The following is a 143,242-nucleotide window of genomic DNA, read 5'->3' as shown; positions in this document are numbered from 1 at the left end:
TGGTTTGGACAAAGCACGCTTTGACGCAAGACAAGTCCTGAAAGTCAAAAAGTCCAACAGGACAAGACCCTCTACATGCTCCAAACAGCAAGTTGTGTTGTGTGGACGCCTGCAGACAACACCCTGTGTCAGACCTGTTTCCCCTCAATTAAGAGTCCTGCCCCATCCACAGTGGTCCGCACGCGCACGCGCACACACACGCACGCACGCACACACACACACACACACGCACACACTGGCAGGAATCCCATCTCAGTCCTCCTCACTCCACCAAATTCAATTAAAAAGAGAAATTGGCAATTAGATGACTGTTATGATCCTGTAACAATGATCTCATCTGTAATTCATTGGCTCATGTTCCCCCAGGGGAGGGGGGCGAGGGCATTCAACTCAGGCGTCACACAAGGGCGTGGGGTCATGTGACACACATGCTAAATACGAGACGTGCACAAACACTTTGACTGCAGGAAGATTTCATCTTTCAAGGAATTAAATCAATTCCATTTGGGTAATGAAGTGGGGGGGGCACTTCTCCACTAAGAGTGGGTCAGGCCATCACACTGACAAAGGGGAGGGGGAAGGGGGTGTAGGTGGAAGGGTCACATTGTCCCCCGCGTCTCAGATCACGCTAATATCACCATCGCCATGTTTGTGACATCTACTCACTCTTAAATCAACACCCGCGACTAATTGAGATACGGCGTCAATTATGAGCAAATACACCACATCAGCTCGTCATCATCATCCCACGGTGTTGTCTGAGGGTCCTTCAGAGCACACGCATCACCTGCATGACAGGCACAGCATAGTCTCGCACACACATGCACTTGCACACGGGAGGCCAGGGTGTGATTGCTCTGCTTTGCTCGTTTAGCACTTAGCAGGCAGACGTCCCCAGAGGACGCCCATCACTGCCTGTTACCACGCCATGAGGACGCCGCGGCTCGGCGGGGATCAGACGTGTGGACGCGCATGACTGTAAGAAAAATGCTGTCTTCACAAAGATGATGCTGCTTATTTTGGGTTCATAATGACAGGGGGGTCCACAAGCTCTCGTGTCACAAGATCTCGTGAGATTAAAACGTGACAAGATTTCTCCTTCCTTAAAAAAAAAAGTGTCTGGTGGGCACGAGGCCTGGCCTGGCCATGTGCATGCGTGTCTGTTTTCCTCGTCTCTCGCCTCCAAACAGGCGGGAAGAGATTTCACTCATTGTGCATCAGTTTCAGCACAATGAACAACGGCATGAACGCAGTGAGCCCTTTTGTCAGTCATGCAGTCTCTTCGTCTCAGTGGGTGGAGGCGGGGCTGCTAGCATACACACAGAGTGCAGAAGCGTGTAACGTAGTAGAAATTAAGAGTAGATTGCAATATATGATTTATTTTTTCATTGTATTTTTCTTCCAAGTCATGTTAAAGTCTCGTCCTCTTAGACCCAACCTCAATCTGGGGTATCATCTCTTGTGAAGTACAGAGTGTCTCGTCACACCCCAATTATTTAGTGTTATTTATTGCACAGTAATATACATGCCACTGATCAGTTATGCAGATACAAAATATCTACAGTAGTTATACTTACAGATATTCCAGCCAACACGCGTACTGCCATTTGTGTCCCTCATCTGGGCTCAACAGTGGATCCCCGCACGGTCGTGATTTGGCTTTCACAACCTCGAAAAATGTGGGTATTTTTGGTCAGAATTTTTTTTGTTTGTGGTTTTTTATCTCTGAAAATTGGCCAATTTTTTCCACAGAAAAGACCTCATTCACCCTACGTGGGTAACAATTAACACATACGTCATAACACAGGTGCAATGTACAGTATACACGTACCATCATTTGACATACTTGTGTCTTTATCCTTCACTCAAAGGTTTTTACATCAAGTGTTGAGATTTCGTACTTTGTTCAGCAGTCCTTGAACCCACCATAGTTGCGTGCTGCGGCGCAAAATTGACTTTGTCATGGATTGTCCTCCATTATGATTGAATAGTGGCGAGTAGCTATACATTTTATACATCAAAAGTGGGTGAGGCATATTTAGGGATTAAACCTGCGTGGTGTGATGAGTGAACAATGGCAACTGAAGAGAGAAGGCGAGGGTTTCTGGAGCGGAATCTAACCTAATCATCACAACACTCAGTTTTATTGCAAATGTTGATCCAAAATCGGAGGAGAACATCAACGTCAAGCTAGCAGGAGGGTTTGGAAGGGGAGGAGTGAGCCGTGTGTTAAAAATAGACATTTTCATGGGCATATCAGTTACTGGTAAGTTTTTACCATTCGCTGGTGGCCTTGGATGGCAAACCCCAACAAAAAGCAGGGATCCGCTGTTTCGTTTATCAACTGTGACGTCATAATATGAGACTAATTTAGTATGTATGCGTATAAACAATACTTTCTTGGCATTGTGATGTAAACAAGACACCAGCACAGGTTGCACAAGGTGATTAACTCATTCAATCCAAAAGACGCAGGTATGCGTTTTTATTAACCCGAACACTCGCTCCCAGAGACGCATTTATGCGCGAGGGTGATGTTGCAACTCCACATCAATGGGTTTTCACATTTCAGAGCACTTTTAAGCCACAAAAAAGGCCACAAAATAAGATTGATAAGAGCTCGGCAGAGATCATTTCCATGGCAGAATCACACTTGACAGGAAGGAGGAAGTGGAAGAGCATGGAGGAGTGTAGCGTGCAGGTTATGCATTGTCGGGAAATTTTAACGCATGCACGCATGTACACACATACTTGAGTTCCAAATGTGAAAATTATCAGCCGCTCATGCTGTTATATTTGTAAATAAATGTGTTATTTTGACGTAAAACAACCTTTTTTTGTGTTGTTTTTGTTGGTGTAGTTGTTTAGATATTTCAGCTGTCACAAGAAATATTTGAATGAAAGTGAAAGTTATGCTTGAAATGTATCTTCTCACAAAAAGCTGGTTTTCTCCCTTTAGTCAGGAACTGATATTTTCCTGAAACTTACCTGTGTTCTACTGCTGATTACTAAAGAACGGAAAAAGGCAGAAACAAACTTTTTTTTCTGATGAAAGGCGGGAGAATCTTTCTTTTGGTAGGTTCCATGTTGATATGGACCTTGAGTTCAAACGGCAGACGTTTTAAAGTAGTGTTTATCATCAACAGGCGGAAGGGATTAAACGTGATGAACTTCCCTCCCGTGTTTACTTTTTGTGGGATTTTTCCTGTTTTTTGGGGGGGGTTTCGAATGCCGCGTGCTCATCTTCTCCTCTTCACGGGAGCTGCAGAAGAGTGAAGGCAAATTACCTCAGCAGGACTCTTCTCTCCTTGCCTCCTCATCCTCATCTTCGCCCCCGCCGCCACCTCCGCCTGTGTCTGCGTGTCGCACATCAAAGTGTGGCTGCACCTTCCACGCTCCCGTCCACCCTGGCGAGGAGTCTGTGCTGCCTGAAGAAGAAGAAAGTGTTTTTAGCAAAGGACACAGCCTTTTCTTTTCTTTTTTTTTTATATTTTTTATCATAAGCCTCTTTTCTTCACATAATTGATTTGTACAATGACTTCCATGTGAGCATCTAGTGGCTTGAAAGCTGCCTAGTGGGCCATCAGGTGTGATTTTCCACTTCAGGCGGGGGTTTTTTGAGGGGGAATGGCCTGAAATTGGATGGCGCAGCAGCTGGCGGCACCTGCGAAGCAGCCTGAGGCAACACTCCACTCCCTTGCATCCAAACTTCTCCGCAATAAGATGCTGCCACTCATCCCCACCACAAGCACATTTGTGCCGCCTGTCTACACGGATAATTACGGTAATTAGAAGCCACGGAAGGAAGAAACATGAGGGCGATGCTGGAACAATCGCCTTTTTCAGGGTGTTCATTTCTGTCTAATAAAATCAGCAAGCATTGATGTGCTACACAATCTCCAGGGGTTCCTCTCGAGAAGGGAGAACATGTGCCACCCTCTTGCTTCCACTGCCAGGTAGCGTCCTTGTGCCGCTCCCGTCTAGAATGGGGGGTCTCCTTTGATCTCCCCATTGAGTTTGTGTTGCTCTGGTGTTTCCTGCCCGTACAGGAAAACACTTCTTTCATCTCAGAACTAACATCCAAGTTCTACGGTGGACTGCGTTGTGCGTTTGAGAGACTTTTTAGCCTGACCATAATTGTTAGTCAGCATGCAGAAATATGGCCGCCACACACGGGAGGCGACAAACAACTGCAATTGGCGAAACCCATCGCCAACGCCTAGCAAAGCCTGCACACGGGAGGCGACGAGCGGCTGTGGCCAGCTACACTGATGAGCGACGCGTTCACATCCAGAGCAAACCGGACGAGTCTCCCACGGTTTTGATTGGCTGTCAGACGTGGAGGGAATTTGGGGGTATCAAAGTAGTTCAGAGGAAGAAAAGCGGCCGGTGTTGATGGAGTACTCTTGCTAGCTGTGAAGATAAATGTCCGCGTAAAAGAGAGTCAACTTACCCGACATATTTACTGTGGCGCCAATGAGTTCCCATGCCGCTGCTTTTTTCTTTATATCTTTGTATTCTTTTTTAGAAATGTCAAATAGCTCCGGGAACGGCAAGTATTACTTCCCCCCCCCCCATGTTTATCCGCAAGAGAGTACCGATGAGCATCCTGTCCGCTCATTGGTCGATCAGTGAAACTCCTGCCGCCTGGTCCTCGTCGGGGCGACAGCGATGAAAAGTTGAACGTTTTTCAACTTTCTGGCATCGCGTCGCAAGCCAGCGTGTGCTCGATGGTGTTCACGAGCCGGACGGTGACTCGCAAAAATCGCCCAGGTTCCACTGACACTGAATAGAGTAGAGGCGATGCTGGGAAAAAAATATTTAAAATAATAATACAGTTTTGAGTTTATTTCTACCGTTGTCCTTTGCCACCGTGCATGGTGGCTAGCAGCAAGCTAGCATGCTTTACTAGCATGGTGAGCCGCACCTGCCGTGGTTTTAATGTGTAAGACTTCATGTTTATCAGCACTAATAAACAAACGTGTTTTTGTGTGAACTACAATGCTGGTAGAGGACACGAGGACACGCGAGCCCGTCATGTGAGCAGAGGAAGCTTCTCCCGTACAATAATTCATCAGCGACGTTCATGTTTCTGACAATGACACGCCCCCTCCCTCCCCCCCTCCCTGCATGCATTTGGAAATGAAGAAGGCTTCCCGTTGGCCTCACAACGCCGCACACTCCTCACATGCCGTCTCGCCGGAACACCACTTTTTCACTTCATGTTTGGACTTTAGACTTGCAAAATTACAGCTGTTTTTTTCCTATTTCTGCTCTTTTTTCATCTATTTCAACTTTCTTCTTGTAATATTCTGACTTTATTGCCATAATAATTTATCTTTATTCCCACATTTTATCTTTATTCCCATAATAATTTATCTTTATTCCCACATTTTATATTTATTCCCATAATATTTTAACTGCATTCCCCTAATATTTGAACTTTATTGCCATATTTTATCTTTATCTTTATTCCCATAATTCTTTATTTCCCTCTTTATGGGAATTTAAAGAATATGGGAACTTTATTCCCATATTACAACATTTTCTTCTTCTTAATGCTCCAAAAATTACAACTTTGTTTTGTATTATATATTAGAACTTTTTTTTCTTTAATATTTCAACTCTATGTGAATAAAATGACATTATTTTTCCTCATAATACTATGAGTTTATTCTTATAACATTGCCACTTTTTTTCTTCTTAGAAATATTTGAAATATATTAAATATATTCTTGTAAAATTACATCTTTTTTCCCCATTTCTGCTCAGGGTTTTCATTTTCCAACTATTTCAACTTACTTTTGTAATTTTTCTTCTGATTATATTATGGCTTTATTCTCATAATATTATAACTTTTGCCCCAACCTTATTTTCCATAATATTTGTTTGTCATAATATTATAACTTTAGTCTTTAATATTTCAAATCTATGTAACTAAAATGAAATAGTTCCTCATATTACTTTATTCTCATAAAATGCTGACTTTTTCTCAAGTTTTTTTTATTTTGACTTGTTCTTGTAAAATGAACGCACATTTTTCCTTTTTTTTGTTTTCCTGCTAATTTCTATTTTTCGAATGTGCCGCAGGCTGCAAATGACTTTTTCTCCTTAGCTTTTTCCTTAACATTTCACGTTTATTCCTGTAAAATAACTGCTGATTTTTGCATTTCTGCTGTTGTTGGGGATTTTTTTACAAATGTTTTCTTGTTTTCTTTGGACACCCCCGGTATGCCTCGTCTTCCTGGACATTCCTTGTTGCTCCGTTCCCTTGTGTTTGTCGTTTTCCCGGCCTTTTGCTGAAGTATCTGCTCTTCGGGACACTCTGATATACTTATTGTTAGATTTATTGATAGATTTTTAGTTTATGATTCGATTTCTAGATTTTTTTCGTACCCGTTGCAGTTTGTTTGCACAACACTGACAAGTCTCATGTCTGCGTTGACGCGTACTATTGTCTGAAAAGATGAAGAATTAAGGTTCAGGGAGGCTGAGCCATTTTCCCGATATGATGCTGGTTTTGCAGACGTCCACGTGATGAATACAAAATAAGAGGTGAAGAGCCGTTAGTCATTTGTGCAAAATGACAACATGTGAAAGAGTGCCAGCTGAATATTCTTTTAATTATCCTCGTGTACACTGTGCTCCACCGCCGCGCCGCATGCTTTGATATTCAAACATTTGGAAGGAGCGTAGCGTCGTCATGGCGACGCCAGCAAAGCAACGCTCGGCCTTGACGTGGCGCCAAGCGAAGAGGGCGCCGCGACATGAAAAACATCTTTTCTAGCTTCTGCTTCTCGCCTCGGGTGATGGCCACTTAGCCGGGCCGCTAAATGAAGACACTTTTTTCTCAATGAAGTGACCTTTGACACGCAAGCCGCCTCTCATTGGTCAGAGCGGCCGGGTCACATGACTCACTTCGAGGTTCTGCTTTCCATCGAGACGAGCGTGACGGCGCAAAGGGAGGTGCCGGGGGAGTCAAAGGGTGTAAAAGCGGCATGAACACCTGCCCACCTCTCACCTGCCTTCCTCATCACGCTGCCAAGCAGGCGGCTTCGCCGGCGCCATTTGTCTCCATTATGGTGGCCGATAAAGAGCCGAGACGGCGCATCATTCAGCATCACAGCCGTGACCGCAGCGCTTTACATTTTCAATCAGCTTAAATCTCCTGGTATTTTTTTTTTTTTTTTTTTTTTACTGCCTCATGCACGCTCGCGTGTGTGCACGTGGGACTTATATCGGGGGTGTCCAAACTTTTTCCATGCGGTACAGAAATATGAAAAGAAGGGATGGGACACTTTGATACGCTTTGTGCATTAAAGATGCTAAAAGCAATCCAATGTATGTCAATACAGTCTTTCCCACGGGACTGCAAGCTATTTGGGGAGGTGGGGGGTTGCAGGAAGGTGGTGGGGGTGGGATGACGTACTAAGGCTACGTTCACACGGCACGATATTTTGTTCAAATACGATTTTTGATGCGGTCGTTCGCATTACCCAAAAAATGCGACTTGTGAACGTGAAAGCAAAGGAAGTTACGTGCATGCGCAAACAGCAACGTCACGCACAATTCCGTGTGTTCACGGAAGTAAAGACTGCTTGGGGGTGCGCTCTCCTGCGGCAATTTAAAGGATTCAGACTCAGACTGCAGTAGATGGGATACATGTACTGTAGGCCTGTCACCATAATCAATAAATCCATTAATTGAACGCTAAAAAAACAGGTCGATAATGATGACGCCCTGGACAAAGTGACGTGCATGTACGCGTGTGTTTCATCTGCTCGTCTCTCAAGAGGGTTCACTCTGCATCGGTCTGTGTGCATTGCTTCTATAGTGGAATGAACGGAGGGAGTGAGCCCTCATCTCATTCGGCCTCTTTGTGGCTATTTAACTCATTCCATCCCAGCCATTTTCAAAAGACAACCCCTTCAGTAGCGGCCGCTTGAGAGCATTGTGTTCCATGGACATAGAAACACGGAACCTACCAAATTAAAGATTAGACTCTCGTCTTTCATCAGGAAAAAAAAGCTAGTTTCTACCTTTTTCTGTTTAGTAATGAGCAGTGGAACATACTGGGGGAATGTTTCAGGAAAATATCACTTCCCAACGGAAAAAAAGGGAGAAAACCAGCATTTTGTGAAAAGATTCATTTCGAGCATAACTTTCACTTTGGCCCAAATTTTTGGCTTTTCTGACAGCTCAAATATCAAAACAACTCTAAACACTCCACGCTCCACGCTCTCTCACTTCCTCCTTGATGTCGAGGGTGTTAATACATGCAAATGAGCCATGCCAAGCTCTTTTTTGGCCGTTTTTGTGGCTTAAAACTGCTTGAAAGGAGACGTTCTTTATCGTGCACTTGCGTCATCACATCTTTTTGCCTGTCGTGCAAACAAACCTTAAAAGACATACAAATACAAGTTGGGAGTGAGCGTTCGGGTTTAAAAAAACGTTACAATACGTCTTTGGTATTGAATGAGTTAATAGGTAATCCATTCTATTGTACAATATGCTGAGGGCCAATGAAAAAACAAGCAGTGGTCTGAAAATGGCCGCACTTTGGACACCACTAGCTTGTACGGTTTCTCTGCCATCGCTTGCTTTGTCAACTTGGTGAAAAGTTTGGGTCCCACTTTGAACAAGCAGGCGTGTAGGTCACCAGCTGGTAAATCTGCACAACTAATAGCGTCCTGATGTATTTTCTGAAGCCTTTCTCGCTCCTTTCGCAGCCACAAATGGGCCATAAAAGAATTTAGTGTGCTGCGCGCCTTCAATTAGATCTCTAATCAATTTTTATGCTTCTTTTTCAGCTAATAACAAATCCTGAGAGTCACTATTGCACTTCTCCATTATTCCTGCGCAGCATTTCACACGCTTACCTGCCACTAAATTATTGATCAGCCTTCACACCCGAAAAAGACGCGCACGCCCCGTGCATGTCAAGATGCTGCTGTCTCAGCCTGGACTTAATGGAACGGCGGGATTGGGATTGAGTGTCATTTGGATAGCAAGTGGAGGGAACGTGGAGCGTTAGGAAGCCAGGACAGGTGACTCATTCATCTCTGTCAGTCAACGTCAGCTGCAAGAAAGGAGAAATAGATATATGTGTGTGTGTGTGTGTGTGTGGGGGTGTGTGTGTGTGTGTGTGTGTGTGTGTGTGTATAATGTACACACACACACACACACACACACAGAGTCAAAAGATGGACAGACACAATTATATTACACTCAAAATAGACATGGAACAAGGAAGAAGCCATGCAATGTTGGTTTGACAGTTTGAGTCACGAGGGACCCACAGGTCCACCCTCCTGTGACCGGGGGTGTCCGAGGTGTGGCCCGGAGGCCATTTGCGGCCCACGGCTGTTTTTTTATTGTCTCATGGAACATTCCAAAAATATACCAGAGGAAAAAAACAACAGCAGCAGCAAAAATAAAAAATTTTGCAGTAATTTTTTCAAGAATAAAGTCAACTTTTTAAAAAATATATAAGTCAAAATCAAAAATATAAGTCTAGTCAAAATATAAGTTGAAATATTAAAGAAAAAATATGTTTTTTTAATCATAATATTATGAGAAAAGAATAAAGTGGTAATTTATGGAAAATTAGGTTGCGGAAAAGGTTGGAATGTTACAAGAGTAAAGTCCAAATATTTTAGGAATAAAGTCATAATCACGAGCAGACAATTTACAAGAAGAAAGTTGAAATAGTTCCAAATGTAAAATAAATTAATTAATTAAAAATGAAAAAAGAGTCAAAATATTAACACTACACTACACTACATAGAGTACATACACTACATACAGTACATAGAGTACATACACTACATACAGTACATAGAGTACATACACTACATACAGTACATAGAGTACATACAGTACATACACTACATACACTACATGCACTACATACACTACATACACTACATACAGTACATTCACTACACACAGTACATACACTACATATACTACATATACTACATGCACTACATACACTACATAGACTACATACACTACATACAGTACATACAGTACATACATTACATACATTACATAGACTACATACAGTACATACACTACATATACTACATACACTACATACAGTACATACACTACATACACTACATACACTACATACAGTACATACACTACATACACTACATGCGCTACATGCACTACATACACTACATAGACTACATACACTACATACACTACATACACTGCATATACTACAGGCACTACATACAGTACATACACTACATACACTACATACACTACACGCAGTACATACACTACATACACTACATAGAGTATATACAGTACATACACTACATACAGTACATAGAGTACATAGAGTACATACAATACATACACTACATAGAGTACATACAATACATAGAGTACATACAGTACATACAGTACATAGGGTACATATAGTACATACAGTACATACACTACATAGAATACATACAGTACATAGAGTACATACAGTACATACACTACATACAGTACATAGAATACATAGAGTACATAGAGTACACTGTCTATACAGTATACTGCATAACTACATGTGTTGCTTTACTAAATATCACAGTGGTAAAGATGCACCCTTTCATTCAAATACTATTCACTACTATTTCATACTAACACAAATACACTCCACTATTACTTTTCCACCAACCTCCACCAAGGCTGCATTGTGAAGAAAACGTCAAGGTGTGGACGTGTGGATGGTCAAAATGTGCAAATATAGAAAGTCAACAAACATTCAACTTTGGTTTTTCCAGCAGCTTATCTCTTTTTGTTTCTTATTACCTCCACCAAGCTCATCTCATCTCTGTTTGTTTGTTTGTCTGGGTGTCAGCGGGATTAAACAAAAACTACTTAACCACAAGCACAAAAAGAAGCATTCAATCTGAAACTGATCACAGCCGAAGCAATGAGGTCATACCTCCTTCTTTCTGCATGAAGGCGCCTCAAAATGCACATGAATTCCTTCCCGTTAATGTTTGATGTCACTCCAAAGGCTCTGCTACTCGTCCTATTGTGTTTTACAACCTTACTAACATATCCACCAGCTGTTATTTGATCAGAACAAAACTGCTGCAAATGCATTAGTATTAGCTTGAGGTAAATAAGTACAGTATGTGATGGCAGTACAAAGGGCGCTTTAGTAGTTCGTGTTGGTTGGTTTGTACATTCTGACTGCCATCAAAATTCTGCACCGGATTCATTTTTATATGTGATAGTTTTGGTCCAGATGTCGTCGACGACAACTAAAAACGTTTTAGTCTAGTTTTAGTTTAATAAATAAATAAATCAATCAAAATAAAAAATAGAACTGATGTCAATAAGAATTGGAATTGGAGAGGGGATACAATTACTCTCTCTGGATACCAAGTACACCTGAAAAAGCCCACAGGTGAATACAAAATCAAATGTCATTCAATCTAAATGTCTGATACCAGCGGCCCCCAACCACTTTAAGGTGCAAGGATGAAAAAAAAATAAAAATACACATAAAAAAAATGACATTGCATTACTACATTGAATTTTATGTAAATGCATATCAATTTTGGAAATACGAGTCATAGTTTTATTTAAAATATACATTGCTTTTGCATGCTCATGTTGTTTGTTGCGAGCAGCGACCTGTCCCACTTTGCTGGATGGTCCTTGAACCCACCATCTACGCTGCGCACACAGACTACAAAACTGTATTTGTACACTTTTTATTTCACCTCATATTTGCTCCCAACTGCTGATGCTATGTAAGAATGCATAAAGGTAAGGTGAGTGCTAATGTGCATATTTGTTCTGTTCACAACCTCCAGTTAATTTACCACACACATCAAACAGCAACATAATAATCTTCCCTCTGAAAGACAAAGTCCAGGCTGGTACTGGTGGATGGTGGCTCTGTATTCATTTAGTGCTTTTCATTTGATGTTGTTCCTGTCTTATTTTTAGACAATACATCAGAAATAAGATCAATTAGATGGCTGTAATATCTGTTCCGCTGGAGACTCGTGGGAACATGAGCAGGTCCGTGGTTTGGGACCACTGAGATCGACCACCCGCTAACATTTTCATCCAGTCTCGTCTTGCCAAGGAAAAGTCACACACGACTCGTCACGTTTTGTCAGAGACATGTTCGTCACCGTCTCATTTCCAGCACACAAAAAAAAAAATTGTCAACAAATATTTCGTCACATCACCGACAAGAGCAAGACTGGCACAGCGGTAAACGTACCAAACCACTGGATTTGGGCCACCAACTTCCCAACCAAACAAGCCAGAAAAAGCAGAAGCATTTGCAAAGAACCTCCGAAGTTTGGGGTGAAAAAATGTGATGCAACAAAATGATGAGAAATGTGAGGACCTTGTCTCCATGGTGATGTTTGTCGCATGTTTGTCCTGCGCCTCCTGACGGTCCGCACAGGAAGCAGGAGGAGGAGTGTTGGGGGGGGGGTCAAAGACACGACTTAGCGAGAAAGAGAAAGCTCTCATTATTTCTCTCTAATTGCCCACAAGTGACCCTCGTGATTGGGCCCTCTGCAAGCAGGTACGCCGCCTCATTACAGGCAGCCTCCTCGCCGCTCCCGCGAGGACGCCGTGAGAAGGCCATGAAAGGCCTCGTCTGACAGGGGCCAGCCACGCCGCTCCAATTAACCGCCTTCTCCTGGCCTCACGCTCGCCAGACTACCATCCGCGGCGAGAGACGCCGCTGCTTTGTTGGAGCAGGTGGGCGGGGCCTGGGACACGTTCACATCTTTGTCATGGAAGGACAGACTTCCAAAGCGAGAGAGTTTTTTTTTTTTTGGTTTCATTGTCAATGCGACAGGCCATTGAGCGTTTAAAATAGTGAGGTTTTTACGGCCCCCCCGTGGCAGCCCCGCCAAGGCTAAATCGTCTGTGAAGAAATGAGCCAGTCAAGGAGACTGAAAGACAAAGCATGCGACCTCGTCAGGGGGAGGACACGCCCCCTTCTACCTGGACATGACGACGCATTCAAGCTAAGCTTCGTGTCTACAAAGACTGGATGAGACAAAAGAAACGTGAAAGTCATTCCAAAGCTGTGAAAGAGCAGACGATGTGTTCAAGGACACTAAAACAAAACACCTGAATGTCAAAGAGCTGCTCGGTGGGGGACAGAGACAACATCAGCTGGCACAGTCCAAGTTTGGACCACAGACGAGGGGGCGGGGCTTGCACGGCAGAAAGGCATCCGATAGGCCCCCTCTCTCGGGGGGTTCGCAGTCTCCTGCCTGGGAGAGGTCACCAAAGTAACAAGGTGTGAAGACAAGACGCTGTCCTCGACTCTCGTGTCCCGGGGATGACGGCCCCCTGAGAGGCGCTAATGCTCTTAGTTCTCGGTCTTTCATCACTCAATATGGCCGCTAACACGCTAAGCGGAGCACAAACAAGGTGACAAAAAGAAGAAACTTCTCTGGAGGATCAACTTATCTTATTTTTGTCAGTAGTGGGGGGGCTGTTGATGGCTTCACTGATGTCCCTTTCTGTAAACTTCCCTTGCCAACCATCCCCAAATGTTCCCCATTGGATTTAGATGAGGAGAACGCAGGATGGTCCAAAAGAGGGAGCTTATTCCCCTGGAAGAAGTTCTTTGTCAAGTGCAGCCTGTTCCTTTTGAAAAAGCCAGTCATTACCACAAAAACCATGGCCTTCAGTCACGAGGGATGTCCCCTGCAACATCTCCACATAGCCAGCGGACATTTGACGCTCCTGCACAAGCCGAAGCTCCATTGCTCTATTGAAGGATCATGATGGCGCCCCCTCCACTGTGCCGTGTGGAAAATGTCTCAGGTGGGACCTCCTGGTCATGCCAGTAACGTTGGAAGCCGTCCTCTTTTCTCATCAGACAATAAAACCTTCTTGATGATGATGATCTTTTTTTCAAACCAATACTGAAACCGATAAGTTTGTGCTTCTCAAGAACAATATGATACCGATGACCAATAACTTTTTTATATCTACTTTTTAAATTTAGAGATGAGTGTAGTTTGTACACACCTGGAGGTAAGAAGGCCTGGAACAAATTAGGATGTGACCAAGTGTACCTGTTGATTTGTCCTAATGAAATATTCAAGAGATTCAAGATTCAAGAGAGTTTTATTGTCATGTGCATGGTAAAACAGCAGTTCTACTATGCAATGAAAATCTTATTCTGTTCATTCTCCCAAGAAAAGAAAGAAAACACAAGAAAATGAATAAGACCATAAGAAACATAAATACCAATAAATTAAGCAACAACAACAGAAGAGACATTAATACAGATAAATCAATCAATCAATAAATAAATAAATAAAGTGCTATGAGTGTGTGTGTGTGTTGCGTGCGGCGTGTGCGAGTGCTTCGTTGAGAAGCCTGATGGCCTGTGGGTAAAAGCTGTTTGCCAGCCTTGTGGTCCTGGACTTCAAACTCCTGTAGCGTCTGCCTGACGGTAGGAGTGTGAATAATGAGTGTTGTGGATGTGTGCTGTCCTTGATGAGGTTGTGTGTTCTTCGTAGGACTCTAGTTTTATAAATGTCTTGCAGTGAGGGGAGGGCTGCCCCAACAATGTTCTGTGAGGTCTTGATCACCCGCTGGAGTGCCTTCCTATCACGTGTTGTACAGTTACCGTACCAAACAGTGATGGAGGCGGTAAGGACACTTTCCATAGTGCATCTGTAGAAGCAACTCAGGATTGTGGTGGACATGCCAAATTTCCTCAGTCTTCTCAGGAAGTACAGTCTCCTTTTGGACTTCTTCATCATTTGTTGGGTGTTGTGAGACCAGGTGAGGTCCTCGCTGATGTGTGTGCCAAGGAACTTGAAGGTTTTCACCCTCTCCACCTCAATCTCATCAATAAACAGGGGTCTATGTGGCTCCTTTTCCCTTGTTCTTGGGTCAATGATCATCTCTTTAGTTTTATCTGTATTGAGAAGGAGATTGTTATCACGACACCAAGCTATGAGGTCCGCCACCTCTCTTCTGTATGATGTTTCAACACCACCAGTGATCAGTCCGATGACTGTAGTGTCATCCGCAAATTTAATGATGCTGGTGTTGTTCTGGGAGGCCACGCAATCGTAGGTGAAGAGCGTGTAGAGGAGCGGACTCAGCACGCACCCCTGTGGGGTCACAGTGCTCACAATTCTTGAGCTGGATGTGCGATTGTGGACTCTGACTGACTGGGGTCTGCCTGTTAGAAAGTTAAACACCCAGTTACAGAGGGAGGGTGACAGGCCAAGTGTGAGGAGCTTATTTGTGAGTTTGTGGGGGCTGACTGTATTAAAAGCAGAGCTATAGTCTATAAATAGCATTGTGTCATATGTGTCCTGGCCCTGTAGGTGAGAAAGGGCTGTGTGGATGGCAGTGTTGACTGCATCATCCATGGACCGGTTCTGGCGATATGCAAACTGTAGAGGGTCCACAGTTGCCGGGATGCTCTTTTTGATGTGGGTCATGACTATTCTTTCAAAGCACTTCATAACAATAGGAGTGAGTGCTATAGGGCGATAGTCATTCAAGCAGGTCACGTTGCTCTTCTTGGGTACGGGCACTATGGTGGTGGACTTAAAGCAGGTCGGTACAGATGCTTGTGCAAGCGACAGGTTAAATATGTCGGCAAGCACATCAGCTAGCTCTGATGAGCAAACCCGAAGTGCACGCCCTGAGATGTTGTCTGGGCCTGCTGCTTTTCGTGGGTTTGTTTTGTTCAGAACCCTGCGCACATCAGCTGATGTCACCATGAGAGGTGAGTCCTGTGTGCTCCCCAAGTCCAGCCACCCTCTCTGCTCATCAGGAGTTTGGGTGTCATAGAACTCGTTCAGCTCATCTGGAAGTGTGGTTTGGCTGGACGTGGCTACGCTACTCTGCTGTCAATAGTCTGTGATGTGCTGGAGCCCCGCCCACATGCGCCGGGGGTCTGAGGTGCAATAGTAGCCCTCCAGCTTCTGTCTGTACTGTCTTTTGGCCTCCCGTATGGACCTCCTCAGGTCATATCTGGCCTTTTTGTATGATGTAAATATGATGACATTACTACCACCACATCACTGCTATCAGGAGAACCACAGTGTAGCGCGGACGGAGCCAACTGCTGTAGCCCAGCAAAGTGTACTATAGTCGGACACACGCTCCAAGCAGCCAGTGTGCCACTATGGAGGTCCGGAGAAGCGGAGTATAGATTTTCGCCAACATTTTGCCTTTTTAAGGCTGTGCTCTTAAACATGTCATGCTTCTTTGCAATAAATTGCTTACTCTAAACATTTCTTTGTCTCAAATGTTGACGAGGACGTGAATAGCTCACCAGCTTTGTTTAGGTTCCGGACGCCCCAGAGCACGTGCACCGTGAGACCCTGACCCTCATGGTGTATAAAATCGCATAAATTCACTTTATTCTTGGAGCCACAGTGTGGTTCCCCCACAGCCAAGACCTGGGAACCAGCAAACCCGTTACGCCCGGAGGTGACGCTTCCTTGACCTTTTGTCATTGCTGGCGGCGCCGCCAGCTATTTCTAATGTTGTGTTGCGGCGAAGTAAACAAGAACGCCGCTCGTCTTCTGTTAAAGAGAATCCCAACAGCTCCTAGGGTTGAATGGGAATAATCTGCCAGTAGAATCTGTCGGGAGCGGGCTGATTTAAATGTGTTCATGGTGACAGCTTACTGGAGGAGGAACATAATGAAGTCCATTATCATCAATGGTGCAAAAGTGTAAGGAAGGATAACCGTCATTATCCCGTACACGAAGGAAATGAGCAATGTGCTGACAATGACAACATAAGCCAGCTCCTCATCTCTGGCAGAAATGGACTGGAGACCGGACACGTCTGAAGAACATTTTTTTTTCCTTTCTTGAGCAGCTTTATTTATGATGGCAGGGACGACGATTACTCACGAGAAGGCAGTGTGCTGGAGTCTAACAGCCACTGTAAAAGGCGGAATATTCTGATATCACGCGGCGTTCGCGTGCAACAGCCTGGACTCTTATTTACAGCGAGGTGGGAATGCGCTTGAACAGGAATTGCCTTGTGAAGGAAGTGACTGCGTCCACGGAAAAACGTCAGACTATCACACATCATGTCAGTATGACTTTGTCACAGTCTGTGTGCTAAAGCTACTTGTTGATCGTGTAGGCTTCGTCATTGGACTTTTTATACACAAGCACAACATGGCCTTCGGCCATACGTTCATTTATTTGTGGCGGCCCACCCAAAATAGATTTGGCGTTACCCGCTTGCCGTCGCTTAATCACATTATAATGGGACTGACGGGGAAGGTAGCTTGTGGCTCCAACTCCGTACAGTAGATGGCTTGTGTTTGGCAGGAAGCTTGTGTTTGGTCACTGCTTTATGGTAACGTTCAAGAACAAACACTGTCGTCTTACGTTTTTACATGAATATTACACAAAATACAGCAATAGCTTTAGTATTTATCTGAAATTGTTGATTGTGTGTTAGTTTGTCATATTCTGATGGAAATGAAAGCTCCTTGCTTTTCTTCCGGACGTTTGATAAAATAAAGGTTGCTTAAATCGTGTGACTCACGCTGATCGCCCTTTTGTGATTTCCTAATGGGAGGCGTAACCCTTGTGACGTAATGATACGGCTCCCCAGGACAAGTGAAAATGAATCCGGTGTGGAGCTCGTTCACGACCAACACTGGTTCAACTCCAGTTCTGAACTAAATCTGCACCAGCACCAAAGATGGCTGCAGTGGAAAAGGGGCATTAGAGAGCGTATTCAGCACCCCTGGAATTGCCTTATTCAAAAAAGCGACTTGCGACCAATCAAGAGACTTCTTCTGGTCTTATTAGACATTTTTTGGAGACCAGTGTGAAAGCATGTACCGCTCTTCTCAATGAGCAGCGGGTGCTGCCCCACAAGGTTCTGTGCTTGGAATACGATCACGGACTTTGCTTGCTTGTTGATGCACGTTGGCATGTGTTAGGAATGGAATATTTTCCTTGAACCTGGAACAGCAGTCACCCTGTTGTTTATAATCCGTGCGCGCGCACACACACTGTTTCCAGATGTGCCACCTGTCTGAGGAGCAAAGAGCTAAAACAGGCTGGATTAAACTAATATCCCAAAAAAAGAAAAGTTTACACCCATTGCACCACCTCTCTGACAGAAGTCATAATAAAATAGAACATAATTGTAAACTGTCCTGGAAACTCCTCGACTTGTTTCAAAACTGTTAGTAAAATAATGTGAGTGGTCCCAACACATGTAAATCAGTGATTGTCAACTGGTTCCGCAACCCAACTGTTTTCATAAAAAAGAAAAAATAATGTAATGACCCGATGTCAGTGAATGCACCTCACATTCTTGTCTGTGCTATTCACATGCTACGCCGCCACGAGGTGTGTGCCTCGGCAGCAAACGACGCAAACAGTCCCTTTAAATATAAGATATTTGAAAAGTTTCAGTAGAAAACTGGGCTTGTCACCGTGGGGTGCCTGTGGCCCCGCAGCCAAACCACTTGTGAACCACTGATGTAGACGATGTTCCACTGTCTAAGGGTATTATTGGTTATATAAGGGACGGGGTCATAGAATGTTTGGTGATGTGATGTTCTTGTTGTCAAATTAGCATAAAGTCAAGCTCATGATCTTAATCAGTGTCAATGAATGTGTCCCGTGATTTAATGAAGGGAAGCGTGGAAGCCTGCCAGGGAAAATGACAGGAAGATGGAAATCAGATGCTGGTGTGAAGTCTTGGCAATGTGTGACTTTCAAAGCCATGAGGACAAAGGACACATATCAAACAAGCTTGTCCTCTAACATTCCCTCCCTCTTCCATCTCCCAGGGATCCTCAGGCACCCCCCTGCCCCTCTTCCGGGTCAATATTAGCATGAGGTAGTCCAGCGACTTGACATGAAATTTAGCAAACATGGTGGGAATGGTGTTATGAAATGTGCAGGTGAAGGTGAACATCCAAGGGCAAACATGGCCTGCGGCTTCCCTCCACACTTACGCTCTTTCTACTTGTGCAGACAATTAGGAATTCCAAAGCGAATGTGCTTCTCCTGCAAGCGTGTGTGACTTTGAAAATATCATCATTAGTGTCAACGGCGGGTGACATTGTGCAAAGAGGAAGAGTCCGCTTATCTCCTCCGACGCGTGGGACATAACGCTGGACGAGATGGATAAACGTAACCTGGGCACAGGAATGTTGTCAAGTCAGCTTTAGCGGGACAATATTTACTTTCAGCTCCATCACAGCAGACAGAGCAGGACTAATGTGTCCGAGGAGGACGACTCGGGAAGGACGATAAGGAAACACAGATTGTGTTAAGCTGGATGGGCTTCACACAACACAGGTCTGCCCTGATGGGGGCGCCCTCCTCGCATTCCAAAGCTTTCCACCAAGCAGTCCAGTCGAAGGTCTAGAACAGGGGTCGCCAACACGCTGCCCGTGGGCACCGGGTAGCCGCCCACAACAAGCCTGCTTTTCATTCAGATTGTCAGCTAATAATGCGAGAACACCAGAAAGAAATGTGAGTTGTGGATACCAGCTTTTGTAAAACAAGTACATTCGCTTTGTTTGGGTTAAATGAGCTGTGAATATATGTAAATAATTGTTACAAAAATGAGTACCTGTAGCTCTAGGCCATTTTCATTTTGCAAAAGTAGCTCTCAGAAGAACAAACGTTGGAGACCACTGGTCTAGAAGACTAAAACCTGAGCCGAGTTTTACTGCACTTTGTGCCGCAGAGTTTGCCCAAGGTTTACAGCTTTGGATTGGCAGGCACACGTGCACGTAGCCAACTGTGATCACTCCTCTACGGTTGCACTTCACAAACTGCCACTGTGCCTTCTCCGCAAAGCATGCTGGGAAGCTGATGCCCACACTGTCCCAACAGTGCAGGTTAACAAGGTTTTGCATGCACACTACCAGTCATCAGTTTGGACACAGGTCGAGGTCTAGGTCTAGGTCTAGGTCTTGGTGTAGGCCTTGGTCTTGGTGAGGGTCTAGGTGTAGGTCTTGTCTTGGTGTTGGTCTAGGCGTAGGTCTTGGTCTCTGTGTAGGTCTTGGTCTAGGGCTTGGATTTGGATTTGGTGCTGGTCTAGCTGTAGGTCTTGGTGTACTTGTAGGTTTTGGTGAGGGCATAGGTCTTTAGGTAGGTGTGGGTCTGGGTCTAGGTGTAGGTCTTTGTCTATGTGCAGGTGTTGGTCTTGGTCTAGGTCTTGGGGTAGGTCTCGGTGTAGGTCTCGGTGTAAGTCTCGGTGTAGGTCTCGGTGTAGGTCTCGGTGTAGGTCTCGGTGTAAGTCTCGGTGTAGGTCTTGGTGTAGGTCTCGGTGTAGGTCTTGGGGTAGGTCTCGGTGTAGGTCTCGGGGTAGGTCTTGGTGTAGGTCTTGGGGTAGATCTTGGTGTAGGTCTCGGTGTAGGTCTCGGTGTAAGTCTCGGTGTAGGTCTCGGTGTAGGTCTCGGGGTAGGTCTTGGGGTAGGTCTCGGTGTAGGTCTCGGGGTAGGTCTTGGGGTAGGTCTCGGTGTAGGTCTCGGGGTAGGTCTCGGGGTAGGTCTTGGTGTAGGTCTTGGGGTCGGTCTTGGTGTAGGTCTCGGTATAGGTCTTGGGGTAGGTGTTGATCTTGGTCTTGTCTTGAGTAAGGGTATAAGTGTCAAGCTGCAGAAAATGCATGTCATGTATCGCAGTGCCAAGACGTAGCAGCATCGCCCAAGCTTGTTAGAGTGTGAAAAGCAGACATCTGTGTTGGCATCTCTATTATTTGCAGTTTCCCGCCATTGGTGGGTGGTCTTGTATTGCAACCCACACAAAAATGTGTCATAAAAAAGTCAAAAGTGAAGCAGAGTGTAAGCGTAAACATGGTGGCGTATCGTGTTGGCTAGGTTGGATTGCGTAGTGGTTGTGGTGTTGTGTGGTGCCTACCAGAGGGAAGGAGCGGGACAAGGTTGGGTCTGATGCGATGGAAGACCCCCAGCCCTCATCTTGGCTCTTGTGGAGCAGTAGTAGTAAGTCCATGAGCGTGACGATGTCCTTCCTGTACTGCGGTCCTGCTGGTGGCAGCACCTTGATGGGGTCAAACAGAGCGTTGCTGAGCGCAGTAACGGATAAAGAGGTTAGCTAGAAGTGAAAGATAAGCAGACAAACAGCAGCTATTATGTAAAGCAATCTCCTCATCACGCTGCATCATCTAAAAACAATTCCACTGCTCGGCCTCACTGCACATCTTCCGCGGGAACGCTCCGTTTCCTCCTCGCTTCTCATGCATTTTCATAAGCAGCCGGCCTGGGGGGGTGTGGTGGAGGGTGGGAGTGCCGGGGGGGGGTCATATTGTTGTTTTCTGAGGAGTTTACAGTTGCAAAGCGCGCACATATTGACGGTGATTAGAAGCTGCGAGAGCTCGTCGCTGCTGAATATTCACGAGCACCTGTCTACCTGCAGTTCAAGCTGCAGCAAGATGGAGGGGAAAAACACCATGACACACACACACACACACACACGCACACAATAGTGACATGTTGTATTTTGTAATATAATAATAATGAGAATTGTATACTTCATACTGTAATTACACACATTACATGTACAGAAGTATTGGGACACATGTCTATTCCATCAAGAAGTGAAAAGTCCCGCTTCAGCATTTCGCATGCATTACAGATTTGGCGCTGCCTCGCTCGTAAACACATTGTAACGGGACCGTCTGTGAATGCAGCTCGTCATGCCAACTCCGTACGGAGATGGCATGGTAACGCTGCTTCTTAACACACCTCATACACACCTGCCCTGCCACAGAGTAAGAAGATGACGTAGCAGGAAGGAAGCCAGCGTTGCTCACTTACCCACTTAGCACCTAGCAACATACACTATCTACGTTATGTGTTATGTTGCCATGGCCAGTTTGGCAAATTAGACAATGATGTCGCCCCCCTCCCCAAACCCACTACCCAACACCACAGATAGATTGTAGCACTGTCAGACCCATCGAACCTTCCTCAGAAAAGTGTTCCTGCAAATTTGGCAGCATACAATTATCCAAAATGTGATGAAGATTCAGGGACAACGTAGGACTTTCATTCATTCATGATCAGAATTCTATAATACGTCCACAGTCCATGCACATGTTCAACCACAGCCGATTCAGGAATGTTTCCAGCTTGAGTGCAACATCCTCATTAAGCAGGACGGTTAGTCAGCAGCGTGCCGGCACGCACGATGACGTCAAATAAGCCCAACCAGACAAAGACGACGTTTGGGGAAAAAGTGATGGAGCGTCCAGGAGTCACATGACTCGAAACCCGAGCTGTTTTTGCACTTTGGCCGCCGCCCGCCGCAACGTGTGAAAGGTCACTCAAAGTTTGAGAGGAACGAAGGTGTCGGCAGACAGCGAGCGTAACCATGGCAACAATAATGAGGTCACGCTGCTATTTTAGCTGCTGTGGCTTTACATGGAGATCATTACTGACATCAGCACACTCGCAGCTCAACTTTGTCAGAGTTTACTAGGACAAACTCTGGGTGGAAAATGAGGCACGCAAACACACACACACACACACACACACACACACACACACGTCTACAGCAGCAGCGCTAACCTTGAGTGATCCCAAACGGCGCTCGGCAGACAAAACATGGAAACATTCACCTATTTCTTCTCCGTAATTACAATCTGTTTGACCTTCACAGAAACGTTTCAATTTAAATTCTTTTCTAAATGAAATGTTTGTGTGCTGAGGGCGTGCAACGCCTCCTTGACGGAACACATCTGAAGCTACTTTTTTTGTTTGTTTAATTATTATTATTAAAGCTTCCCCTCTCACATGAATTGAACTGCCGCTCCTGTCGGGGGCCTGAGAAGTTGACATTTGAATAAATTCTTTGTGGCGAGTTCACAGTGGAGCGCTTTCATCACAGCGCCATTAACCACGGACAAAAGCAAGCAGGAGAGATTTATTTTGTTGGTTAGTTAGCAGGATTATTCAAAAATTCTGCAAAACAAGACTCCAGCGCATTTTTTCCCTCGTTGATGGCAGTTAATTGGCTCCAGACTCGACTGTGATAAGCGAATTTCCGTGAAGTAGGATTCAATATCAATAAATGGAATATATTTGTAGTTACAGCATAGAAAACCTGCTTGACTTTCTAAATACAATCTTTACCATTATTAGAGCTCTCCAGACATGAAATAACACCCCTATAGTCACATTTATGCTCCTGTTATTCTTTGTTTACATCACACTGCACAACTGTAATGCACTGCAGGGACACAAGAGACGGCCACGGCTTTAATCGTTAGCAAGCAAGCGAGCTAAGTAGTTAGCCTCCAATTTGTTTACTGTATTCTAAAAGTGTACTTTTTTTGTAATTTTGTTGCATCTTCTTCCGCTGTGCAACACACGTAAACAAGATGGCCGCGGCCCTCTGTCGTGGATGAAGATGCAAGCGTCTTCATCACACAAACACAAATGAGTGGCAACGGCGTGCGGGGACACGGCGGGAGACAAACATAACGCCAAGCCATTTGTAAGGTCAGGAGGCATTTTTATGAGGCAGATATATTACTGTTTTCAACGCATATCGTTTTGAGAAGCCAAACTCTTCACTTGAATGACCCAGCAACTGAGCAGAACTACATTCCATGTCACGGAAATCCAACCAGAACTGGACTCGCGGGACCAAATGGGGGGAGGGTAAGTCACTGCTGACATAGTCCACAGCTGATGGGCATGCCATACAACTTCATGTCAAAAAATTCAAACTATCCCTTTAAGATGAACTCTTTTTCTGACGGTTCCTGCCTTGCCTCGTTGTTCCGTCCCAGCTGCCCTTTATGGGTCTACGTTCCATCGTGATCTGTACCGACCTGTACTTTTCTTACGATACGTCTACTTTCCTACTTTGTTGAACCTTTTGGTTTATGCATATTTTATGATGCTTTGATGTGCCCTGCCATTGGCTGGCAACCAGGCCAGGGTGTACCCCTGCCTCGTGCCAAAGTCAGCTGGGATAGGCTCCAGCATACCCTAGTGAGGACAAGCAGCATAGTAAAACGGATGGGTGGGTGGACGTGTGCCGCCTCTATCTCTGTGGGCGTCTGTGGTCCAAAGCGACCCCCTAACATCACAGTCCTGCCATCTTACATCTTTGTTAGCTGTGCAAAGCTAGCTTTGACTCCGGAATGGCTCGCGGTCATCAAGAGACAAGATGGTGGCACATGGCGAGAGAACATGGCACAGCTTCATGACAGCAGACGTTTAAGAAAGAATAAATGAAGAAAAACACGAACGTGAATGTGCTGGAGAAGTAAAGAATAAGAAGAGCGGAGGCTGTTAGGCTGGCGTGGATAGAAGGCAGCAAGTTGAAGTGAAGATGAACATCATGTTATAATGGATGAGGGGGTCATGTGAAGGCGGCGTCCTTAACCCTTGCTCCTGTGCTAATGACCCCACGCTGAGGGCGTCGTATGTTGGAGAGGAGGCGTACGGTGGAGTTCGTCTGCAGCTGCAGTTTCCATAACAACTACCTGCAAAGGCCCCGCTCCCTCCACCGTCATTAGCGTCGCATTTTTAATCACCGGGCGGGCGACGAGGAGGGCGTAACACGAACAGAGCCGAGGACGTGTAACGTGTAATTGCAGGCGTACGCGTTCCTGGTAAATGAACACGCGACGTGGGCCGGCCCACCTGACAGCGGCGTGCTGGCAGTGAAGCATCTCGATGACTAAACCACACCAGATTCTATCCTTTCAAATCACCACGGATGGCTTCATCATTGCCAGCCCGCTCGCTTGTGACCTTGAGCCAGGGCTGCGGGGGCCCTGGTGACCGGGGAGGGGTTGAGGTGGTTTGGGGAGGGGGGTCTTTGTGCATTCACATTCTGCTCAGCAGGCACCCGGGGGCTATAACCCTGAGAATGTGTATTAGGTGAGCCAAAGTCACCATTAATATAGAGCACTGGGCCATACTATAACCTTACACTCACATCTCTGGGGGGGCCGCGTGCAGAAAAAATGCTTCTTTCCAACCATCACTCGGGAGGACTTTCACAGGTGACCTCTTAGCAAAGTCAATCCGCTTGCTTTTACCATTTTTGCTCGCTCTCTCTCTGTCATTTTTGTGTTTGCTGTCCTCGCTGCTTCTCGCCATCGCTCTCAGGCTCCGTGTTCCATGGCCGCTCGCACCAAAACGGGGATGCAATTAGCCATGGCTGCCAGGACAACGGTCCCGCTTGGGATCCCAACACACCCTCAATGGCTCCCACCATCAGATCAAGAGAATGCACCAGCAGGGGGCGTTCTTGCCCTAAAACAAGATGTTCCAACACGATGCAGCTTTGGAATGTTCTAGTCGCCAAGAATCACGAACATGAACCCAAACATCTCCTTTCCTCCCCCTCAGATATTTGCATCCTTGAAGGAGCAGTATCCAATGTGCGGCCAAGGGAAGTCGGCTTGTTTAACGCTGACCGCCTTCTTCCAAAAACGGCTCGAGGTGCTGTCACTGCCTCATAAAAAATGTTTACATTTAGAAATAAGGACTCTTACTTTGTGGAAGTTCACTTGTCATGGTCGGGTCTGGAAACAATTAACTGTGATAAACGAGGGATTACTGTACTCACTTTATTTGTTGCCATTCATGAATAGCGCGGATGTACTGTAATGTGTGTACTGTGTACACGGTGTAGAAGTAGAAGTATACTTGTTAACGTGTACTGAAGCAAGTACAGCATGCGAGCGTCATTGGCACGCGTCAGCTGCTGATCATCTTTCTCAGGGATTGTGAGGGAGGGGAAGATGCAGGGAGGGTTGAGGATTAAGGCTGTGTGGATGTTTAGGGAAGGCTTTGGAGCCATATTGCTTGTTTGTAATGAAACTAATGAGGGATGAAAGGATCACATGTAAACGCGTGAGGCAGGTCCGCGTCAGACAAGGAGAATCGCGGGAGGAGATCACGCTATCAGCGCCACAAAACAATCTTTTTTTTTATTATTACAATTCAGGATTATGCCCAGCTAATCCCGACATTAAAAAAAGGAATAAATCTTTCTATATGGCTTAGGGCTGCACCACATGATGTTCCAGTTTTCCCCCTGAAAGGAATACATTATGGGGAACAACCTCTTTATTCCCGCCTAAAGATTCCTGTCACATGTTGCATGGGAAGTAAACAACACAGGCTGACCCTGGAAGAGACGAATACATGAATAAATCCATGATAAGCAGCCCGTTTTCATGAGGTTATGTATAGGAAGTACAAAAGAAAAACCTGCTCACACACTCGGCTATTTCACATGCATCCACTAGGCGGCGCTGTGCAACAAGCAACACTTTCACAACCTCCAGGATTTCGAAACGCAAATTCAATCAATCCCTGCGACTTGTGCGCGACTTTGCAATTGTCCTCACGTTCCGCACATTTTAGGCAATCATCGTCATTTGGAATTCGCCAATGGAATTTGTCCCGTAGCAGCGCCGAAACGTGCACACCAACCGTCTAAGCAGTCAAATGTGTCCCTGCGTGGCCCGACCACGGCCTTGTTTACACTGACTGGCCTCGTTGTCTCTCATTTAGCAACAAAAATCACTGCCATAGATTCCTCTCACCGCTTCCCCGATGTTCTGAATGAAAGTGGGGTCAACTATACGTGCAATGTGCTGGAACATAAGCTCAATTACTGTCAATTAGGGGCCCATGATAATTATCAGGCTGATATGAGGGAATTATGACGTCATGCCGATAAATCCCATAACATCAAAAATAGCTCCAATAGATGATCATTTTAAAAAACGCACCATACAGTAGAGGCGAGATTACCTGAACTGTGCGGGTGAGCAAATCAAGCGCTGCTTTTTTTCTCCTGCCTGCGACGTTGACGGCCTGTCGTAACTGCCCTCACTTTTAAACAAACATTCACTTTCAGAGGAAGACATTTCGCGTGCTAGTTGTACCAAATGCTCTTCGATGAAGGGGGAGGGGGAAAAAAACAGAGCACGCAAAAAACCTTATCAGCCACCTGAAACGCCAGCACCGCGGTATTTGAAAAGTGCAAAATGTTTGCCAGAGACCTCCGTGGCGTCACACCGGCTGCTCAGAGCATGTGCCCGAATACAGTGCACCTTGCTGGGCCATGCCAACTGGCTCCTTCCGCTCTGTACTCCGGTTCTCCTGGTAGTAGTGATGTGGTGCTAGTATTGTCATGATATTTCATTCGGACAAATGAATAGGTACAGTTGGTCAAATCCTAATTTCTTCCAGTCCTTCTTACCTGCAGGCGTGCACAAACTACACTTACATCTAAATACAAAATGATTGGTTATCAAAAGTCACAAGCTGGTGCAATGTTATACAAAAAAATAAGGGTCAAAAAGTTGAAAGTTTTTCTCCAACTGTGAAAAAGCTGCAGTGAAATGAGACATTTTAGGCAACAATCACAAAAAAAGCCTGTGACATCCTGCAGGGACTGATTCATGTGATTGTATTTATCCATCCATCCATCCATCCATCCATCCATTCTCTATGCCGGTTATCCTCACCAGGGTCATGGGGATGCTGGAGCCTATCCCAGCTGACTTGGGCAAGAGGCGGGGTACACCCTGGACTGGTCACCAGCCAATCGCAGGGCACATATAGACAGTCATTCACACTCACCTTCATACCTATGGACCATTTAGAGTCGCCAATTAACCTAAGTGATTGTATTTAAAGAAACATAAAAAGAAAAAAAATCCCACCAGCAGCAATCAGCTGGTGTCCATAGAGGGGGGGCGGGGCTGCCTTTATGTGCGTTGATCTTACGTTGAATTCCACTTGAGTCTGCCTGTCACGGCCTCGGCACTAAGCAGTCCTTTGGGGTGAAGCAATGAAGTCAGTAATTCATCTCGGGAAAAGGCCAGCGTCACACCGGTGACTCCCTCCCACTAAATGTGCCGCCAGCCGCTCACCTTCTCACCTTCCACCTTTTCAAAACGTGTGGCTTTTGTCAGCTGACCTGCTCCGCGTCCTCGGGTGGCTCGGCTCAGTCGGCGCTATATGTCGCTGTTCCCGCTGCTTGGGCGCCCGCCAGCAAGGCAACTGAAGCCGACGACTTTGCCTTTTACAGTTTTGGAATGTTCTCTGCTCATGTTCTGCTGGCGGTTGAAAAATGAAGAATGATTAAAATAAATAAATAAGTCATAGAAATTGTTATGAGGAACACAAATAACCAAAGCTCACTCAGTAGCGCCCCCTAGAAATTGTGAGAAAAATTCTCTCAAACCACTTGTTTCACAGATCACCACCGAATCTGGTGGAGGCATCAGTGGTGACAGGACGCACCGAAAAGGCTCAAGGACCCACACTCAAACAAAGCGGAAGTCGGTCATTTTGGTTCTGGGTGAAAACCAGGAGTTGTATTTCAACCAACGAGTCCCTGGCACTTTGACCAAACGAGCCCAAATGAAAATCACAAATGCTAGACAGATGAGCGATGTTATATTGCAAAGGATTTTAGATGTGGGCGGGGCATGGCAACAAATTTTGACGATCCAAAAAAAATGTTAACGTTAACGTTAACGTAAACGTTACTAACTCAGCTCCACAAGGTCACATCTTCATGACTGGTACATATGATGGAGCTCACTTCCTGAATCCGTCTCAGCACCGCGCAGTGGCAACAGGAAAGGGATTTTTATTTTTCATGAAAGTTACAATGTGGGAAAAATACAGGAAAGGATGCCGGGAAAGAAAGGCTAAATATGTAAAACGGGAGGGTTGACAGGTCTGGATCTGCAAAGCTTAGCTTAGTCTTGTCTGCAGTCTTTGGGGGAGGGGCTTGACTGCAATGTGGGGCACCTGTGAACAAGGTCTGGACTCAGAGGGCCAACCATGTGACTTGATGGTTCTTACAGGCCCAAATGAAATGAAAGCTCTCCATCCCACACACACTTCACATTGGAATGATGTCTGGAGTTCAAAGTTCCCACGATTTGCAAATGAATATTTCCTGCACCCCGGTCCCTCCCCCACACGCTGGCTGTGACCCGCGCTCGCCGGCCTCGTGTCCTCCCTGAACATTTTCTCATTTACTGCGTGCCGGCGTGGGACGAGCTCGCTGTCCCACCGACACCGCACCCAGGGGACGGCGTGACTTCCAGCGTTGTACCTCAGCGCTGAGCACAAACATATTGATCACCTCCTCCCTTTACGACCCAATCCGTGCCGCTGCCTGCCTCTCACCCTTTCGCCCCTCGTCTTTAAAGTCCAGCAGCGCAGCGAGACGCCAGCGTCCTTCGGGTGGCGTCTGAGGTGGCCAAGGGAAGTTAGGCGGCATGTTTAACGCTGACCGCCTTCTTCCCATAAAGGCTCATGGTGCTGTTACTGCTTTCCTGCAGCTCATAAAAAGACGGCCGTCGTCCATATTGAACACTTGAGCCGATCAATAAAAAGGAAAGTGCAGCAGGACTGGAGACGTACAAGTCAAACGGGGAGCGCCTTCAAGGTCTTCACACCTCTAAAGTCCACCACGTTTGTCTTTTAAGAGGAGAAAGTTTGCGTCAACTCTGCTCTCGTCTGCCCTCATTGATGAAATCTCTGCTGCGATGCTCTTATCTCGCTGACAAGGCTGCCAATAACCAGCGGGAAGGTCGCTCCAAAGACTTTCCCTCCAAACTCACACGTCTGGGCTTCATAAGGCTTGAAGGAGCTCCAATCATGTCCAAATCAGCGCCACGCGGGCTTTAGAGGGAGCTCTTCAAAGGTCAAGCTGGCAAAGCAGAGCGGCGGCAAGGTGGTCTCCTGCGAAGGGTACTTAACCCCTGCATGAGGCGCTAATGTGGGGAGTCATCCACACCAGCGTAAACACTCACAAGTGCCGAAGATGACCACTTGAGTGCACAACACTGCGGCTCATTTGGTGCACTTTGCGTACTTATACTTAGTACGCTTAGTCTTTTGAGTGGATAAGTGCGTTCACACTGAGAAGTATGGCGGCATGCAGCACACTATCAGTGTCTGCATCTTCCACTCACAATACTGACTGTGCTGTGATGCACCCTTAGTAGCCGCCATCTTGGCTACGTAGTGGAAGGGAACACATTTGAAGCGGGGGGTGCAGTGGGTACAGTGGATCGCCGCCCCCTCCCGCCCCCACATATTCATGATTCAGCATTCATGGCCGGCAAATTTGCAGATTTTTGGCAAAAAATAAAAAGTGGGTAATAAGAGGTGCGTCAGAAAAGTTCCAGGACTCTTCATGTTGATCACATTCTTCCATGCGAGGGGCATCGTCCGGGGGTCTAGCCACCAGGCCAGACGATCAGCCAGAAGAGATCATTTGTGTCTTTCAGTGCACGAGAAGAGGCGAGGGTTGCGGCAGGACAACTTGTGGCTGCTCACGAAGCCCTGAGCATCCACGGCGCTGGAGCAACCTCCCTGCTCACACAACCTGCCTCTGGGTGATTTTGTTTTTTTCCTCTTTCCAAAGCTCAAGATGGTTTTCAAGACGTGGCTGACATCAAGATGGGGGTCAGATCTCCAAATGGTGAAATGACGCTCCACTGAGTGGTTGCAATTCACCATTACAAAGCAGAGGAGGAGGAGGAGGAGGGGGTAAATACTGCAAATGTCATTTCTGATAAGTGTGCAATGACAGAAATGGGTTTGGGACGGCACTCACACAAGCAGGACCTAAGTACACAGTGTACACTGTGCACTTATTAAAGCAAGTATTCCATTTGTGATGCAGCATGTGAGTGTGTGTGGCATGTAAAACATCTACTAAGGTATCAGGAGTCCAAATTGGAGTGTGTGCATGTGCGTGTGTGTGCATGCGTGTGTGTGTGCGTGTGCGTGTGTTTGTGAGGTCTGATAAAAGCAAAAGTGTGAAGTCAAACGAACGACACATGAAATGGAACGTCGCGGTAAGTAAACGCGAGCATTGATAATAATAAGCAGTGATGGCGCCTTCTTATAGCCATCGATTTCCAATAGGTGAGCTCATAGAGAGCTGGGGGGGTAATTACACTGTGCAAGCAGAGGTCGTCCTCAGCAAATATCATTATCATCAGATTAGAATGAAAGGCTGGGTGCGGGTGAAGGAGACACACACGGGGGGGTGGGTGGGTGAGGAGCATACCATGCGACCTCTCAATGTCGCCACCTTGCTCGCACCTCCACGGGTCACCGCGCTGACATCAGGGGCGGTGGGGGCGGGGCTTACCAGAGTGTAACCATTCATCAAAGACGTGGCGTGATGACCTCAAACATCAGAGTAGCACGACGACGCAAGCGTTGTTATCTTTCACCGATATCAATAAAGCATCATCAAATATGGCTTCAAGTACAAAACATACCGTAATGTGTCTTTTGAGTTCATGATGAGTGGAAGCTAAGTTAGTGTTGCTGAGGAGGACATGAACGCCAGCAGTGCTTCCTGGCCGCTGGAAGAACCACAAGACGCTGTGAAGCTTCCAACTGAGGGTGGAAATGCAGATGAAGCTGTGGGTGGGCTGGTTGCCTCACACCCCCCCCTACACTCCCACATCAGAACCCTGCCATCGACGCCCCAGCCCCCTTTCCAAGGGGCACAGTGGGATCCCGCATAGCTCTGCACGAGTTAGCAAGCGGCGCTGTGACGAGCCCATGACGTCTCTATCGGCGCTTGGCGGCGTGGGATCTGGCCCAGGCCGCCCGCATTAACATAAACATGGCGTGCTGCTGCGCGCGCCTGTCAGGGGCTGTCAGTGGTGAGGACGGCGGAGCGACGCCTCCGCATTAACCTCCAGGCTTATCGCTCTCTGTGCGGCCCACTTAAAAGTGGGGATTAGCGCTCCATCAAGAATTGCTTTTTGGGTTTTGGTCACGCCCACTCGATTGTTGAAGCGCGTTTTGTGGATTTTTGTGCTCGTCTTCCTCTGACACCTTCCCAAAGTCAGGAGAGGTTCGAACATGGCGGCCAACTAGCTGGTTGGTGAGAAGTGGTCACTGCACAGATTTGAATCATAATAATTCGGTGTGCATCATAACTATCAGGCCGATATGAGGGACTTATGTCATACAGATAAATCAGACAAAAATAACTCTGATAACCGATATTTTTTTTAAAAAGCACCAATGAGGTGTGATTCCCCGTACTGTGCAGGCGAGTAAATCAAGCACTCCTTTTTTTTCCTGCCTGTGACGTTAACGGCCTGTCGTAACATCCCCTGAGCTCACTAAAAACATTCATGTTTTTAGTTGTACCAAATGTTCCGCCATGAGGGGGAAAAAAACGAAACCCAGCACACAAAAAACCTTATCGGCCACCTGAAACGCCAGTGCCGCGGCAAAGGGTTTGCCAGAGACCTCCATGGCGTCACACCGGCTGCTCGGCGCACGTGTCCATATACAGTGCACCCTGCTGGGCCTTGCTGCCTTGATGCTTCACTGATCGTCTTAATTTTTCCTCAATCGTCAACTTCATTTGTTTGGCGGTCCTTGAACGCACCATACTGTGCGCTGTGAGGAAAAGGTTTGTTTGGCTACGTATAGTGCTAGCTTCCACAGTCAATCCGGCCTCAGCACTTGCAGTGAGGTCAACACAAGTTCATAAATGACGGGGAGTCCTTCAGGCAGTGTGGATTATGTACTGCAGGTGCGGCTTGGAAAAACACTTTGTCGAGCCTGCTAGCCTCTAGTGCTTGCCTGTTGGCCAGGCTAAAGGCTACACTGTGATTCCCGTTCCATGTGTTCGTGGATCATCTTCCGTTACCATTGGTTAGTGGCGCGTAGCTATACTGTAAATGCGTTTAATAAGTGTGTGAGGCCTTTTTAGGGATTAAACCTGGATTGTGTGGTGAGTGAACAATGGCAACTGAAGAGAGAAGGGGAGGCTTCTGGAGCTGAATCTGATCTAATCATTACAACAGAACCATTTATTAAATGGGAGGACAACGTCAATGTCAAGCTGGCAGGAGAATTTGGAGGGGGAGGAGCCAGCTGTGTGTTAAAACTAGACCTTTTTGTGGGCATATGAGTTTTTCGTGGTCCAGAGTAGGTATTTGGGTATGATGTACCAATATCACAGTGAAATCATGTTTAATTATGTATGAGGTATTATTGCTGTAATTTGGACTGTAGAGCAGGACCGGTGCGGCCAATCAGAGAAGACCTTCCAGCAGCAAAGACACGTTCTTCTTCCTGGTTCCCGCCTCCTGGCTCCTCGCCAGCGACTAATCCATATCTGCACACCTCAGGCGCGATCAGACAGGCAGCGTGTGAGGAAGAGTCAATAGCTGCTTAATTACCAACGAGAGCCGTGACAATAACAATCATGTTCCTTTCCGGCTGACGTAATTAAGGGAGTCGTGCCTCCGAGCAAGGCAGCAATTAGGAAGTTGAGCCGCGTCGCCTCGTCAGCGGTGGGCTTGGTTAAATGAGTCTCGGCTGACAGCGGGCCCGACTCGGTTGCTTGTTAAGCCGCTCTCGCCGGCCGCCATCTTTAATGACACCCCCCCCACACACGTCCTCCCCCTGCCGCCACATGTCAGAGTGGGCGCAGCGTCAGACGCGGAGAAACACTCGATTTCCGTAATGGCTGGAAATGAGGTAAATAGCAGCCCCCACCACTGCCGGCATTTCTTACTCATTCAATGGCCGTTATTGCTCACCGTCTAATTTCCCGCGCAGCGACAAAGGCGGCGAGGGTGTTTCCATGGAGAGGGAAGCCGAGCGGTCCGGGTGCTTCTCTGGGCTCTGTTCATTTCACAGCAATTATCCCGAGTCATTCCACACGGAAACTCAGGGGAAGGACCTCTCAGCTAATTGCTTGCAAATGGAAATAAAATAAAAAATCATCATATGGCTGCTTGGCCAGAAGGACTGATGAGGGATTCCTGCTCAGACCATCAACACTTTTACCAGCCAGCAGGAATAAAGACAGCTTTTGTTATTTCTTTACCAACTTCACATCTCCTCCTAATTGCACACGTGGCTAAAGATGAAAGAACGAGCGCTTCCTGGCCTGCCGAGGAATGACTGGCAGCTCCCATCTGCTCGTACGACAGTCGCAACACTGATCTTCCAAACGTTGAGGCTTTTTGCCACGTTCGCCTGTGCTGAGTGGATGAACAGCTTGTACGAGACATGTTATGAAGGATGGCGTTTACAGTCTACAGTCGTGTTTTTCTTTGAGCTTTCAGCTCAGATACACAATTAAGAAAAGGAAGAGCGCCGGCTTCATCGGGCCGTGATCTTCAACTCTCACCGGATCGGTTCGCAGCCGAGTGTGAAGCGGCTGGGATGAGAATCGGCACCTCCAAGTCTGAGTTCATGGTTGTGTCCCGAGAAATGGTGGAGGAGCTTAAGTACCTCGGGGTCTCGTTCACGAGTGAGGGAAGGAAGGAACGTGAGATGGACAGGTGGAGTGATGCGGACTCTGCATCAGTGAAGAAGGGGCTGAGCTAAGCTCTCAATTTACTGGTCTATCTGCATTCTTACCCTCATCTACGGTCATGAGCTTTGGGTAGTGACCGAAAGAACAAGATGGCGGGTACAAGCGGCCAAAATGACTTTTCTCCATCGGGTTGCTGGGATCTCTCTTACTGTAGAGATAAGGTAAGAAGCACTGTCATCCAGGAGAGGAGTAAAACTGCTGCTCCTCTCTAACCCGACCTCAGATGAGCAGAAGGGAGGGATGGAGGGATGGAGGGATGGATGGATGGATGGATGGATGGATGGATGGATGGATGGATGGATGGATGGATGGATAGGATGGATGGATAGGATGGATGGATGGGTGGATAGGATGGATGGATGGGTGGATGGATGGATGGGTGGGTGGATGGATGGATGGATGGGTGGATGGGTGGATGGATGGGTGGATGGATGGATGGATGGATGGATGGATGGATGGGTGGATGGGTGGATGGATGGATGGATGGATGGGTGGATGGGTGGGTGGATGGATGGATGGGTGGATGGATTAATGGATGGGTGGATGGGTGGATGGATGGGTGGGTGGATGGGTGGATGGATGGATGGATGGGTGGATGGATGGATGATGGATAATGTTGCACTGTTGGTAGCGTTGCATTGAGCATTAGCATCATGAGTCTTCTTGGCTTGTTTTTAACTGTCTGAAATGTGCGCTACTGACACCTACAGGGCTTACGTGGAACAGCAACGATGTATTGTAAAGCGTGGAGCTTTGACTGTCTAGTCGGTCCTGTCATGGACATCCGCACATGAATGGAGGCGGCTGGACTCTTCTTTGTTGAATACATTTCAACTTTAATCCAGAAGGTTTCTTCAGTACAATTTCTTTTAGGTGTTTAAGTCACTGGTGGGTTATTGTTGGCAGGTGAACAACCTGTCCCGCATAACAACAGGTTGTTTGGCTGGCTGGATAGATGGCGTCTATTTCCTTAGCATTCATTGTGTGGTTCCGTCCAGTTAACGTGTGGTGTTTGCTTGTCAACAGCATCACTAGCCTGCTAAGCACCAGCGCCCCTTGCAGGCAGAATCCCTCCCCTGCCAGCCGCCTCGTCTCTCCCCAAATCTGCTTCATCGAGTCTTCCTTGACAAGCATCTCAGTGCCTGCAGCCTCAACAATGATTAATCATTGAGTCCTTTTCTGCCTCCCATCCAAAATGTTTTCGACCCATTAAGCAGATTTCCCCTCAGCAAGTTCAGCTCCCGTCTTCTGTCAGACTTCTTCTTTCAGCTCCTTTGGTCTCCTACTTTTTGGCATTTGAAGATGGGGGGGGCATGCAAGGTGCTGATGTGTGGATGTTGGGCGAGAGGAGGACATGGGAGGCGGCAGGAGGCAGGGGGACACAGGAAGAGGCAGGAGGACACGGGAGGCGGCAGTAGGACACGGGAGGAGGCAGGAGGACACGGGAGGCGGCAGGAGGACACGGGAGGCGGCAGGAGGACACGAGAGTAGGCAGGAGAACACATAGTAGGACACAGGACGAGGGCGATGCTGCTCGCATCCACCAGAGGAAGGCCACAAGGAGAGTATGAGTGAGTCAGCGTGAGTGGGGAGGCGTGAGGATATTATTAGGGCGGCATGCCTGCTGCCCTGCTATTATTAAAGCTGAAATAAAAGCTTCTACCGCCTCAGGCCTGAGATGAAACTCGCCTGGTCACATGGTTTCTCACCAACGTTTGGTGTGCAGATACAAGAGACTTTTAAGACTTAACATCAGCAGGTTTTGATGAGGCGCACCCAACAACCGTGAATGTTTTTTTTTGTTTTTTTTCAAGTTTCAGTCCAATTTAGCTTCGGAGGCATCATTGGAGCTTCAACATTTATTTGTTCACATGTGCAACGTCCATTAGCGAGGCTGCCACTATTCTACAGCCTTGTCCTCCTGGTGCCGACCATTGACTGTTTCTTCAAAACTCGTCTCAGTAAACACCCGTGACAATGTAGCTTCATTCCACGGGGGCGGGTCTAGTCTCCGACACGACAGCGGTTGGTATTAAGGCCGTTTCCTCTTGCAGTCATCTAAAACAGCGACAAATAAGCGAGCGTCCCACAAAGGAGTCGAACGCACTCGTGTTTTTCATTGAAGCTCCACAGGCAGGCTATTATCTCACGTCAAACAGCCTGTGCACTTAATCTCTCCTTTAAATGCACTTAAATACATGAAGGTATGGCACAGGAAGCAAAATGTCAGCGCCGAGCTCCTTTTTGAAGCTTTGTGTCGAGCACAAAGGCAGAAAGGCAAATGTTAATGAATTGTCAGAGGAGTAGAAGATCAGAGGAGCCAAACGAATTTCATATCACACCTAAAGACCCGACATTTAATTAAAGTGGCCTGAAAAACTGCTGCCTGGTTGGCTGACAACAGCTTTTCTTCAAGAAAATTAAAGAAATCAATTACTGACGCACTGGAGCCCCGCAGCCGCCGAGAGGAGGAGTGAGGAGCGGACCTGAGAGGCGACTTGATGGCGTGGAGCTGCTGAAAGGGCCCACGTGCTGGAAGCGAGCCCGATATCAGCCTGAGCCTCCTCCACGTGCTCCCGGTGCTTACTCACGCCCTCACCTTCACTGCGCCTCCATGCTAACGCGCCAACGCGCCTTGTTGCAGGATGATCGTGGAAATATAAATCATGCTCCTGAGCACGCCAGGCTACCAACATGATCGCTAGCTAGTCTGGTGCTCTGCTTGTTGGACACTTCATTAGGTACGCCATCTCACAAGCATGCATGCAACATTTGCATGCAACATTTGCGAAACTGCCTTTACAAATCACTGAATCATTGTGCTTTAACTGGTGACTGAGATAAATGAGTGTGGCGTTTAAACACCTGCTTCCACTGCTCCAATGAAAAGTGCTGCTTGCAAAGAAAAGCCCACTAGAGGTCGCTGTTATGTGACTACACGCCTTCTTATGCAATCAGCAACCTGAATGTGAAACTGTTATCAGTGGCCACTCACACTCAGGCTTTTTCACATTATGTTAATAAATCAGCGCTGTTTCCTGGTTGACTATGGCCTATTATTACGCAAAAATATACACACTTAAGCAAATTGTACATATTTCTGGCAGAAATGAAGCATTTTCAACCATAAAAATGGCTAAACGAACTAAAATACAAACATAAGGCATTCAGAAGACGCATTCAAATACATGTTGTGTAGTATTTTACGCTGATCACTAGGAGTCAGTAGAGTTATAGCGATCAGACAACAGCCACTGCAGGAAGATCAAAGCATAATGCGACTTTCCCAGTCCATGAGTCTATATTATTTGTGATCTATGTCTGAAATGCCTTTTTGTCTGTCTTTGGTGGCTACTATATCGGGTAAGAGGAGTGTAACGGTTATTTCATGTCTAGAGGGCTCTAATACTGTTAAAAAACATATTTAGAAGGTCGTAAACAGTTTTCTATGCTCTAACTACGAATATATTTCATTCAGAAATAAGGATTTCTAGAAATTCACTTATCACGGTCGGGTCTGGAACCAACTCACCGTCATAAAGGAGGGATGACTGGAACCAAAAAAGGACATAAACCTTAAAACCTTGCAAGCCTTAAAAGAATTTTAAAACTTGAAAAATCTAATGTTGGAGGAGGGTGGGGCAATATGTTTTTGTATGTAGTTTTTCATCTATTTTTATATATGAACATTTTTCTCTTGAAACTGTGCCTAACTGGATAAAAAAAACAACATATGTAAAAATTATTTTTTATATTTACATATTGGGTTTTTTCATATATTTTTTGTATATATACTTTTTTAGATTATTCTTTTTTCTTTACCATGTTGTTTTTGTGGTATTTTTCATCAGGGTTGATGTGACATCAACTCCACGCGCAGCCACAGCACCAGTCGACTATTTAGCTTGTTGGCTGCCCGTCACACGCAAACAACGGTAATTAAAGAGAGCTGGAGAGGGTTTTTACAGGTGATCTGTTGATCATAGATTGGAAAAGGCGCTGGTGGAGGTGGGCTGTCCACTCTCTGAACAAGTGGTAGCATACACACAGGAAATAATGTACTACAAGCCGACCAATCACAGACTTAACGGTCAGTGTTGTCGGGGATCTTTTTGGAGATGCACGTGACAGTACGCAGACAGACTGAACACAAAGAAACAGAGTAGCAAAGCGTTCAGTTCACGCATATTCAAAGGTCTACATGCGTGCAGAGCATGAAAAACGTTGTCAGGTATGAACCGATGTTTGGAATTGGTAGGAAAAAAAAAAAAAAGGTCAAGTGCGGTATTCCAGAAACCAGAGTCTAATACAGGAAAGCTTTTCTTCTACTTCACATGCATTTAGTTTAGATTCAAACCTGTGGCATCTAGTTTAGGAGAAGTTGACGCAGCGTTTGGAGCTTAGGGGCGGCTGCAGTGCTTACACTCGAGCAGCAGGGCGCGCTGGCGGCAAAAACTCCCTGTGGATCCTCTCTTTGCGAGATGGAGCGGGTCAGATAAAGTTTGCAGGCCTCTCAAGTTCAGAGTGTGTATTTGATGAAGTTCTCATGGTGGAGATGTGAGACTCAGCAGTCCAAAAACACTCCAAATCTTGCTGACTGCGGCCGAGCAGCGCGCAGAGTTAATATGAGCACCGGGATGAATATGAATGAGGCAAATGAAAGCTGATGAATGTTATCCCTTATCTCCATAAAGATTAGACAATTCCCTTGAACCGCAGCCAAGGACACACACAATAAAGGACACATTTGAAGAGTTGATGGACATTGATAAGATTACATCACAATGAGATGATGTATCATGTCCGAATGTGATCCGCGCAGCCAGGAGGCCGCCGCCCATTTTTTATCATCGTTTGCTCATCGCGGCAGCCAAATCAATTCCAAATGATCTTTTAACAATAACCCCAAGCTAAGGTACACATTAGACTTATTAAAATGAATACTTCTATTCGGGTCTACCTCTTCCCGAGAGACCCCGCTGGCTGACCAGGAAATATGCGCTCTCATTTTCCCGCTGTCAGATCAATCACGCGCCATCCCAAGTCAAGGTGAAAGCCATCAAGATGTCATTTCCCTCTCATTGCCGCCGATTCACGCATTCATGCAGACAAACACCAAGATGGCCGAGCGGCCGGGAAACAAACATGCAGCGTGTCCCCAGAGATTAGCGGGATTTACTGTCAGAAAGGCAGGCGAGGGAGGGAGTTGCGGGCCATAAACATCAGCAGTGAAGTTGAGATAAAGTGCGTTAGAGCGGCCAGATAAGATAAGCTGGAGAAACTTTGCTCGCTAGACTCCAGCAACCTGTGGCCGGCTGCTGAAAAGGAGCTTCATGCTCCTGGCGACACAGTTAGTCGCATGACAGACGTGTGTGAAGACCTCGCCATGCTGTGGACCGCTGGTCTCTGCCTCCTCTGGGGGGCCTCGTGCACACTAGGGGCCCCCGTGAGCGAGCCGAGGCAGAAGGTGCTGCTGGTCTCCTTCGACGGTTTCCGATGGGATTACGACCGCGATGTGGACACGCCAAACTTGGACAGAATGGTTGAGGATGGAGTCAAGGCCCAGTACGTCACGCCCCCCTACCTGACCATCACCAGCCCCACACACTTCACCCTCCTGACAGGTAAAAGTCAGTCTCAAGAACACCACAGTTGACATTTGGGGGATTTGAAAGTCCCAGAATCCTTCAGCGTTTCTCGCTGAGTCAGATGATGATCTGCTCATTTTCTACTCAAATCTTCAGAGTCGGCTAAAAAAAATTGAACTTCCTTCAAATTAATTTTGTTTAATCTCCAAAGTTAGAGGTAACTTGGCAGAACTTTTGATGCGAGCGTGTTCTCCTCGACAGGCCGCTACATCGAGAACCACGGCGTGATCCACAACATGTGGTTCAACACCACCAGCACGGAGAAGAAACCCTACTATCAGACTCAGTTTGTCAACGACTGGTGGGACAACGGCACTCTGCCCATCTGGATCACAGCTCAGAAACAGGTCCATCTCATTCAGCGTGAGAGAGCATTTTACTGAAAAACGTTGTCAGGCAGCAAATTGTTTGGCAGGACAGGATGTCACCCTGCTCACAGATGCTGGAAAAGCTCAGCTGTGCTTTAAGTGGATGCCATCCAGCCTTTGGCTGGCTTTGCATGCGAGTGTCAAACAAGTGTGACCTTGTTTGTGCGCTCTTTCAGGGTCTGAAGGCTGGTTCTCTTCACTTCCCTGGCACCGCCTCCAGCTACCAGGGACAGGTTGCCATGATGCGCGAAGTAGAGCCGCTGCTCTACAACTACAAAAACGAGACGGCTTGGCGAGAGAACGCCGACAAGGTGATGGGCTGGTTCCGAGACCAGGATCTGGACTTTGTGTCCCTGTACTTTGGCGAGCCGGACGGCACGGGCCACAGGTACGGGCCTGACTCTCCACAGCGACGAGACATGGTCAAGCAAGTGGATCGGACCGTGGGATACATCCGGCGCTCGGTTGAAGAACACGGTTTGAGCGAGCGCTTGAACATCATCATCACGTCCGACCACGGCATGACCACGGTCTACCGCAACGGTTTGGTGGAGGAGATCAAACTCTCCAAGATTCCGGGCTTCTCCTTCCGGGATGTGTCCTTCCACCTGGTAGATTTCGGGCCCTCTGGGATGCTTCTACCAAAGCCGGGCAAGCTGGAGAAGGTTTACAAAGCCCTAAAGGGGGCGCACCCTCACCTCCATGTCTACAAGAAGGAGGAGATGCCAGAACGCCTCCACTTTGCCAAGAACGATCGCATCCTGCCCATCATTTTGTTGGCGGACGCTGGCTATGTGATCAACGGGGTGCGTACTGGACAGTTTGTATTTCACACTGCTTCACTCTCAACATTTCCCTTACCGTGTTTGCTAACTCTTAGCTGTGTTATTAATACTTTCAAGACTCAACACAAGTAATGGGACACAGCGCTCAATCAATATATGACTAGAAGCCACACACCAAGAACCAAAGAAGAGAAGCAGCTACAATGTTCACATTTAATGGAGTAATGTTTGACGTAACTGATTAACCAACATAAGTACACCGCGGGATACGCAGTCAGGTCTTATGCACCAATTTACCACAACATAAAGGCACAGATTACTTCTAGTCTTTTGCTCCGAGTGAAACATCCTTGGAGGAATGGTGTTTTTCGCCGGCTGCTCAAGGCAACAAAGAAATTCTCTTCAAGCAGAAACAATCAGCTAAATTCTAATCTTAGCGCATTACAATTTTAATCAAGTGCCTTTGCGAGTCCCCGCGATAATCCAAACCGCCCCGGTGACACGTGGCGCCCTCCAATGCTTCCTCCAGCTACTCGTGCCTCAAAATTCCAAATTAGCATTTTCATTTGGCTCCAGTCGCTCGCTCGGCTGCGGCTGCACGTGTCGCTCAATATTCATGGAAGCGCAACTTGGAGAAGAATAACAGACCTGATTTATTTGGACTTATGTAAAGAGTGCCAGGTTACGAGCGACTGATGACCAACACAATGACTTCATGGCCACTTAAACTCATCTCATTGCGATCCCAGATAAGATAAATAAGCTGAGATATCGCTTGTCTCTTACAGATACCTCGAACATCTAATTCAGTCAATGTCCTGTGGTAGCTTTCAGTCATCAAGAATCAGGCTGTAGGCCGGAAGACACGCAGTTGCTTAGACAACAGCTCCCTCTGCTGTCGACAAGCAGTCCTAGCTCTCTCTTTGGGTTCCTTGCAGTACTTCCCTGTCCAGTTCAACAAGGGCGAGCACGGCTTTGACAACCAAGAGATGGACATGAAGCCCTTCTTCAGGGCGGTGGGACCTGCTTTCCACAAGAACCTGCAGGTGGGGCCTTTTGAAACGGTCCACATCTACTCGCTGATGTGTCACATCCTGGGCATCCAGCCCGAGGGCAACGACGGACACCTGGACGCCACCAAGCACATGCTGGTGACCAGCGCCAGGGTGCAGGATGGTGAGCTTCCAGCACGCTAATGGTCCTCTCAGGACTTCATGGCTTTAGGTCAGATAGCTCGTGATGGGGATGTGCAGAAAATCAACTTAGTGATGTTTAGGTCTACTTAAAAAATCTTTACAAATCTTACTAAAAACCACAAGAAAATTCAGGCTGAATATAATGTCTCTTATCTCTTTGTCTCGTAGAAGGTGAGGGTGTAAATTTCTTACAGAACGGCGTCATTGGAATGGCTGCAACGGCTGGATTTCTGCTCATCGTCTTTGTTGTGATAACAACACACAAATTAGTCAGCAACGGACGACATAAAAGGTAATGACCGAACACGTGTAGGAATGAGATATTTCATTCACATTTCGTTTCGACAGCTATTTTCAACCATTTCATAACTACTCGGTGGCTTGTTTTTATTTTGACATTTAGCTTCTCCAGGATTGCACAACAAAATGCAAACATATATTCACTCTCCTTCCTGTGTGTTTCAGATCAGATACTTTCACACATCCTCCAGAGAACACCAAACAATCTTCATTTTAAACCCAAACAGACTTGGACCTTTCTTTTCTGTGTGTGTGTGTGTGTGTGTGTGTGTGTGTGTGTGTGTGTGTGCGGCGGTGATAAACATGACTTATTTCATTAAAATAATGATGCATTTATAAATATTGTATGAAATAAAAACGTTTGACAATGTTGTAAACGTGCACAGTGAATGTAGAGAGCACATTTGGAACATTGGAAACAATACACTGGTCAATAATAACCCCCAACACACAAAAAACACTGTTATTCCACAGAGAACATCTCATTCATAAGTGGGCAATAATTTATAAATAAACACATGATAATACAGCCGTCCCTCGTTTATAGCGGTTAATTGGTTCCAGACCCGACATGAATTTCCAAGATATAGAATTCAATGTTAATAAATGGAATATTTTATTGTTTTATAGAAAACCTGTTTGACTTTCTAAATACGTTTTTTATCCTTATTAGAGCCCTGTAGACATAAGATAACACCCCTATAGTCACCTTTGCACTCCTATTATTCATTGTTTACAACACATTGCGCAATTCTTATGCTGCAGAGACTCGAGACGGCCACTAGCTAGTAAAGCTAGCGAAGTAATGAGCTAACAAGCTAGTGAGCTAACCAGTTAGCCTCATATATATTTCTTCTAAATTTAAGAAGCCAAAAACTTACCACATCCACACGGAATAGGAGGAGAACTTTTTTCACACTGTCATGTCGAAGGTAGTGTAATGTAAGGGAATGTCTCAATATTTTGTGTCACTACTGCCGCCTACTGACCAGAATACTACACATCACTTGTATTTCAATATGTTTTGCCCAATAGACCATCGTCCACTACCAAACAGCTGTCATTTATTGTCCTGAAACACTGCAATACAGCGAGGGAGCGATAATCGAGCGCAATATTGCAAGGGATGACAGCCCAGGTAAAATGTACAGCATACATGTACCACTATTAGAAAGCCCGCACTTTTCACATGTTTATATCTTTGAGCTTCACCGATTGTTTTTTTTCATCAAACGGTGAGATTTTACGCTTTTTTTCGGCAGTCCGTGAACGCACCACAGATGTGTGCTGTGAGATGCAAAAGTTTGTTTGGCTGCGTTAGCACGAGCCTTCTGTCAAAAAAGCCATTATGGAAGTATCAATGACTGGTGGGATGCTGGTGGTCCTGGAAAATAACCCCCATGAAATGAGGGTATCTACTGTGATGAGGAAGAACTAAGATAAGTCAGTGATTAATAAAACATATTTGTTTGACGCTTATTTTTAGTGAAGAATTGATGGAAACGACGGACGCTGCTGGGGACATTTTTTACACTCCTAAGGGGGAAAAAAGCCCGCCTCTTGAGACATCTGCTTGTCAAAATAAAAATAAACACGAGCAAACATCCGGTTACGCTTTTCAAAGTAAGTATGAAAGGAGGGATATTTGTAACAGTACTACTTCACTGACGACGTTGAGTTGGCATGAACATGACTTCATATTGGATCTGATTTGTTTGTATACCTATAAAAGTGGCCATGATGACGAACGATCGCGGTAAGGAAATTGTATGAAGCTGGTGGATGTCTTTTATTCCGAAGGCGGAATACGGTGTTTCCGGTGGTTTGGTGGTGTAGCTTGTGAGCTGCTAGCGGGTCTGAGTGCTGTTATTGTTGTCTTAGCAGCCATGGAGGAGCTGAGCGCGGTTGGAGAGCAGGTTTTTGACGCCGAATGCATCCTCAACAAGCGACTCAGGAAGGTGGGACAACAAAGACGGCCAAACTTCTCGGAGTTTTTCGTGTTTTTTGCACAGCTGGCCTGGTAGCTGACGTTTGTTTCCTTCATGTTTTCTCAGGGAAAGTTGGAGTTTCTGGTCAAGTGGAGAGGATGGTCGTCCAAGTAAGAAACAATGAAAACAACAACAGCTGCAGCCCCTCGCCTTGCACGCTCTTCAACTATTACTTTTAAATTTTATACAATAAAATAAACGACGAAAAACTATTTACGATTTACTTTTTTAGATTGTTTCTGTTATTGAAGTAAGGCCCTTTGTTATTCATGACTTGTTGAAATCATGAAGTTAGTCTAAAGTCACATTTAAATCAAGTTTCAGTGTAAACACACATGCACTGACGATAAAATCTGATTCAAAGCTCCTGTGAAAAAACTCCTGGAAATGATAGCATTGTTTGGTATATAAAGAGGCTGTCTGTGTACTTTTTAAAAATTTGTTAACTCATTTTAATATCCTTAAAATGTTTTCAAGGGCAGTTTTGGTCATTTTTATTGTATTTTGTTTCCATTTTTCTTCATTATTGTTGTAATGCTCCATCAGTGTACACTGTTGCCTGCCTGCCTTCTGTTAGCCCCACGTCCTTTGTGTGTGTGTGTGTGTGTGTGTGTGTGTGTGTGTGTGAGGGGAACGAAGGGTGGGGGTTGAAGACTGCTGCTCTGAATGTGCTCTTCAGCAGACCTGTTACACATGTACTGTAGGACACCCATAATATTTCTAATACAGCTAAAAGTCCGCCTAAAAAGACACCATTTAGTGTTGGCCTAAAACGACAACGGTGGTGATAGAACATATCATGTTATCTTGAATCATACGCTCTGATAAAGCTGATCGTATACCTAAGATCGTTTTCTATGTAGTCCATAAGCATAAGTGCCTAATAAAATGGTGGAGGTGGACCATGCTGACTATTTACACTTGCTGCATCTTGTTAGTCTTCCTATGTACATACTTAAGTAGTCATGTACCGATTTACCAGCCTGGAGGTCATGTGACATCGGGTTCTTTTTTTTCTAATTCTTAATTTCTTTGTCTCTTTCAGACATAACAGTTGGGAGCCGCAAGAAAACATCCTGGATCCCAGACTGCTGGCGGCCTTCAACAAGAAGTGAGGTTTTTTCACACAAAAAGAAATAAATAAGAAGATTATCCTGCTTATTTTCTTTCATTTGACTGAGTTTGTCTTTACGTTGCTGCTGTGTCCCAGAGAACAAGAGAAGGAGCTCCTGATGCGCAAGCGAGGGAAAAGGCCGAGAGGACGACCACGGAAAATTCCGGTAAGTTCAACAAGACCCCCCCACATATAATGCTATGGAAACACTGATGTGAATCCTTGTCTTTCCCTTAGGAGAACATTCCTGAAGCTGTCAAGTCCAACAGCTCCTCCTCAGGCTCATCGTCCTCATCCTCAGATTCCTCTTCTTCCGGTTCCTCTTCTTCCTCATCCTCCTCAGAAGATGATGATGACGACGATGCAGACGAGGACAGCCACATCAAGCAGGCAAACATCCGAGACCTCCACCCCGTCCCTCAGAAGAAAGCGCAGATTGTCGTAGCCAAACAGGAGCCCCCCAAGAAACGAGGTCGTAAACCTCTCTCTCCGGAAGTGAAGGAATTCCGACAAGGAAAAGTCCCTCAGAAGATGACCAAAGATTGTGATCTTCCAGGATCTATCAAGAAGCCTGTTCACCTCGCCAGCTTCACCTTCATGGGCTTCAACAGGGGATCATCCGTGGGTGGTCAGAACCGCGGGTCTCTGGGCCAGGGAGGGGACTCCAGAAACTCTTTGAGCTCTGTGGCTTCCAGTAGATCCGTCCCACCTTCCCCCATCCCTCTGAACAAATCCAGCCCAAGCAGGAATGTCGCTGAGGGGAAACTGTCCGTCTCCAGTCTGGACTCGTGCAAATCAAGAGGAGTAGCGGCTTTGAACTTGAACACATCCAGGCATCACGTCCCAGGATCCCCTCAGCACACCCTGAACCCCACCAGCGGGCAAAAGGCTCACGTGTTGCAGAGAATAGCCAACGCTAAGGCCATGGCCTCCCAGCAGTCAAATAATCTTCATCCGCTGAACCTCCACAACAAAGTCATGCACACCAGTGAATCACCTGGAAATGGTCCCGGGACTGCTTCAGCTCTGAGAAATGCAGCAAGCCCTGCACGCAAAACTGCTCTCAACCAGAACCAGGAGTACAAGACCCCTCAGAGTGCAGCTACCCCGGGGGGACCCTGTAAGAACCAGTCTGCCGTTGAAAAGGAGGCCCAGACCTCCAGAAGTAAAGTGGAGAAAGGTGGAGTCCATAAGTCTGACGCTTCCAAAGACGGAAAGAAAGCCAAGACGAGCGAGATGAGCACGGGGGAGGACGAGAGCGGCTCAGATTCTGATCAGGACTCGTCAGACGTCGGTCAGGACGGTTTGGCGGTGGTCCAGAACCAAGACTGGAAGCCCACTCGCAGTCTGATAGAACACGTGTTTGTGACGGATGTCACTGCTAATCTGGTGACTGTCACAGTGAAGGAGTCTCCAACCAGCGTGGGCTTCTTCAGCATCCGGAACTACTGACAGAACTTGACCATCACGCTGTTGTAATTTATTGACTTCTTTGAACACACCTTGACAAAAGGGGTCTCTCATACCGAAACACTTCAAGACCAAAGAGACGTGTTCGGTCTCTTGATAAGCTGAAAATTGTTCTCCTGGACTTGTCCTTTGAGGACCAAGAGCGTTTCTTCCTCGGGTGAATTCATGCTGCATTTGAGACTACTGGGAAGTCGCAAATATTCCACTTGGAAATAATTTAGCTGTTAGCAGTCCAGAAAATATACTCTGAATAACTGGCCATACTTCTTTACGTGCAGAAAGCCAACAAAAATTGTCCGTCTTTAGGGGGCTGCTATGATTGCTCTTCGGTTTGTCCAAGGTTTGCTGGGACAAACTGGGGGGGGCAGGTTTGTTGGACATTTGCGACTTCCTAGTTTTCTGGAACGCTGCGATGCAGGGTATTCAGGAAAATACCCCAGCAGCCAAAAGCAGGCGTAATAAGAAGACTGCATAATTGGGTTTTGTATTTAGTTCAGCAATCAATCAATAGTTTGTGTAAATCACCTTGGAACCAAGTCGAAGTCTCTAGTGTATTTTTATATTAGCTACCTCTGTTTTCTACAATGTTTGCTCCAAGGAGCCTGGTCTTACTGCTGACTCCCAAAACTGCTCCGTTTTATCAGAACATTGGTCCAAAACAGGCTGAAGCCTGCCGAGACAGATACAGTGTCCCCCCCGTGTCTGATAAGACTCCCCCACTATCACCCCCTCCCTCTGTGAAGTATTCAGCAGCTAGCAACCATGTTCACACAGCAGGATGAACACCTGACAAGGTTCTGTTGGCGAGGTCCCGTGGGAGCGAGTGGGTGTGGACTGTGAGACAATAAAGCACCAGATGTCTCTGAGCCACTTTGGTTGTTTCGTCTCAGCTGCTGACGTCTCTTTGGGATTTTTGCTGCACCTCTTTTATCTGACCGTGTAACACAAAAGAAGTCCCAACAATGTGCGCCACTTTCCGCTCTCCTGAGAGGGTTCGCCAACAAAGCGCTTCCTCTGAACTCTGCGGACTAATCCGGCGACCCGGCACTGTGCCTTTCTCTTAGACCAACACAAAGACACACGAGTCCAGGTTGTCCAGGATTATGGAAGCGCTCGGCGACGCTTGTTGGACAAATACTGCAAGTCTTACTCAAACAGGAAGTTCCATTAGTTTTTTTGTTGGGTTTCCAAAGTGTCATTTCCTGTTTTTGGAGATATCAATGGTGCTAAAGTCTTCAAGTTTGGGAACAACATCAGAAGATGCTAGAATAAATGTTTCATCTGCGTTTAGATCAATGAATCCTCTCTGCAGTGTCCTTCTCATTCATTCTCAGTGTCTACTGGCGGCTGGCACATAGCTAACAACACTTGCATTGGGATTTTTGACTTCCTTTGGTGTGTCAGACCGCGTGCCAACTCCGCCTGAGGGTTTGGAGGGGGAGGAGCCCGCAGGCATCACTTTTGTTGGTGCTGTAACACTGAAGCGTAATTCAGGCTTGACTCTAATAATGTTATTGCTCCACGCAGGTTATTAATGGGGACACGCATGACACAATTCATGATGAAAAATAATACATCCAGAGATTTAAAATAATCCAAAATGTGAAACCCACAGCACACTCGCTCACCTGAGATTATAATTGTGCTCATCAGGGGTGGCCACCCCGTCAATAAGGATCAACCAGTTGCTCTTTTGGACTTTGCCAGATCCTGAAATATCAAGAAAACTAAACTAAAACTCTCCAGGTACGCACCCTACGGGCCCCAGTCTCCGAAACACAGAGGGGCAAGTGCACGCCACGACGACTTGCCCCACGAGCAACATGCACCTCCAAAACAAATCCTGGCGCTGTGACGACGCGGATCGTTAAGGCCAACTGTTGTGACGTATCAAGTCTTCTCTCGACCATCGCTCGCCCGCGCCGGGAAGCCAGTGAGCCAAATAGAGTTGTGGTTTGCTCACAGAGCTGACGCCACGCACCAAACAACAACAAAACAAACAAACAAAACAGCAAAAATAGTAAAAACAGCAAAAAGCACAATGAGAAGAAGCCAAAATGTTGACAACAACCAATAACAAAGCATTTTCTGGAAATATCACTTTATTTAAAGGGTTCATGGCCGACACTCGGGCTGGTGAAAAGCCGGTGACCCCCCCCCCATGACAGCCACCATCTACAGAATGTGTGCTGTATCGGTCACGGCTTTGTCAGCCACCAACTAGCGATGTGCAGATCAATACTGAAATATCGATACTTCCAATAACAGCTCTTCTTGTTCTGAAATTGATTCTCAAATCCAAATAGCGATACTTTTGATACTGCAGTCATTTGAGGTCATGTTTGTCCGTTCAAATGATGGCCAATCGTAAACGGAGCTGTGTGTTTTCATTTTTAATAACTCATTTATTTTAATTTTTTTTTTATTATTTAACTTATTCCTTTTCTTTAATTGTTGAAATTACAATTTTCACATATTTTATCTATTGTTGAGCCTTAGCTTGGCTAAAGTGTAAATCAGCGCGCTACTTCAATGTGCTTCAGGGTTTCAAAAACATGACTTCAATTAATGAATTACTTAAATTCATCAATTCATGAAATGTCTCGTATTCTTTATGCTACGATATGAAATACACTACTTTTCCAAGTTTACCAGACACATTAAGTGAATTTGCACAAAGTATTGGTATCAGATTGGTATCACCGATACTAGCCTGCGTTTTACTCAGTATCGAAACGAAATCACTGGTATCGCGCATCACTACCACCAACGCAATGATACAGAAGGTGACGCCGAGGAGACCTCTTCAGTCTGGCTCGAGGAGCGATGTAACCACTAGATGGTGCTGTTGGACTTGAGGGTTTTGAATTCATCATTTCAGCATCAGAGTTTGCATGAGATGCTTCAGTGCACGTGTTTCACATATGCACCTCATATTTGGACGTGTACATTTTTCAATACTTCACTCACTTTTATATGGAAAGTCATCTTTTTTGTTGTTGTTGGCGTTAGTTCACGGTGTTATATTTGTAAACAAATTGTTATTTTGATGTAAAACAACCCCTTTTTGGTGTTATGTTGGTATAGTTTAGATATTCCAGCTGTCACAAAAGCAAAAAATATTTAAAGTGAAAGTTATGCTTGAAATGTATCTTCTCACACAAAGCTGGTTTTCTCCCTTTTCTAGTTGGGAACTGATATTTTCCTGAAACTTTCCTACGTTCTACTGCTGATTACTAAAGAACACAAAAAGGTAGAAACTAACTTTTTTTTTCCTGATGAAAGACGGGAGTCCTTCTTTTGGTAGGTTCCATGTTTATGTAGCCACAGAACACAATATTCTGTGTGCTTTGAAAGATCAGTCAAAATTGTCTAAAATGGCCAGCACTGACACGGTTGTCCTTTGAAAAATGGCTGCGATTGAATGAGTTCATGTACAAAATGTATCGAAGTGGTCATAATAATAATAATGGTAGTAATGCAGCAATTAACCAATGAGAGGCTTAGTTAAAACCAGATGCTGAGCTATTTTTTGGCCAGGCAGTGCATACCAAATAAGGGAAAATTGGGGAGTTTTTTCCAGAAAACACACAGACACACATAATTATTTCCTTTATTTTGAAGGCCTGACCTCACCGGCTACAGGATGTGTTCCACTGATGTTGCCTGAGCGACGCCAAGCAGACCGGAAGCTATGCTGCTCTGGCAGAACCAGAGAGAGATGATTTTTTTTTTTCCCCATGAAAGTTAAAATACGGGAAACGCTTAAAAACAGGAGTGCGTCGGGAAAGACGGGCAAAATACGGTAGTTTCCCGGTGAAAACAGGAGGTCTGACAGCTATGAGGCAGTGTATTACGCAACACGCACCCAACACTTGCATGCGTACATTTTTGCATACTTTACTTCCTGACTTTTATATGGAAAGTCATCTTTTTTTCGTTGGTGAGCAACATTTTGGTTTCATTTTGGAATTTCAAAGAAAAGGTTTACAGTACTTCCAAGTGATGATGACACAAAGTGTACGATTCCATCATTTATGGCCATGCAGCACCTCGGGGGGTGGAATTCTCCCAAAATACATTCAAGTAAACACTAAGGCGACAAAGAGGCACGCACAGTGGCCTGGTATGTATAAACACTCCAAGCACTGTCACTCTGCAATCCCTAACAGACGCACATTATGGACTGCAGGGGTGTCCAAAGTGCGGGTCGGGGGCCATTTTCGGCCCACAACTCATTTATTGGCCCTTGGCGTATAGTAAAAATACCGTAAATTCATGATTAATAAACATATTAGTAGATAATACTATAATTCGCTTTACCACATAACACAAAGCTAAGATGCACATGTTTCATTCAGATAGGTTAGCGTATACTGTTGACCCTCACCACATCACGGTTCAAATTTCAACTTTAAAAAACCCCAAAATAACAAGTCTTAGTTACAATGATATAATAATAATAATAATAATATAATAATAATATTACTAGTTTATTCTTATTAGAATATGAATTTTTTCTCTTAATATTTTGACTTTATTCTCGTAAAATTACAGCTGTTTTTTTCCATTTCTGCTGGGGTTTTTAAAATTTATTTTCCATTTATTTCAACTTATTTCTTTTAAATTTTCTTCTCATTATATGGTGACTTTATTCCCATAATATTTTGACTTTATTCTCATATTATAACTTTTTCCCCAACCTGATTTTCCCAAAATTACACTTTATTTGCTTCTCAAAATATTACAACTGTTTTGTTTTTTTTATATTTCACGAGTGTGCTACTAAAGTGACATTTTTCCTCATAATATTACTTTTTTCTCATAAAATTCCAACTTTCTCTGCCAAGATTATGTTTTTTTTTCTGAATATTTTGACTTTTGTAAAATTACTGCAGAGTTTTCCATTTTTGCTTTCTTTTTGATTGCTTTTTTTTTTTTTTAAGTTTCAGAATGTGCCGCAGGCCAACAAAAAAAACAGCCGCGGGCTTCAAATGGCCCCCGGGGCTGCATTTTGGACCCCCCTGATATGCAGGACAATCCCAGGGATCCAAACAAAGAGCTGTGTGAAAATTCTGCCTTTACCGTTTGACCCTGGAACAGATTATTTCTCTTTCCGTTATTTCCAAAGGGAAAATGTGTTTTTCCACATTCCAAAGTCCGAGTTCAGAACGGATTGTGTTGCACCTGAGAGGTTAGGCTGCATTGAAGTGTTTCATTATCAGGGTGCATGCAGATGAAGTGTGACGCTAGCAGGAGCATTAAAAGGCCAAGATGATTTGAATCTCCACGCTGGGCTTTTAATGTGCATGTTTGGAGTCTGGGTTGCTGCTCGGGTCCGGGCCGCCTGGGATAGACGCTATTCCATTTCAAAGGGAATGTTTAGAAACCCGATCTGACCGTGGAGCAAGCGCGGCCCTGCCCCGCATTCTAAATCAGCGGGCTGCGGCAGAGTCAACAAACGTCACTTTGCTCTCTGATATTGAGAGGCGGTCCCTGCGCTGTGACAACACGCCACGTCATCCGTCTTATCTCACTCACCATCCATCACCGCGCCGGAGTCGGCATGTCTGACAGTCCCACTCTCGCTTTCCACGCCGGCCCCGCCTCCACGTCACCTTCTCCTGCTCTTCCAGGTGTGGCCCCGCCTCCTGCGTGATGCCGCCACAGCCCCCTGCAGGCCAAGCAGGCAGAGAGAAAATGTGTTGATTAGTCAAGGTGGGTCTCACAGGACGCTGCAAAGACGACCGGTGAGGTCATCGATACGACTCACCAAAGCGTTCATGTGTTTGGAGTCACTCTTCAACACCGCTACCCATTCCCTACACGGTACACATGAAATGGTTAATAGTGTCACTGCAGTCCAGCCTTAGTGTTGGATAGTGCCAAGGAGAAGCCAGAGCTTGAAAACCCTCTAAAAAGAAGGGCAAAATACGGTCGTTTCCCGGTGGTCTGACGGGTATGAGGCACTGTGTTATTCCACATGAGATAGGACCATTTTCGGCATTTGTGCGTATAACTCCACAAAAATCATCAGAGCACTTATCAGGGGGAAAAAATACAGGATAAGTTTCTGACAGTTTGTGCAAATGATCAAAGACGGAACCAGATAATGGAATCATTCCGGACACTATGATCCTGAATACGAAAAAATAGGGGACCTTTGGAATTTTCATCATAGGAAGTCAACAAAGGAAGCTCCAAACATGCAACCAAACCATTACAGCCAAGACACTGTGGAATCTGGGGTGTGCCAACGGATTCGTTGTATCTTCAAAAGCTATGGAGGATCCAGGAGCAAACCGCCATTTGTCAATAACTACTCAACTAATATCGATATCATTATGAGTCCGATTGCTAACGGTACGTTTTCATGGTCAAGGAACCTAAACTTGTAGATAAAATAAATGCAGGACTAATATTTATGGTGTAAATCACAAAATGGGGGGGGACTATGGCGCTTAGCGGAGGTCTGCGCTCTCCGAGTGCTTTTCTAGTTTCTTGTAATATTCCGACTCTCTCTTTTTTGCCCCCCTCTTATCCCCGCATCCCCCTCTCTGCTTTCTTTTCTCTTCTTCTCCATCCCCTCCTGCTCCGCTCCGGCTGCTCCAAATTTGCATAAAACAAAAGTGAAATCAATTCTGTGTAACAGGGGAAGTGTATCTCACACTTTTCCCTGGCAGAGCAAACCTGTTGAGCACGTGGGGGCATTTAGATCAACAACACTACCTGCCCTAAGGGCTGCACAGGACAAAATAACAATATTCCGACACACGTTTTAATATTTCACGCCTATGCTAGTAAAATGACATTCTTCATAATATTATGAGTTTGTTCTCATGAAATTGCAAAGTTTTTCTTGTTAGAATGTGACTTTTTATTATAAGCTGCCCTTGATTTTGTTTATTTCGGCGTTTCATTGTTTTATTGTATGCATCATTAGTTTTATTGTATTATTTGTGGTATTATTTTATTGTTTTATCGAGGCAGCTTTATTTATTTTTTATTTTATTATTCTAAGAGAAGTGCAGCATAAAGAGGCTAACAAAGCTAACCTGTAAGACTGCAACATAAGGGCGTTTTAAAAATGGCCGCATGTTGACAAACAATTCCATCTTCCTTCGAGTTTTCATCCGACCCAGAAAGCGTCTGGCACCGGGAGTGGCGTCGGGGTGAATCGGTGGACCACGTCGATGGGTGGATTTCACAGCTCATTACTCTGGCTCCAGCCATCGCAGCCTCCAGTGGACCTGGAGACGGGTCTTTTTCCCCCCCGCCTCTGCGAGACAACAGCTTAGCGGGCTCTGAGCGGCCTAAACAGGCGTGTCTGTCTCCTAGCAGTAGATCCAGGTCCAGATAGAAGGTCCGCTCTCTTCAGGGAGACCATCCATCAATCTGGGCAGGCACACAATAACAACATCTCAAAATCCCGACAGAGGAGCTCTCACTGGCTGAAGCTGCTCCTCCTGAGGAGGTGCCCGAGGACAGTCTGAGACAAGAGGACGCTTCTGCAAAGCCCAGCAAGGCGGTGACCAAGCTGACGTCTGCCTGCAAGCATCTTAGACCAAATATGCTCCATACATCCATTCATAGCACACGTTCATGACAGGACGCCAGACACAAAAAACATTACCAGTGTTCCCCACAGGACTGAGATCTATTTGTGGTGGTTGGCAAAGGTGTCTGTAACCAGGAAGTACGGCTCGGAGTGCACTCTGACCCCAGCTTGTGACATGTGTGAGACTGTGTGTTTGTGTGTGGCAAAAACACACGCCGTCCTCTGTCTCTCTCTCTCTCTCTCTCTCTCACCTCCACAGGAATGACAGTAAACAACACAGGGTCTCTAGCCGTGCCCCCCGCCCCCAACACACACACACCCACAGTCGTTTAAAGCGCACCATTCAAAAAGGATCCCCAACAGAGAGAAAATCTCGTTTCCAGGGCTGTCGCCATGACTCACATCGTCTTGTTGAGGAAGGAGATCAGGACGGCGCACACATGCAAACACACGCACGCACACACGCGCACACACACACACACACACACGCGCGCGCACACACACACACACACACACGCAGGCGCCAGCTTGTAATTAACACTTTGCAGATTACGTTTACAGGACCAACACGGTCTGCCTGAGTTTCATTAGCGCCGGGGTTGTGCACGTGCCCCCCCGGGGATGTTGTCGTGTCCGGTGTGAGATTGCGGTGATTGTGTTGCGTGAAGACACACACGGTGACAAAACTAAAAGTGGCACACAGAGGAAGTGAAGTCATCAGGTGATATCGCCCAGACAGCAGACACACGCACGGGCGGAAGCTGCACGTTGGTCGAGTGATGACAACTTGTACAGTCGGCACACTGCGGCTGTACAGCGGATACCAGCCGGGTCTAAAAATAGCACATAAAGCTCAATAAACTTTGCATGCTAATGCTAGTTAGCAGGCTGAGCTCTTTGCGTTCCATCAAAGCCGAGCACTGTGGGAAAGACGCGTGCACGAGTGCCACTAGATGGCGCGTGGCCTCTCAGGCGGTGCAGCTTTGGTGGATCTGCAGCTGGCATTAATATCCACACAATGAAAACTGACGGCTTCCAGTCGTACTAGAAAAACTCATGCTGGCTAAAAATACACAAACACACTTCTACTCCCAAATGTGTCAACGTGAAGCCAACAAGCCTTTCAGACTCTGCCAGATGAAGCTGATCGTGTGCTGCGGTGGTTTCAGCTCGGGGCCACATGGCCAATTATCCAGGGAGGTATTCTCTCGGGCAGGGGGTTCTCAAATAAAAGCCACATTTTCCAATGGTCAGTAAGGCCATTTTTCATTTTAATTTTGACTATTTGTTTACATTTTTATTTTTTATTTATTTACACTTTAAATTTTGTATCTATATTTTTTTACATTTTTATTTAAGTCAATTTGTTTACATGTTATTTTAAGTCAATTTTATTTATTTACACTTATTTAATGATTCTTTTAATTTATTTTTACTATTTTTTGTGTATTTAACCCATTTAATATGTTTTTATTTATTTTTTATTATTTTGTACACTTAATCATTTTTTCTTTAAGTCATTTTTATTTATTTCCACTTATTTAATTATTTTTTAAATTTATTTGTATTACTTTTTTTTATTTGTATTTATTTTTTTTACATTTTAATTTAATTTTTTTTTACCCTTTTTTAAGTCTTATTTAAAATTATTTTGTAAATTGTTATTTAAGTCATTTTAAACTTTTTTACTTTTTTATATTTTTATTTAAGGCATTTCATTTAGATTTTTTTACACTAATTTTTCTTTTTTTTTACACTTTATTTAGGTTATTTTTAATAATATTTTTTACCTTTAAATTGACTCATTTTTATTTAGATTTCTTTGTATTTTGTACACTTTTAAGTCAATTTTAATTTTCATTTGTACCATGTGTTTACATTTTCATTCAAGTCATTTCTTTTAGGTTTCTGCAGTTGAGGGGGACTCAGGCAGGGCGCCATTGAAGAGAGACGCGCCAGTGTCTGTGCGGCGTGTTTGTGCAGCATCTTGACAGCACGCAGGCGTGTGATAATGACGGTGCTGCCGTGCCGCTGCAGGCCTTTCACACCAACCCTTTTATGGAGCTAAAATAATTGGCGCCCACCCAGACACGCCGTGTGGACGAGATGATGGGCTGTAAAACGCAGCAGCATCCAGCCTGGAAGGGTTAAAGGAATCCCAGCTTATAAAAATATCAAAATGCAGCTTCTGAAGCTGATTGATGATCTCAAGGTTGGATCAAACGTTGACCCACCAGCATTCCTTCGGTGTCCCCCCCCCCGCTGGGCTCTATGCCTCTTTGCAGGCCAAAATATGAAATGGGTTTCATGTTGGTGCTGATATCAAGCAGAATGTGGGCCGCTCTGACAAGAACCAGAAGTTCCAGAAGGTGTGAGGCTAAATTAAAAAAAACAAGAAAAAAAGGAGGAGGATCTGGAAGTCATTGGCGCATCTAAAAAAGCGGCGGCGGTGATCTCCTCAGATGCTCAGGTGACGGCGTCGCCGTGCACAATGACAGCGTGACGAGAAGAAGAACCATCCCCTCTCGTGGTGCTGGGGAGAAGCTAGCAGGAAGAGGAATGATGGAAGGCTCACACGCCAGCCGTTGTCAGAACACTGGCATGAATCATAGCGAGGTGCCGCCGACTCAAGCGCGTTGGCAGTGAGCCAAAAGGCCCGAGAGAACAAAAGGCCCACGGAACTTTGGCCCAAACATTCATATTCACATGAGACGCCGACGACTTAATTGCAGCAAATTCCTGCGCCGGCTATAAAGCGGCGCCGTTATTTTGCACAACAAACGTGTTCCAGAGTGTCTCGTGCTTGCAGGAAGGTTGGTATGGGTCATACCAGGGAAGCAATCAATGCGACCTGCAACCCAAACGCGCCAGTCTCGGTTCCCCCCCACCACCAGCCTCTCATGGACTTCAAGAAGCACTCGTCCAAGAAGCCACAGATGTCGTTTCCAAATGATTCCTACTGGAAACATTCACAAGTGGGCCCTGAGTTGTATGAGAGCCAGCGGGGGCCCCTCTGACGGATCCGGACCTCATCCTTCCAGTAGCGGCTGGACAAAAGCCAGAAAGCGTAAGGTTGCTACGCTTCCTGATCTTTCCCAAACGCTCGGTGCCCTCTCGGCTCTGCAGACTTGGCACGGCCGACCGGCCGACATCAAAGTGGGCTCTGACCTCGCATACCAGCTGAGGTTCGGATTAACGAGTTCTGGACATCAAACAGTCGGATCGTCTGCCATGATCACCCCCACCCCACCGCACCCCCCACGCCAGCCATCAAACCAGAGTCGGTCAAATTTACTGCAGACAAAAATGTCGAAAGATCAGCCATGAAAGTCTGAACGTGGTGGCCAGCATGGGGGATGTTTCACAACGGCCCAATTAGGTGGCGCATAGGAGAACGCCACTGGCTGGGCCGCAGGCCAAACAGCGCTGCTTTAAGAAGTCAAACACGCTTTTTGTAAGCGTACTGACTTCATGTCAAGTGTTTTTTATTGCAGACGTAAGTCCTCGTTACAGGAAAAGTGCACTTTTGGGGGAATTTTGCCCATCATCCACAATCCTCATGTGAGAAATGAACACAAGTCTTTCTCTTTTCTGCGCGTTCTAAAGATATAAAAACAGATAAAAAAAGAGACAGCTAATAATGCATGAAATGGGATGCATCTATTCCGCCTTCTGAAAAAAAACCTCCAAAGCGGCAACAATGCTCTGTTTACCTCATGTGACCTGCATATTAACCGAGCTACAGAATTATTATTATTCTTATTAGCATTGTTACGCCCAAGAACCAACTTACTGGTGTAGTGACACCTCGCCACACCACACCGGCAAGCTACTGGCAGGCTAGCTTCACCACACACAATCGCTCACAATGCCTCAGGCCGCTAGCGAAAGATAATGCTACATATTGGAGCTTCCACCGCTACTGCGGTGTTTTTGTTTTTGTTATCATGAATGAACCCGTTACTACACGCTCACAGCATGAACAGAACACCATAAAACCTTGTTGGAGCTTTAAAGGCGGAATAGGTGTGTCCCATTATGTGCATTAATTGGATGTCTCTTTTTAACTATTTTTATATCTTTAGAACGCACAGAAAAGAAAGACGTGTGTGTTCATGTCTCACAAGGATTGTGGATGAGAAGCAAAATAAAAAAAAAAAAGAAAAGCGCACTTCCTGCTGCTTCATTTTGACAGGTGAAGCTTCAGACGACCGCGGGTCTGACAACGAGCCAGGCGGCGCTATTCAGACTTATCATCCAAACGAGCCTCTGAGGTTTGAAATGGTTGCCAAAGCTAACAAGGAGTAGCTTGCTTTGATCAGGAAAATATCTGCACTTTTTCATCAGGTTTTTGGCTCCGGCGTATCACTTGATTGGGTTCAAGAGGGAGGAGGGAGCAGAGCAGTAAAGAAACGAAAGCCAGAGAAATCGTTAAGCTAACGAGCGGCCAGTAGCGACGAGCATGACGTCACCATCTCAGACAGCGGGGGGGTTTTAGGACGGCCTGCTGCCGTTCGTACTAGCAGCCTGTCAATGAACACAAATAGCATTCCAAGTACTTCACTATGAAGAAATATTCAGACACGCTGGGAAAGTAACAGACTTGCAAACCAAACGCCGTAAAAAGCTTTGGGCATGCTTCTGCTCCAGCATGCAGACACTTGTAAAACGGATCTCATGTGGCACCACAGAACCAATGTTGCAGACAGGAACAAACACAGGGCCAACGGTACCGTGTCTGGGCCCGCTTCACGTTAGTGTGAGTGTGGGCGCACTGATCCGTACTCGAGCACGGCACGCTTCCCGCCCTTTGGCACCACTGGAAGAGGCGGGCCAGGGCCGGGCACGATTCCATCCCGTGCACGCAACGTAGCCGAGTCAGAGAATGACTGTAATGCGATCGCTCCATGCAGGTTACTAATGACAACCGACATGATTCATCGTGGAAACTCAAAATAATCCACAAGTTAAAACCACTGCACGCACGCTCTGCCGTGACTACATTCATGTGCGTAATAAAGACATGTCATTTCATTCATGCGATCGCTCCACCTCGTTGTTAGTTATTCATTTGTTCCAATTAAGGTCAGGTGAAAACAGAAACGTACAAAAACACAAGCAGGTTTTCCCCATGTTCTAGGAAATGTTCTGTAAATATACTCCAGTGAGTAGACGAGGGTGGGTAAAGCATAAGCTACGGCCACGTACACGCTCAGTATGTTTGTGCAATATTTTGGAGTTTAAAGTGACGAATATCGTACGCGGTTGAAACGATCTGCTCCAGTTGAGTGAGTGCACACGGTGTGGTGCATGAAAACATCAAATAGACGATGGAAAAGCAGCGGAAGCGTCGGACATCATGAAAATAATGCTTGTAACATGCGAGTTTGCATTCTTACACCAAATGAGCGTGCATGAATACATTCTTGTGTATGTCCTTTGCCATTTCGTTGCGCTGTTTGAGCTCCATACCAATTTTTAGCCGGATTTTAAGCACTATTTCCGAGCTGCTAGAAGCTAGCTAGCTAGCCCTCTGTGGAGCTTCACTGGGCATCCTTCCAGGTGGCTACATTTCACATTTTCCACTTCCAACAATGTTTGAACTTTGGTTTTAGTGTAAATTGTGCTTCTTGTTGCTCCCTGAAAACTGGAACATGTTTACTCGGCTCCACTCCACGAGCAGCTGGTTAGCAAACGCCCAAAAAGGTGTCTTCTCTGCGTTTTTTTGGTTGTTTCCTCTACTTTTTCCCGTTCTGATGGACTCCTCTTCATAATGGCGATTTCCGAAATACATATTTCAGTGGTTGGGAACCTTCTTGGCTAAGAGGGGAGAAATGCATTTCATGAGAGCCGCACAATACTTTTTAACAATCAACATAACTCAACTTAAAACATATAATAATGGTCAAAAATAAAGCTGACTACTTTGCCTGTTGCGGGTTCTTTTTAGAACCTAACCCCCGCGATAAAGAGGGACCACTGTACTTATAAATGAGGTAATCACGTTTACCTTTATTGAAGACTCTTCCATCTGCGTACTTTGCGAGGAGTTCTTTCTGGAATTCAAGTGTTTCTCACCTTCTTTGTCAAAATTGCCGGCACACGCAACTTTCTTTGGCCCCATGGCGGGTTATTTAGCAGTCGCAAGCAAAATAAAAAAAAGCCCAAACAGTGAGTCAGCCACTGTTTGGGCCCTCCATTCTGTGGAACGATACAGCACAGTGCCGATGGACTCATTTGTTACGTGCAAAATTGAGATGGTGTACAACAACTGCGTCAACATTTCCAGTGAAGGTGGGACGTTTGAAGACGAGGGCAAAGGTTGAACCGTAATGAATGACGGCAGCCACCTTGCATCGAATGGCAACAATTCATCCAGCAAGTCAGCGCAAGTGCAAAACAAGAGCAGAACAGAAGTGATGGAAAAAGTAAAAGGCTTGCTGCACAAATGATCAGTGTGGACGCAGGCCAGTGGGGGCCGACAGAGGGAGGGGGAATCAAATGGACTATCAATCAGTCCAAGTTTATTTGTACAGCACCTTACGACATCCCGACAAGCGTTTCTAAAATGAGATTTAAAGACGGAGTGCTCTGTAATAGACTCTAACGCGGGTGGAAGGGAATTCCAAAGCTGCAAACGCAGCAAAAGAGCGATCCCCCCCCAATTTTTGTATCTCGTCCCCGGGACTTCCAATGTGTGCTGAGGAGAGCACGGGGCCCTGGAGTGGTGACCGACAGTTAAAAGTTCAGCCAAGTTAGCTGGAGCAAGGCCATTAATGGCCTTGAACACAAATAGGAGGACTTTAAAATGAATTGTAGAATGCAGCGGGAGCCACTGGAGAGAAGAGGCAGGGAGTGATTGGGGTGTGTTTTGGAGCATTAGCGACGAGGCCAGCAGCTGCATTTTGCACCAACTGTGAGTTGGTGACTACGACTGGGACTGCTGTGAGTCCGTCCTTACATTTTGTGTAAAACGTGATTGTAAAGGTGTTTGATGTGCCTGTTCCTCCACAGCAAACTCCTCCAAGCATGCCTTTAGAAGAAACAAAGCTTTACACACCAGGAACAGAAAGTGTTCCCGTTAAAGTTGGACACTACAGTTGTCCAAAATGTCCTGTTAAGATGAAAAAGGAAGATTTATGATTTCATTAAAAAAGGTGTGTTCTCCTCTCTTAGTTCAGGTCACAGCCGGAAAGTCTAAATAGTCACGTCATGCCACCACTAAGTTTCGTTCTCATGTAAAAAAAAAACAGCCGACAAACACGGAGCGACCGCATCAGTCAATGAAGCAGCCAATGAGGTGCGAGGGGTGGTGGTGCCTGCCCCCCCGGGAAGCATCCCTGCTGGGAAAGCTTAACAGCTGATGTCACAGCCAACCTGAAATAGGTGGACTGAGCTTGTAAATGTGAAGCCTGATCATCAGCAGCAGGACAAACGGCACGGCCACAAAGACGGGAGGATTAGCATCTCTCACTCTCTCACTCACACTCACACTCACACTCACACACACACGCACGCACGCATCAAAGGCTATTGCGTCCATGCGGGCCTCCACATTGCAGCGTGGTGACAAGCAGAGATTTGTTGGCTGCATGGTGACGCATCAGGCTGGCTCTGAGGCTCAAGGAGGAGCATCATCAGGACTTCAGCGCGAGTCAAACAACACGCAGGGCGTTCTGGTGCCCCCCTGTCTGCACGGGGGAGGGGGACTGAGGAGGGGGGTGGGGGGGCATGAGACACTCATTTGCTGAAGAGCCGCTGTAAATTCACACACGCAGCACGACCACTGCCAAATACAACGAGGAGGCCTTCAACTACAAGCACCGTCATAAACGTCCTGTTTAATGAACACCTCTCAAACATCAGCATCACTATTTGTGTCAGGGCATCTCATCAGAGACGTCGTATATTTGGACGCCGTCAGACTGAACTTTGTGTGGCTCCTTGGGGTCACATCAGGATATCTTCACGTTTGCTGCAAACATGCACTTATTGATGAACCACACTGACATATCAACAAGCAAAGAAGGCCATTCAAGGTATCGTAAAGTGACCGTAGTAAAACGATGAATAATGCCAGAGGAAGACAAATAGCTATCTACTAAAAAGTGTGCTTTGTGGAGTTGCCATTTTATGCATAAAAGTTGTTAAATATTCGACTGGAACTCCTAAATTGCAATCATGTCTTTATTGACCGTCAGGCTGCCATCAGCGATTGTTCTCCTGCTAAGAGACGTGAATCGCTGAAGGTGTTTTTAGTAGAGGTGCGTACCCCAACTCGGTATCCAACAAACACGCTAAAGCGCTAACAGTGCCTGGTAAATCGAGGTAGAGTAACTCACACGTTTCTCCGTGTCTGTCCACACCAGCAAGACAACACTTCCTCATTCCCCTAACAGCGACGCGCATGCATGAACATCAACATGCGACACAAGCAGGGTGCTACGCTAACTTCACTTTGCTCAGTGAATACACGACTCTTGCATGTAGAATGAACTAGCAAACGCTAACATCACCACAATTATGTCGCAGTAATGAATGCACTTTAAAGTACTGACAAATCTTGTCATATTTTGCGCACAATTTGTTGTGGATTTTATTCCGTTCGGGCACATTTATTGCTTAGTGGTGTCCCTTAGAGGTAAGGTGAGAAGCACTGTCATCCGGGAGAAACTCGGATTAGAAGCACTGCTCCTCCACATTGCAAGGAGCCAGATAAGGTAGCTCGGGCACCTGGTCAGGATGCCTCTCGGACGCCTCCTTGCGCACATCCAACCAGGAGGAGGCCTCGGGGAAGATCCAGGACACGTTGGAGAGACCGTGTCTCTCAACACGTCTGGGAATGCCTCAGGATCCGCCGGTCTGGCCTTCCCTGCTTAGGCTGCTGCCCCCGCGACCCGACCTCGGATAAGCAGATGAAGATGGCTGGATGGATGGACTATTTCATACATTAGTGAAGTATTTAAATGAGTATTCTGTTCACCTTGCATGTACAAAAAATCCCTAAAACTAGGCATTGCTTTTGGACAATATTAGTTTGTTTTAGAACCCATTCGGGCACCGCTATCAGACATGTGAGCGACTCCCAAACTTAATGAACACTCCGATGTGACATGGATGAAACTATCACATTACAATAATGTCTTCATTGACCATCAGACTATCAGCGAGCATCAGCGCACATCTTATCACGCAGAGCCGTCACATGACTTGTTTACACATTGTAACCTTCCTCTCCTGCTGGGAGACGTTAATCGCTGATGGCGTCTTTATCTGCGCCTGATAAGTGCACTGGTGAGTGTCTATACTGTACTGTACATGCTATACGTGCAAGAGTTCCAATGAAAACCTTCATACACAACACTAGAGGTTTCAAGAAGGCAAGCCAATGCTTTCAAAATCATGTCAGTGTTGTTTTATTGCAAGAATATAAAGAATAAATAGCAAAATGTCCTTAATTTACAGGCCAGAAGGAGTGACGACATATAGAGGCATTCATAAAGTCCACTCTGCAGGTTACAAATAAAAAATAATCATAATAATAATAATAACGAGTCAGCAACAACTACACTCGCAGCATACATGATTAGCTTGCGCACGCGCATTTGCAGTCCGTGATGATTGGGTAGTGCACGGGGATCCACGCGCACTTTAGCCCCGCCTTCCTATGCAAACACCTCCACCTGAGCAGGCTCAGGTGGGTGGAGGTGGCGGGCTTGCACACCATGCCCTCCGGAACCGAGCACGAGCGTTTGCTGAGGCAGCCGCCCACACGCACGAAGCGCGGCCAGAACCTGTTGCCCAGGTCGGTCCAGGTGTAGACCACCGGGCAGAAGGTGTAGGCCCACAGCCACTGCTGCAGGCGCCGCTTCAGTTTCTTACTGGGTTTGTGCTTCTTGCCGAACTGCTCGTCGAAGTCCAGAGCCCGGATCTCCTTGGGCAAAACCCCGCCGGGCTTTTGGAGCTCCACGTCCTCCAGCTCGTCGTTTCCGGGGAATTTATCCTCGCTGGGCGGCGAGATGGACAAAAAGCGGCTGTCAAAGTCTCCCAGGAGGCTCCTGAGCTCGGTCTCGTTAAGGTCCCGCTCCCTGGGGTCGAGTACGGGGTCCGGGTCCTCCTTTAAGTCCACGAGCGGGAGACTGTCACTGGGGATGGGCCGGAGGAGGTAGTAGTGCTGACAGCCCCCCCTGTCCACCAGCAGTCCGAGGGACAGCACCAGCACACACATGGCCGCGAAGTGCGGATTCTGATCCATGTCGACGCGAGAGCTGCGCAATTACGCGTGGGAGCGTCGTGCACGGCGGGGAGCAGGCATGCTGCGTCAGTGGAGGTCGCTTCTGGTTCTGGTTCCGATGAAGGACGACGAGATGACGCGGATCCTCGTCATGATGCTCGTGCGTGACCTCCACGGAAGACAGCGAGGCTGCGTTATATGGAGGCCAGCGTGCGTGATGTCACTGGCCTTCAATGCACGCTTGTTGTCTGCAGGAGGACATCCCCACACCTCCTTCTGCGAGGAGGGGCGGGGCGGGGGGAGACGCCTCCTGTTGCTTTTCCAGACTTCCTAAATCAGCCTTCATGCAGCTGGAATGACTGCATGCGTCTCGCATTGGTCAGGGATGTTAAGAAGTCCGATAAATCCTTCTGGAGCGTCTCCCCGTGGCGCAGAGTCGCTCCACGAGAACTTGTGTAGAACATGTGCACTGTTCCTCAGCTCAGTGTTTACGTGTTTGCAACCATCACTTTGCAGCTTGGAATTGGAGCACAGCAGCAGACCGTTCAAGCACGCTTAGGAAACCTGCGGCCCGTGGGCTGCACCCTGGCCACAAGCGCATTCGATCCGGCCTGCCGTGGACACAATAAAAGTACGGTGGCCGATTGGGGGGTGGGGGAGGCAACGCCCAAACGCTCCAAACAAAACCAAAAACGTCATAAGAACACATGAAACAGCAAAGTGCTGCAAGTTACACATGCGGCAATAACAAACACTGCAGGATCAAAAAGAACTGAAAAACGCTCCAATTAAAATCTAGGAATTCATGTTATTTATTATGTGTTGTGTGTAAAACAAAGACAAGTACAAGGTAAGCCTTCACAATAAAAGCGCTGCACATTACAACCTTTCTGACTGCACCGAATGAAAGGGTCTCAAAAAAGCAGCATTGGTATGAACCCGGAGTTTGTTTTCCCAGACAGAAGATGATAACGTCGTCGTTGGATGTGTGGGTGGCGGGCAGGCTGCTAGCATGATTTCACTTGGCAACAAACACTAGCATGCACTCAATGTCACCTTTATGCATTCATACACAGCATCGGCGTTTGGGAACAACCGTGAACGGGAAAAATACACTCCTGATCAAAATGTTAAGACCAGCTGAAAAATGGCAAGAATGTACATTTTGCACTGTTGGATCTTAAGGTGGTTCTCTTTTAAAATGCAAAAACAAGAAATGGGAGTGAGGGGTTTTTTTTTAGTCAGCAATTTATTGCAAACACGCATTAAAGTGAAACAGGCTGTTCGTCTGCTGATCAGAAGTTTAAGAGCATAGCTAAAAAAAAACACCTGAAAGCCCCCTAAAATAGAAATAAAATGTAGAAAAAAGGAGCGAGTCATGACTAGTGTGCCATTCTTGTTAATGAGCTGAAATATGGGTTTGGGCATGCTTGATGCAGTCTTTCCAGGAGGCTAGTGGGAATGTTGCTCCAGGTGGTGAAGATGGCTTCATGGAGGGCATCCACTGTCTGGAATTGATGTCCATTTTTGTAAACTTCCCTCGCCATCCAACCCCAATAAAGATTTGTGCACATAACCTCAATACCCAAACGTAGCGTTCATTAGACACAACTTCATGTATTACGTCCAGTTAGCATTTGCTATCAAACATTACAGATATAAGAAATGAAAATGATGCAAAAGACAATGCAACCGAAGCCAAGGCAACTTATTAAAAAGCTTCCAGCAATGGCCACATTTTCCAATTCATTCATGAAATAAGCTTCACAAATGGAAGTGTAGAAAACACGCATTTCTATAGTGGAGTTCATGACATGAAGCAAAGCCATCAAACAACCTTTTTCCCCCTACATAACTACCTGCTACAAGTGAACACATAACTTTTCTTATAGATATACTGCAGGCATCTTACTGCCCACTTAGCTGATCCGTAATCGGAATAATAAAGATGAAAGTTGCATCTCCGTGTGTCGCTTGAGACGTCTGTTCACCATGACAGCGGGGGAGCAAGAGCAAACCAGGAGGGGCGCTTGATGTCAGCTGACTGATGTCATACGACCTCTACAAAGTGACGACCCACACTACCTTTGCGATCGACGTAAGGGGCAACCCTGGTATCAGTGTTTGTGGCAGCATCGGAGAAAGTTAGACTTGCATATTGTCTCGGAGCACAGCTATGGTGCTGGGAAAAAGCACGCAGCCATCCAATGAACCAAAACGACAGACATGCAAAAACTGTGGTCACTTTAACAGCATATTATCTTAGGAAGCTGGGTTCGAACCACCAAACCTGCGGTTTCTGGACAGTCTGCTTCTCCTGAGCCCCCCATGAATTGATACTGTCTCTATCATGCATTACCAAGCCACACTCTATAACAAAAAAAGAAAGAAAATAAAAGTGACATCTACCTTGAAGACATGTCAAAAAAATTGCATGAGGACCAGCGTGCATCACTGCAGCCAGCAGCGTGTTTAACAACCCGAACACGAGAAGAACGCGCTCCTCGCGGCGTATTTACAGCTGGCGTCCAGCTCTAGCGGGACAATATGGCTGCCTGTTCGCCTGCTCAATAAAGCGGGCCAAATTAACTCCCGAGTAAACAACGCTGGCTCAGAGGCGGCCATGGAAAGTATCACAATTTGCAAACCTGTCCAAACTGTGAGAATCATTCTAAAGAGAAAAAAATCATCATAATTTACTGGAAGAAGTTGCTACATCAGCCCTAAAGAATCCGCTGGAGATAAATGTGTGTTTGTTTCATTTTTCAATGCGCTAATTCACCGGAGCGCCCCGCTCGTTTCGTTTACGGCCAAATGATGCTGAAAAGTCTGGAAAATGTCACCTGTGCTTCCATGGGAGCGACACCTATCATAAACCATCAGCACTCTACAAGAAAGCTCTTTTGTCTGTCATCCCTCCCGTCCAATCCAATGTGCTTCCCATTAAGTTTGTTTTTGCTTCTTCTAATCCTTCCTACTGTTTGACCACAGGAACGCCGTGATAGTCAAATATTGCTGCTTGAGACAGACGCCTGCCTAATTGAAGAGGTTGTCTTCTGCAGTTAAACAGAAACCGTTTCCTTGGCTAATAAAAGCAAACCGCTCACATAATGACCTCTTTCTGTTGTTTTTCTTGTACGGGGTCTGCTTCTGGAGAGGACGTACACACTCAATACCAAGCATGGCCTCGCCGGCTGCTTTCTCATAAAGGAGATGACGTCTCTTCTCGGGTGACTTCAGACGCCGAGGATAACAGAGAAAGTCAATTTGAAGCTTGCGTCTTCCGACTCGGCACAAACGCGACGCTAACGGCGTGATGGGAAAGACAAAGCGCCATTTGCACGCCTTATCTCCCCGCGTGCCGACTTTCACACCTCGGGCTAACTGCGGCCACAAGCTGAATACACGCAGACCGGCGCTGTGTTGACTCTGGCGCTGGGGAGGTGTGTAATTTGCTAGTTTGTTTAGCACTTTGCTTTTCCCCTCCCATTACGCTGCAGTCCAAGAGCACACAATCAGTGTAATCACTCCTGCTTGGGGCCTAAGTGAAATGAATGAGCTCCACTGACCACCTGAGCGACAGTCGTAGGAATTTAATGGTGTCCATCTAATCTCTTTACAATAAAAAAATGTATGACAAATAGATTTGCCACTACCTGTACGACCACACACCACACCTGGGTCCTCATCTATTAAGCTTGCGTACGCACAAAACAGCGGCAAAAAGCTGCATACGCCATTTTCCACGCAAAGTATGTGATCTAGAAAAAGCCAACCTGACGTGAGAATGTGCGCACCGGTAAGCCACCTTTGCAGCAGGCATACAAACTTCTTGGAGACGTGGCAAAAAGGCGACGCACATTTTAAGTGGTGAAGTGAAATCATATGTTAGAAATAAACATGCAATGGAAGCCAACACAGATTTATCCGTCACTGCACGCAAAACATCACGCCGTTATTGACTTGAAAACATTGGTGGAAAGCGTTGCTATTTGATGGATATCATTTGTCATTTCCCATAAACGCCATGACACACGAGTGTATCGTATCCCGACTAAAAGAGACATGAAAAACACAACACAGCATTTTATTTTATAATCGTGATAATATGTGTAAGATTCAAATTAATTCTAACAAACATCAAGTTGCCAATCAAATACTTCCATAGGGTTTAAGTTTACAAGACAGAGAGCCAACAGTCCTCAGGGCTCGTTTCTCAACTTACTTTGGACAGTTTACAGAAAAATAAGACAGTTTTTCATTGTATATGTCAAAAATAACATTTATTTACCATGCATGGCTTTTGTGTGGCTAGTGTGTGTGTGTGTGTGTGTGTGTGTGTGTGTGTGTGTAAACTTACTCTTTCCTTTTCCACAAATGATGGGCTTTCATTTGTTGCGCTTTGAACTAACACAACATTAGTTGCTCTTACAATAATGATAATATAGCTAATATTTTCATGGTTTTAATGTCATCAATAAGTTAAATATTTTTAAAATATCCATCTGGAATTACAGCAATTAATTTGCAACATAACTTCATCCCAAAACAGATTTTGCTAAGCTTATATTCAGCTAAAATGTGGTATCAATTAAGAAAAACGTAGAAACTTGCTCACTAAAAATGGTGACGTGTGACTTGATATCAGACCGCTTTTTTATTTTGGATTTCTTAAGTTTGGCCTCGGTTGGCCCTGCTCCATCACACACAGTCTCTCAATCTTTTATCGGTTATGCCACTGCTGTGCCGTCCAAATATGATACCTTTTCCAGTATTTCCACCTCCGTTTCCATGAAAGCCCGCCTCTTCATCCGCTTAGTCTTCTCACCAGCCGTGATTCCAACGCAATCAAGGCTCTGTAAATATGGACGCCACATTCATGAGCTACTTTGCATTGACCTTCTATGGTGAAGTGGAGGCGTGCAAAGGGCGTGACTTGCGTTGGAGTTGCGTACACACACTTCTCCTCAAGGTGGAATCTATAAACCACAAACTGCATGAATGTGTGCGTGCGTCACGTTTTGTAGGTCTGAATATTTTTGTCCGTACGCACATTTTAGTCAGATTTCCACGCACATTTTTATAGATGAGGCCCCTGGTCTGCCAGAGAATAAGAAGGCATAACAGGAGGGACCATTGTTGCCAACATCGCCACTTTGAGACTATTCAGATACTCTTTTTCAAAAATGTAACTCACAACAAATCTAGAAGAGATTTTCGGCAAAAAGCACATACCACACTGCTGCTGTGGGCCCCTCCCCCATCTAAAAAGCACTCACGGGCGTCACAGCCAATTATGCGGCTTTGTTGATTGCGTCATTTATTTTTTTCCATCCATCCATGTTCTTCAGGCTGCAGGTATGGTCAGATATCCCTCTCAGATATCCACTTCATCCAGCTCCTCCCGGCAGATCCCAAGGCATTGCCAGGCCAGTTGAGAAACATGGTCTCCCCTGTCCTGGGTGTACCTCAAGGCCTCCTGCCAGTCCTGCCCTGAACACCTCCCCAGGGAGGCGTCCGGGAGGCATCCTGACCAGATACCCAAACCACCTCATCTGGCTCCTCATCAGCGCTTCTACTCCGAGTGTCATCCGGATGACAATGCTTCTCACCTTATCTCTAAGGGGGATCCCAGTCACCCTACACAGGAAAGTCCATACCCAAAGCTCATGGCCATCAGTGAGGGTAGAAACCTACCTCATAGCTCCAGGTTCAGGTGTTGGGTGTACTGTGAATTCTTTGCGTACACCAAAACTGTCAGGCCAAACTGCAAGATGATGGATGGGTGTAGAGACTTGGCCTTGGGTAGGGGTGGACATCTGAAATGTGAATGCAAAATAAGATGTTGATGGTGTTGTGACATGTCCTACAAGTGGCTGTAACGTTAACAGGTCACAGCTTCAGTAGACATTTAACACACACACACACACACACACACACACACACACACACACGAGGTAAATGTGGTCCAGTGCAAGCAAAGACCCAGAAGAGCAACATGGTCAGTCCAGCCAGCAGGTTGTAGTCTGCCTTTATTTTACTGCTATCAAGCAAAACAGTGGTGGTGTTGATGGATGACTGGGCTCTCCATCAACCTGCCTGATCCTAAATGAAGCCTGACAACCAGCATGGTGGCACAGCGGGCCTCCCCCCTGCGGCCTGTGGGACATTTCTAACATTTAAAACGCGTCCATCCTATGTTTCTACAGGTCACCAGAAGCCATGTTCACGGACATGGCCGCAGGTCTGCGTGTCCGCCTCACAGACGTCCGCTTGTGCCGCTCAACCCTCACCGCCCCCACACCCCACCTTAGTCGTAGCTCCCCATTCGCACTTCATAAATCAAGAATCTCTTTGCTGGATAATAGTGGGCCGATTGTTCAACCGCAAGACATTCGCGAGGCCGATGTGCCGCCTCGCGAGCTACAGCTGGATGTCCATGAAATTGCAGTGGTCTTCGTCAGGCCACGTCTGCGTGGTTATATTGTCAACTCCTCTTGGCAGCTGAAATAGTTCCAAAAATAAGAGCACTAATTGGGCCGTGTTTATTTCTGCACCGGGAGAAATGCTTAAGTGTTTTTAGCAGGTTGTTTGTGGCTGGACGCTCGGGGCTCGCTGGGAGGTACAGCTCAGTCCACGGCATGGAAAAGAGCCGGCGCTCCCCCTTTCTTTAATAAATAAGCTCTTTTATGGTAATACAGTCTAGTTGTGTGTGAGGCTGGCGAGCGAGCGCGTGACATCATGTGTGTTGACTCACGAGCAGATGAGTGATGCACGCGGACAACTCGCCGCCGCTCGTGTTCAGCGCCTCAAAGTGCAGTAAACCTTCTGTCTGTTGTCCCGTCGCAGTGAGGAGGGGGCGGGGCTCGCTGCACACAGCGGACCTCTGTCACCTGTTGCCACCGGCGGGAGGCCCGCACGACAGGCGGCCGGCCAAGCCTGGCGGCCGGCGGCGGTGGCCTGGCTCCCAACTTGACAGCTCGTCAGGGTGATTTACTCCACGCTGACGAGTCTCGTGCGAGCGGCAGCCCACTGCCACGCCAGCGTCGCTGTTTACGCATCACAACACGGCCCGTCTCGTTCTGACATGAAATAAGCGTGTGTGACTTGGCCAGCGAGGCTTTCATTAGAGGGCCGGCCGCCGCCAAGCTCCATGTAATATTTCCTGAGAAATTAATGAAAAAGCCCCAGAGACCAGCGTCAGCACGTTTTGATGATTATTAACAAATTGCGAGCCGCTGTTTGACACGTCTGCGTTTGAGGATGCTCGAGCAGCAACGCCGTAGGATGGCGTCTTGAAAGGCCACACTTATCATTGATTAGTGGCGAGTAGCTACATATTTTATATTTAAATGCGTTTAACACGTGCGTGAAAGCATATTCAGGGATTACACCTGGATTGTGTTGTGAATGAACAATGGCAGTTGAAGAGACAAGGGCTGAACCTAAATTTATTGAAAACCACTTTTATTGAAAACATTCATCTGAAATTGGAAAACGTCAACGTCAAGCTAGCAGCAGGGTTTGGGGGGAGCTTGTGTCAATTCCTCGTGGTTTTTCGTCGTTTACTGGTGGTCCCGGGATATATCAAAAAGCAGGGTTCTACTTGAATGTGCCTGTTGGGCTGCTTCTTCACCTCGCCACCTTCAGAGTCTTTTTCAACTGCTGTTTCGAGGCCAGAAAAGCAGTCAAATCAATGTTGACATTGAGGACCGCCTTGTGTGGTTTGTCTGACAAATCCAAGTGTACTTCCTGGGTGTGTTTTGACTGTGGACAGAAGCTGCAGCCTGTCTTGCAGCCTGCAAGAAGACATGGCAAGGCGGCAGACGGGTCACAGAAAACCAAGACTGACAGCGAAAGGATTCTGGGTTGGGAGGGGGGGGCGTTCGTAGCCGCAGGAGTCAGTGGAAAGGGTTAACACGAGACAGTAAAGTGAATCCAGATGTGCTGTTATTATTAATATCTGTGGCTGATGAATGGGAAGGTAAAATTACAGGCGCCAGCCAGGGAGGCCCCGTGTGCTGCCCTGCCACCCAGGCGCTTCCCATCTCACCAAAGCAACGAGACCGTCGGCCCGGCGAGACCGCCAAGCGTGCCTTAACGTGTCAGGCCCGCAAAGGCCAACACAGGCGCTGTCCAAGCCGGTGGTCAGACACAATCCATGGAAACAATAAAAATCCTTTCTGAGGTTGTGTAAAAATGACCTCCTTTGACGCAGTGTGAGAGCATCTGAGTTGAAGGGGGATGCGGGGGCTCCAACAACAGGAGACCCATTAAGTTTCACAACAGTTTCCTCACTTCTGACACTGACAAAGTTCCGTTTGGTTCTGAATGTGTCAAACTAGACGTCCTCCATCAAAAATGTTGTTAAGCATGAGCCACTCTGGGAAAAGATGGTCCACTGTTGATCGGTCAGAAAGAAAATAATAGAAAATAATGGAAATATACTGTACATCATCAGTTGTAGCACTGATCCTCCGACGCGCTCATGATGTGCTCTCTTGCGGCGTCATGTCATACATCAAACTCAGCAGAAAGATGCCCCTTTCCAGAAAATGTCAAATTTGTAGAACCACTGAGTTTTTTCAACCGTAAAATAACAAAATAAGATACATTACAGACCACCGAGCAGCTTTGCTGATGTCGTGATGTTTGTGTTAGCAACACACGACATTCATTAATCGTTGAAATGATGACTAACTTGAATGAATACACATTAAAAGCAGCTGTGAAAAGCTTGCGGCTGTTGCTATTGAGCCTATAATCACTTAACAAGCTCTTCACACCTCCTTCCATTCACACCTCCATCGGGCTGCCGGGTCGACCCAAAAAAACAACCGTGCATTTCTTCACTCTCTTTACAAAGCTAACAGCAAAAGAATGGCCTGTATATCCTAAGAAGCAGATCACAAACTATTCATTCTTACATTACTAAATTGGGTTCTGGGGATGAACGTTCCCGTTAGCAAACGGTGTTGGTTGGACCAACTGTCAAACCTGGGTTTTCCCACGCCCCACTTTTTGTACCATTCACAACCACCAAAATTTTGTCCCAGTTTTCATACACAGCCTGTTATCGTACGGCCAAATGTTGTGTGGCATAAACTCATTCATTATCATTCCACAAAATGAAGGACCCAAACAAAGCATCCCACGACTGCAACATAACCCACGCTGAAGGTGAGAAACACTATTGAACTCATCGTAAAGTACAAAGGTACCTCTCCCCTCACCGTCTTCACTAACAAGTCTTCAGTAAAGGTAGAAGTTATGTTAAATGTTCATTTGTCCATTCATTGGCCATTTTGCACTGTTTAATGCATATAAGACCATAATGATTCTCTATAAATGTGTTTTTTATCTGAATTAGATTTACTGTACATTATGTCTTATGAGAAAAGCAGCATCGGTTTTCAGACGAACCGGTTTTCATCCGACCTTATGGAACAGATTACTAACGAAAAGCGAGGTTTGACTGCATTTCATCATTTCAAACACTGTCCAGATGTCGCTGCACATGTGCTTATTCTGGATGAAGACATCATGCAAAGCTAAATATAGCCAAGACTTTACGATGCCTTCATTTGAGTCTCAATACGTCCACATTTGCTCATTTCAAACTTGTCAAACTCAATCATAAAAGTGATTCATGAAACTATTGGGACAAGTAACAGCTGCCATAAGCTAGCATATAGTTTTTTGGTGTATGAAAATGCCAGTAAAGGCGGACTGCTTGCTTGGTGTTTATGGTATTGAAGTGGTGAGAAGTTGCTTGTGGTTGATTGAGGATGCAGCAGGAGATAGAGGGAGTCCGCTGGGATGTGGGAAAGTGGAGGATGGAGCCTGGCGGGCCGCAGGGGGGGCTGTTGTTCTAAGCGGCAGACGCACGGCTGCAGGGAGGGGGGATGCGGTGGGTATAGACGTTTAAAGAGGGGGGCTTCTTCTTTGGCTGTCCTTAAACAGCCCCCCTCTAACACCCCAAACACATAGACACAGCCAGCCTCCCTGTCGCTGTCTGCCCCCCCCCACTAACCCCCAGCATGGGGCACCCTCCATGCCTTCACGTGACAGCTCGCAGGACGAGCACACGCTGGCTTTACTTGCACTCCGTGTTGCATGTGCGGCGCTGGGACAGGAGACTAATTACGCTTAATGAGAGGCGGTGGTTGGCAGAGGAATGGCTGCTTTGTTGCCTGAGCCAAGGGTGTAAATGTTAGGGTGCAACCTTGCACGGACGACACAACACACTCTTTTTGTTGGCGGAATAAACGCTCAGGCCTGGATGGATGTCATACAAGTGTTTGTACGAATGGCGGGGGCGATCAAGACCGGCCTGCATCCTGCCAGGGCTCGAACCCGCGTCCACAGATCCCTGCTAAATAAGAGTTGAGCAGCACTAGCCAACGAGCTGCCATCTGTTTACATAAACAAGGATCAGAACTTGTGATACTAACATCATTGTACCTCCCTGGAACTATTAACTACAGACCTGACAGTCTCTTTGTCTCAGAGGGTGGAGGCGGGGCCACTAGCATACACACAAAGCGCAGAAGAGTGCGACGTAGTCGAAATGAACTCATTCAATACTAAAGACGTAGTTATACGTTTTAATAAACCCCAACGCCCAATCCCAACAACGTATTTATACGTCTTTTACGTTTCTTTAGCGCGAGAGGCAAAAGGAGGTGATGATGCAACTCCTCACCAATGGATGAGGCTTGCGAGCAATTTTAATGCCATCATGAGAGGAAGGAAAAACACACGACAGGAAGAGGAAGCCCTTGCCTTTAAAAGGTAGCTGTTACGTTCCTTACATTCTCCTGAAACTTACCTTTGTTCTTCTGCTGATTACTAAAGAACGGAAAAAGGTAGAAACATACTTTTTTTTTCTGATGAAAGACAGGAGTCTAATCTTTCTTTTGGATGTTTACATAGTCAGGACACAATATTCTGTGTGCCTTGAAAGATCAATCAGATTTAGTCTAAAATGGCCGGTACTGAAGGGGTTGTCTTTTGAAAAACGGCTGGGATTGAATGAGTTCAATGAGTACAATATTTTTAGTGTACTTTTCTTAAAAGTGATGTTAAAATCTTGCCTGGTCTCGTTCTTGTAGGTCCAATCGTGTGTATCGTCTCTTCTCGTGACACCCCTAATAATTGTGCACAGGCATGTTTTTTCTTCCCTCTCGCACTCTCTCAACTCTGATTCTAAAAGTAATCTTGGAACTTAATTTCCTAAAAATGCACATAAAATGAGTGTTTGGTGGAAAAACGGCATTCCAAGCCCTCTGATTTATCTCCAACAGAGTGGAATTACAAAGTTGATTTCTAATCACTGTAACCGAGCCGTGCGGCTGAGGTGAAGAGCACAGGCTTGGATTTCGCCTAATTCCTGCAGTCTGACAAATGAGGAGTGGCAAAGAGAGGAGGCTTTTAAAAAAGCTGGAGTCAGTCTGATTGTTCCCCAGAGAGACATTTCCAGGCCGGTGTCCCGCAAATGACATGTTTGGACGTAACACAATCTGCTTTGTGCGAGAGGTGACACTTCAGTGCAGACACATTCTTCCCCAGGGCCCTCAAGACCAACTGAGAACGTGTTGGTTGTTCTACTTTGTCTTTCTTTTGTCAAACATTGGAATAGCGCTAAGACATCATACCTGCCCGAGCCTCTCTTTCCTTCTGATTTATGAACACATTCTTAGTCCATACGCAGCCAAAGCATCAAACCTCTCATTACTCTTCTGGATGTTGAACGCTTTAACTTCAGCTACATTTATGAGGTTTCATGTTTACGCTTTAGAAGACTTAGACTTTAGTAGATTGTTACGTGAACCAGGCGTGTCTGACGGCGGACAGGCCAACAGCTTTGCAGTACAATTTCTGTCCATTTGCAAACGTTAGCTTTGCATTTGTCCAGCACGTCGAGAGAGCTCCGAGTCGGCCGTGCAGGGAGGTGCACGGTATAAATCAAGGGCGACTGCGGTGGGAGACGGTAATCTGATTCCAGTCTGCGGACATTCGCCGCCAAGAAGAGTTTGCACGTTGTGTTAGGAACAGCCGTCTTGTCTGCTTCCCATGGCCGTCAACAACTAAAACCACAAATTAGTGTTTATGACTTAACTAGGAGATTCTCACTTCCTGTTAGCCTTGTAACCATGGCAACAAACCTAACAGGGTTTCCCACCCTCAACAAGCAAGGTCTCATGTCGTGACGTTAACAATGATGATGATGATGATGATGATGATTCATTCATTTTCAGGATAGCCCCAAAGTTGTGTGTCATGACCGATTATACAAATGATGACATCACCCCCCCCCCCTCCCCCCCCCCCCCCCCACACACACACACCCATCCAATCGCCACACGAACTACAGATCTGTGGCAAGCACTGGAATCGTTCTACTACTTCCTGATACAGCACTCTTCTATGAAGCACAGCACCAAGGTTCTGGGCCCAGGAGGTTTGGAGAAGACAAGCGAGAAGAAGAAAGTAAACGTCGGTGGCTTTTTGGCTCACATTCACGCCACAGATTGTTTTTGTTGAGACGACCTCATCTCAGGCTAACAAGTTTGCAAATGTTCTAAGCAGAGTTGGTTCTGGAGGCCGAGACCACCGGGTTTGCCTCACCATTCCAGACATTCCATTTCTACTCGAGCCTCTAAACCACCAGAAAGAACCAGGGACTGCACACATCCATGAGGACCACAAATGGACTATTTTCCAAAAGGAATCTGATCTGATTCTCTTGGAGGGAATCTGGTGTGCAAACACTGTTGACAGTGGAATCAAACCAGTGCTTCCCACAAGCGCATTAACAGCCAATTTGTCCTGTTCAGAAGCCTTTCAGTTGAAATTAGAGCGTCACATAAACACAGAAAACAAAGACGCTTCCCACTGCAATGAGCTGATACTTGGTTGTCCATGCATGTTTCTCATGCACAGCGCAATGTAAAGACTTCCTCTGACGCCCAACAGGACATAATGACACACGCCAGAGTCGCGTATGACCTGCACGTCGTGCTGACATAATGCACCATGGGTGAGGTGCAATATCAGTACAATCATGGCTCGTTTATCACCGTTAATTGGTTCCAGACCTGACCACATTAAATGAATTTCGGCGATATACAAGTCAATGTTAATAAATGGAATATCTTCATAGTTAGAGGATAAGAACCTTGTTTGTGACTTTCTTAATACGGGTTTAACATTATTAGAGCCCTCTAGACATCAAATAACACCCCATTAGTCACTTTTACACTCCTGTTATTGTTTGCTATCACATTGTGGCTGGACGCTAAATTTTGGAGCCACAAAACCTATTTGACCACTAAATTGTAGGCAACGCTACATAGAGAATTTCCTTAAGCGCGTTGTCACGTTCCTTTTCGGTCTTCCTGTTCCTCCTGGCGGAGTGACGAGCCACACCGGTTGCTTTGTCAGCTATAACACAAAACTAAGATGTGGAGGTTTTGTTCAGACAGCTTAGCATAGACCTACAATAGATTGCTTGTGGCACAAAATGTATCACAGTTGCTCGAAATTGGCTTTCTAACCAGTATCCCATTTACCGACATTGTGCAGCACGTAAATTTCCGATAAGCAGCAGCTCTTGCCTCTAACTAATGTCAGGTCACACCTCCTGTAATATTGAAGGGAGACGCCTTACTCCCCTCTCGCATAAGCAGCACTTTACAGCCAAGCCTAGGGGTGTCACGAGACACTCAGTTCACAAGACGAGACGATACACAACTACGAGAAAGAGACAAGGTGAGATTTTAACATTACTTTTAAGAAAAGAACAATTATAAAATATGACAATAGATTGAAATCTACCAATTGAATTTCTACTACGTTACACTCTTCTGCACACTGTGTGTATGCTAGCAGCCGCTGCACAACACCATTGCACACTGCATATTTACAATCTGAAGGAAAAACTTGGAAATCATTCCAGACCACGGACATATCGAGCTTCCAAGTTTGTTGCTCGGTGGAGCATGCTGCAGTTTGATGAGGCAATCACTGGTGGTCACATGACCACACAGAGCAAGCATTATTCGTTCCATCCATCCATTTTCTATACCACTTCTCCTCATTAGGGTCGAAGGGGCATGCTGGAGCCTATCCCAGCTGACTTCGAGCGACAGGATGGGTACACCCTGGACTGGTCGCGAGCCAATTGCAGGGCACATATAGACAACCAACCATTCACACTCACATTCATACCTATGGACAATTTAGAGTAGCCAATTAACCTAACACGCATGTTTTTGGATGTGGGAGGAAACAGGAGTACCCGGAGAAAACCCACGCACGCACGGGGAGAACATGCAAACTCCACACAGAAATGCCCAAGGGAGAATCGAACGCAGGTCTTCCCGATCTCCAGACTGTTAGTGTTGGCCAACATGCGAACCACTAGACCACCGTGCGGCCCCGCATTATTCGTTCATTTGGGTGAAATCCAAGCAATGCCTTATTCGATGTTGGCAGAAAATCCGATACAATTCAATATCAAATTTTTACAGCAATATTGGCCAACATTATCACATATCGCAAGTATCAACGTGCCCTCTCATTTCCATCTTTCAATTTTTCTGTCTGCGGCCCTCACTGAAAAAAGTTTGTCCACCCCTGTCCTAAGATGAGCTACATATCAAACTTCATACAAGCTCAATAATAAATATTGTTCAATGAACAGCTGTGGCAGTGTCACTCAAAGATAGGAACTATTAGAATTTCAGACACTCATTAGTCCATGTTGAAAAATGTGAAGCTTTCCAAACAGCCAGTGTAAGAAGATGATACTAGTCATCTTGTGATGTGTGAATAACAATAATAATACTACTAATGATAACAATAACGATATTAATGATAATGACTGATGGCTGTAATAGATTTTGAATGCGGTGTGAATGAATGTTTTTCTTGGGGAAATCTATCCTGATAGATGGAGTGTGTGCATCGTGACATTGCAATTTGGCGTGGAATGGCGCGCTGTCACCGAGGGCCAGTGATCAAAGGGGTCGCGGGGGGTCAGCAGGACGGTTGAGAGTGTTCACACCCGAGCAAGCCCTCCTTCACTTTTCCATCTCATCCCCTGCCGTGTGAACTCTGCAGCGCAGGACAAACGCTTTATTTGGAGGCAACATTTGTGACACTACGCTTTCGGGGGTCTCGGGGGTGGGGTTAACGAAGGTGTTTTCATTTTGAATTGGGTCCAGTGGGCCCAACAGTAATTGTCACTACTGTGAGACCTAAACACATATTTACTACTTTGAAAGTGCACATTAGTGCTTTTATTGTGTTAGCTTAGTTGAGTACACATCATTGACCCGGTAGTGGGAGGGGTGGGGTATAGTGATGTGGGGGGGTCCGAGTACCGGTAGCGGCATCAGATACGAGTACTTGGGGATCAAAGAAATTCCCGGCCAGCGTGGGTGCTGTTGGATTGGGATGACTCCACACGGTGCACGAGCGGACACCATTGGCCGAGGAGGACCTGCAGAGGAGCGATGGAGGGAGGATGGGTGTGTTAAGCAAACAGGCTTCTGCCAGTGTGATATATGTGTAAGCCCACCGGGTGCACAGCAGAGACACCCAGCTTAAGATCTTTAACTGGTCTCTGCACACGAGATGGAGGACGCTTTATTAAAGACAAACATGCCGCACTCACTGATGACCATAAGAAGAAGAAACCTCTTTCACTTAATGAAATGCCCTGCCCTGCCCTGCCCTGCCCTGCCCTGCTCTGCGTTCATTTTGGCTACTGTGCCGTAACAAGAGTAAGAAGTAAGACGTAAGAAGAGCGTGAATGATGATTTTATTTTTAGTAAAGTGTAATCAGTTCACAAGATTGGGTCTACGAGAACGAGACCATTTTAACATTACTTTTAAGAAAAATACAATGAAAAAAATACAGTATATGCAATCTACTAATTGAATTTCTACTATGTCACACTCTTCTGCACTCTCTGTATCCCGAGACAAAGACTGTATGACGGACAAAAGGGCTCACTCCATTCATGCAGTTGTTCTATGGAACAAACGCACCAAGGTCCTGGAACAAATGCAGACTTTCCTGCCTGTTTGGAGGCAAGACAAAAACAGACACGCATGCACATGGCAATATGTTCATGATCTACTTCATTTTCATTTATTGTGTGATTAATTCATTTATTTATCGTTTCATGGGCCTAGTGCCCACGAGACTTTTTAATCTTGTGAGATCTTGTGACACTCCTAGTATTCATAGTTGCAGCTTGTAGCCCCGGCCCCCATCTCTACTGAACAATGGCGGCACACTGCTACAGGAGCAAAACACAAGAACCGGTGTAGCTGGAAGTTTCCTTGAGGAAATGAGCCTCCCTCTTAAAAAAAGAATAAGAAGGGTGAATAGACCAGAAGGTTCTATCAGATCCTATCACAGATGTCTGTTTTTTTTTTTTTGGGGGGGGGGGGGGGGGGGGGGCTGAGAGGACAGTGATGGTGAAGGAGGCTGCACGGGGGGGTTGGGTGGGCTGACAGTGAATGATGTGCTGCCAGTTGTCTCAGACACGCCGAGGCCGGCGTCTCCAAAGGCTTTAGCAGCAGAAGCAGCAGACCCGGGTCAGACTAAACAAAGCCCCGCTCACCTCGACCTCTCCCAGGGACGACAAATCTGCTCACTGCAGTGGAGGAGCGGGCGGCAGGTAAAGCACTTAGAGGGTTGAGATGATACGCTAACCCAAATAATCCGTACCATATATTTCTGCAGGAAATGATCATCAGCCTGTCACTTCAAAGATCTTATCTGCCTGTTAAGAAGCACAGGTCACTGTAACAAGAGCAGCAGGTTTAGGATTGATGGAGCAACATGATCATTCAAAGAAGAAAAAGTACATCAAATGACTACAAACAGTCTTTGTAATGCTGTCACAACTTGGATTTGTCGGACTGTCTCACATCTTCACATACGTACACCTTGTAAGCGTTACCACTGAGTGAATGTTTAGGACATCCACATGGCGCTCACTTGGTGTGCAGCTTCTTGTTAAACCACAATGGCTGCATGTTCATATTCATAGACTTAGGGGTGTCCAAAGTGGAGCCCGGGGGTCATTTGCGGCGCAAGGCTGTTTTTTTACTGGACCACAGCTCATTCTAAAAATAAAAAAATAGCATTCATTTTACAAGAACAAAGTCAAAACTATTAACTCATTCAATACCCTCACCCTCACCTCATGAGCTTTGGGTCGTGACCGAAAGAACGAGATTGCGGATACAAGCGGCGGAAATGAATTTCCTCCGTAGCGTGACTGGACTCACCCCAAGAGATAGGGTGATGAGCTCGGTCATCCGGGAGGGACTCAGAGTAGAGCTGCTGCTCCTTCACATCAAGAGGAGCCAGTTGAGGTGGCTCAGGCATCTCGTCCGGATGCCTACCGGACGAGATGCCTGGTGAGGCGTTCCGGGCATGCCCGGCCAGGAGAAGGCCCTGGGTCAGACCTATGACGCGCTGGAGGGATTATGTCTCACAGCTGGCCTGGGAACGTCTTGGTGTCCTCCCGGTGGAGCCTGGTGGCTGGGGAAGTCCGTACTTCCCTACTGAGACTGCTGCCCCCGTGAGCCGGACCCGGATAAGCGGAAAAAAATGGATGGATGGATGTCATAATGTTATGAGAAACAAAGAAAAATAAATTGTCATTTTTGTAAAAATTAGGTTGAGAAAAATGTATATCATGGTAATAAAGCAGAAGAAGACTGATGGATGAAGTCAAAATACTATGGGAATAAAGTCATCATATTGCAAGAAGAAAATTTACGAGCAGTATTTAAGAAGAAAGTCAAAATATTTGGAAAATTTTTAAAAAAATACATGAAAAATGGGGAAAAAGAGCAAAGAGTGAAGTTGATAATATGCTTTTCCACATACAGTATGTGACAAAGCTCAGATGCAATATTTTGAAATAACTTCTTAACAGCTTTACAAAATATCAAAGTGGAAAAGTTGCAACCTACCATTTTTCCTCACTGGTAAAAGTTAGGACACCCCTGGTTTAACGTGTTGCTTTGAGCTGTGACGATAAAGAGCATGAATGTGCGCTACAAACGTCAGAAAAGCAGAAAGGTAATCTGGGAATCGTCTGTATTGTCCGCCAAATCCCCTGCTTTGTTTGAGACCCACATTTGGGTATTTTGGGGTAGACTAATGTCAGGACGCCCACCAAGACAGAACACCAGTAATGCCCCCCAGTTCATAGAAGTGCTCTTAAGTTGACAGACTTTATGCTGGGAAATAAACATACAGCAGCTCTCAAAACAGTTTGTGTGCTTTGACACAAAACATCATCTGAGACGTAGGGGTTTAGATTGACGGTGACTCACGTGTATTTCACAGTTCCTCTGACTGTGTCTCTTCTTCCTGGCGCCGCTCCGCTCTACGTTTTTGTATGCTTTTTAAAACGTATTGCTGCCGTTACCCGTATGCTATTTTTCTCCTCCTTTATGTAACGAACCAAAGATTAATTGATTCCGTAATGGCGCCCTACAGCCGCGTAACTTCTACCTTCCTTTAGCATGTCCAGAAGTACAACTTTTTGTGCGACGGTTTGCATCTTTACTCTACCTTTTGGGTGCAGAACGTTTCGTCAACATTGTGCGTTTTGTCCGGGAGAAAACTTACAAAGTTCAGTCACACTGCTAGCGGTTTGCTAGCGTTGGAACACAGCAGGAGAGATGGCACGGAGGAGATTGACAATGCTCTAGCCAATCAGGATGCAGAGCACAATGCGTGGATTCTCCGTTAGCCAATCAGTACACAGGACACAATGTGTGTACATATGCTGTTTAAAAAAAAAGCATGCAAAATTGCAATACAAAAAAACCAGCAAAACAACGAGACTGTACACCGAATAAAGCTGTTATGAGGGCCACAGTTTGACCCTGGAACAGATCATTTCTATTTTCATGAGTTCGAGGAAGCCGTCGCTGGTATGACAGCTGGTGGCGTGTTGCGCAACAACCCACATTAAATCCAAACACGAGGCATGTTGACGTGAATGTGTCAGAGGCTGAGGTGGCGACCTCGGACAAACGAGAAGACGACAACGTGGATGAAGATGACCGCCGTCGCTATCTGCAGTGCTCGTCTGGCAGAAATTAACCAAAGAAAGAAAAGCGTTTGAAAAATAAGCTGGTGAGCAGAGATGTTATTTTGTTACGTCTGGCAGACAAAGAGGCACCTGGGAAATCTGAGCTGATGTTCGGCGAGGGAGGGGGGTGAGGGGGTTAAGGAGGGTCAGTCATGTATGACTTTCTTCAAGCAATTAGGCGTTTAAGTCACCAATCAGAAGACACAATGGCTGGCCAAGAAATATATTTGCCTTCCACTGTCGGGAGCCGGCCAGTGGAGAGCCTCCAGGAACGCCATCCAGCCGACATTCCACAGCATGAAATGTTGCACTGGAGCGCTGCTGCCGACGCTCGTTTTTGTCACCCCTCCTGCAGATAGCCGTCACAATGCCACAGATTGACAACAAATATGACAATGGCAGAGAGCGTATTGTGTCAGCGTGAATCCGTGTTGTTCTGCTCGGGATGAGACCATCACAAGCTCACTGGACCATAAATCACGCAGTGAAGCTCCAATGTGAGAGATATTTCAAACAAATACCTGCTGTCTGCGACCGCTTGGATGACTTTGGTGTCTTCATGGCTCTCGCAGCTGGGCCACAACGAAGCAGCACCACTAGAAGGCCAGCAAGGAGAAGCAGTAAATTCAGCACGCCTGCTTCCTCTGGGTTTTCTAAATTCCTCTGAAACAAAGCAGAGCTCTCAGGTCATCTTGGAACTTGATTTACTGGCTTCCAAACCACTAAAGAATTTGAAGTCTGAATTCTTGAAAAGTATCAAATTGCCAATCACGATAATTCAATAAACATCTGACATATGCTCTTCAAGCCGTCAGTGTAGATGTTCCACCAGCAGAGGGAGCAACAGCATCATCAATGTTTCTTTGTGGCTGCTCATTTTCACCAAGAAAAGTTCAAACTTTCTCTGCTGAGGAGATTTTGGAGGGAAGGCCACTTTGATACATTACTTACATTAAAAGATGCAAAAAGCAATCCAAGGTGTGGTGTTTAAAAGCATTTATTGCACAACTTGTCATGTAAATATTTTATAAATCTTTCAAAAATGTGTTAAAAATAAATAAATAAAACCATTATTGTTATTTGCTAAGCAAATAAACAGTTATTTTCTACACATCATACCAAAATAACTTTGGCCTCCTTTGGCCTTCATAACAGCCTGCAATTTGTTTTTCTTTTTCTAGAACCTGTTAACTACCGGCCATTTTAGACAATTTTGACTGATCTTTCAAGGCACACAGAATATTGTGTTGTATGGCTGTATAAACATGGAACATACCAAAAGAACGATTAGACTCCGGTCTCTCATCAGAAAGAAAAAAAAAAAAGTTTCTTTAGTAATCAGCAGTAGAACATGGCTAAGCTTCAGGAAAATATCAGTTGCCATCACAAAAAAAAGGGGAGAAAAACAACTTTTTGTGAAAAGATACAGTACATTTCAAGCATAACTTTCACTTTGACACACGTTTTTTACTTTTGTGACAGCTCAAATTACCATACCACAAAATAAACAATGGTCACACTTTACAATAAGCTACACAAAAATACAGTAGTCACTGAGGGCCTAATGAGGAACTAATAACAAAGGCACATAAATTTAGACTAGTTACTGAAGAACTAATGAAGAATTAATGAGGAACTAATGAGTAGTTACTGAAAAACTAATGAAGAACTAATGAGTAGTGGTTAGGGTTAGGTAGGTTCGCTCCTCATTAACTACTGTAATTTTGTGTACCTTATTGGAAAATGTTACCTAAACAATATTTTTAAAAAAGGGTTGTTTCACATCAAAATAGCAATTTATTTACCAGTATAACACTACGAACTATTTACAATTTTCACAAATAGAACTGAACAGTGTGTGCATGTATTAAAACTTCCCTACAATGCGTAACCTTCTGCACGCTACACTCCCCCCAAGCTCTCTCACTTCCTCCTTGCTGTCGAGTGTGTATTTACATGTAAAAGATCCACACGGAGCTCTTATCAAATGCACTTCTGACACCTTGTGGCTGTTTTTATGGCTTAAAACTGCACAAACAGTGACATCTTTTAGCGTGCACTTGCGTCATCACCTCTTTTTGCCTCTGGCGCAAAAATACGGAAAATCTTTTGTATTGAATGTGTTAATAGGATTAACTATTTGTTCAGCTTCTTTTTTATTGTCTTAATGTATTTTCAAAATGTTTTTTTTTTTTAATCTTAGCATGACAAATACCATTTGGGTAAAAAAAAGATTCTACATACAGCAGACCAGTAATTTACTTATTTTTAATTTTATTTGGATGGTGTGTTGCGGGACAAAAAAGTGAACCATGGGCCGCACTTTGGACACCCCTGCTTTTATAGTTCTTCAGAATTGAGCGAGTGACATGACATCAACTCTGAGCAACCACAACTCTCGTCACCTATAAAGCTTGTTAGCTTTCTCAACATCAAACTGTAACAGACAAACTGGAACTAGAATATGAATCCAAATACTTGCTAAAGAAAGCTGCAAATTGAGTTCAGGTACAAGAATGAGTGTATTAACCCATTTTACCATCATTTTCAAGAATCGACACAATAAACTCTAATACATGCTACGCTAGCTAGTACAAGCAATAGGAATCGCAATTCCTTTTACTGATTCGAGTTCTTATGAGTCACTCACTGAAATTAATCAAAACCTGAGTCAGCACAACTCACGTCTTCGTGGAGCACCTGAGAGTGAGTGAAACTCCCGGGCTGAGTGAGTGAATCGTTCGTTTTGTTGTGTCTGTGGTGCATCCAGGTCGGAAGCTAGCGGTAGCAATCAGGTAATGGAATAATGGAGAGCGTTTCACTAGAATGACACCAAAAGTAACCGAAATCAGAAGACCTTTAAACTGCTCCAAATGACAAAAAACTTAGATTAGCTGTAAAACAAACGCACTTTATCCTTTATCCTTTAAGAGTCTGCTCCTTGTTACTAATATTTCCAAAGTGCCCGCACAGAAAGTGCACCTGTTGACCATTTCCAGCTAATTAGTTCACGAAGCCTACCGAAATTGTCTTAACAAAAGCAAGCTTCCGATGTCTCATACATGTTTTTAAAAAACGCGTTTAAAACCATAACACCACTTGGAGCAAAAACAACAGATGACAGAAATTTACCTGACTCGACGGTGCTGGCTGGCAAACTGCTGGACACGCTACTTCCGGCTGGTGACGTCACTTCGGGAAAGACGCCATTGTATCTCGGTGGGGTTTTCAAATAAGCGTCACTGATGACGTCATGAGGTGGGGGGATACCATGAATATCTATTCAGCCAAATGTATAATCTTGCTGAATTCGTAGCAAGTCAGCTGGAAACTCCTTACATTTCAAATGGCTAATTATATCTTCAAGATATCGTTTTATACCATTCAAGTACTAACAGTGTAACAAAAACAAGTAACAGTAACATTTGAAACCAATGTTACTGTGCTCAAGTGTCCAAAGTGCGGCCCGGGGCCCAAAGGTAAAAATAAAATAAAATAAAACAATTAGCAAATACTAGGGGTGTCACACGATTAAAACGTGACATCTCTCATTTAGAAAGAAAATGTCTCATGGGGACTAGGCCTGGGACAATAACAAATAAACAATAAATGAAAATGTATTGAATCATTTTGCCAGCTTTAATATATCGCCATGTGCATGCGTGTCTGCTTTCCTCGTGTCTCGCCCCCAAACAGGCAGGAAGAGAGTTCACTCTGTGCATTGGTTTCAGTACCTTGGCATGTTTGTTCCATACAACAACGGCATGAACGGCATGAGCCCTTTTGTCGGTCATACAGTATTAAATACAAATATTAAAATGATGTCTGGCTTTTGAGTTCATTCCATTCAAGAGCTGTTTATCTCATCATGACACTTGTAAAACCCATCAATAAAAGACACTGTTTGATGTTATCAAATAAATCACAGCTTTTTCATCTCACATTTGAATTTTGGAGTGCGTGCACACAGCAATCAGCATATACCAATCAGAACATGAACATGTGGCTCTTTAAGAGCAATGCAGCAGTTTCCATGATTGTTCGTGGAAGTTCATTTCTGGGAAATCAAAATTCATACACAGACAATAAATTACACTGCATCTGTCATTTTTCACATTTAAATAACATTTAGACCAACAAAGACAAGTAGGCTGTGTTTTTCATTCTTCAAGAGAGACTCCATCAGGACTGATGGAAGAGAAGACCCGTGATGATTAGGATTAGGATGCTGGTGAAGCCCATCCAGCACACACATGCAGCGTGCCGTAACGCTTCTTGCACACTGGAGCTCAGAGTTGGACGGACAAATAAAGCTCCAATTGAGACCGTGTGACTTGATTCAGTTCTTGCAGCAGTGGCTTTGATAGTTGCTGCAGGCCTTCTGCATGTCAGTTAGGAAGCCAGGGACGCCGCTCTGTTGACGAGGAGAGTCAAACACACATGACATCTGCAGGCTGCACGTGCAACAGTGGCGCTATAACTGTCAGCTTGTACAGTACAGCCAATCAGAAGCCTGAAGAAAGTCACCTCAGAAAACCGTGCAGGAAATAAACTAAAGCAATATTACATTTACTATGATTGTATTTTCTGTGAAGAAAGGTGTCTTACCTTCGCCGCCCAGTTGACCAGCCAGGTGGGAATCATCCCGCCAGGATTGTCAAAGTAATTCATGAAAACTGGAAAGTTCATGAGGACATTTGACATTTCATGGGCCATCTGTGCTCCACTGAATGAGGTATTTATACTAACTGCACCTTTAGTTCCACTGGCACCGTCCGTCTCCATGGCGACCGTCTGCTTGTAGTCCTTCACTCGCAGCACGCCGCTCTTCTCCGGGCACGGTGTCTCCGGAGAACTTCTGGCCAGGATGACCCAGATCTTCCTGCTGTCCACATCCAGGACTCGCCGCTCCCTGATGTACACGTACTGAGGAACGGTGAATGAAGGAAGACGCCACGGAAGATGTTCACTTCTCAGCATCCTGAGATGTAAACGCGGGACTGGAAGGATACGTCTCTGTTGGACAGCGGGAAGGGGTACTTCACTTCCCAGTAGATGGCCGTCTGCCCGTCAAACTGCTCCTCAAAGAGCTCTGACAAGCACACGAGCGAAAAAGTTAGAATTCCTGCCATCTACTCAGACAGACGTGCAAGTCATGAACATGTTTTTCAAAACTTGCAAGTTTTTTACTGAATCAGGACTCACGAGTTCACTGTCTCACCCCCTGCCACCACTACCTAACGGAAAAGAGGAAAACCACTTAGCTGTCTGCAACTGCCACTCTAACTGCATTTGTATAAATGTATTAGCCTGGAGGGGAAAGCAACACATCTGGTTCTTGCCTCAAATTAACTCTCTGTTCCCCTCCCTGCCCGAGCTGCATCACAGACTTTACAAAACAAACGATTCACCCGCTCAGCCCGTGAGTTTCACCGACTCACAGGTAGGCCTGTCATGAGACATTAGCTTCACACGGAATTTGCCTCTATGTATGTTTTTGCAATGTAGGCAGCGACACTGTCTGCGAGCGCGCACCATTTTGCACTGTTTTGTTTACATTTGTCAACCAAATGCCTCACCACTGTCGGGACGAAGGCTCACAAAGCTAACTGCTAAACCCTCTGTATCCACTCACTAGTAGCTCCGCCTCCACAAAGAGGCTAAATGAGATGAGAGCCCACTCTCGCCGTTCATTGCACTACAGAAGCAATGCGCACAGACAGATGCAGAGTCAACCCTTTTGTCATCCAGCCTGTGTGGCACAGAGAGACGAGCACATGAAATACATGCATACTGCACATGCACATGTCAATTTACCGAGGGCGTCTTAATTATCGACCTTGAGTTTCATTGACTCAAGGGTACTCGACAAAGACTCAAGTTTCAACAACTCACGGGTACTCGACAAAGGCTCAAGTTTCAACGACTCACGAGTCCTACACAAAAAGTCAAGTTTCAGTGACTCACAGATGCTCGAGGGTGACCCAAGTTTCACCGACCAATGAGGATTCAATGAAGACTCGAGTATCACCAACTCACGGGTGGTCAAGGAAGACTCGTTCCTGTAATTACACAGTTTGGCCACGAGGGCCAATAACTTCATCTTCAGAGTGAAATGTCGCCACCTACTGGGACAGAAACGATGAACCACTAACTTGTTAGGTGAAGTAAACACTGCAACAACTGCTGTGCCGCCAAAGAACAACACACGAGTGACACATAACTAACTAGTTGTTGACTTAGCAGCATCTACGTGACTAACTACAACTGCTACATGTTACCTGCTGCTTTCTGGAGCTTTGCATGAACACAGAGAGAGTTGAAGTGGTCAATACGAGAAACCATGAAACAATATGTAAGCTAAATTCTTCAAGTGTACTTACCTTTGACGTATCCATCCCAGTGCTTGCGATAGGCTAGGTCCATGTAGACGTCTGCACACAGCTCTGGACTGCAGCTGCTGAGTGAACCAAAGACTTTGTACTCGTAAAGTCCTGTTTCCTGAAAACAAACAGACAACAGTGTTTTGTGCTTGTAATGAAGTCCATGTGGTTTGGAGACAAAGACTGCACACACGCATTGTAAGTAATCCCAAACACATGACTGTCATTAAACATCGACATCTGACTTACTCACAGTTGGGCTTAGCATCCAGGGTCAGGAGCAGGTGCAAATATGAATTTAAATCAACCAAATGAAAGTCAAATACCTGAGCTCACTTGGAGTATTAGAAGTCACATGTACACGTGTGAGTTTTATGTTTTAAGATCTATCTGCTTCTGGTTAAACCACCGAAGCTCAAAGGCAGCTTCCTATTCTGTCTTAGTGATGGGAAACGCCATTCCTTTTACTAACTGCAGTCCTTGTGAGACACTCGCTAAAGTGAATCGGGTCACGATTCACTCGAGTCACTTATCACAAAGCATGGATGCAGAAGCACGCGCAACAAGTCGCAGTTGTGTGTCCGTGAAACGACACTACCTGCAAATCGGTGAAACTTGAGCCTTTGTCAACCCCGTGAGATAGAAGTGTGTGATGCAGTTATTTGGTTTCCTTTTTTAATTTAGCTTGCCATAGCAGGGGTGAGTAAGTGAACGAATTAATGGAGACAAGTAGTCGTGAGTCCCTCAGTAAAACAACACCAAAGTTTTGAACCACTCGTTCACTGAACTCGCACATCTCCATTCTGCGTTGCCCATTTCAAAACAATTTACTTCAACGTGAATTAAAAGTGACAGTTGTCATTTGTCACCTGTGTGCCGATTTTCAGAGATCAATTCTCTGAATTAATAACGTTATTCAGGCAGCTTTGAACAGATGTACTTCTGATCCTACGGGCGGGCAAAGGTTAAATTTCAGGTTTTCCAAACGAAGCCTGGTAACACTTGAGCAGAAAGAAAACAAGTTCCGCCCAGTTCCGGTTATTCCCCAGCTGCCTGCCAAAAACACGCACTAATATTTACACATCTTGTCTAAATAAATGAATAAAAACGTCAAGAATTGACATGAATGTTGAGTGTTTATGGTGGTACGGTGCAGCTGTGGTAATCATCCGTCTTCCGGTTAAAAAGCAAGCAGTTTATTTCTGCTGTACCTTGTCAAAAAGCCTGTAGATTTTCACTCCCATCGTCTCGGTGAAGAGTTCCCATCCTCCTGCCAGCTGCGGCTCGTCCAGCTCCTTCCAGGCTGCCTGGAACTCCTCATCCAAGAACCGCAACGACATGTCAGCGCTTGTTGAACGCCAAGTTAGCAGGAATGCACACAGCTTCCGGCCACAACTTCACAATAAATCAATGATCGACTCTTTCCGGCCACTCTAATGAACACTGTTCCCTCGGGTTGAACGCAGTTGATGTAGAAATGTCTTTTTATCCACTCGTCCGTCGATATGCTTAAGTTAACATTGACGTCACGTTAAAGGAGCTGCTGAATCAAGTTCATCAAACAACGTGAATGAACGGATATATCACGTTTGAATTTCAAAATAAAAGTACGAGAGACGTGTTGGTCTAGTAGCGTTTTCTGGCACTAAATGAGGTCTTATTGTGTAGTGCTGGGACCGGAACATAAATCGTGTGTTGCTGTGTTTGCTTTGATATACACAGTGTGTACCGTAGTAGAGGCTGTGAGGATCTTCTTGTCAATGGATGGAGTCTCAATGGTCATGAATGGAAGTCACAAACAGTTTCAACCCGTTTCAACGCAAACAGAAGACACTTCCACTGACACGGGACTATTCTTTTTCTGCAACACAGGACTTCAGGGACAGAGGACATGGAAAGCAACTTTCAGGTGACTCATTTTTCTTGTTTTTGTGCACACTTGAACACGCAGACTGACCAACACAGACCAGAACCTTGGCAATTAAAATGAAACCATGTAACCCACAACCACAACAAACTGTTAACAAATGTTTTTTTTTTTATAATATTAAGTGTAACTATAATTGTAGCAGTTAAGAAATGCTGATTAAACTCCCTCAGAAAGACAAACACAAGCAGACGTGAAGGTGTAGAGGCAATTGAAACATGTAAAGGCCTATTTGGAGAATTATTTTTTTTGGGCATAGTTTAAAACGTCAGTGTGGCATTTTTACACATCAACATTGTGACCCAATAGGATGCTGAAACGACACAAGCTCTCTTAAAAAGTAAATAAAAAATAAATAAATAAATTGATGCTTCAGTGTTTCCCACAGGACTGCAATCTATGTGTGGTGGTGGTGGGTTTTCCATTTTTGCTGGGGTTTTCAAAAATTTATTTCTACAATGCGCCACAGTCCCATAAAAAATTAGCTCTGATCCGCAAATGGCCCGGGGCCGCACTTTGGACACCACTGGCAAAGTATTACCAAACAGTGGACGAGTGTGTTCTATCGCTATCATCAGTTGTGCATGATGATGGTGATGGTAATGCACGCTCCCCTGCATGTTTGGATCTACGCTCATGTTTCGCCTTTCGCGAGTGATTGCATTTGACGAGCGAGTAAACACACGACGCAAGAAACGCTCCATGTCTCTCACTTTTAATGCGTACCGAGAGGGAATTTGGAACGGCTTTATGATGCTTCCTACCACCTAACATTTGTGGCGACTCTAATTTATTAGTGACGGGACATTTTGTAACGCATCACATGTAGTTATGCTAAGAAGTTCTATAAATTTCAAGAAAAAACTGCATCTCAGCTTTGTCATACAGGTGAAAAAGCGTATTACTGTAGTATTTTCTTTTTTATATTTTCCAAATATTTAAACTTCTTAATTCATCTTCATAATTTTTTTTGTAATGTTAGGACTTTATTCCCATAATATTAGAACTTTTTTCTCCAAAGTAATTTCCAAAAAAATACAACTTCATCTTGTTTTGTTTCTCATCATATTATATCACATTTCTTTCTTTAATATTCCAACTCTATGCTATGAAAATGATATTATTTTTTCTCATAATATTATGATTTTATCTTGTAAAATTACAAGTATTTTTCTCAGTAGAATACAAGTTTTTTTTCTCTTAATATTTTGACTTTATTCTCATAAAATTCCAAGGCTTTTTTTTCAATTTCCCAACTATTTCAACTTGCTTCTTGTAAATTCTATTCTTGCAACAATGACTTTATTCCCATGATATTTTGACTTGTAACATTATAACATTTTCCCAAACCTAATTTTCCAAAAACTACAACTTTATTATTATTTTTTTTTCATAATACAGTCATCCCTCTCTACATCGCGGTTCACCTTTCGCAGATTCTGTTTCGCAGATTTTTTTTCTGCAAATTTGCGTGCTTTTTTTTTTACAGCGTATGAACGCACATTGTGTTCTGTGTCCAGATTGGCTAAGCGACTGTTGACCATTGTCATCAAACTCCTTCGCCCCGACAAAACTTGAAACGAAACATTCTGCACCGACGAAGGCAACTGCGGTCGCATCCGAAGGGCAGAGGAAGATGCTAACCATCGCACAAAAAGTTGGACTTGTGTAAATGCTGAAGGAAGGCTGTAGGGCGCCATTGCGGAATAAATTAATCTTTGGTTCGTTACATAAAGGAGGGGGAAAATAGCATAAGGATGACAGCAGCAATAAGTTTAATAAGGATACAAAAACGCTACAGCGGAGCGGCGCCAGGACGAAGAGGCACGGTCAGAGGAAGGGTGAAATACACGTGGGTCACCCTCCAACTCCGTAGGTCGATCATTAAAATTCAAACTAAGGTTTGAACTTTGAGTGTTTAAACAAGAGAGAAATGTGAGAAAATGAGAGAAGTGTATAACGTGTATAGTGAGGGGTTTTGCCGCCTTAAAACAGATAATCATTGTAAAAAATAAAGCTTTGCGATCCCGCCTATTGCGGGTTATTTTTTTAATATAACCCCCGCGATACACCAGGGACCACCTTACTATGACTTTTAAAAAATAACATCTTTCTTTAATATATCAGCTTTTTGCTACTAAAATGACATCATTTTTTTTTGTTATTCTTGTAAAATTAAGACTTTTTGTCCTTAGATCATAACTCTTTTCTCTATATTTTGACTTTATTCCTGTAAAATTAACCCTGATTTTTCCATTTTTGCATTTGTTTTTTTTTAGTTTTCTTTAGAATGTGCCACGAGGCACTAAAAAAACAGCCCGCGGGCGCACTTTGGACACCCTTGGTTTAGAATAATAAATCGTGATTGACATGATTACATATCTACTGTGTTAACGTTCCTAAACATGTAAAACAATAAAAACTATTAGGTCTGGACAGGAAAGTGCAGTATTTTTTTAGAAAGTGTAAATGTTTGAATGATTAAAAATACAGTATGCACATCCTAAATTGTCTCCTCAAGGAGGCCAGGGGCAGCTTTGTGTTCACGTTTTGATGAAGCAGAAAGCAAAGAAAAAAGAAAGTTTCTTTAAGATGAACATTTTGGACTTGGAAGCAAAACATTTCTGTGTTTGTAAGCCAAAGAAGAAAAAGTTGCAGTCAGGGCCTTCAAGTGTCCTGTGGGGAATTGTTGTGAAACTAATTGGACAGGAAAGGCTTGCCAGCGTTGGAGCAGCAATGAAAAACACGTGTGGACGCTGCAGCTGAACCCTGCAGCTCGCTGCTGCTGCTGCTTGTTGTGTCCGCAATGAAGAAGAGCGAACGCTTGTAATGTCATATCCCGCGCTCTCCAGGGAATGTCTCAGCTCGTGCTGGGCACCCGGCTCCTGCGTCATTCCTGACGAGCTGCTCCGCCTGAGTCAGGAATGTGCCGGGGGTTACGTGGGTTCGCTCCGGCGCCTCGGAGGGAATTCTGACAACAAACATCTGCGGGGTTCCTCCATGCTGGCCTGCACGCCGGACGCTGTTGATTTTTTAGCAGTCTGTGTTCACACACTGCATACCCATAATGCACTCAGCCCTTGTCTCGGGTAACGTTGATCATGCTGTGTTCTATTGGGGCTGTCAAGGTTCAAGGTGCAGGTGCAGGTGTAACGTGCCAGCCAAGGTGGCTGTGTTGAAGTATGTACGGTAGGTCAAGCTCACTCCCTGAAAAATTACCGCTGTTTTTTTCTATTTCTACTTAAAAAAGAGTTATGGTGCCATCTACTGAGTTGCAAGTACATGCTACTACATTCCCAGACAGTCCCATTATAATGTGTTTATGAGTGAGGGCCAACAGGTAGTGCCAAATTGGTGTCCACAAATAAGTGAATGTATGGGAAAGACTGTAATGAATGTTGTCCTCCCCCACACAGAAAGGCTAAGACGCTAAGCTAATGAGCCCGTTGAACCGTGCCATGCCAGAAGACGGCAGTCAGGACACCATGAAAATGCCAGCGAGCGCAGAGAAAGTCAGCGGGGCGCTCGCCGCAACAACAGTCAACATCCCCCTGGTCAACGAGGTCCAGCTGGCAGCGGCCACCGGCGGCACCGAGCTGTCCTGCTACCGCTGCACGGTCCCCTTCGGCGTGGTGGTGCTGATCGCGGGCGTGGTGGTGACGGCGGTGGCGTACAGCTTCAACTCGCATGGCTCCACCATCTCCTACTTGGGCCTGGTGCTGCTCTCGGCCGGACTCGTGCTCCTGGTGTCCAGCGCCGTGTGCTGGAAGGTCAGAATGGAGAGAAAGAAGGAGCGGCGGCGAGAGAGCCAGACCACCCTGGTGACCAACCAGAGGAACCTTTTCACATGACCCTCCAGCGCCGTGAAGACTTCCAGCTCTTTGGAAGAACCTTGACTTGACTCTCCTGGATTGTTGGTCCGAGGTAGAGAACATACAGCCTGCTGGGAACGCTGCCAAAGAACACGGAGGACGTCTCACTGCTGCATGTCGTACTCACTTTAAATATTTGGATGATGAATCTGCGGTACTGCTTGGATGCTCACTGACAGAACATTTCGAGACTTTCACTCATCAAGTGAAAAACTGGGCTGGAGGTTTCGTGGACTTCCTAATGAAGACATTGATCACATGTGAAATCAGTGTCCTTTTAGACAGGACTTATACCGTGTTTCCCACAGGACTGCTATGTATTTGTGGCGGGCTGCCACAACACCTCAAATAACCACCACACTTCACTACCACTATTATGTGCTCAATATGTACCTCCAAGACATACTGTACAGTACCAGCATATATCTTCAAGTATTTATCATCAACATTAATAAGAAATATTCATGTGCACCACATTAAACCACCCAGCTCAAATGTTTAGAAACCAAACACTTTTAAAAGATGGTCTTTCTAGGCTCAAATCTTTGTATAAATCCATTTATGCTCATTTAAATAAAGAAGGATGAAGAGAAATGATGTTATTTTTGTACTTCTTGTCTTTGCTCAGCTCAAACGGACTAAAAATGAACATCAGTATCGCACTTTAGTGTCACCTCTGTCTTCTATAAGTCACATTAAAGCACAAGAGGACGCTTGTGCTGAAAGAGAAACGATGGAGATTCACCAGCGGTGCGTCCCACAGGACCGCAATCTATGTGTGGTGGCGGTGGACGTAAAGGTGGAATTTGCATCACTGGCCATGACGCTTTTGGAAACAGTCAGTAAAAAAAACATGAAAAATGTTTGGAATTACAAATGAACTTTTTGTCTTATCTTTTTGTCGTATTTTTAAAATGTCACACCTTTTAGATGGGGGAGGGGCCCACAAGAAGAGCGATACATGATTTCATGTTAAGTTAATAGTTAATAGCGGCCTCTAGACAGAATGGGTGTGTGCCATTACATGCATTAATTACATGCCTCTTTTTACCCGATTTTATATCTTTAGAAGGCACAGAAAAGAAAAAGACGTGTGTGGTCTCACATAAGGATTTTGGATGATGGACAAAGATTTTTTTTAAAGCGCACTTTTCCTTTAAGCAAATTGTATTTTTTCCCCAAATGAATCATTTTTAAACATAAAAATGTCTAAGTGAACAAAAATACAAATACAGTCTAAGTCAAGCACCAGACTTGATCGCCTCAACAACAGGTTTTATTGCAGGCAGGCACAATAATAATAGATAAGAATAATATCATGGGTTACTGTTGCAACCATAATCCACAACACGCTAAAATTCAGCTCTGAACCTCCAACATCACTTCCTGTCTGCCCTCCATTCTGCTCCCCTACAAGGTAAACTGTCTGAAATGTCTTATTTTTCCTCTTATTATGTCTACTATATGGGGTAATAGGAGTGTAAAGGCGATAATAGGTGTGTTATTTCATGCCAAGAGGGCTCTAATAATGCTAAAAAGTGTATTTAGAAGGTGGTAAATACAGTAGGTTTTCTATGTCTTATATGTCGTATTGTGTCTACTATATTGGGTAATAGGAGTGTAAAGGTGACTATAGGGGTGTTATTTTAAGTCTAGAGGGCTCTAATAATGTGAAAAAGCATGTTTAGAAGGTGGTAAACAGGCTTTCTATGCCATAACTACGAAAGTATTCCATTTATAAATAAGGAATCCTACTATGCTACTAATATCAATCTAGCTATGCTTGCCTCTATTATTACGTATTCATTATTATACTGATTATTAAATGAATTGTGAAAACATCTGAATAATTATATCATCTTAATACCTCGTCATTATTCTATGTATTAAAAAATCGCATAAGGAATACAGGAAGTGAATAAAATGTACTGCACAAGATGTGGAACGGCTGGGGGCTAGGATTAAATAAGATCTGCTTCTTCCTAGAACTGTGAGCTGAATTATGTGACGTATTCCATTGGAACTTGCATGGATGTTCAAATAGCATGAAACCATAAACCATACTTTGTGGACATGCACTTCACACGGTCGTGTCTGGAACCAATTAAGTGCCATGAACGGGGGATAATTAAAGAGTGGCCCCACTAAATTGTGAGTTGAGGTAAAAGGAAGTGGACCCTGCAGGGAGAAAATAGCCTGGACGTGGACGTTTATTTATAGGCAGCCTTTGCGTTGCTATGCGTCCCCGTGACACCAGACACTACAACTCAACGCCTGGTTTGCGTCAGAGGCGACACGACAACACACACACACACACACACACACACACACACACATACACACACACACACACGGTTACATGTGTGACCGTCATGTCCCGGCGGGACCAGGGTCTCCCTTGGTCCCAAAACAAGCATCTTAGTAAAAGAAATATGGGCCTCCAATTGCCTAAGTGGTTTCTGGAGACTTCTATGATATGTTGTGATGTATTTGTCGTCAAAGGAAGCATGATATCTTTGCTAGATCCTTCACTGGCTCTCCTTCCTCCTTCAGCCTGGACTAAACGCTCACTGGGGAGGGCGACGCCCGCTGGAAGGAAGTGCACGTCAGCGTGGGCCTTTAAGGTGAGCCAAACTTCATCACGGACACTTCCTGTCCTCACAGGACTGTCCCCCATCACCATGGCCAATCGTGACAAATACATCAAATGTTTACATACGGAGCTAACGTTGCGTTGGCTAAGCTAGCAGTGAGCAGACAAATTTATTTCACGATAAAGAATAAAAACACATAGGAGGAGAGCAACAAGTTCACCGAGTGTAACACCATGACATCATCCAACAGGCGGCCGTTGGCGTTTTGGACTCTTTCATGTTCTGCCAGAGGTTCTGGCTGCAGTCCGTCCCACAGGCGGGGCCGGCCCGTCATCAAGAGAAAGTTCTTCCGGACCTCACATTTACACAAATCGCCCCTCTTTGGTCACAACTCGGGATGCTCCGGTGAGGGTTTTATGCTGCCGATTCTGATACCGCTCATCCACGGGTGAGATGGGCCAACACGATCACATGGCTTGTCTTATACGCCATGATGACTCGCAGAAGTAATTCCACTTCTCGTATGTCAAAAGAGCCTTGAAAATTGGAAGAAGACGGACTTAGGTCTTTCTTCTTCTGTGGTTTTGTGTGTCACATGGTTCCGCCCGTGTGTTTGTTCACAGCACCACATGTAGGCGTGCCTTGTGTATTACATCGTTTTCACTCAAGGATTCGTTCCCGTCTGGATGCAACTATTTACTAATCCGGCACAGTATGGACGCAAGTTTTTTCAACACGCCAAAAAAACAATCTCAGGAACATTCCCGTGTGGACAGGGCTTGAGCGTCCAGGTTGCAGGGGTGTCCATCTTTCAAAAGTATCAAAAGTATCGATATTTTGACTTGAGTATCGATTTTAGAGCATGAAGAGTTGGTATGGGAAGTTTCGATATTTCAGCATCAGGCCCCGCATCGCTAAATGGGACGCTTTTGGTCATGAGGAGAAAATGTGTGAGTTTTTGTGTTCCGTCAGAACATCTGCTGTTAGTTCTGGTGGTCCAGGCCGCTCCACATCAGACCGCTGTTTGGACATTTTGTAGCAGAAAAGGCAAAGAAAAGAACAAAGCGTCTTTCTTGCGTTGATGAAATCCACGTGTTTGACCGCCTCTGACGCACGACCGTCAGGGGGAAACGTGATAAGACTGATTGCTGGGCGTGTTTGCCTCCCCAAGGCTTTGACATCATCTTGTTGCTGTTGCTTCGAAACTTTGCATCTCTGACGTTGAGCTCGAGCGTGAACACGCGTGTTTGTCGCTCCTAGGACAAGCTTGTGTAACCTCAAGAGACAGGAAATGACTTTGACTGCGTGTTGCAGTGTTGAGTCTTCGCCTGTGCATGTGTGGCATGGTGGTGGTGGCGTCGGGGGGGTGTTGTTTTCATGAAGGAAGTGAGGATGTGTGTCAGACGAACAATCACATGATGTCATGGGAAGTGACTTCCTTCTCGCTGCAACAGCTGAGATTCTTTGCTGTGCCAGCGCTACCATCCCGTCCACAAGCTAAGACCCCCCCCAGACCCCAGCGTCCAGAGCTCCAACACAATATGGTCAGCGGGAGAGACGTGGGTCCTTGATGAGGCTGAAGGGGGGTTGGTGAGGGTCTCCCATGAAATGTTCCCACATCTGTTTCCAGCAAGGTTAGCTTGCATTGCTTTGCTAATTGAATCCACACGCTAGCTTTGTTTTTACAACTTCTCTCCTTCCGGGAGACAACAACGCTGCAGGACAAACCACTCAGATGCTACTCATGAGGTCCACAAGACTGGAAAGTAGGACGCCTCCTACACAGCATGTTTGCGTGCAGCTAAATTACGTCTAATGTCAACAAAAATGGCGAATATATTTGTTCCGTTTGATGATTTGACTTGAAGACGGGATGTGGACGTTTGACAAGCTGACAAAAGAAACAAAGTACACAACGCGTGTGTCCGAGGGTCCAAAGAGAGCAGACCCTCCAGTGAGCAGCTTGCAACATCACACTGACACTTTTACACACTAAAGGCACTGAGTGCGATTCATCAACGAGGCCCACTTGAACTCGCGGGCCCCCCTCGGCCTTCGAGTGGTGTCCGGGGGGGGGGGAGGTTCATGGGAGTCAATCTCATTGGGATTCTTTGGCATCCGTCAGCTGTGAACATTCCTGCACGAGCTGCTGCGATGACGTCCGACACACAATAGCAAGGCGTCACTTTTACGACTCCCTGCTGCTTTGTGGACGATGAACACACCATTTGGGGGATGGGGGGGTGAAAAACTCCCATTCCCATTGCACACATGGTGGTGTACTCACGTAACGTATGTTCACCCAATCGGACATGATGAAACGTGCACATTGTTGGGTTTTACGTCATCAGTCATCACATCTCATGTTTTACGTAATACTCTTTAAACAGGGGTGTCCAAACTTTTTCCAGCGAGGGCCACATACTGAAACCAACACATTGAGATATGCTAAGAAGCTAAATGTAGCTCAAGAAAAAAGACCTTCGTAATATATCTGTAATATAGGTGAAATGCTGCTAAAAATACAAGTTTATTCTCGTAAAATTGGCACTTCTGTTCTTCATTCAAATATGACTAATATTTTGACGTTATTCCCGTAAAATTACAGATGTTTTTTCCATTTCTGATTTTTTTTTTAATTTTCCAACTATTTTATTTCAGCTTTCCTCTTGTAAATTTTCTTCTCGCAATTATAACTTTATATCTTTTAAAAAAAAAAGTATTATTTCTTTATTGCAACATTGTTACTAAAATGATATTTTTCCTCATTTTACAAGTTTATTCTCATAAAATTGCAACTTGTTTAAAATTAGAAATCAATTTTTTCCTCTTAATATTTTGACTTTACTCTGGTAAAATTTCTGCTATTGATTTTTTTCGTATAATTTTCCAAATATTTCAAGTTCTTTTCTCCTGATATTTTGACTTTATTCCCATGTTATACATTTGCCACCAACCTAAGTTTCCAAAAATTGCAACTTTATTTATTGCTTTTGACTTAAAAAAAAATGTCTTTAATATTTCACCGTCATGGGACTAGAATGACATTTTTCCTCATAGAAATTATGACTTTGCAAGATTACAACTCTTCTCTTAATATTTTGACTTTTGATTGATTTTTCCATTTTTGCTGCTGTTCCCTTGTTAAATTACATTTTTAGACTGTACGGCGGGCCGATAAAATCACAGCCGCGGGCCGCAAATGGCCCGCAGGCCGTACTTTGGACACCGCTGGTCTACAATCTTTACTGTACTGTACACGCTGGCCCTCTATTTAACACACTCATATAATACAGATACAGTATTGAATTCATAACAGTAAATGAAGTATTACATAAGATTACATCATGTATATAATAATATAAATACGCCAATTATTGTACAGGGTGTCTGGACATATTCATACAACATGACAAATATTAATTTAATGAGTAATTAATTAATAATTAGCTTAATAATAGCTAATTAAATAATAAAAAATGTCATACATCAGACTATATACATAATAATGTACATAAACTAATTCATGTACAGGGACGACCTAAAGTCTCCCTAAAATACACATCGACATACAGTATTTTTAAAAATGCTAATCATTTCATTAATAATTCATTCATTAATAAGAGTGCATAAAATAATTAAAACAAAAAACAATGCATACAAATATAATCTATGATACAATAATAACAAAGATAATATAATATTGCAGTTCACCTGTAGTATTTAGCAATAATGATATTGTATAATTGTATAATAAATGCATTTTGTGTGTGTGCAGAATTTAGGGCCACCTTGCAGTCAAACGGGACCCCAAATGGATGGTCCAAGCTCTGTCTGTCTTTCTGTTGAGGTGCACTACAATGACCAAAAGTACTTAGAAATAAATGCTAAAGCAATGATAGCCACTCCGTGTTCTACATTCAGACGTCAGCTGGTTCTGTTGGGCCAGAGCGAGGCGCAGGAGGCAGATGGAGGGTTCTTGTGGACAGGAAATGATGAAGACTGGGAGGAGCAGGTTCCCACACCCAGAAGAAGAGACACTCAAACACAAACAGTCCTTCTCTCAGGAAGGAAAGAACTCTCTTTGGACCTTTATCAGATCTGCAGGATCCTCCATACGAGTCCGTCACACCATGTCGACCCAGAGGTGCCACCCCGCCCGGCCTCAGTGGGTTCTTCATGGGGACACTTCATGAACAGACTGTTGGACATCAATTCAACATGAATAAAGTGATGTCTTCAGTTCAAAGGTCATGTGGATGTCCTATGGTTGTCCTATGGTCAAAGTCAGACTACTAGAATGATGGATGGCCTTCATGAAGGCGTGGAGATGTTTGTGCTTGAGTTTGATGGAAAAAGTGAAAAGTACGTCAGCGACACCTCAGCTGCTGCCTGCTGCTTGTGTAACAGCAGCTCCTCACTGACCTCATGGAACGTCTCCACGGAGACGCTCCCAAGACACGCCGGAAGATGCAGGACAGTCAGTGCTCGATGGCGGACCACCCTCTGCACCCTAAAAGTCCCCCCCACCCCCCACTCATGCTTGACTTAACACATGCTGCTTTATTAGCGCCATGATCACCACATGACATATATTACATACTGGAGATATGTTCTGTAGCATGAAAGCGTTGGTTTGCTGGTTGGGTGACCTCTGTTATGAACGGCCAAGGCCGTGAGACAGGAATCCAAAATGCAGAGTCGAATAAGTGAAACAGAAAAAGTCTTTAATACAAAAAGGGATAACAAAAGGGTATCAAAAACAACACAAGAAACAAAGTACAACAAAAATACATCCGGACCTAGTCGCGGGAAATGGTAACAAAAAACACTGCTTGCAAGGTGAGCTGAGCAGGGAAAAATACAGACAAGTAACGAAAAGAGCTGCTAACAAAAAACTAGCAGAAGTACCAAAAATACAGCTACTGCTGAAGACGTCAAGCAGGCAGGTAGGTACTTACAGGTGAGCCGAGCGAGGGTCAGAAAGCCAAAACACAATGCACAAGAACAAGCTGGAAAGAGCTGAGCAGGGTGTAGCAAAGGGACAATCTGGCACTGGATGTGAGTAAGCACACAGCTTAAATAGAACAACTAATCAGGCACAGGTGAAGATGATCAGCAATCAGGGTGCTCAGGAGTGTGCTGCAACAGAGAAGCAGTAGAAGGCAGTACCGCAGCACACAATCCTGACAGTATCCCCCCCTTTTATAAGACGCCCCCTGGCGGCATACCTGGTTTATTGGGGTGAGCGGAGTGGAAGTCGGAAATGAGGGAGGGATCCAGGATACGGGAGCAGGCGACCCAGGAGCGCTCTTCTGGTCCATATCCCTCCCAGTCGACCAAATACTGCACCCCCCTCCCCCTTCTTCTCGAATCTAATAGGGCTCTCACCGTGTACGCGGGCTGGCCGTCGATGATGCGGGGCGGAGGTGGAGCCTCGACCGAAGGGCACAGTGGACTGGTAGCGACAGGCTTGATGCAGGAGACGTGGAAGACTGGGTGGACTTTAAGAGCCGGTGGGAGCTCCAGCTTGACAGCTGACTTGTTGACTATAGCTTTGATCTTGTAAGGTCCCACGAACCTTGGAGCCAGCTTCCGAGAGGTCCCTGCAAGCGGGAGGTCTTTAGAGGACAGCCATACCTCCATCCCAGGCTGGTAATCAGGCGCGGGGACCCGGTGCCTGTCAGCAATCCGACGGTTGTGTTCTGCTGTTCGTGTTAATGCAGCCCGGGTCTCTCGCCAAATGCGTCGGGCGCGTCGAAGGTGTACGTGAACTGCCGGGACGGTAATTTCTGCTTCCTGGGAGGGAAAAAGCGGGGGCTGGTAACCAAACACAGTCTTGAAGGGTGACATACCTGTCGCCGAGCAGGGTAACGAATTGTGGGCATACTCGATCCAAGGGAGGTGGGTTGACCAGGAGGAGGGGTGTCGATGACAAACGCACCTAAGTGCTGCTTCCAAGTCCTGATTGGCCCGCTCCGTCTGGCCGTTGGACTGTGGGTGGTATCCAGAAGAGAGACTAACGGTCGCCCCCAATGCCTTATTAAATGCCCGCCAAACTCTTGACGCAAATTGAGGCCCTCTGTCCGAAACAATGTCTGTAGGTATCCCGTGTAGGCGGAAAACGTGCCTCACCAACAGTTTAGCTGTTTCCAGGGCCGTGGGCAACTTGGGGAGCGACACAAAATGCGCCATCTTAGAAAACCTGTCTACGATATTGAGTATGACGGTCCGGCCATATGACGAGGGTAATCCAGTAATGAAGTCCATTGCGATGTGGGACCATGGCCGACCAGGGACAGGTAACGGCTGAAGCAAACCGGCAGGAGGGCGATGGGAAGCTTTACCTCTGGCGCAGACGGAGCAGGCGGCGACAAACTTCTTAACGTCGGCTGTCATGGTAGGCCACCAGAACCTTTGGGAGACCAGGAATAGGGTTCGTCGAATCCCCGGGTGGCAGGCAATCTTCGACGAGTGACCCCACAGCAGCACCTCGGATCTGAGTCGTTCAGGAACAAACAATTTCCCCTCGGGGCACCCCTCTGGTAGTTCCGTCTCCTCCACCGCCTCAGAGACCCTCCTCTCCACCTCCCACTGGAGAGCGCCGAGTATCCGGGCGACAGGTACGATGGTCTCCGGTGGTGAGTCCGACTCCACCGGGGAAAAGATCCTTGATAATGCATCAGGCTTAATATTCCGTGATCCAGGTCTGTAAGTGATAGAGAAATTAAACCTTGTTAAGAACAGTGACCATCTGGCTTGGCGAGAGTTGAGTCTGTGCGCTGAGCGTATATATGCCAAGTTCTTGTGGTCCGTAATAACTACCAACGGCTGGGCTGCACCCTCCAGCCAATGTCTCCACTCCCGCAGCGCAAGCACAATGGCCAGCAGTTCCCGATTACCCACATCATAATTTCTCTCTGCCGAGGTGAGGCGACGTGAGAAAAAGGCACACGGGTGCAACTTCTGGTCGACTGGTGAGCGCTGGGATAGGACCGCCCCTACTCCCGTATCCGAGGCATCAACCTCAACGATAAACTGCAAGGCAGGATCAGGGTGAGTAAGGACAGGGGCAGACGTAAACAGTGCTTTAAGCTTGGTAAACGCTTCCTCAGCTTCGGGAGACCAAACAAAGGGAACTTTTACTGATGTAAGCCTTGTCAGAGGTTCTGCCTTTATGCTGAAATTACGAATGAACTTCCGGTAGAAGTTCGCGAATCCCAAGAACCTCTGCAAGTGCTTCCTTGATTTGGGAGAAGGCCAATCGACCACCGCCTGGATCTTGGCGGGATCGGCTCTTAACTTGTCCTTCTCCACTATAAACCCTAAAAAGGACACAGATGTAGTATGAAACTCGCACTTCTCCGCTTTGACAAAAAGGCGATTCTCCAACAACCGCTGAAGGATGCGGCGTACGTGCTGGACATGCTCCTGAAGGGAATTAGAAAAAATCAGGATGTCATCTAGATAAACAAAGCAGCAGTGGTTAATCATATCCCTAAGAATATCATTTATTAAACTCTGGAATACAGCGGGTGCATTGGTGAGGCCGAAGGGCATAACGAGATACTCGAAGTGACCGAGCGGTGTATTAAAGGCCGTCTTCCACTCGTCCCCCTCTCTAATACGAACCAAGTGGTAAGCATTCCTAAGGTCGAGTTTGGAAAAAATCTTGGCCGAATGAAGGGACGAAAAGGCGGAGTCCATGAGAGGAAGCGGGTAACGGTTCTTAACGGTAATGTCATTAAGGCCGCGAAAATCAATACAAGGCCGCAGCGACTTATCTTTCTTTTCGACGAAGAAAAAACCGGCCCCCAGTGGAGAGGACGAGGGGCGAATAAGTCCGGCAGCCAGAGAGGACGCAATATATTCCTTGAGAGCAAGTTGCTCAGGTCCAGAGATGCTATAAAGTCTAGCATTGGGTAACGGTGCTCCCGGGAGGAGTTCGATAGCGCAGTCATAAGGACGATGGGGGGGTAAACTCTGAGCTCTATCCTTGCTAAAAACCATGCGGAGATCATGATAGATGTCGGGAACACCGGTAACGTCAATATTCTCAGGGCTGCTAGGCTTACCAGAAACTGTGGGTACCGCGGAACGTAAGCAATTAGCAAAATAGTGGCTACCCCAATTAATTATCTGTCCCCTCGTCCAATCCACCGTCGGGTTATGAATCTGCAGCCAAGTAAGACCCAGAACTACGGGTGCGGATTGAGACGGGGCGATAAAAAAACTAATGGACTCATGGTGGTTACCGGACAATTGAAGGGATAACGGAACGGTTCTATGAGTGACTACCGCCAAGGGACGTCCATCCAGTGAGTGGACCTCCTTATGGTTCCTCAACTCAACCTCCTGAATGCCATGTTTCTTAACAAAATTAGAGTCAATGAAGCAATCATCCGCCCCAGAATCAACTAATGCAGAAACCTGAACATTGACGCCCCCCCCCGTAATGAGTCCCGTCACCTGTAGTCTCTTAAAGACTGCTGGAATTGGAGCCGACGCCGGAGGCATCTCAGCATACTCACAATGGCCCTGAGCAGTCTGACTCTCCCTTGACTTGGATACGGAGGTCGATCCTGCGCCCGTCTCCTTAATGACGTCAGGAGGGAGTCCGGAGCGGCGTGTCGGGCGCGCTGGACATCTGCTGATGGTGTGGTTGGGCTCGCCGCAGTACAGGCAAAGGCGGAGTCGTAGCCTGCGCGACCTCTCCGCAGCAGACAGGCGTCTTCCCCCGAGTTGCATCGGCTCCGCAAAATCCTCGGTGGCCGCCGTAGATGGGACTCCCTCTATTCCGCTGGTTCCAGGTGTTAGTGGTATCAGCCGAATCTCCTGACGGTGGTTCTTGGCTGATCCTGCAGGTAGTCCCTCACTCCGTTCACGATCACGTTCCCGGAGGCGATTATCCAGCCGTATGGCTAGGTCGATAAGCTCGTTGAGCGTGGTAGTGAACTCCCTCACCGCCAGTTCATCCTTAATCCGCTCGTCAAGAGCCTTGCGAAAAATTCCGCGGAGCGCCTCCTCGTCATATCGGCTTTCTGCCGCCAGCACTCTAAAGTCCACAGAAAAAGCCGCTACCGAGCGTTTGCCCTGTCGTAGGTCCAACAATTGGTTACCGGCCTCCCTACTACGGATAGGGTGATCGAAGACCTGCCGTAGCTCCTCCAAAAAAACAGGATAGGAGGTGCGCAACTCCGGCTTAGCTTTGCTCACCGCTATAGCCCACGCTGCTGCTTTATCAGTCAGTAGGCTCATTATAAACGCTATTTTGGCCTGGTCGGAATAGTAAGTGCTGGGTTGTTGGTCAAAAATCAGGGTACACTGGTGTAAAAATTGTCTGCAATCCATAGATTCCCCCGAAAAGCGTGGGGGGGGTGGGAGGCTAGGCTCGCGACTATTACTGCTGCTGGCTGCAGGTGCAATTCTAACAACCTCTGATGAGGGAGCTGCACCCTCTGACTGTCCTGGGTGAGCGCCAAGTCCCAGATGCTGCTCAATAGCGCTAATGCTAGTGGCGAGGGCGGCCAGGGACTCCATAACTCCCCGGAGGGATTGCTCATGGCTGCCGACGAGCGCACCTTGTTGGGATAGTGCGGCCCTTATATGTGCGAACTCTGCGGATTCCATGTTTGGCCAGATTGTTCTGTTATGAACGGCCAAGGCCGTGAGACAGGAATCCAAAATGCAGAGTCGAATAAGTGAAACAGAAAAAGTCTTTAATACAAAAAGGGATAACAAAAGGGTATCAAAAACAACACAAGAAACAAAGTACAACAAAAATACATCCGGACCTAGTCGCGGGAAATGGTAACAAAAAACACTGCTTGCAAGGTGAGCTGAGCAGGGAAAAATACAGACAAGTAACGAAAAGAGCTGCTAACAAAAAACTAGCAGAAGTACCAAAAATACAGCTACTGCTGAAGACGTCAAGCAGGCAGGTAGGTACTTACAGGTGAGCCGAGCGAGGGTCAGAAAGTCAAAACACAATGCACAAGAACAAGCTGGAAGGAGCTGAACAGGGTGTAGCAAAGGGACAATCTGGCACTGGATGTGAGTAAGCACACAGCTTAAATAGAACAACTAATCAGGCACAGGTGAAGATGATCAGCAATCAGGGTGCTCAGGAGTGTGCTGCAACAGAGAAGCAGTAGAAGGCAGTACCGCAGCACACAATCCTGACAACCTCCAGTGGTGAAGATGAACTCTGCAACAACCTGCTAGTGGGACCTCACATTGGAACCCACCATCAGGAAGTACGCTTAAGTAAAGTGTGTCTGTGTAGGCTCTCAGTCGTACAGGAGTTGTCCAACGAGGGAAAGGCTTCTTGAGACGTCATCTGTACTTCTGTGAAAACCTCTTTCCGCCTTTCCCTCGTTAAGTAAAGAGTGTTTATTTTTTACAACTTTATATATGTTTTAAGGCGGCAAAAACCCTCACCTTACACTTTTTACACTTTTCTCAGACATATTGTCACATTTCTGTCGTGTTTAAACACTCTCAAAGTTCAAATCTTCATTTGAATTGTAATGATCAACCTATGAGGTTGGACACATACAACATTTTTATTATTTTATTTTACTATACATTATTCATAGTGACTCACGCGTATTTCACAGTGCCTGTGACCGTGCCGCTTCGTCCTGGCGCCGCTCCGCTGTAGCGGTTTTGCATCCACCTTTATGTAACAAGCCAAAGACTCATTTATTCCGTGATGGCGCCCTACAGCCGCGTAACTTCTACCTTCCTTCGGCATGTCCAGAAGTCCAACTTTTTGTGCGATGGTTAGCATCTTCCTCTGCCTTTTGGGTGCAGAACGATTTGTTGACATTGTGGGTTTTGTCGGGAGGAAAACTTACAGAGTTCAGTCACACTGCTAACTGTTTGCTAGCGTTGGAACACAACAGGAGACAGGCACGAAGGAGATTGATAATGGTCTACAGCCCATCAGGACGCAGAGCACAATGCATATACGGAGGGTCAATAAGAGCAAGCACCGTCCACAATAGTCTTTTTTGTCACATGTCATTCATGCATGGGGAAGGGGGTGTGAATTGGAGAGGTCAGGGTGTGTTTAGTGAGAAGGTGAACAAACAAACTAACAACACATCCTCTTCCAGGAGGTCTGGACTGACTGGCACCAGCTCAGATGGACGTCCAAGATAGTCCAAAGGAACACACCCCACCCAGGGGACGAGAACACATCCTCTGCTCACCTCTGGTAAGCAAACACTACCAAACATAACCTCCTCTCTGTATCATTTATAAAAGCACACAATTAATATCACCCAAGTCTTTGGTTTTTACTGCCGTTTTCCCCTTTGAACATTTGGTTTCAACCGCCATTAGTGGTCACTGCCCCCTGCAGGCGTACTGTAGTCACGATCATGAACACAAAACCCTTGAAAAGCAACGTAAACATATCAAACGCATCGTCTGTGTGTATAATAAATAAATTCAACTCACCGCTCAAACCAGTCAGGCGACGACGCTGCTCCCTGCTGCCCCAAAGCTGCAATAACACCTAAAGTGGAAAGGACTTTACTGCAATCAGGCAGTTTCCCTCCTGGATGCGACTTCCTGCTTCCACACCTGTGTCACGTGACACGCCCCCCGGGTGTGAGAGGTCATACGAAACGTCACGTGACCTCCTGGCGCGAGGCAAGCTAATGTCAGATAGCGTGGGAGATGCTAAATGAGTGTTCAGATGACTAAATGGGTACGTTTAATCTAAATACTGACACACAGGCAGCATAAGGAGGCAGATTATAGATTATGGACTTGAAATGACTGACAGGCTTTAATCTGATGTTCAAAAAAAAATTTTCTGTAAAGACATCATCTTGGCATGCTAACATGCTAGCGTTCCTCTAGTCGCGCTTCCCTCCACCCTTCCCGGCCGGAATTTAGCCAGATGGCCGCTGTTGCCAATCCCCTCTCACAATCGAGATTAAGATTACGCCACAAACACACACACACACACACACACACACACACACACACACAGATAAAGAGTAGAGATGCAGGATGTGCGTTGACGTGCGAGCAGATGATATAAGAGAGAATCCGTCAGAGAGTTGAGGCTTAACTTATTAAATTGATCGCAGAAACGGGAGGTTTGGAGTGGAGCAGCGGCGCCGATTCAAGTCTTTGCAGCGCTGAGCTAAAAAGAGCGGCTAAACTATGATAAGACGAGTGGCTAAACTAAGCTAAGCCGAGCGGGACACAGACGATGGACGGCGCCGGGATCGTGCGCCCGTAGCGTCGGTGCAAGGCCACGGGTGTGGGGGTCGGGGGGGGAATAAAGGATGGGCTTCCTGGAGAACTACCAGGAGATCGACCCGGTCACGCTGAATCTCTGCATCCTGATCGCCAGCTACGTCATCCTGCTGCTGGTCTTCCTCATCTCGTGTATCATGTACGACTGCCGCGGCAAGGACCCCACCAAGGAGTACGCCCCCGACCCCCAGCCCAGCCAGTCCCCCATTCGCCTGGTGGTCATGCAGAGCTCTCCGGCCCCCGTGGGGCGCTGGGACACGGCCAGCATGATCACCACCTACCACGAGCCCTCGCACGCCGACTTCAGGGAGAAGAAGAGCACCATGGTCTGAGGAGGTGCGCTTCTTTTTACACTTTCACATTAAAAGTTTTCTTTTTGGGACTCCCTGCACTCGGACGCTAAAGCAGAGCGACGTGCACGCACGTCTTTAGGTGCACGTGAAATCCCGCTCGTGGATATCAGATGTCACAAGTGATAAGGCGCCATGTTGTTTAGACGCACACTTCGTCGGGACGCTGCCACGGGATTAAGGTGAGCAAAACAAGCGCACACACGCCGTCCAGGTGGGAACAAGCGTCTCCGCCACTGGACGCCAGTGACGTTCTCCATTTCCTGTTTGCCTGCCATTCAGGGATTAGTCTTCAACATTTGCTTAAGTCTGCTCGCACTGACGTCATTCTTCAAGTTGGGACGGCTCCAAGGAAGGAGTCTTCAATATCCTCCTCAACATGCTAGCTCAGGGGGGGCCAAACTTTTTCCTCTAGCGGGGGCCACATAGTGATAAATGAAATGTGATAGTTCTTTACACATGGAGATATGTTTTATATATATTTCAATGCATCTCCGTTTTGTCATATGCAGTCGGTGGGAAAGACAATTATTAAGATCAACTTCACTCACGTTTTTGCGCTTGTTTTTGTATTTTACCATTTTTCTCTGAAATGATCTTCGTAAATGTTCTTTTTGGAATATGATGACTTTATTCCCATATCATAACATTTTTCCCCAAACAAATTTTCCAGCTTTATTTTGTTTTGTTTGCTTGTCATAATGTTACAACTTTTTTTTAAAAAATAACCTATTTTTGAAATATTATTTAAAAAAGTACGGTTTTTCGTCATAATATTGTGAGTTCATTCTCATAAAATCGTTAGAAAACAACTGATTTCTCTTAATAGTTTGACTTTATTCTCCTAAAATTACAGCATTTTTGTTTCATTTGTGGCGGTGTTGTTTTTTTCAAATTTCCATCTATTTCAACTTTCTTCTTGTCAATTTTCTTCTCGTAATTATGACTTTATTCCAATAATATTTTGACTTTATTTCCATAACATTATAAAAAAAAATCCCAAACCTATTTTCCAAAAATGACAACTTTGTTTAGTTTATTATTTTACTATGACTTTTAAAAATTTACATTTTTTCTTTAATATTTCAACTCTATGCTACTAAAATGACATTATTTTTCCTCATAATATTCCCAGTTTATTCTTGTAAAATTGTGACCTTTTTCTCATTAGAACACAACTTTTTTCTCTTAAAATTGTGACTTTATTGTCTTAAAATTACAGCTGTTTTTTTTTATTCCTGCTGTTGTTTTTTTATTTCCAACTATTTCAACTTTGTTCTGGCAAATTTTCTTCCCGTAATTACAACTTTATTCCCATAATATTTTGACATTATTCTTGTCTACTGTACTACTGTATTAATTGTTTTGTTTGTTTCTCATAATATCATGACTTTTATTTAACTTTATGTGACTAAAATGAAATTACTTTTCCTCATAAGATTATAACATCATTCTCGTAAAAAGAACACTTTGTCTTGTTAGATTTCAGCTTTTTTCTTTTCATATTTTGACTTTATTCTTGTAACATTAGTGCAGATTTTTTTTGTTTGTTTTCTTGTTAAATTATATTTTTAGAATATGCTACGGGCCAACAAAAAAACAGGCGCGGACCGCACTTTGGGCACCCGTGTGCTAGCTGAAGCACATTCACCAGGATGATCAGGCTTTCCCATATGTTCATTTATTTGTGGCGGGCTTTTGTTTTTGTTTTTTTGGGGAAGTTGTTTTTTTTTAGATTTGGTGCTATTTTCTCACCCTTGCTCACAATCGCATTATAAAAGTATTGTTGTCATTACAACTCTGAGCAGTAGATGGCATAAATTTGGCTTAAATTTGCCAGCGACAGCCAGCAGCTAGCTTGACAACCGAGAGCATACGGACAGATGGTCATCAAACACGGCGACACGCTTACTCACAGTACAAACCAAAAAATAAACAGCACAACATGGAACAGGTAAGTTAACGCACAACAACCATGAACTAGCATTCTGTGTGGGTAACAACAAATACATGACTTTAACTGTTATTTAGAAAGTGCCCGCAAGGCATGCTGGGTTGCGACAACTCCCCTCAACGTTGCAAGACAGTGAGATACAGTTTTCGATGTACAATGGAGGCCACGACACATCGTGAATGTTCTTTTTTTTTTCAGTCATCCATGCGTGTTATAAGGAGCCTTAGCTTTAGCAAAAAGCTGAAGGGCGTTCTAATGGAAGTGTTAGTCATACTGAGAAGAGTTACTACATCATGACAGACAAACATTTCTTGGAAAGTGGACACAAGTAATCCAATAGGCTGAGCTTCAACCCAGTGGGCGGGGCTAAATGGCAATGTTAGGTAACCACATAGTACAAACTTGTACATGTATTCCATGTTTCATGGCGAAAATAACGGTAAAAAAACAAGTTTGCTTGGTCTTGAAAGTCCAGTAAGGCAGAAAAATAACTTTGTAGCTTCTGGGATTAATCATTTCATCACTCGTTTTTCTTCTAGCACGTTTACATCCATGATAAGCAGCTGTTCAGTCCCTCCACTTATGATTACTGAAGACATTGTTGGTAATAAAGTGTGTCCAAGTTGTCAGTAATCTTGACTGAAGGAAAGTCAGAGCTTTTCCAGAGCGAGCATGCCAGCCTCAGCGCGACAGCGCTCAGATGAAGCGGCTGCTAACGTAACAAAAAGCTTCACAAGTCCCACAAACGACATCAAATATGTGAATAAATATGAATAATAAAACATTATGTTACACTGACTGTGGGTCAGCAGGTGTTGACGTCACGTGACACACCAAAAGCCTAAAGCCCGTCGTGACTTTTCACCTCTGCAGTACGGGAACAGACAAGTTCACGTTTGGATCTGAGAAAGGAGAGTCCAGTAGCGTCCAGTTCAAATCCCCGTAGGCACAGGTGCGTTTTGTTGTTTCTTGTTTTGTATGTTCCCAAAATTGCTGCCGGACACCAAAACGACTGGCTTCCTGCTTATTTTGGAACATGGGTTCTTGAGACTTTTTTGTGCATCCTGTCATGATTGACAACTCCACCACATTTCGTGACGTTCTATAAAACTTCGGGACGCCTGAAACATCACTATTTTCACCAAACCGGACGCGCTTGCAAATTTTGGTGAGTTTTCATGCTTGTTAAGGCCCTCAAAAATGCAAGAATGTCACAAAATACATATATTTTTAAACATAATAAGTCTCTAAGTAAGAAGTCTCAATAGTACAGGTCCATTTGTCATTACGTTTGGCAGGAAGGCGGCGCCCGCTTTGAAAGTGGAAGTAAACAGACACCCCCCTTCCTATTGGGTGGGAAAAAGCTTGTCATCAATCAATCAATCAATCAATGACTTTTAAATAATGACAGAACAGAGAAAAAACTAAACTAAGAGTCCAACCTGCCATGCGGAACGTGACATTTAGACATTTGCCGACTCTGATTTGACGTTTTTACAGGAATTTAGGCCCAGTGTGATAAGATAAAGAAATCTAAAATCCTTTTTAAGGTGAAATATAAACACAAAAGTATGTAAAAACGCCAAACTAAACCCTGGAAAAGCGTGGCACCGCATTTTTCCGCGTTGATCCTTCGGCACCCCTGCTTTTCGCTGCCATTCGCATAGACTGTAAGCACGCTAACAGTCTGCCAGTGCTGACATGATATCGCACAAGTGTAATCTATCTTTATCTAGCTGGCCTGTATCACGCCGTTTATGAGTGAAGCTGCTCGTTGGCCGTGACGATGAGTTGGTGAGTGCAGCTTTAAGTTGGACAATTGCACGGGAAGCTTACATAAACGCTCTCATTTCACTGATCAACTTACTGCGCTTACGTAACCGTGACAACGTGACACCCGCTGACAGGACACGACCCCATTATATGCTTATTTATTTCAATCTAACTTGATTTACACATTGAACAAACAAAAAAAAATATTTTAGATGTATATATTGAGTATTATTTCTATCTTGTCCGTTGCATTGACCTCTGTCACATTATGTGAGAACAAGTTCAGTATGAATAACGAAGAGGGGTAGAATTGAATAAGCTCTGCTTCTTCATACTCCTTTTGAACATGTGGAATTGCCAATTGTAATATGTGATGTATACCGGGGAAAACGTATATATGTCCAAATTAAACCATTTATAACTTAACTATAATGTGTAAAACGTATTTGAAAGTTTATTTTCATGTGCTTACATGTTTGTCCTGATTTTTTGTTTATGTTTTTGTTTCCTAATTTGCATTGTTGTATTATTTTATATTGCTAATGTATTGATATTAGTTCATCTGTGAACGTCAACAAGTCCTCATTAGACCACGCCTTTCCAACATCTGATTGGCCAAACATTCGACCCCCTCTGCGTTGATTGGCTCACCCTGCTGTCTCTCGCCTAGTGGGTCCGACATTTCACCGGGGCGGCCTTGTTGCTCTCGCCGGGCTGCTCTCCTCCTGAGCGTCCTTATCATGATGGATCTTTCTACCTCAAATGTTTAAGAGCCACTGAACTTGATCCAGGATGCCATGGCGAAAAAGACTCAAGCGGTGCCTTATTGCTAGGGTTAGAAGCTAGGTAGCTAGTAGGCGGCTGGCTAATGCACGCTAACGCGTTAGCATTGCTAGAACCGTGCAGCTTCATTGTTATACTTTTGTACCTCTTTTTTATTCATCTTTTTTAGCTCCTCGCTGTGCTGCTGCAGACAACAAGACGCAGCCATGAAGAGCGCGCATAGCTTGCAGAGGTGAGTTGAAGAATGTTGATCTTCACGACGACTGCTACGTCACCAACACGCGACTCTGTTGTTTGGCGGCTTACACACTCAGCTGGTTTGAAAGCAAACCCTCCACATACAAGCCTGATCTAAATCTTAAAACCAGTTGAAAAATTGCTAGCATTTTGCAAATTTGGATTCTAAGGAAGTTTTAAGTAGAGCTACAATATGCAAAAACAAGAAGGGGGAGTGAGACAAAAAGCACTGTGAAAAAGTCATTTATTGAAAACAACAATTAAACTGAAATGGGCTGTTTATTCGCTGATCAAAAGTGTAAGACCACAGGCTATAAAAGCCAAAATCTGCTAAAAAAAATTTCATTTACTGTCGGGCATTCACACTGTCATGCCATCCTGATGGCTAAAGCTCAGAAGCTTTCTCTTTTTGAACGTGGTCTGATTGCGTGCCATTGCTGCTGAGGTTGGGTGCAGTAAATCAGTCATTCTACATTTTTTGAAAGATCCTGAGCATTGTGGAACAAAAAAGTCAAGTGGTAGACCCAAAAAAAATCACACCTGCTCTGAGCTGGAGGATCCGATCAAGACACAGGGCGGTCTTCCACCCACATTAAGGCCCTGACTGGTGCCGACTGCAGCACAGTAACCATGAGACGGCATCTGCGGGAAAAGGGTTTAAAAAACAAAAAAGGTATTCAAGACCTCGTCTCCTTCAACGCCACAAAACTGCCCGTTTAGACTTTGCCAGGGAGGATCAAACATGGGACATTGAAAAGTGGAAAAAAAAGTTTAATCTCTGATGAGAAAAAATGTAACCTTGACGGTCCAGATGGCTTCCAACGTTACTGGCATGACAAGGAGATCCCACCTGAGATGTTTTCTACCCTGCACAGTGGAGGGGGGTCCTTCATGGTCTGGGGTGCTTTTTCATTCAGTGGAACACCGGAGCTTCAGGATGCTTACGTGCAGATGTTGCAGCGGGCATCCCTCATGACTGAGGGCTCTCATCTACTTCAGGGAGAACATCGCTCTTGTGGACCATCCTGCATGTTCTCCTCATTGAAATCCCACAGAGAACATTTGGGGATGGATGGCAAGGGAAGTTTATAAAAATGGACATCAGTTCCAGACAGTTGATGCCCTTGGTGAAGCCATCTTCAGCACGTGGAGCAATGTTCCCACTAGCCTCCTGGAAACACTGGCATCAAGCATGCCCAAAGCCATTTTGGAAGTGATGAACAAGAACGGTGGAGCTACTCATTACCGAGTCCTACTGAGAACATTTTTTGTTCTGGTTTGGAGAGTTTTTTGTTATTTTTTGAGCGATGGTCTTTAACTTTTGATCAGCTGATGAACAGCCTATTTCAGTTGAATTGTTGCTTTCAATAAATTACTTTTTGAAAATGCTTTTTGTTTCGCTCCCCGTTCTTGTTTTTGCATGTTGTAGCTCTACTTAAAACCTCATTCAGATCCAAATGTGCAAAATGCTAATTCTAGCAATTTTTCAACTGGTTTTAAGATTTTGATCAGGAGTGTATATGATGTGATGAATGAATTAGCACTTGATGGTGTAGCATAGCGTACTTTAGCATATTATTTCTTAACAGTTAGTGCCAACTCTTTGAAAAGGGTTAGCATCCATTCATTTGTGGCTAACACTGATGTGTGTTTCAGGTTCATGAACAGGCGTCCCTCCGCCAACTGTCGCTACCAGCCTACCTGCTACGAGCACGCCGCCAACTGCTACACGCATGCAGTGAGTGTCCGCCTACCGCCATTGACATGCTCGCCGACACTCTGCTCATCCTTTTCTCTGTCGCCCTAGTTCCTGATCGCGCCCGCCTTGGTGGGCATGGCGCTGCTGCACCGCCTGTCAGACACCCAGTGGCAGCGCATGACGGCGTGGGTGTACGGCCTGGGCCTGTGCGCCCTCTTCCTGGTCTCCACCGTCTTCCACGTCATTACCTGGAAGAAAAGTCACATGAGGTGTGGGGGGGATGGGGAGTTGGGGAGGGGCCTCCTTGAGGCGTTTGATTGAGGTTGTGCTGACGTTGCAGGGAGGTGGAGCACTGCTTCCACATGTGCGACAGGGTGGTCATCTACGTCTTCATCGCCGCCTCCTACACGCCGTGGTGAGTCTTACATCACGTCTCATCCTCTAATACGCCGCTCTAACGCGATGACGCCATCTTGTTTTGTCTCTGCAGGCTGAACCTGCGAGAACTGGGCCCCCTCGCTGCTCACATGCGCTGGTTTGTGTGGCTGATGGCGGCCGCCGGGACCATCTACGTCTTCAACTACCATGAAAAGTATTATTCAGGATCATTACTAGCATTCTGAAAAACACCTCAATCAACATTTTCTTGCTTAGAATTTTTTGTTGTTGTCACACCCACCAGTGTTTCCCACAGAACTGTGATGACATCATCATCTAATTTGCATAAATGGTTATGATGAATGCACATGTCATTTTTTGGATGCTGCGGGAGACAAGAAGTGAGCAAAAAAAAATGAAACGCAAAGCAAATATTTTCTTCTGTTGCTTTGTTTTTTGTTTTTTTTTTACGTCACTAGCAAGACAGAGCTGCCTGCGAGTGCTTTTAGATGCAGCCCCCGCTGCTCGTTGAGAAGAGCAATACATGCTTTCATGTTAAAACAGGGGTGCCCAAACTTTTTCCAGCAAGGGTCACATAGTGAGAAATGAAATATGCTAAGAGGTTATATATATTTCAAGAAGAAAACTGCATCTCAGCTTTGTCATGTAGGTTAAAAAAAAAGCCCATTATTAATATCAACTTCACATTTTTGCTGGGGTTTTTTCATATATTTCAGCTTTTTTCTTAAACAATCTGTGTAAATTTTCTTTTCCTAAGTATGACTTTATTCCCATAGTATTTTGACCTTATTCTCATAACATTGGAACTTTTTCCGTAACCTGATTTTCCAAATAATGTGTTTTGTTTCTCATATTACGACTTTTGAAAAATATATATATTTCAAAAATATTTCAACTTTATGCTACTAAAATCGCATTCTTTTTATTCGTTTTTTTTTTTTTTTACATTATAATTTTTCTTGTTGAATTACATCTTTTTTTGTTAATATTTTGACTTTATCCTTGTAAAATTGCTGATTTTTCAGTTTTTGCTGTCTTATTTTCTGTTTTGCTGTGATGTTTTTTGAATGTTCTGCATGCCACAAATGGCACCCGGGCCGCAGTTTGGACACACCTGGGTCCACACCTGTGTTTTCCAAAAGTCTCTAGATTTGTTGCTAGCGGCATTTTTGAAAGAGAATCTAAAGGCGTGCGGACACTTGCAAGCCGCCACAAATGAATAATGTATGAAACACTGGAGTTGAACTAAAATTCTAAAAAAATGTTTCAAAATGAGATCGCATGTTAATGTGAATTGAGATATATATTTTGTGCATCATTACCTCGTGATGATGTTTGTGTTGCCAGGTACAAAGTGGTGGAGTTGGCCTTCTACTTGACGATGGGATTCTTCCCAGCATCGGTGGTCACCTCCATGGTGAGTCTGGCGCCCCCTCGTGGCTCACGTGAGCACAGCAGCTTTTAAGAGGCGGTCTCTTTAAACCTTCCAGAACAACACGGAGGGTCTTCACGAGCTGGCGTGTGGCGGCCTCATCTACTGCCTGGGCGTGGTCTTCTTCAAGAGTGACGGCGTCATCCCCTTCGCCCACGCCATCTGGCACGTGTTTGTGGCGCTGGCGGCCGCCGTGCACTACTACGCCATCTGGAAGTACCTTTTCAAGCCCTCCGCCGCCGACGCCCTCCCCCACTCGTGAGCCCCTCAAACGTTTACGACAGCAACTTGTTTACCCTTTTCCTACATGGACCACTTGTTTTAAAGACACTTTTACACTTTGGACCAAACTTTTGTACCACTTAATGTCATTCCACTGCCAGGTAGGAGGAGCCAAGATGCAGTGAGGGGGGGTTATCTTTAAAAAACCTCCTGTCACGTTGAGGACAAGGAAGAAAGTCAAAATCTCCAAGTGTTAGCGGGTCTCATGTTTGGCTAAACTCAAGATGGACGCATGCGGGGGCGGAGCCTAGCCCATGATCAACGAACTGGTTTTTTTTAACGATGTTTTGGTGACCCCTGCTGGTCTTTTGCTGCATTTCAGGTTGTGTGACGTGAGTGGTGCTGAAAAGAGCCTCATAATGACCTCATGTTTGTCCTCGTGTGCGCATGCGTGTTCTTGCAGTGATTTTGTAAACGTTGGCCTTCCCGCCGTCATCTTTGTGGTGCTACTCGCTCCTCTCATTGCAACAATAAAAGGCAAGAAAAGTGCACGTCGTCTTTTATTCCATACACAAAAGCCAACAGGTATGAATTTTGAGCGGTTACCTGTTGCCATGGCTACGCCGCGACGTCCATCTCCATGGCGACGAGGCACATTGAATGGCAGGGTGAGCTGACGGCACCCAAGATGGCAACCGTTTCCCGACGGTGACGTCGCGGCGGCTTCTGGCGAAAACTGTTCGCCGCAGTAACCATGACAACCTCACAAAAGTGGAGAGCTGCTTTTAAACACGTAAAGTCTGACAACCTAATTTGTGCCATCTAGTCACTACACCAGGGGGCGCCCTTTTGCTCGTCCATCACTCAGGTCAGGTCCGCTGGCCTCCCCTCACTGCAACATCACCCACACTAAACAGGCTTGACTGGTCATGTGACGTAAACAGAAAATATGAAAATACCAGTAGAAGTGCCGGGTGTTATAGTCTTAAAGTCTTTTAATATTCTGGATCTGTTATGCATTTAAAATACATAGTTCAGTTCAGTTGTGTATAGGAAAAATACTGTACAAAACAACAACGTATAGATTAGGTTTATATAAACATCTCTTGTAACCAATATATCTTCTCTGGAGCGATTGGTTTGGTGTAACCAGCCAACGTTTGCTTTTCCTTGCTCAGCACATCCTTTACATTCATGCCGCCATCTTGGCCAAGACGGGCGGCGGCTACGCAGACACGGGGGTTCTACCATGTAGCGGGAGCAGGGTGGAGTTTGGGGGCGCAGAAGGATGGGATGGGGGCGGGGTCTTACAAGGGTCAACACAAGCAGAAAAAAAAAGACCAACTTTGCAAAAATGAAAAAAGGAAAGAATTCATGCTGAAAGGACATCATCTGTCGTGGAGCAACATGGCGGCGGGGGAGCGGATTGTGAGCGATGCTGTAGTGCACGGAGGCGGCGGCTTTATTGCTCGCTGGTGAACCGCGGCTGAGAGAGCGGAGCTGAGCGCAGTGAGATGTTACGAGAAGATAAGTGACACGTCACATGGCTTTAGCGGGAGAACAAAGTGACAAACTGACAGACGTGTTGGCGTCACCAAGAGACACTTTGTCCTTTAAAGGGAGGGCGGGGTCAAGGGTTGAGGGTCAGGAATGGGCAGGTGGAGGGCGGGGCCTCACAGCGGCCCGTGCCGGGCCTCGTATTTGGCCACAACGTTCTTGCAGCGACCCAGCTCCTTCCGCAGGTCGGCCACCTCCATGCGCAGGGCAGCGTTCTCCTTCTCTAGGAAGCCGGCCCGGATGGCAATCTGGTTCTCCTTCAGCCGCCGAGCATCTCGAGAGCGCTTGGCCGCCACGTTGTTCTTTCTGCGACGGGCCCAGTACTTGTCGTCCTGCAGGGTTGGCAAGGAAAACAACTTAACACCTCCAGGGCGTCACTTCTTTTTACACTTGTAAGACAGTTAACATGTGACTTCAAACATTGCCCTTCCTGCCCCAAGAGGTCACCTTCAGGTCTTCGGGGATGAAGACTTTGCGGGCCTTCTTGATCATGGGCTGCGGTTTCAGCTCCTCGGGGGAGAACTTTCGTTTCCTGGGATCAAACACTGCCTGGCCGGGAACGCTGGACAGAGCAAGGTCTGCCGGGTCGGGCTCGTAGGTGAGGGGCACCTGAATGGACTCTGGGTCGATGGGGCTGGGCGTGTCCCGGGCTGAGGGCAGCGCTGTGTGAACAAGAGAAGACCACGTTGGCGCTCCTTATTGAACCGCAATCACAATCATTTACGCTTTGTTTTGACTATATTATATATACTATTATATATATATATATATATGCATTGTATAAATATTATGTATACAGTATATGTATTATTTGTTGTATATTTCATTATATGTGCTTAGATTATTTTTTCCAATAGTATATTATTTTTTATATTTGACTATATTTTAATTTACAACATATTGTATGATTTTTAAAAAATATTTTATCATATTGGATATATTATATCAATAATATTGAAATTATTTTAATACATTTTTATAGATTATATTTATTTTTTATTATATACACTATTATATATATATGCAATGTATAAATATTATGTATACAGTATATGTATTATTTTTTTATGTATTTTATTATATGCATTTATATTTTTTTACATAGTATATATTTTTTATTATATATAGAAATTATTTACATATTTTTTTATATATTTTATATTAGATTTTTTTATATGTATTCTTTTTATACACTTAATTATTATAATATATGATTTTTAAAATAGTTTATTTTATAGTTTTATTTATTATAATGCACATTGTATCTTATGTGATTTAAACAAATATTTTAGATATTATATAAATTACACAGAAATTAGTTTAAAATACTTTTAATGAATGTATTTATATATTATATAATGTTTCTGTGAACGCATCAAGACAACGTGAGGCAGCAACGCCTCATCCGGCCAGCAGGTGGTGCCGTGCACACGCTTTATAATAGTGTGGCCAAAAGGAGACCGGCAAAAACAGGACTTGTTTTCCTGCCGTGTTGTCTGGTTGCTAGGCAACAAGAGTCCGCTTCACCGTGACTGTCTGGCTCGGCCCGATCCATCAGAACTGTGCCGTGACCCTGCTGCCATTCACAAAGCTTCTTAGCCCGCTAAAAGAGGCCGTCCACTGAGCCGCTAATTAGTACAAAGGTGAGCGAGCGGCTAAAAACGTCTGATTGGTTCCTTTGTTGACACTATACAGGAAGTAAGTGATTCAATAAATGTACTGTATTATGAATGTTTATGGTTTCCAAACACCAGGCGGCCTCGTCACATGACCACAGCCATGGTAGGATGAACTTGGATGGATCTCCTGCAGGCCAAACACAGCTTGTCAGGGGTCAAAGGGCGCACAGATTTTTTCTCACAGCTAATCGGCTTTAAGGCGACAACTTTATTCTTTCAAACCACGTAGCTTAGCATCAACACACGCTCGGCTAATTCTTATCATGCTAAGTCAACTTCAGGATAAAAAAAACTCACGTTTCGCCACAGGCTGGTGCCACACTGCCTTTCAAAATAAAAGTAGGGCCCAACTCCTTTGTCGGTGCTCCTGAGGCCGTACAATTCACAACTCAAAAACCACAGCCATCACACACATTTGGCTTTTTCTTTGGCTTTCTGTGTCACCAGTATCAAGTTTAGACAGGAAGTAGGTGTGGACATTCAACTCCAGTGTCGCCATACGCAAACTCACTTGTTAGCAAAGCAAGCATTTTACGCTATAAACACTGCTTCACTTCTTTTTACACTTGTATGAAATATGTTACAAATGTACACTTAATAAAGCCAGTGTTTCCCATACATTCCTAATGATACCAGAGTTTGACCCTGGAACAGATCATTTGTATTTCTATTGGTTCCTGTGGGAGAGACTGAAGAAACCCAAGCTAGACTTCCAAGCTTTAGAACTTTAAGTTTCTATTTAATATAGAAGTCGTGCAGGTTCATGTTTGCTTTGCGAGTCATGCAAGACACGTCAATCCTGCCTGCCTTGCAGGTCACATGACCACTCGCCCAGCCAGCTCGGCAACCTCACACTCTGGCCCCGCCTCCTGTGGCGGCCAACGGCAGCCCACTGAGCCCCGCCCCCTGAGCCCACCACCCTGGTAAGATGATCGACCACCTGCTGCACCTGCCCGCACGTGCACGCTCACACGCACACACATTGTGCTTGTTGTGGGGAACACAATAGTGCACGTGACACGCGCACGCCCGAGTCCATGTGACACCGAGCGAGTAGAGGCTGTGCTTGGCGAAGGAGGGGGTAGGGCGAGATTGAGTCTCGAGGGGAAGGGGGCATGGTGAGCTGCACATGGTGCCTGCATGTGTGTGTCACATGGCCCAGCACGCTGCAGGAAAGCCCTCAAAGTCTCTCACACACACGAACACACACACACACACACACACACACACACACACACACACACACACACACACACACACACACACACACACCAGGACGCTGGTGGAACACCATGCTATGCTGACAACCACACGACACTCCTGTTGCCACTTCCTGTCTCACACACATACACACATACACTAATGTCAACATTATTGACAAGTCCATGGGAGCGTTTGACATCGCGTGACAACCCCCTTGCTGCTGTGCAAGTTGTTTACTTGTAAAAAGTGGGCGGCCCTCCTGTTTTGGCAGTTAAGTGGGCGGGGCTAGAGGCCCTCCCCTTTGGCAGGACAGACCAAACAATGTCTCACATCCTCTCAGCAAAATAAAAGCTCCACGCCAACAAAATTGTCCGTCCTCAAAATGAAAGCATCCTTCTGGGAGCTTCTCAACAACAACAACCTTCTTCCTGTCAGACAAAAGCACTCACACGACTTCATTCCCACTACTTCCTGCTAGCGAGCGCGCAGCTTTGCTCTTGTTTTGACTTCCCAACACAACCGCACGACTGACCATCACCATGACAACATCACATTGTTCAAGACGTGACTCCAGATTAGGGCCAAATGTAGCAAGTTATCAGTCCGCTATTGTTAGAAAGAACTACAACCTGTCAATGACGTCTAGGGTTCCCCTAGGATTTTTTTGAAGCTGTGGTGGTGGGCTGCATGAGAGGGCGGACTGCCGCCGATGTGTCATGCCGCTGTTACGTCTGCAACATTTTTTAAAATTATTATGACAAGTGACACTTTTTAGGACTTTATTATGCTTTACTTTATTACTATTACTATTACTTTATTATTAACACTTTTCAACAACCAGCAGAACACAAAGCGGGAACATGGCAAAAGTGGCAAATTCAATGGCAAGGTTGGCGAGAGCACTTCTTAAATGTCAATCCTCCTTTGGTACCTGACCTATTTAGTCCAATACTACTATGTGACGAGTACAAAAGTACAACATTTTGTACTATTTGACATTTAATTTGATGCCTGTGGGAAATGAATTGTTCGGTAATCTATATTTTAGTTTAAAATAACATCAAAATATTTGTTATAGAAATGTGTCGTGTATAAAAGGTATAAGTTCAGAGTCCAGGGTCGTGGTAGCACAGGTGTATCTAACTCGCAGCACTATTATCCAACTACTTTAAGAAAGAAGAGGTGAGCCATTTGTGTTTTATGCAACTGCAAACATTTCATCGTACTTTATCTACAAAGCACATCTCCACTTTGTGCTCATTCGTCATTAAATACAGGCGCCATATAAAAATACTAAGAGGTGAAGCAAATGTTCTTTGATGAGCTACTGCTAGCATACGAGCTACCTGTTGGAGACCCCCGTGACAGCATCACTATCTTCAAGCTTGACAGTTTATGTTACACAACGAGCATTTTGAAGACAAACCGCAGGTATGATGATAACGAGAGCAATACTGTTAAGTGACATATCTCATGAACTTGATAGCCACTTGTAGCTCGCCCGTGGGACAAAAACGAGCTGGGTAGCTTCCGCCAGAGGGGCGCTGAGCCAGACAACGTGTGTAAAAGATGCCAGAAAGTGGAATGTGGTTGAAACGTGAGCCATCACACATGCTGGAATAGATAAGAAACACAGTTCACGTGTATCAGGGTGGCAAACTCGCATCGCACATGAGGCCAAAACTCTTAAGCCTACTTTAGGTTGTGGGTCAAACTGGACATTATTTTTACTTTTGGTCCGAATGTGGCACCCTTATTAAGAATGGTTGTGAATTTCATGCTATATACACAATAAATGCCAGACGAGTCGTTTAATTAGGCTTAACTATGCCGATCGCTGTAAGCACTTTGTTTGCTAAGGTCCGTGAGGCGGGCCAACTCAATGCTATTTTCCCAACAGTTTCCTGGGCCGGATTTGGCCCCTGGGCCTGGGTTTGACTCGTGTTTTTTTATCTGGTCATACATAAGCAAGTCCCAACAGGGCAGACAGGCGATTCCGGTGCATGTTTATCAAAATAAAGCGCAGTGAAACATTTTCATGATATTTTAGGTTGTTTTCAAACTAACTGTGGTCAATATGTGCCTGAACAACAAGCTATCCACGTATCTATATAGCATTTATAGGCATTCATACAATATTACTCAAAATTGTTTTAATGTTTTTTTTAAACCCCCAATTTTTAAAAGGTGTGACGACTTTTGTCGTGGAGCTGCGCCACGATCAATTACATGTAGCGGAAACCCTGATGTATGTTAATAAGCAGAGTCATGGTGTCTACTGTATTAAGTTAGCTAGTCCCATTATAATGTGTTTATGCAAGCTCCAAAGTCCATGACAAGGCTGTCAATCAAAGTTTGTGTGTGTGTGCAAACAGTGTAGAGGGGTGTGGTCATGTGTGGCCGCACCTGTTGCGCCGGGGCTGTGGAGGCACGGCTGCGGCGGCGGCATGGTCGTGTGCACGGAGGTGGTGGCGCGGTTGCTGAGGTCCACCACCAAGGGCGCAGGTGGGGCCTGAGGAGGGTGCCGGGCCTGGGGTGCACCCTGCTGCTGCTCGCCCTGAGCTGTGTTGGCGGGAATGCCGTTCTCAGACAGGAACTCCTCCAGGTCCATGTACTCCAGCTGGAAGTTGTCCCCATCGTAGGGCAGCGTCTTGTCCCACAGGGTGGGCCCCAGGAAGGCTGACTGAGGCGCGCTGGCCACGCCGCTCTCATCCTCCAACTTCTCTTTCTCCTTCTCTTTGCCAAAGCCTGGAAGACACACACACATCACTAGGTGGCGCTCACTGTACACTTTTACACACAAAAACATTTTCAAGCTGAGAACGAGTGCAAAGCAGGAAAGCCGGGGTGTCCAAACTTTTTCCATCGAGGGTCACATACTGAAAAATCAAAGCATGTGGGGGCCATTTTCATGTTTTGGTTTCGTAAAAAAAAAAAAAAAAGACCAACACCAATTCAAAAACAAGTTCAGTGTTCCCCACAGGACCGCAATCTATTTGTGGCAGGCAGCCACAGTTACATATACATAAACACCTGCCTTCATTTCAAACATAACACTTTTTTTTCCCAACTTGTGTAGTTTTTTGTCCCGCAATGAGCCGTGGGCCGCACTTTGAACACCCCTTCCCTGCAGTATCACGTCTGTGCTGGTCAGACAGGCAATGTTGACAAGCGAGGAAAAATGTATGAAGCTCGTTTTCTCGACATCACACAAACTGCTGCCGCTTTCTATGCTCCGTCCTCACGGATGAACACGTCCTCTGCTTGCTTTCATGTAGGACGTTACAAAGCAAAACAAAGGTAAAAGCCAAAGGAACAAGGACATCCAGCATCCCACACAAAGCGAGCTCAGAGAAGATGTTATATAATACGTGCCACGCTTGGCTTTCTTAGCCTTTCAGATTTAAAGGCTGTGTCGCATCATTGCTTATTTGTTTAAAAGGCATGCATGTCATGTAAGCCTGTGGTCACAAGGACATACAAACACCAACAGGGTGCTTTAAAAATCCCAGGCAGACATTTAAATCTTGACCATTTCCAAAGATGGCTGCCTCTTCATGTAATCACACGAATGGTTGCTTAAAAACTGCAATAATAATCCATCAATCAGCCATGTTGTGCCGCACAGAGGATAGTAGCAAACAACTAAAACAACGGGAGTGAGAATTACTTTGTCGGGCCTTTAAAGTGGGTCAGTGTATTCGCTTGTTTTTTAACATGCTACAATATGATCATTGTCATGCTGCACATTTATAATTCTATTTGTCTTTTTTCTTGTCATGTTTTGTCGCTAGCTAGCACTTTTCTTGATATCTCAGATAAAACATTTGTACCCAAGGCTCGGCAATTAGTGGGAACAATTTTACACAAGCATTTTTAAGTGTGTGTGTGTGTGTGTTTATCTTTAGCTTGTTTACTTGAACTTAGCCTAAATACTGTACATGTAAAACGTACTTCCTCCATAGCTAAATGCTCCATAAGGCAATCTACTTAACCTAATAATCATCAAGTACTGTACATACAAGGAGGAAATGGAAAATTTCAACACTCTCCACTTAAAATGGCCTATTAAAGTGATTCAGAAAGGGGCTTGTATTTCAAGTTACCATCGTATAAACGCTTGACCTCAATAGAAAGTTTGTTCAATTCTTGTTCTGGCGATTAGAGTGAGGCGCCCTCTATGGGCCACATAAGGGATCACTGTAATCGCCAGTAAGACGAGGGCTTTAAAAGGTTATTAAAGGTGCAGCCAAAAATTAACACGAACATTGGGTTAAATGGCAATAATTAATTATCATTTACTAGCAAATTAGCAAAGACTGTCATTTAGCTTGCAGTTAAGTCAAAAGGCGGCGAGTGGCCAAACACCTCGTCTTGTTTTGTTAACTCTTTGCATCGTCAAAACAAATAGGACGAGTCCACTTTCGACGAAGATCGTAATATGTGACTCAATGTGACAAGCGTGTGCAGGTTTCGCTGCACCGAGTCCTTCAGGGAGCTTAGCTGTCAAAGTGCGCACGTCGGCCGAATGAAAACAGCAACAAGCGTCTCCAGGAAGGTCTTGTCACTTTTATTACATCTATATATCATCATCTATATACCACATATTCCCCATAGTACGTAAAGGAAGCGTACCTTCGTCGTGGTGGAAAGGCATCTTGAGAGGGTTCTCCAGCAGGGACTTGAGGACGCCATGAGTCGGCGGCAGGAAAGTTGTGTTGATGGGAAGAGGTCTGGCCATTTTCTCCATATGTCGTCAAGGGCAACTGGAGAATAAAGTTCGCAAAGACTTTAATCCCAACGAGGTGCGGCCCGCAAGGACTCGCAAACGCTGAAAAGGACGCCGAGACTCCGCGCAGCAGCGGGACGGTGAGCAGACAGACCTGCTAGCTGGATGACTGGAGGCGGACTGGGCTAGGAGGGCGGAGGCAGCGCGGCTTTGGACCGCCATGTGCGGAAACACTCTCTGTGACGTCAAAGTTAGGGGGCGGGCCATTACTGCAACTCCAGTGAGCGCGGGACATGAAAGACACAGATCGATGATGCATTTAGGCGGCATCGGAAATAAAAGCACTTTTCACTCAGGAGCGAACAATGTTAATTCAACAAAAATCATTTATTCATTTATATCATTTGTTTATATTAAACCATACAGTCTGCTTTACATGTCTCTCATTGTAGCCTATCTCGGACAGTCATGCTAGGTAGTTAGCAACAGACTATAAAGCTAACGCAAACTGGTTTAGTAAGAAAATTTCATAATCAAGATGAAAGTACAAGTAACTATGGTGACAGTTTAAGTTTCAAGGAAACATTTAAAACAGTCAGCAGTCAAAATTTACGAATCACATCAAGTTTATTGCTAACCACTTTCATAGTTTCAAGTTTTGTAATCTTAATGGTGTCACAATTCCATGGCCACGGGGTATCCGAGCAGGAGGGTAAATGTTTGGAATTTGACCGACAGACTGAGACACCGGCTTGTTTGTGTTGAGACGTGGAACGCACATCATTCATTCATTCATTAATTAGGCTCAAATGGCGATGGACTACTCATGTCTTCACAGGCTGGAGTGAACAAACCTGCATCGTTTGACTTGAAATAACTTTCATGCGGAAGCAAACCCACAGAGTTCATTTATCATATAGTTACTTCTTGTAATAGTCAAATAATATGCGTACAATGTGCGGCTGTTTGCGCGGTGGGAACGACACAAATGTTATCTCGACCTACTTTCAGGTCTGATAGCTGCTAACTCATGAGAACTCAAGCTTAGAACGCTGACTCACGTCCTAAAAGTCGCTTGTTTGTCTTTAACGACTCGTCCATCAGCCGCCCTTGTCTCATACCTCCTCTTTACACACTCACACACACACATACACACACATACGCACGCACGCACACACACACACACACTTATCTGACAACAAGGTCAATGCAAATCGAGCAGTTGACTTCAAGGTTGAATTTCATATTTCACTTAATGTTTTAATATTTGCAACGTAATAACTACATAAATAAACATGTTTGAAGTTATTCATGTCATTTTTGACCACCTCCAATACCAAAGACAAAATATTTGTCTCCCCATACATTCATGGCGCTGCAAATGTGCACATCACAGAGTATCGACAGCGGAGTAGCGTAGCCACGTCCAGCCAAACCACACTTCCAGATGAGCTGCCCGCTTTGACACCCAAACTCCTGATGAGCAGAGAGGGTGGCTGGACTTGGGGAGCACACAGGACTCACCTCTCAAGGTGACATCAGCTGATGTGCGCAGGGTTCTGAACAAAACAAACCCACGAAAAGCAGCAGGCCCAGACAACATCTCAGGACGTGCACTTCGGGTTTGCTCATTAGAGCTAGCTGATGTGCTTGCTGACATATTTAACCTGTCGCTTGCACAAGCATCTGTACCGACCTGCTTTAAGTCCACCACCATAGTGCCCGTACCCAAGAAGAGCAACGTGACCTGCTTGAATGACTATCGCCCTATAGCACTCACTCCTATTGTAAAGAAGTGCTTTCAAAGAATAGTCATGACCCACATCAAAAAGAGCATCCCGGCAACTGTGGACCCTCTACAGTTTGCATATCGCCAGAACCGGTCCACGGATGATGCAGTCAACACTGCCATCCACACAGCCCTTTCTCACCTACAGGGCCAGGACACATATGACACAATGCTATTTATAGACTATAGCTCTGCTTTTAATACAGTCAGCCCCCACAAACTCACAAATAAGCTCCTCACACTTGGCCTGTCTCCCTCCCTCTGTAACTGGGTGTTTAACTTTCTAACAGGCAGGCCCCAGTCAGTCAGAGTCCACAATCGCACATCCAGCTCAAGAATTGTGAGCACTGGGACCCCACAGGGGTGTGTGCTGAGTCCGCTCCTCTACACGCTCTTCACCTACGATTGCGTGGCCTCCCAGAACAACACCAGCATCATTACATTTGCGGATGACACTACAGTCATCGGCCTGATCACTGGTGGTGTTGTAACATCATACAGAAGAGAGGTGGCGGACCTCATAGCTTGGTGTCGTGATAACAATCTCCTTCTCAATACAGATAAGACTAAAGAGATGATCATTGACCCAAGAACAAGGGAAAAGGAGCCACATAGACCCCTGTTTATTGATGAGACTGAGGTGGAGAGGTTGAAAACCTTCAAGTTCCTTGGCACACACATCAGCGAGGACCTCACCTGGTCTCACAACACCCAACAAATGATGAAGAAGTCCCAAAGGAGACTGTACTTCCTGAGAAGACTGAGGAAATTTGGCATGTCCACCACAATCCTGAGTTGCTTCTACAGATGCACTATGGAAAGTGTCCTTACCGCCTCCATCACTGTTTGGTACGGTAACTGTACAACACGTGATAGGAAGGCACTCCAGCGGGTGATCAAGACCTCACAGAACATTGTTGGGGCAGCCCTCCCCTCACTGCAAGACATTTATAAAACTAGAGTCCTACGAAGAACACACAACCTCATCAAGGACAGCACACATCCACAACACTCATTATTCACACTCCTACCGTCAGGCAGACGCTACAGGAGTTTGAAGTCCAGGACCACAAGGCTGGCAAACAGCTTTTACCCACAGGTCATCAGGCTTCTCAACGAAGCACTCACACACGCCGCACGCAACACAAGCACACACTCATAGCACTTTATTTATTTATTTATTGATTGATTGATTTATTTCTATTAATGTCTCCTCTGTTGTTGTTGCTTAATTTATTGGTATTTATGTTTCTTATGGTCTTATTCATTTTCTTGTGTTTTTCTTTCTTTCTTTTTCTGGGAGAATGAACAGAACAAAAATTTCATTGCATAGCAGAACCACCAGTTTTACTGTGCATATGACAATAAAACTCTTGAATCTTGAATTTTTGTTGAAAAAAAAAAAATCCAAGTTTTCTGTTTTTTCCACAGAAAACATGTCTCATTCACCCTCAGTGGGTAATAATTTATAAATATGTGATAATACAGGCAAAATATACAGCATGCATTTACCACTGTTTAAAAAAAAACACTATTTTTACATGTTTATGTCTTTGTGCTTCAGGGATCATGTTTTTTGTTAAGTGTTTTGTTCGTACTTGCCCTTGAACGCACCATAGTTGTGTACTGTGAGACACAAGTTAGTTTGGCCACGTTAGCGCTAGCTTCAACAGTCAATCCAGCCTCACAACTCGCACTGAGGTGAACACAACGTCAGATGTGATGGTAACTCCGTATTGGAATTACAACAGGCTAGCCTGTAGCGCTAGCCTGACCACCAGGCTAAAGGCTACAGCTTGAATCCGATTCCTTGTGTTCATGGATCATCTTCCGTTATCATTGATTAGTGGTGAGTTGGGGTGTCACAAGATCTTGCGAGATTAAAACATGACAAGGTTTCTCGCTCAGAAAAAAATGTCTCGTGGGCACCAGGCCTAGGACAATAATAAATCAATTCAGTCACACAATAAATGAAAATGAACACGTTCATTTTGCGGGCCTTCATATATCGCCATGTGCAAGCATGTCTGTTGTCCTCGTCTCTCGCCTCCAAACAGGCAGGAAGAGAGTTCAGTCTGTGCATTGGTTTCAGCACATTGGCACGTTTGGTCCATAGAACAACGGCATGAATGGATTGAGCCCTTTTGACAGTCATGGAGTCTCTTTGTCTCAGCACACAGAGTGCAGAAGAGTGTAACGTAGTAGAAGTTAAATGATTACATTGCAATATATTTTTCCATTGTAATTTCCTTACAAGTAATGCTAAAATCTCGTGTATCGTCGAGTGTCTCGTGACACCCCAGTGGTGAGAAGCTATCATTTTAAACTTTACACAATATTTATACCTGCTGTGATTTGGTGCCTCCCAGTCATCAAGGACATATTTCATAATTCTCCACGTCTTTTATTTGCTTTGCCAGGTCATTGACAAAGAAGATATTATTTGTTAGAAAGCATCAAAGTCTTTGTTTTGAGGCTCGCGTGGCGTCTGCAAACAAAGCTAGCGATGCTAATGAAGGCGTGACATCTCCGGGTTGGAGGCAAAGGTGGCGTTGACGTCACATGCTAGCAGGAAGCTTAGCGCTAGAGGCACATGTGCGACAACAAAGATGGCTTTGTGCGAGAGCAGTCATCTGAATGTCTTACTGGAGGACGTGATTGCAAAGTTTCACATTAAAGATGATGGATTGAACATGGTCCTCAACAAAGTCGTCCTTAAAGCAACCCAACGTCCGAGACAACAAAACCTTCTCACAGGGAAGCCAACATGACCTCCATGAAGGCAGACAAATGGTCCTTGAAGACACCAAGTGAGGCCCTCAGGCACTGGACAGTCTAGAAGACATCAAACATGACATGTGGACAATTTGCATTCCACTGTCAGATTCCCCGACAGGAACACCCCGCACTCCTCAACGTGCTTGTAGGACATCATCAGTCATTCTACAAACACTCCACTCCATCATGACTGCAGCCTACTAGCCCTGTGTATGTGAATGGGCTAACACACATTCACATTATGTGTTTACATGATGGTTACATGATTTTTGTACGTGAATGGAGAGACAGATGTTTCCATGGCGTGTGTACGTGAATGGAGAGACAGATGTTTCCATGGCGTGTGTACGTGAATGGACAGACAGATGTTTCCGTGGCATGTGTATATGAATGGACAGACAGATGTTTCCGTGGCGTGTGTACATGAATGGACAGACAGATGTTTACGTGGCGTGTGAACATGAATGGACAGACAAATGTTTCCATGCCGTGTGTACGTGTATGGAGAGACAGATGTTTCCATGGCGTGTGTATGTGAATGGAGAGACAGATGTTTCCATGGCGTGTGTACATGAATGGACAGACAGATGTTTCCATGGCGTGTGTACGTGAATGGAGAGACAGATGTTTCCATGGCATGTGTACGTGAATGGACAGACAGATGTTTCCGTGGTGTCTGTACATGAATGGACAGACAGATGTTTCCGTGGCTTGTGCACGTGAATGGAGAGACAGATGTTTACGTGGCATGTGTACATGAATGGAGAGACGGTTGCTTACGTGGCGTGTGTACGTGAATGGACAGACAGACGTTTTACGTGGCGTGTGTACGTGAATGGAGAGACAGATGCTTAAGTGGCGTGTGTACGTGAATGGAGAGACAGATGCTTACGTTGCGTGTGTACGTGAATGGAGAGACAGATGCTTAAGTGGCGTGTGAACGTGAATGGAGAGACAGATACTTAAGTGGCGTGTGTACGTGAATGGAGAGACAGATGTTTACGTCAGGGTGCTCTGTGAATGGCATCAGACTCGTGATGCTTTCCCTGCAGGAGGCAGCGGTGGCTGTGGGGGGCTGCCGCGTCAGTGGCATCTCCAGTGTCAAGATGAAGAGCCACCTCAGCGTCTAACAGCCTACACACCGTGCTCACGCACGAGGATGGCAGGTGGTCCCGAAGCGTCCTGGTCCTGGTGTTGGAGGGGGAAACGACTGACGGCATATCTGCAGCTAGCTTCAATAGCGACTAAGAGCTAGCATATGTTTGTTCATGTAAACACTGGCAAGAATAACCTTCACATTTGGCAGCACCAACGATGCTTCCGGTCCCTCTCATCCTTCCTGTTACACACGCGCTGGGGGGGGCAGGTACGTGGTGAGGTGGTCCCTGTGGAGCAACAAGCTGCCAAAACAACATCCAGGATTAGACGCCAGGATCACGCTGATCTGCTCCTCTATTGCTTGTGAGATTTCATTCACACACGCACGCACACGCACACGCACGGATGAGCCATGCTCCTGGGCTTGTGTGGAGTCACATGCTGCCAGCATGGACACACACGTTTCCAGACACATGCTGGTCTCCTTGCCCCACCCTCGTCCTCTCCATAACAACACTTGCTGCCTTCTTCTCTTCTCGTGCACACCCTCCTTTCTTCTCGCGGTATTCTCATGCACATCATCCTCGCTTCTCGTTTAAGAGAACGTCTTCCTCTCTTCTCATGCGCGTCCTCCTTTCTTCTTGTGCAGGTCCCTTTCTCCTCCTGCAGATCCACCTTTCTTCTCGTGATCTTCTCGTGCACGAGAACATCTTCCTGGCCTCTCTTGATCATCCTTCTGTCTTCTTATGAGCCCTCCTTCTCCCCAGTCTTCTCGTGCACATTGTCCTCTCTTCTCGTGCAGGAGAATGTCTTCCTTTCTTCTCGTCCTTGTTGACAGGAAGCATCCGCCTGTTCTTCCATGATAAAGAATGCAAACAATCTTGTGGGTGCTTCGATACTGGCCTCGATGCTCCAGTCCAGCATGGAAGGCGTCGGTCAGACCTGGACGTGCCAACATGAATGAATGAACACGGATGAATGAATGAATGAATCCTGTGTGAAGGACTCCACTGTGGGGATGTCATGGTCCACAATCATGAGCGTCGGGTCGTCCAAGAGTTGTTTCCTTGTGACTTGGAAGAGATCAGTCGTGAATCAGAGACCAGAGACCAGAGACCAGAGACCAGGGTCCTGGAGGCCAGTCAAGGCTGTGAGTAGGAGGAGGTAGTGAGGATGAGAGGTTGTATGAGAGCGCCATTGTGCGTGTGAGCGTTTGATGTGTGTCCTCTGGCTGCTTGGCTCTGACGGTTGTCACGGAAGCCTGATGGAGGCTCGCCAGCCTTCAGGCCTTGGGGCGTCTCGCACTGAGGCTGCTCTCATGCGCCGCTAACAAGCTGCAGACTTTTGGCTTCTGGAGATGAATCTGGTCTGGCACACACAGGAAGTCACACAGTCAGGAAGTGCTGGACCACAATGCAACAAGGAATACTCGCATCAGTGCACTTCAATAAGTATACTGTGCACTTATGTCCTGAGTGCGCATCTTTTGGCAGTGTCCCAAATCCATTATGGTCGTTGTGCACTAACTGGAAATGAGGGTGGTAAGTGTTCATCAGTGCATGCTCAACACTTGGAGAGTGTAACATCCGGGTACTGACAGTGTACTTAGTGTCAACACACTTATGTGCTCAAAAGACTAAGTGTAAGTATACAAGTGCACCAAGTGAGACACAGCAATGGAGTCTTCAGCCAGACAGGAAGTCTTCTACTAGACTCACGTTTATGTCATTCCACTGCCACTAAATGAATAGGAAATATTCATCACCAAAACGAGGCACGAGTGTCTACTTAGTTTTTCAGTGTGGTTACAAGCATTTACGGCATTATGATACCGCCTACTGATACCCATGCCGATTGGTCGGTGGTCTTTGGTCTTCAAGTGGACTTTAGTAGTCTTTAGGGGTGTCACGAGACACAACATGATTTTAACATTAGAAAATATGCGACAACACATTGCAATCTGCTCATTTAATTTCTACAACGTTACACTCTTCTGCACTCTGTGTGGATGCTAGCGGCCCCGCCTGCGCCCACCGGGACAAATTAACTGTGTGACTGACAAAAGGGTTCACTTCGTTCATGCTGCTGTTCTATGGAACAAACACGCCACGGTGCTGAAAGCAATGCACAGAGTGAACCCTCTTCCTGCCTGTTTTGGAGGCGAGAGACGAGGGAAACAGACACGCATGCACATGGCGATATATTGATTATCCAGCTCATTTTCATTGATTGTGTGATTAATTTATTATTGTCCCAGGCCGAGTCCCCACAAGACATTTTTTGCGACAAATTTTGTTCTAATCTCGCGAGATCTTGTGAGACCCCCGGTCTTCCAATTCAAAGTCCACGTCGTAACAAAACCAGCATGTTGTCTCGCTTTTCCGAAGCGCTTTGAGGTCATCTTCCGGGTTCTTTGTGTGCTTCCAGTTCTCGGTGAGCAGAAGAAGAAGAAAAAGAAGGGGATTAGCTTAGCAGTTGTCGTAACGCTTATGTCACCTGGCTGAGGCGCACACATGTGACATCTACACAACAAAGACAACCGCTGCTGTGTGTCTGTGCTACACAAACACTAGACCACCATCAACAAGCTTCGCTTCTTTGCCAAAGGAGGCGGGCGGTTAGCGTGCCGTCAAACATGATCCTGCTTTACGCAAGGCGTACAGGAAAACTGAAGGTTGCAGCAACATTGCAACATGGTCACGGGCAAGAACTACGTTAGGGGCATGGTGACACCTCGCCACACCACCCAGAGGAAACCCATGCCGGGGTTCGAGCCCCGGCATGTGCAGGGCTGATGACGAAATTGTAACATATCTAATGTGCCAATAATGGCCCCCAGGCCGCAATTTAGGCACCGCTGGAGAGCATCTTTCTTACCAATCAACACAGTGCACTGTGTCTAGCTCCGCCCCCACAGGTACCCCACCCGAAGAGTGCTACGTTAGGGAACATACCACACCAAGTTAACTGTTGTGCTTGGTCCGAGACCCTTCCTCACAGTTCAGGTAGAAGATTCCGTCATCTCCTCAATGATGGCCACCGTTGGCACGCAACAAGCAGCGGCAAAGGGGGGGGTGTTGATTGACACTTGTGTTTCTGCAAACACGTTGTGTTTAATGCCACGCAGGGCCACGCCTTCATACCTGCCGGGCGAGGTGCTTTTAACGAGCCTCCATGCCAGACTTTCAGGCTCTCGTTCGCCTGACAGCTATGAAGTTTCTACCTGGCAGCAGCACCCTGGTGTCGACACAGCAGCCACCATCTTGTTGTTGCACTGGCGAGGAGGTCGTCATACATCACAACGCCTTTTTATTGGCCTGTGGCACATTCTACTGTTACAACTAAACAACTCAAAAAGGTATACCGGTATGCTAATAAGAGGTGATCATTTGCTTTGTCACATACAATATGCTGTAACACAAAGCTGACACAGCCTGTTTTTTTCTGTAAACATACAGAAATCCCTCATTGATGCTGGTTCCTTGGTTCCAGGCCCGAATGTGATAAGTCAATTTCCACAAAATACGGTTCTTTATTTCTAAATGGAATATTTTTGTACTTAGAGGATAAAAACAGTTCACGACCTTCTAAATACGCTTTTTAACATTAGAGCCCTACATACAATAAATAACACCCCTATAGTCACCTTTACACTCCTATTACCCAATATAGTAGGCAAAATAAGAGAAAATATGACATATAAGACACGTATTTTACATCATTTTGTCATGTTTATGTTTGAAAATGCTTAATTTAGGCAAACAATACGTAACATTTGCTAATATGTATATGACCAATAATAGGCTGTATTCAATCACCAAACAGCATGATTTATTCATTAATATATTATATTTAGATGAATATAATATAATATATAATAATGATATTTTGAAAAACCACGATATCAAAACGCCGCCCTCCATTCTGCGATTTTTCAGCGGGCTGCAATGAAAATGTCGTCTTTGCTGGCGGAAGATGACGCTGCAGCCTGGCACACCAGGCCACACTAAAGTTAGCTCAGACGTGACGAATGAGCGCAGTTGATGAGGCGTGTTTGCTAAACGTAGGGAAACGTAGCTCGCTAGGCGGCCATTGTTGTTGCTGCGTGGCGAGCTTGAGCGCCGCTCTGTCGTTGCTGTACGGCTAAGACGAGACAAACTTATCCAAACAAACACTGTTTGACACCTTTAGCGAACCTTTTAGCATTTAGATACTCATCATCGCTGTCGGTATGCTAACGTTGCGTTTTTTTCTCCCCAGCAACGGTTTCGTTTCGCCAATTTGCACTTTAAAGAAAGGTTACTTTAAAGAAAGGTTATCACGTTGGAGGAAGGCCGCAGCTTCAATCAGCGAGGCCGTCGCTCACACTGACGGACGGCGTTTTATCGCCGTGACAGATGGAGGAAAGACGTCATCTTCATCTGATGAGGGTGACGAGGAAAAAGGTTATCAGACTTGCAGGTTTTCTTTTTCTTGCTGTTGTTGTCTTGGAGCCATGTGGCCCTGTCGCTTTATGTCGCTAATGTGGCGGCTGCAGCTAGACTGCCATTGTCGCATTGTTTCACCGTTGTGTGTGTGTGCGTGTGCGCGAGTGTGTGTTCAGACGAGGGGGAAAAAAAAGTGCATCCAAAGTCCTGGCGGTTACGTAACAGGCTCACATTCCAGGTAGGATTCCAGGCTGGGCCCAGCGCCGATCCTTTTACCACAAAAACACAGGCAAAAAAAAAGAGGCTAGAAATAGTCGCAGCAGCACCATGTGACGGCTGTGAGGGCACTCCACTTCCAGTGGAAGCAGGTGAGTGTGACCCGTATCATACATGTTCTGCTGCTTGTGGACTTGAGGCGTCTTTGATGGATGTGGGTCTGTGCGTGTCACTGTGCTCCTCATAGCTTCCACTTGCTGAATAATACAAAGCAAACACTGACCTACTTTCCACGCAGGGAACAAGCCACAAGCAAAACACGGAACCGGAGCCGCTCTGGAGGCGGACTGAGGGCGGGGCTAAGCCGTGACGGACAGCCAGGAGCGGCCGTCATGAGTCTGGAGGGGGCGGGCCCACGTGGGGAGAGCGTGACCGGCCGGCGTGCTCAGCCACGTGAGCTCTCGGGTCCGGTCCAGCGTACCGGGCCGCCTCTTGCGGCGCTCCGCAAATGTGATTAAACAGGCAGGCACAGGAATACTGCAGAGGCCCCCCATCCTGGAGGCCTCCGTGCACCAGGAATGTTCTTCTCAGAGCCTCACACTTGTCACACCATCAATCTGGAGCAGAACACTTGCTCATCCACCCGACCTCACGACACACACCTTGGCTTTACGCACGCCTGTCACATGACCTACTTTCTGGGTTTATGAATGATGAGATCGCACTCGAAAATGCTCATTTTCAAAAAGAAAATGTTTATTATCGTGAATGCCTCGAATATTTTCACCACCTTTTCAAGCTACACGAGCTCATCAAGTCCAAGCACACTCATGTCAGGCGTAAGCTTCACCCAGCAGGGCTACCTGCCGCCAGACTCCGCCCACATTTCCATCCTGCCAATCATTCCAGGAGCTCGGGGGCCACATGGAAGTCCGCGTTGCAAAAGTAGGCCAGCACAATAATGTTGGCACGGTCAACACAAACCCAGTAGTTCCAGAACCACACACACCCCACCCCCCACCCCTGAAAGACAGGCAGTATGGGCAAAAGTATACGGACACGGCTCTGAATGAATGAATGAGAGGTCGGACTGGAGTCATGACCAAGACATGTTGGATAAGAAAGGATGAGTTTATGCCTCCAACTTTGTGGGAACACTTTGGGGAACTTTTCCATGTGGCCCACGCGCAAAACAAGCTCCACAAAAGGCACGCGTGGAGGAGTTTGCTGTGGAAGAACTACAGTAGATTTCATTGAGTTTGATCGAGGGCGGCATGGCTCAGGTGGTAGAGTGGTAGCCTCCCAACCATCCTCCCGTGATCATGTCCAAGTAATCCTTGGGCAAGACTCTGAACCCCCACTCATCAGCAGGCAAACGTGCTAACATTGTCAAAGCGCTTTGAGTGCCTTGGAGGTGGAAAAGCGCAATACAAGTGAAAGATCGTTTACCGTTTTATGAAAGTGCCGAGCAGAAATGATTGTCTCATTCGTTTCAAATGGGCTTCATTTCGTCAATTATTTGCAAGCAATACAAATTTTCTGTCAAATTTGACAGAATACAATATTTAGCAAGAAAAAAATAAATAAAATAACAAAAAAGTGTCTTTGTTTTTGTTTTTATTATTGTTTACTGAATAGAATATATTTTGGGGTCGTGGTTTGCACGTTGGCCAACACAGAGATCGGGAAGACCTGCGTTGGATTCTCCTTTGGGCATTTCTGTGTGGAGTTTGCATGTTCTCCCCGTGTGTGTGGGGGTTTTCTCCGGGTACTCCGACTTCCTCCCACATTCCAAAAACATGCAGGTGAGGTTAATTGGCGACTCTAAATTGTCCACAGGTATGAATGTGAGTGTGAATGGTTGTTTGTTTATATGTGCCCTGCCATTGGCTGGCGACCAGTCCAGGGTGTACCCCGCCTGTCGCCCGAAGTCAGCTGGGATAGGCTCCAGCATGCCCCCGCAACCCTAATGAGCGGTATAGAAAATGGATGGATGGAATATATTTTCAAAAACAATTAGACAAATAAATGTAATTACATAAAATTAAAATATAACAATGTATTTAAAAAAAATTAATTAAATTTAAAAATAGGTGTATTTTTTATTTTTAACATTATTTTTTTACTAAATTTATCCATCCATTTTCTATACCGCTTTATCCTCAGTAGGGTCGCGGGGGCATGCTGGAGCCTATCCCAGCTGACTTCGGGCAACAGGCGGGGTACACCCTGGACTGGTCGCCAGCCAATCACAGGGCACATATAGACAAACAACCATTCACACTCACATTCATACCTATGGACCAATTAACACCAATTAACCCAATATGCATGTTTTTGGAATGTGAGAGGAAACCGGAGTACCCGGAGAAAACCCACGCGCACACGGGGAGAACATGCAAACTCCACACAGAAATGCCCAATAGAGATTCGTACCCAGGTCTTCCCCATCTCCTGACTGTGTGACCGTAAATAAAAAGAAAATATATACAAATAAATTAAAAAATAAAAATAAAATCAAAAATTTTAAAAACGTTTGTAATTTATTTTTTACTGAATTAAATAATAAATTTAAATAAATAGTAATAACATATGTAAATGTATTTTAACACAGAAAAATAAAATCCTTAAAAACTAAGTGTCTTTTGGATTTTCAAATATAATTTCTTTACTGAAATAAATAAAATATATAAAAATATATTAGAAAATAGAAATGAAATCATTCAAATATAAGTGTTTTTATAATTTTTTAAAAATTATTTATTTTTTTTTTACTGAATAAAATCCTTTTTCAAAAATAATTAAATAAATCAATTAAATAATAATAAAATATAGAAAAATATATTTAAAATAATAATAATTTTTAAAAAATAAGTGGTTTTTTTAAAGTGCATTATTTCCGGTCTTTTGCAGGCCACATACAACCAAATCTGGCCCCCATACAGACTAGTGCATCCCCAGGATTGCAATCTATATGTGGCAATCATCACATTTGCATAATTGGCCGCATGTTGCATTTACAAAAAGTGAGTGAGTTTTTCTTTTTTATTGTCACAAAAAAGGTGGAGTCGCCGGTGAGCTCTTTTAGATGGGGGGGGGGGAGCGTACTTGCGTGCGTTTATGTTAGCGTCTCCAAAAGTGTCCAGAAAAAGTCATGAGACTTGTCGCGAGTCGCTTTTTTGAAGAAGTATCTCAAGAGGTCTGATGACTCGCCAAATAAGCTGTTGCATCATGCGACGTGGACATTACATGTGGCGTCGAGGGTCACCAGACGCCAGGAGACACCAGGAGGGTGTGGCAGGTTGCCATGGAAACTGAGCGCAGCCGTCTCCAGGGGAGCGACGACGGCCGATTCCAGAGGCGAGAAGGCGGCGGCCTCGGACAATTACCTTCCTTTCGAGCACTTTCACATTGAGTGTTTTGTTGCCGGCAAATATCGGGTCACGTGACTTCCTTGGAACAGACAACGCTGCAAGGTGAGATCACTGCAGCAAGGTGCTTTGTCGTTCAAGCTTCAAATGTTTTGGGAACACGACAAATATGAGGAACCACATAGCACGTTTCCACCCGAACCAGGAGGGAAAAACATCAAGCAGGCGATAACTCATTTTCAACCCAACTCGGAAAAGCAATCGCCACTTTTATTGTGAAGGATTTGTGGCCATATTCGGGTGTTGAGAAGC

At 45.4% G+C, this 143,242-nt stretch overlaps 8 protein-coding genes across 18 annotated transcripts; 5 read left to right on the top strand and 3 right to left on the bottom strand.

Annotated features, from left to right (window-relative positions):
• Positions 1–39,765: 39,765 nt before the first annotated feature.
• On the top strand, positions 39,766–42,911 carry LOC129170723 (ectonucleotide pyrophosphatase/phosphodiesterase family member 7-like). Of its 2 annotated transcripts, none has more exons than XM_054758608.1 (6): positions 39,766–40,003; positions 40,229–40,374; positions 40,572–41,201; positions 42,119–42,356; positions 42,548–42,668; positions 42,842–42,911. In XM_054758608.1, exons 1-6 carry the CDS (start codon positions 39,766–39,768, stop codon positions 42,891–42,893), a joined length of 1,425 nt encoding a protein of 474 aa, XP_054614583.1. In that variant the 3' UTR covers positions 42,894–42,911. The 2 variants fall into 2 exon arrangements, with proteins under 2 accessions (XP_054614583.1, XP_054614582.1); XM_054758607.1 differs by having other exon boundaries at positions 42,545–42,668.
• A 1,601-nt stretch (positions 42,912–44,512) lies between these two features.
• On the top strand, positions 44,513–48,524 carry cbx2 (chromobox homolog 2 (Drosophila Pc class)). The gene is made up of 5 exons (XM_054758606.1): positions 44,513–44,634; positions 44,731–44,774; positions 45,710–45,775; positions 45,875–45,944; positions 46,016–48,524. The coding sequence occupies exons 1-5, from the start codon at positions 44,563–44,565 to the stop codon at positions 47,228–47,230; spliced, it is 1,467 nt and encodes a 488-aa protein (XP_054614581.1). The 5' UTR covers positions 44,513–44,562; the 3' UTR covers positions 47,231–48,524.
• Positions 48,525–53,036: 4,512 nt separating this feature from the next.
• Positions 53,037–93,423, bottom strand: pctp (phosphatidylcholine transfer protein). Of its 5 annotated transcripts, none has more exons than XR_008566668.1 (10): positions 92,292–93,423; positions 91,774–91,878; positions 90,563–90,680; positions 89,192–89,271; positions 88,934–89,105; positions 88,788–88,855; positions 87,312–88,593; positions 84,701–84,842; positions 70,738–70,859; positions 53,037–53,070 (listed from the first exon to the last, which is right to left on the bottom strand). XR_008566668.1 is itself a non-coding variant. In XM_054758617.1 (7 exons), exons 1-7 carry the CDS (start codon positions 92,343–92,345, stop codon positions 88,519–88,521), a joined length of 672 nt encoding a protein of 223 aa, XP_054614592.1. In that variant the 5' UTR covers positions 92,346–93,423; the 3' UTR covers positions 85,195–88,518. The 5 variants fall into 5 exon arrangements, 1 of the variants encoding a protein (XP_054614592.1); XR_008566669.1 differs by lacking the exon at positions 53,037–53,070 and adding an exon at positions 69,206–69,896; XR_008566667.1 differs by lacking the exons at positions 53,037–53,070; positions 70,738–70,859 and adding exons at positions 83,921–84,176; positions 84,270–84,528.
• On the bottom strand, positions 64,266–65,269 carry LOC129170728 (noggin-like). Its single transcript, XM_054758618.1, has one exon. It carries the CDS (start codon positions 65,059–65,061, stop codon positions 64,393–64,395), a length of 669 nt encoding a protein of 222 aa, XP_054614593.1. The 5' UTR covers positions 65,062–65,269; the 3' UTR covers positions 64,266–64,392.
• On the top strand, positions 92,243–96,949 carry tmem100a (transmembrane protein 100a). The gene is made up of 2 exons (XM_054758619.1): positions 92,243–92,471; positions 95,906–96,949. The coding sequence occupies exon 2, from the start codon at positions 95,927–95,929 to the stop codon at positions 96,338–96,340; it is 414 nt and encodes a 137-aa protein (XP_054614594.1). The 5' UTR covers positions 92,243–92,471; positions 95,906–95,926; the 3' UTR covers positions 96,341–96,949.
• A 14,314-nt stretch (positions 96,950–111,263) lies between these two features.
• Positions 111,264–114,430, top strand: LOC129170731 (small integral membrane protein 36-like). Its single transcript, XM_054758620.1, has 2 exons — positions 111,264–111,570; positions 114,412–114,430. The coding sequence occupies exon 1, from the start codon at positions 111,264–111,266 to the stop codon at positions 111,564–111,566; it is 303 nt and encodes a 100-aa protein (XP_054614595.1). The 3' UTR covers positions 111,567–111,570; positions 114,412–114,430.
• On the top strand, positions 111,427–120,627 carry mmd (monocyte to macrophage differentiation-associated). Of its 6 annotated transcripts, XM_054758612.1 has the most exons (9): positions 111,699–111,766; positions 114,412–114,490; positions 116,264–116,326; positions 117,988–118,069; positions 118,139–118,299; positions 118,371–118,445; positions 118,521–118,622; positions 119,777–119,846; positions 119,920–120,627. In XM_054758612.1, the coding sequence occupies exons 3-9, from the start codon at positions 116,301–116,303 to the stop codon at positions 120,121–120,123; spliced, it is 720 nt and encodes a 239-aa protein (XP_054614587.1). In that variant the 5' UTR covers positions 111,699–111,766; positions 114,412–114,490; positions 116,264–116,300; the 3' UTR covers positions 120,124–120,627. The 6 variants fall into 6 exon arrangements, with proteins under 6 accessions (XP_054614591.1, XP_054614585.1, XP_054614587.1 ...); XM_054758616.1 differs by lacking the exons at positions 111,699–111,766; positions 114,412–114,490 and adding an exon at positions 111,427–111,570; XM_054758610.1 differs by lacking the exon at positions 114,412–114,490 and having other exon boundaries at positions 111,570–111,766.
• A 433-nt stretch (positions 120,628–121,060) lies between these two features.
• hlfa (HLF transcription factor, PAR bZIP family member a) lies at positions 121,061–129,447 on the bottom strand. Its single transcript, XM_054758609.1, has 4 exons — positions 129,158–129,447; positions 126,929–127,270; positions 122,088–122,302; positions 121,061–121,972 (listed from the first exon to the last, which is right to left on the bottom strand). Exons 1-4 carry the CDS (start codon positions 129,270–129,272, stop codon positions 121,757–121,759), a joined length of 888 nt encoding a protein of 295 aa, XP_054614584.1. The 5' UTR covers positions 129,273–129,447; the 3' UTR covers positions 121,061–121,756.
• Positions 129,448–143,242: the final 13,795 nt, after the last annotated feature.

Source organism: Dunckerocampus dactyliophorus, chromosome 18 (assembly GCF_027744805.1).
Source record: "Dunckerocampus dactyliophorus isolate RoL2022-P2 chromosome 18, RoL_Ddac_1.1, whole genome shotgun sequence".
Classification (NCBI taxonomy): domain Eukaryota; kingdom Metazoa; phylum Chordata; class Actinopteri; order Syngnathiformes; family Syngnathidae; genus Dunckerocampus; species Dunckerocampus dactyliophorus.
Note: the sequence above shows the minus strand (reverse complement) of the source record. Positions and strands in the feature narration are given on the sequence as shown.

What these genes read in the sequence shown, in the direction of transcription:
- LOC129170723 (XM_054758607.1), top strand. Translation starts at nt 39,766, where the DNA reads ATGCTGTGGACCGCTGGTCTCTGCCTCCTCTGGGGGGCCTCGTGCACA. An exon ending in CAGCGCCAGGGTGCAGGATG is followed by an intron (nt 42,357 to 42,544) that starts GTGAGCTTCCAG and finishes TTTGTCTCGTAG; the next exon opens with AAGGTGAGGGTGTAAATTTC. An exon ending in AGCAACGGACGACATAAAAG is followed by an intron (nt 42,669 to 42,841) that starts GTAATGACCGAA and finishes TGTGTGTTTCAG; the next exon opens with ATCAGATACTTTCACACATC.
- cbx2 (XM_054758606.1), top strand. Translation starts at nt 44,563, where the DNA reads ATGGAGGAGCTGAGCGCGGTTGGAGAGCAGGTTTTTGACGCCGAATGC. An exon ending in TCAACAAGCGACTCAGGAAG is followed by an intron (nt 44,635 to 44,730) that starts GTGGGACAACAA and finishes ATGTTTTCTCAG; the next exon opens with GGAAAGTTGGAGTTTCTGGT. An exon ending in CTGGCGGCCTTCAACAAGAA is followed by an intron (nt 45,776 to 45,874) that starts GTGAGGTTTTTT and finishes GCTGTGTCCCAG; the next exon opens with AGAACAAGAGAAGGAGCTCC.
- LOC129170728 (XM_054758618.1), bottom strand. Translation starts at nt 65,061, where the DNA reads ATGGATCAGAATCCGCACTTCGCGGCCATGTGTGTGCTGGTGCTGTCC.
- pctp (XM_054758617.1), bottom strand. Translation starts at nt 92,345, where the DNA reads ATGACCATTGAGACTCCATCCATTGACAAGAAGATCCTCACAGCCTCT. An exon ending in TCTACAGGCTTTTTGACAAG is followed by an intron (nt 90,681 to 91,773) that starts GTACAGCAGAAA and finishes GTTTGTTTTCAG; the next exon opens with GAAACAGGACTTTACGAGTA. An exon ending in CGGTGCCAGTGGAACTAAAG is followed by an intron (nt 88,856 to 88,933) that starts GTGCAGTTAGTA and finishes TGAACTTTCCAG; the next exon opens with TTTTCATGAATTACTTTGAC.
- tmem100a (XM_054758619.1), top strand. Translation starts at nt 95,927, where the DNA reads ATGAGCCCGTTGAACCGTGCCATGCCAGAAGACGGCAGTCAGGACACC.
- LOC129170731 (XM_054758620.1), top strand. Translation starts at nt 111,264, where the DNA reads ATGGGCTTCCTGGAGAACTACCAGGAGATCGACCCGGTCACGCTGAAT.
- mmd (XM_054758610.1), top strand. Translation starts at nt 111,720, where the DNA reads ATGTTGTTTAGACGCACACTTCGTCGGGACGCTGCCACGGGATTAAG. An exon ending in CCAACTGCTACACGCATGCA is followed by an intron (nt 118,070 to 118,138) that starts GTGAGTGTCCGC and finishes CTGTCGCCCTAG; the next exon opens with TTCCTGATCGCGCCCGCCTT. An exon ending in GTCTTCAACTACCATGAAAA is followed by an intron (nt 118,623 to 119,776) that starts GTATTATTCAGG and finishes TTGTGTTGCCAG; the next exon opens with GTACAAAGTGGTGGAGTTGG.
- hlfa (XM_054758609.1), bottom strand. Translation starts at nt 129,272, where the DNA reads ATGGAGAAAATGGCCAGACCTCTTCCCATCAACACAACTTTCCTGCCG. An exon ending in CCACAGCCCCGGCGCAACAG is followed by an intron (nt 122,303 to 126,928) that starts GTGCGGCCACAC and finishes TTGTTCACACAG; the next exon opens with CGCTGCCCTCAGCCCGGGAC. An exon ending in TCATCCCCGAAGACCTGAAG is followed by an intron (nt 121,973 to 122,087) that starts GTGACCTCTTGG and finishes CCAACCCTGCAG; the next exon opens with GACGACAAGTACTGGGCCCG.